We start from the raw sequence: 144,179 nt of genomic DNA on the forward strand, positions 1-144,179 counted from the left end.
TTTTTCTATAGTTCTGAATCAATAATTGAAAATATCTTCATTGTAATTACTTTTAATGTTACATAGGAGCAAGTATTCCATATTTGTTGCCCTTTTCTATAATGGACACATTTCTTATGTTTATATGATTGTTCAATTTTTCCTTATATCCTTACATTGTCACAGGATATATCATTGGGACGTTACAAGTTAATTATGTAAGTATATGGCGCTGCTGGCAATTTATATATTTCATTGTATATTAACTAGATATAAGTAAAAATGTAAATGGTATTCCATATTTGTCTACTTTCCTCTATATATATTTTTTAACTTGTACATGGTGACTAAAAGATAAATTTTAGAAATTTGAACCTTAAAATGGTTGAAAATTTGTTTTCAACTTTATCTTTATATGAAGTAATGTTTGTAACAATACCTTAATTGCTTCAAGGAAAATAAAACTGGCATTTATGGCTACGAACACTAATTTAGGGAGAGGTGATTAATCATGTTACCAAACTATCGTAAGAAATTAGGCCAATACACAAACCACACTGGAATATTGCTTCTTGTGAGATCAGAAAAGTCAAGTAGTGTCGGGTGTGGTCACAGGGAAGATGTGTGACCGTTCGTACTAACCAGATGGTATTGACACAGCAGCGTCCATCCAGCATCCTGAGAACCGAATTCCGGTATAGAAAACCAGCATTAATGGTGAGAGAAGCCGATGTGCTGAGTGCCAAAAGCATAAGTGCCATGTTCTGACCCCAGAAAGGCTGTTGAACTAACGGTGAAATTGGATGACATTGGCTTTTCCGGATGCGAAAATAGTTTAATCAATCTCAAGTTCGCTAAAATTCATTTAGAGAACTATTCAGAAATCTAATTGTTAACAAGTACGAAAAAATTTACTATTTCTGACTTCGAGAAAAGTAGTTTGTGGAACTTTGAGAGGCCATACTGGAAGTCGTATTTGCGACAGCGAGTTTCCTCAACAAGAAAACTATGTATTTCAGCCAAAAAATCCCATAATTAATCTTATCTACTCCCATATGAAGAATAGATATTTGTGCTAAACGTATATGTTATACCTAAGTATACGTGTCGTTTTCGAAGAAAGAAAAAAGAAAGCTTAAAATTTACATATTAATTTTAAAGATCTGTGGATTAAGCTGTCTTATTCGTCATTTGGTAATATTGCGAAACTCAAGATAGGTTTATAAGCATGTATAATTTGCTTCGCAATTTAATAAGTTTTTACGTCCGAGTCTTCGACTCGCCGTACACTATAAGTGAAACTTACGCTTAGTCAAAAGCTTGTGTCGTTTTCTTCTAACGAATATATTATTATTATTATTATTATTATTATTATTATTATTATTATTATTAGTAGTAGTAGTAGTAGTAGTAGTAGTTGTAGTAGTAGTAGTAGTAGTAGTAGTAGTAGTAGTAGTAGTAGTAATAGTAGTAGTAGTAGTAGTAGTAGTAGTAGTAGTAGTAGTAGTAGTAGTAGTATGCCTGTTGTTCTGTATGGTTGCGAAACATGGTCGCTTACTCTGAGGGAAGAACATAGACTGTAAGTATTTGAAAACAAGATCCTGAGACGAATATTCGGACCCAAGAGGAACCGAAATGGGGAATGGCGGAAACTTCATAACGAGGAGCTACATAATTTATACGGTTTACCCAACATTGTTAGGGTCGTCAAGTCTAGGAGGCTTAGATGGGCGGGTCATGTAGCTAGAATGGAAGAAAGTAGACACGCTTTCAAAGTCTTGACTGGAAGACCCATCGGAAAACGACCATTAGGAAGACCTAGACGCAGATGGGAGGACAATATTAAGATGGATCTCGCAGAGATTGGAATACAAATTGGAAACTGAATGCAGTTAGCTAAGGATAGAAGTCGGTGGAGAGCTTTTGTGAACGCGGCATTGAACCTCCGGGTTCCATAAGCCATAGAGTTAGTTATTATTATTATTATTATTATTATTATTATTATTATTATTATTATTATTATTATTATTATTATTATTATTATTATTATTATTATTATTATTGGTTAGCCCATTACGCAACCATTCAAACATTACTGCTCAAATCTAAATGTGGTTCCGCCCCTTGTCCTAATAATAAATAGGAAAGCATATTCTGTTCAGTATTATCAATATCGATTGTAAAATAATTAAATTGAAATAACGCAGTGTAAGTTGCGATTAAATAGTCACAATATATTATAGTAGAAATAAACATATATTAATTCTCAATTTAAACGTGATTAGAACCCTTTAAATTGAAATAATGCTGTCTTTAAGGTAATTAAATCGTTCAAATAGTTTTAAATCGTCGAATTTCCTGCACTTTAGGAACATCTATTGAAGTTACTAAGGCAGGCAGCGCAAGTAGCGATAAATATTATCGTGATTGTTTACTATTAGGAATATGTGTGATGCACAGACTGAAAAACTGAGAAGTCTATGTTTTATAGTTAGTATAATAATAATAATAATAATAATAATAATAATAATAATAATAATAATAATAATAATAATAATAATAATAATAATAATAATAATAATGTGATGTACAAAGTGAGCACCAAAACTGTCCCTTATTTCAAAAGAGTATAACTTTAATATTTAAACTACTATTCTGTTCAAACTTGCGCAGTAGTTACATAAACTCAAAATGTTTTTAGTGGTGTTGATTGTGTTTACAAACACGCAATGTGCGCGATTTTGTCATGTGGGAACGATCGAAGCGATAATTCAGCTCCAGTCAAATCTTGTGATGCCTAACATGTAATGAAGTTTATAGCTGCACTACAGTGATCCTGGAAATCTGGTAGACCTCTTCAGGAACGCATCAGTCCAGCTATAAATGCCATTGCATCGATTACGCTCCACAAGATTTGGCTGGAGCTGGATTATCGTCTCGATGATTCCCATGTTAACTGATGACGCGCTCATCGCATGTTTCTAATTTCAATCAACACCACCAAAACCTTTTGGAGTTTATTTAACTACTGCAAAAACTTCAGCAGAATAGCGCTTTTGGTATTAAAGTTATACCCTTTTCAAATCAGGGACTATTTTTGTACTCATCCTATATTAACGCATCATAAGAATAGAGACGCTTTTAATAATCATAAGGGATATTTGAAATGAATGTGGGTTCCTTCAACATACCTCTAGGTAAATCGTAAATTTTATCGTCACTGAGGCTATATAACAGGTAGATCTATAATTGACGTGGGAAGATGACCTGATACTGCTACCAAGAATTGAACTCGATGTATGTAAGAAAACATGAAAAGAAATAAAAAAGAAATACAACAAGCATATTTTATTCATTTGGACAAAATTAGACTAAAATTTAAAAAACAAAAAAAAAAACAATATACTTCACAAATATATGATTAGATGAATTACTGCAGAAAATCACAGTATATTGTACAATATTATAACATATACAGTTCATTTATTTATTTTATGCAATCCATATATTCATTTACTCTGGAAAGTTTCCACATTTGGGGAATTTCTTTGGTGGTCTTGGCACAAGTCCTTCCACTCGAAGAACCATCTGCATCCCAGTTACCATAGGATGTAAGAAATGGCAATTGAACAACCAATAACCTAGGAAATGAAACGATATTTTAAACTCACAGTCAGTAACACTAAAACATGTAGAATATCTTTTCAACAATTATGCTTTGTACTTTCTACCCCTAATTGTAAATCCTACATAATTACCAGGTAACATAAAATTATCAGACTATTCTATTTTTAAAGAAAGCATATACGAGGGATGATCCAAAAGAAACCGGACTTTCGTTCGAAAAAAAAGTAACTTATCACATTTTTTACAAAATTCTTTCAGTCTCCTTCAAAGTACTCTCCATTAAATGCGATTCATTTTTCCCATCTTCTTTTCCACTATTTGAAGCACCTCTGGAACTCTGGAACTTTTATATTCTCCAATGCGCTCTGCGAAGTTCTTTTTACAGCCTCTACACCATCAAAACATTTACCTTTTAGATTTTGTTTAATTCTCGGAAAATGTCATGACGTTGGTCAAAAAGTTTGGATCACTTTCAATCTGAGTTTTCAAGTCCTGGCTCAAATTCAGACGAATGATTTGATCGTTTGTAAGCAGGCGAGAAACAAACTTAGCGGCAACATGTCTCATTTGCAAAACCTCATGCTGGCACGAGTTCCAACTCACTCCTGCCTGTTTTGAAATATCATCAATCGTGAAACGACGATCCTCGCTGTGTTTGGGGCAGATCTGTTCGATGTTTTCGTCGTTTCGAAATGATGAAGAGCACCCAGAATGAGCATGATCTTCAACACTCAACTCACCACACTTAAAGCCTCCAAATCACTCCAAAAATTGTGTGGGATTCATAGTATCCTTCTTGAAAGCCTTTTGAAGCATTTGGTAAGTTTTCGTTTCCGATTTACCAAGTAGGAAGCCAACACACTCCTTGTTCCTTTGAATCTGCCATAACGATTTCGCAGACGGCAAACGAGAACAATTTAGAAAAACGATCAAACGTTAATCTCCTACGCAGACGCTGCTGGACCAACTGATCTGGGAAGGTTTCTATTAGACCCACCTAGCAGAAGAACTCTCTACTACACCTAGGAAGAGCAGTGCTCTTTCAATCCGGTTTCTTTTGGGTCCCCCCTCGTATTTATATACAATGAACCTCTTTGGCCATTGTTGGATCTATTAACAACTATCAGCTTAGAGACAAATCATACAATTTGTAATAAAAATCTATGTACAGGAAACAGACCTGTAGTAAATAAAATTAAATTAATTAAGTCTGTTACCATTACAGGATGAAATTACATTCTGTTTAATTGTGTATTACTGTGTGTTTCGTGTTAATGCGTTTAGTAAAAACGATTATGTAAAATAAAAAATGCTGTACAGAATCAAGCACAATGATCCGCAAAAATAGGTATGCATATCCTACGTGTTATAACTTAGAAACAGGACAACTGTTTTAATTTAGTTTTTGATATGTAGAGAGTATGTTATTTTCTCTGCCGGTAAAATACCGATCAGTTGGCAACCTTATATTTATCACATTAAAAATTAAAATTTCATCACTAAAAAGTAGATATTTTGGAAACATCTGTAAAATTAATGTTAAATTGCAGGGTTTAAAAAAATAATGTTAGACACCTGTGAAATAAATGTTAAATTGCAGGGTTAAAAATAATAATGTGTTAGATACCTGTAAAATAAATGTTAAATTGCAGAGTTAAAAAATAATAATGTGTTAGACGCCTGTAAAGTAAATGTTAAGTTACAGGGTTAAAAATTAATAGTATCTTAGACACTTAGGATAAATTAATAGTTTTTCTGTCTTAAAACATTGCTTTAGTTTAAGCGTTTTTTAGGTTAAAAATAAAGCTTTTACCTGGGTTATCAGCCTTGAACCGTATCACTGTGTAACCATTGAAATATACAGGAACTGTGTCCTTTCGTGGTGGTGATTCGTAGTTGCGAATAAGTGAACCATCCCTCTCCATTTTCTTAATTTCTTCGAATGCCTTGTCGCCTCCTTGTTGCAGGAATCCTTGGCCAATCACTTCAAACGTATGACCATGTAAATGGAATGGAAGACTCAAGTTTACAGCTTGAACTTAAAAAAAATACACATGTCAGTCTATTAATTTATAACAATAATACGTATTCGAGATTCAAAAAAATAGAAGAAATGGATTCTTAGATTTGATCAAAAAATGAAAATAAAAATGTTACCTTCAATCTTACAATTTATGTGTGCATCATATTTCTAATAGGGGCAGGCGCGAATCCAGAAATTTTTGTTGGGAAAAGTCTTAAGAGTCTTCATCCTGGCGGCGAAATTAAAATACATAAAAAACCGTTATCACGACTCACTTATCTGCTTTCGATTTCGAGCCATTTTGAAAATCGGCATTTATTTTCGCGTTTCTAAACAGCTGAAAACGGAAAGCCACTAGGTGACTTGTGATAACGATACCTCATGCAAAATAATATGGTCTTGGGCGCTCTTGTTCCATATTTCAATTACCTTTTATCTATTTGAAGATATCACATAATTACTGTAAAATTAGCGGTATTTTAATTTCGCCGGGATGAAGACTCTTAAGTGTTGGGAGTTACAATACTACATGTCACTACGCTTATGAACGGATATTATTGTGTACCGGTACCCGAAAAGACTAACTCCCTTCTTTTAGTCAATATTATATTTCTTCGTGAATATTATTTTGGTTTGTAAAATGTTTCTAAACTGTTACAAAAATAAACCTAAATTATTTCCTTACAAGCTAAGCTGGCTTTGCAAAAGCAGATTTATCTCATTCAAAAATCCATGTAATAATTTATGAAATAAAGTGAAAGTACACTTATATACTTACAAGTATTGAAAAGAATAATTTCAACATTGGAATTATATTGGATAGATTCAACGTGCGTACAATAGCAGGGCTTCTTTCCAACACACTTTCGAGGAATGTGATATTGATTACAAATCATATCTGAATCTACATCATCGGATTGCGTCAGTAAAGGTGCAGGAGGAGTTACGAATGATATATTATTTCCCATTACACTTGCAGCCGGTGGTTGTGGCCCATAAGGAGCTGTAGACAAAATACGTGTACATTAAGTGCTAATATAATAAAATGTTAAAGCCAAAAATGCTTTCTAAATTCACATTCTAAATTCAAATTAATAAACAAAGAAAGTGGAAGAGACGAAAATCAGTTGCTGCAAGAGCAATACACATACACAAATGAATAAAAAATATTTAATAAAAATAATATGTAAAATACTTACTAAAGTAACGAAATATCGTTTCTTTGTTAAATAGTTCATCTGGTTTGTACAGATAAAATCCAATAGGGAGATACAATTTAAAATCTGGTATCTTTTGCAAATGGTTTTTGTGTTCTTTCCCTGCATATGTGAGATCTGTTAAACACAATTTGTTACTACTTTTGCTGGAATTGTTGCAATCAACATCCAGGGCATTCATGATCTGCAAGAAAAAAATATGTTTTTTTTTTTTTTTTTTTTTTTTTAAGAAAGAAATGCTCGAAAAAGAATTTCTAATTATTACTTAGCCTAAGGTATGATATTTCATGTCTGAATATACTAACTAGCCAGATCAGGGATTTGGGTCGTCAAAATCCCAGTCAACCAAAGTAAACGCTCGACGTACTGAAATTCGTACGATATTCAATGTTTTATTATTAGATTTTTTACATATCTAAGCAATATCTCAAAAACTACAGTATATAACGTACCCTCATGCTCAAAACAAATTCCGCGTATACTGTAACTCACGATGTTTCGCAATTATTCCATTTTCCTTACGTATATGGGTAAAACTCAGTTATTAGTAAGTGGAGATAATAGAAAGCAATCCATCTAAGAAGACCTTTCCAAAAAAATATAATAAAATAATAAAAATGTAAGCAAAAACAAAATTACGCTCGGTTTTGTGTATACTGGCAATAATAATTTCGAGGGATTTTTGCAGTAGCCGATCACGATTGCAGAGGGGATTTCACGATTGGTAGTATCGTAGTATCCAGAAGTTGAATCAAGAAAGTAGAAAGTGGAGTAAAATATTGCATTTATTGGCTTAAACCTAGGGTGTAAATTGTCTGCCAAATATAAATTAGCTTCTGTAACCAAGATGTTGTACGGAAATACAGAAACAAAGAGTCAAACTGTTGTCGTAAGTTTGGAAATGACATGCTCTATAGCCATGAGCATTTATTTGTGAAGAAAATGACAGACAACAAAAGGTATTCCCTGTGCTCAAGTGGCGGACTGGTAGTTCTTATACTGTTTTGACACTAGATCGAATCCCATTCCATCCATCTTACTTTTACAAAACATTATAGAAAGTGTATAAGAAACGAAAGAAGGTAATAAGAAAATAACTTATTGATAGTGTCCTTTAATCGACGTATTTATTCAGGATTAGAGTACTATTCTTAACAGCAATTGTTCGCTGTTTATGGTATGGCATGCTATTCCTTTCCTTTCCTTTTTTTCCACAGCAGATGAATTTCAACTTCTTCGAGTGTGTCTGAGTCAGGAATAGAAAAAAACATGCGCGACCTGCAGCCTTACAGGTACAGCGAATGAAGTAGAATAGTTGATTGTCATGAAAAAAAAAGCTGATATTAAATTATTGTTCTAGTGTTTGTGTGTGTGTTTCTTTTTAGAGTATTGACTCTTTCTCTCTCTCTCTCTCTTCTTTTTTTCATATCCACAAATACAACAAATTCAATCATAAGTCTGTGTAAAGAATAAAGAATTCTTTCTTTAAACAAAACTAAATTATAAAGCTCTATTCGTGAGGAACACGAATGCTTCCAAACGATGTCATGGATATTAACTATACCCATACAGTTTTTCTGAATTATACAGTAGCGTGAAAAACTGATAATAAAATGATGTAACAGGCATAAGGTTTTTTGCTAGCATGACAACACATTAAACATAAATTAATTTTTTGGGATTACAAATTATCACTTTACGTGTCGGTGTAGGCCTATTTAACATAATTCAATTTTCTCAAAAAAAACAGCTGTAACGATTTTATTTATTTTTATAAATATATATTTTATTAACAACTCTCCACCCTAGTATGAACCATTTATCTGAAAAAATACATATGGTGTAATTTACTGACGGTATGCTTCTTTTTGCACAATTTTCTCGACCACATTTCATAAATAAACGTATCATTATTAACCTAACAATATGACAACTCGTTTGTCATGTAAACATTCAGAAGGAATAGTTTGTTCTTAGAGTGAGCTTTCCCCCGATGATTTTCCCATTAACGCCTCAGGCAATTTTGTTCATATTTCGTAAAGAAATGTTTCATTAATAAACTAACATACAGCATAAATCGTATATCCTGATAACATTCAGAAGGAGCGGTTTTCTCAAAGGTTGGATTTTTTTGACAATTTTTTCAGTAATAACAGACAAATTTGTTCTAATTTCAGTAAAAATATTTTCTGTAGTAATCTTACAATGTGATATAACTCGCTTGTTCCGAAAAGAAAAATCCAAGACAGATATTTTTTTGACAGTGAAACTTTTCCCGACGATTTGCTTAAAAAAATACTCGAGCTACTTTGGTCCAGATTTTATAAATAATTTACAATATGGCATAAATCGTTTATCCTCAAAATTATGTACAGATGGAATAGTCACATTTGGGGGTATTTTTCCCGATGACCTTCCCAAAAACAACTCAGAAGATGTTTATTGTTCATATTTCATAAACAAATGTTACAAAAATAATCTATCTATATGGTAGAATTCCCTCATTCTGAAAAAATATACAAAAGTGGTATATTACTTTTGACAGTAAATTTTACCCTACGATTTTCTCAAGAAGGACTCAGGCGATTGTGTTCGTATTTCACAAATAAATGTTTTATGAAAACACTAACAATATAGCATAGCTCGTTTGTCCTAAAAAGATCCATAAGGGATAGTTTATTTTTGGGGGTGACTTTTTTCATGATTTTCTCAGAAATTATTCAAATGCATTTGCTTATAGTTCACATACAATTATATCCTTAATAAATCTAATATATGGCTTAAGTTATTTCTAACAGAAATATGACCAATGGGTACTTTACTTTTGGGCCTAAAGTTTCTTCTAACAAAGTTTTACAAAACACATTGTTTTATTCGCAATTTCCCAAATAAATGTTTCAATAATAGTTGCAGCCTAACACGAGTCAGTGTAAGAAACTCGAGCGAGAAAGTTCAGTGCGGTTCGTCCGTAACCTTTCTTAAATATATTTTTAAATGTTACACTTAATTACAATTTTCCTAACAACATTGAAACTTCTGTTTAAATGTGCTTTGTTGTGGCCAACTGGTTCAAGTGCATTGGTCCTGGATTTGATTCCCGGTGAGAGATAATGTATTTTCGTTCAACGTTAAGGTGTACGTGACACGTCGGTGCAAAGAAAAAGTGTTTAAATAAGCTTAACCAAGCTAATCAATAATACAAAGAAACAATACAATGTTGCGAAATTATCGAAATTGTTAATATTAGGTAGATGCGACTGAAATGTCCAACGATGATTGTCAGTTCCAAAGGTAAAAAACAAAAAAAAAAAATACAATGCCAGATTAATCAGTGGCCTCTAGATAAAGCTATCTTACTAAGAAGTGATTGGGGTACCAAAAATGTTGTAATCGCTTGGAGATTTGTTAGGGTGAGAGAGAGTTTAATACTGCAAATCATGGATAGTCTGCACCTTCGTTTGAAGGCGAGTATTAAAGTCCGTAGGCCTACATAGGTTTGCATTAAAATGAACATTAGAACACAATATCTGCTTAATATTGCTAAGGGCTTGCTCACAGGTTTGCACGGGGTTCGATATCTTAACGATCCTAGTGAACTCCTGAGCCTTCCCCACTGTACACTGTAAGTTAAATTCTTGCTTAATTAAAACTATATTTGTTTAAATTTAAAACTGTTGACCGTTATCATCAGTGCATCACGGAAAGCAATTCGGCAGTAATTCTTTGTTTTCGCCTTTGTTTTAGCCCATAAATGTCTTTGTTCATGAGCTCCTTCATGACTAAGTGGTCAAACTACGCGCCTTTGGCGTGGGAGACTCGGGTTTAATTCCCGGCTAGAGCTCACGTGGTTCGGAGTCTACGTTAATTAATAGATCGACGTCTCATATACCTTCGTTGCTGAACGAGACGTTAAATTCAAACTCAATGTCTTTGTTCGTAAATTTCTTTGTGTATGGTTTTGCACATTAGGGCGGAGCGAAAAATCACTTTTTTATATATAGAAAACGCAATAGTACGGAATAGTTGTCAATTGATGTTGATAAAATACTGTAAAAATTTCGTCGCTGAAATCGAATATCTTCGGGTGGCGGATCGCCAAAAAAGATTTTTCGTATTTATAGGGTATACAAACCCGCCGTACATATAACTCTTTTGTGTTTCTACGGAAAATGAACAAAAGTATTATCTATATTTCTTAACTTAAGTAATATATGAAATTTAAGAAATATTTTGTGCATGATTTAGGCAGATTTTGAATCTCACAATAGCCAATCTGATCAAAATAACAATCTACTTAATACAAAATACATATTTTTTCTATATCTCTTTGCTTGTTTCAGTGAAACGACCCAGGACCCTCGACGAGAACGTGGATGCAGGTCGGGTCCCTCCCATGCCCACCCCACCATCCATACACGTGTGTTCAAAATTAGATCTTGGTTCTTTGGAGAGCATAATTTGCCTTTGCTTCTACTTTTGAGTTTACAGATTGGGATTTTAGTTTAAGTCTGATAGAACTATCTCTGCCACAAACTGATGCAGATGCTTCTGTTACAAGTTTCACGCAGCGTTCTGTATTCTGGATGTAACAGGAATATTTCAAAGCTCTTTTTATGAAGGAACGTTCGTTGTTATTACTGTAGATTTCTCTACTGCAAAACAAGACAGCGCTGGAGGATGCGTCACTTCAACTGATTCCCAGTTAATAAGATCAGTGTAATCGTTTGCATTGAAATTGCGCGTTGGTAGCATATTTCTTATTTACATATGACTCATTGTCTATTTTTGAAGGTCTTCCTCGTTTCGTCTTCCTACTGTTGCTACTATCATTATCTCCACTCTTCTCGTTCGTAGCCTTTCCCCTTGCGCTGACTATCTTTCTCCATGTCTCTTTTCTGACTTGAAGTCTTTCATTGTCAACCATAGAAAGCAATATATTCTCCGGATTAGCGAAATAACAGTTATTTTTGGATTACTTCCTGAACCAATTGCCGCTCCTTTTGTGGTATCTTGAAGTTCTCATTAGCCACAAGTGTTTAGGTCTATCTTCACAAGTAGGGCATCTTTTTACTACAAATCAGCGACCTCCAGTCCCTTTCCTGCATAGAGTTTGATCTTTAAGACCATCGAAGTATAAGCCTGGAGTTCATTAGAAGTACTCGTTTGTGATATGTGAGAAGACTACTGGAAGGTGGTCTCTCCTGATTTCCTTTTAGTGCGTACGATTAGTTTTAAAGACTCCTCGTAGTCAACTCCCTCTACTCTGCCTACTCGTGTTGTTCTCTGATCTTGCAGAAATGTCCATTCCTTCCTGGGTACTTACTTTCTCAATTCACATGAGCACATGGAAAGTTCATGACATTTACAGGAAATATATCAAAGAACTTCGTGTAATCTTGTTTAAATATATCCATTTTTTTAAATTAACAGAAGCTTTCGTTTTCTTATCAGATTTACCAACTTCTTGTATACTTTCCGTGCAAGCGAAGTATAAGCTGAACTTTACGTTCTAACGACACAGTAGGGATGGAAGACTTGTCCTAAACAGATTTCACACACTGAGCAACGTCTCTCGCCACCATCTTTACAGATCGATCATACCCTTTCTCACACTTTTCAAGCTCTACCAATTGAAAATAATGCTTTATTACATCTGATTTTGTGTGTAACTGAACACCAGAAAGCTCAGCTGAATGTTCAAACACGGGTAAGTCGTTCTTAATCTTGTTCTTATCTTTGGCATGATTAGAGTTTCAATATAGATGCAAAATACGAATCACATAATTACATAAAGTTTAATTTACAGTACACAAACAAACTGTTTATATACTTATCAACTACGTACAACGAAGTAAACACTGAAACGCAATGTTAATACCGCAAAATATCTTGAAAAGATCGTCTTCCATACTTGAACAAAGTTATCGAATACTAATGTTGTTTCTTTTTAATACTGCTACTATGAATTGGACTAGTCCAAGTTACATTCTTACGCAGGGAAGCAAAGTAAGCTGTATAAAACAGTACGAGAATTTTTTAAAAAGAAAAAGAGTGTTGAAGGAAAAGTTATAATGAACAATGAATACATTTATTGGCGTATTAATTCAATGCTGGAACCTTATATGAGACCACAACTACAGTGTATGGTATAGAATAATTTGTTTTGATAAAAGGGGCTATTTTATGGTTCAAAATCTGCCTAAATCATCTGGAAATTATTTCTTCAGTTTTACAGACTGCTTAAGTTAAGAAATATAGGTAATGCTTCTGTTCATTTACCATAGAAACACAAAAGAGTGATGTGTACGGCGGGTTTGCATACCCTATAAATACACAAAATCTTTTTTGGCGATTCGCCACCCGAAGATATTTGATTTCAGGGATGAAATTTTTACAGTATTTTATCAACATCAATTGACAACTTTTCCGCACTATTGCGTTTTCGATATATAAAAAAGTGAATTTTCGCTCCGCCCTATTGCACATACCTGGCGTGGACATTACATTTTGATTTCTACGCCATATGTATCTAATTGCACACAACAAACTTTGAATATCTATATTGTTTGTGTATGGAAAATCATCCCACGGCGCTGCACGGAAGAGCCGTGTGTATAGAATTCCATACACATGGCAATCAACGTGTTAAGAAATGTACAATAATAATAATAATAATAATAATAATAATAATAATAATAATAATAATAATAATAATAATAATAAATAACAGAAACTCGACAAATATTCTTGCAAATAATAGGAAAAAGTTTGCGTCACACTGTTCACTTTGCTTGATACACCAGTGTGTCGCGTTATACCGATTGTGGCACACTGGAATATAGGGTATGGCTTTTTAATTTTTCCCAACTATTTCAACTGCTTCAATTAAAATGCATCTAATAAGAGAGTGAATTTAGTCTTCTTACCCTTCGATTTAGAAATAAGGTTCGTGAGAATTTTATAAATAATACAACTCTTGCAACTGTGTTTCGATTGAAATTGTTTGAAATGAAATCTTTAAGTTTTACGTCCCACGTTTATGCCGGCTGGGCTAAAGGAGACAGTGATGATGAGAATTGAATAAAATAGTCGAATGAAGAAAGTGGGAGAAAACGGGAGAACCCCGAGAATACCCACGCACACGGTGTTTGCCCAATACAAGGTTCACTTGGAGCGAGCTGGGATGGAACCAAACACCCCATGCACTGAAACCCGCGGCCTCTGAAACTATTTAAAGTAGAAAGGGCCTACTTTATGAAAACTTGATGACGAACACGTTTGTTAAAAAATGCCGGCTTTTCGTGAAATATTGCTTATAGACAGGGGCGGATTAAGGCTTTTGGGGCCCTGGAGCCGACTCTTTTGAGGGGGGCCCTATGTTACGAATAGTTCCAGCGCATAAATTTTCTTTGCTGCCTTCCACAGCCTTATAGGCTTATCGAACCACCGAGAACTATGCTGTAATATTCTAATGTGGTCCAAGTTTACAATAATTAGTTTAGTTAGATTCATTATTAACAGTTAAATAATTATATTCAATTTTAACAGTTAATTGCTGATGATGGAAAGACTTAAATCTAGCGATACCACGAGCGTAACGAGGGGAGAAAATTTTTGCATATGTCTGAAGCCTATAATATAATAAGTTGATTGCTATATTTTAGTATTAAACAGAGGGATTTTAAGGGGGCCCCTGAGCTTGGGGGTCCCGGAGCCTGGGCTCCATTGGATCCGCTTATAGGTTATAAATTCAAGGGGTTGGGCTGGCTCCGGGCTAAAAATTCCGGCCCATGCAGACCTCTAGCCCCTGTGTATATGCTATCTTTGGAAATACAGTAGAGTTTCGCTTATCCGACATAAAACAGGCAGGCATAACGCCGGATAATATGGATGTGTTAAGACCTATTAAAAGTCAAACTATGTATCTAATAATCATATTTTGTAAGAAATAAATATAATGCATTGAATCAGGGACGTATCCAGCGTGAGGTCCTGGATGCTGTCCCCTTCCAAACACAAACACTTTATAATAAACCTGTTTTTTTTCCTTTCGAGGTTCTTTCGTATCAGATTACTTTGAGTCAGTGTCCAAACTCTGGGCAATGCGTTGTTGTTATAATTCTAAGAACATGCCGTAATGCCACTGATACAAGGTGGATTTAAAAAACACTTTTAAATGGGATTACAATTTCGTTTCCGTTCTGTTTATAACGTTAATGTATTAGAACAATACATTCATTGCCATTTGCTATTTTTGTTATGTGATATACGTAGCAGACAGTTATCCTTACATGTCTCTCGAAAATATTTTTTGATTTCGTTTGTGATACAATGCAGTGTGTTTAAAGTAAACCGGTTCTAAAATGAAAAGTAAGAAAAAGTTTAAGAGAAATACAGAACTGTTACATTATTATTATTATTATTATTATTATTATTATTATTATTATTATTATTATTATTATTATTATTATTATTAGTAGTAGTAGTAGTAGTAGTAGTAGTAGTAGTATTGATATGGATATTGATATTTTTAAAACATTAGAATTACGTGCTTACGAGGATTCGTGTTGGGTCCCCTTCGAAAAGAGAACCTGGATACGTGCCTGCACTGAATTATAGACGTATGAATCATGGTGTACACAGGCGTGCTAGGCGTTAGAGTCCAGAGCATCAAAAACAGACTAAGACCACAACTTGCAGTTCTTCTTGCCCATTGATCCTACTTTTTACCGGCAATGATATGTCGGATAACACGGTATGTGGAATAAACGAAGGTCAGATAAGCGAGACCACGGCGTATTGGTGTTTCATTCACCTAAACCTGTAAAATATTTGTAAAGAAAACATCTTTAAATCACTAGCTAAATTTGTGGGTATGATCGCACATTCTGCCTTATAAAGTATAGTCTTATAAAGAATATATATATTTAGCATGGTGAAAATCTAAAGAAAGACCAACTTCAATAATTTTCTATAGCTTTCTTTCGTAATAACGGGAAACTTGTTCATTTCATCACGATAAATCACGTTTGGTACTAAGATGCCTGTTTCTGTCTATATATATTTCACAATTTATTGGAGACAAAATTATTCTTTTTCCAAGAAGAGAGGATGAGAGAAGAAGTATACAACAGCATAAACTGGAAACGATCGCTATTACTAATAGTACACTAATTCTGAATAAATACGTCATCGGAGGAAACAAAAAGTTATTTCCTTATTATATTGTTTCTGTTCGTACTAACATAAAAATTATATACTTTCTATAATGTTTTGTAAAAAAAAAAGAAAGAAAAGAAAAGGATGGGATGGGATGGGATTCGCTCCAAAAATCCCTCGAAAACATTATTGCTGGTATACACAAAACCGAACATAATTTTCATTTTTGCTTATATTTTTATTATTTTATTATATTTGTTTGGAAATATGTCCTTAGATGGATTGCTTTCTATTATCTCCACTTACTAATAACTAAATTTTACCCATATACGTAAGGAAAATGGAATAATTGCGAAAGATCGTGAGTTACAGTATACGCGGATTTTTTTTTTTTTTTTTAAGTATAGGGGTACTAAGTAGGTTGGGGGATTTTAGCTGTACACTTTTTTTCTTTTAGAGCAAGAAACAATTCTCATAAAGTACCCATTGTATTAAATGTTGTCTTCGGATGGAAATAGAGGTAAGTTTCCAGCATCTCTTTTTCTCCTTTCGGACCCTTTGCACCTAAATCTGCCCCTAATCTCCTTTTCACAATCCTTGCTACATTCTAAAATCTTCAAAGAAAAAACCCGACAATCTCTTTTGTAAATAATCTTTAATCAAACAGTCTTTTCAAGACGAAATTGACAAGATTGTAATACTGATTTATATGTCCAATCAATAATTCCAATCACCCAATCTTCAAGTAATTTCTCGAAATATTCACACGGATGTCAGGACCGATTAGAGTGCTTTGAGAGAACACACACAAAGAAGAAACCACAAAACACACATTCAGCTACAAAACCGCATAAATAATTATGTGAAAAGTGTCAGACTCTGATGTGGGGGTCATACTAGATACAGGTATGTTTCGAGCGTTTTTATGTTTTCCGTCACAAGTTAGGAAATGGAGCCCATGTTGGGCAAGATGTATGAATTGGAGAATTAATGTAAGTACAGTGCAAAGTTAACTTCATAAAAGTGCCTAGATGGTCAGAGATCAGGTACTTCATACACGGTTTCTGTTGTTAAACAACCAATTAACATATTTGGCACATTCCCCTTATAGGATTTTAGAGTCCATTAGTAATCAATAAGATATTGCGATTTAGTTCATTTCTACCCTGGAGAAATTTCTTCTGAATACCATAAATCATAATGAAGCTCACAAAGAAACCACAGCCCTGATCCTTCCAACTTCTCCATTCATTACTCACTGGGGATTATGGGGTGAGTGTGTTATCTTTATGTCTGAGAATATTGACAACATCAAGCAGTGTGTGCTTTCTCTGATAGTTTTTCGGACAAGGAAAACGTGCTTGAAGTAATTCTTCAGAAAAAATTCGCACCTTGTCGAATTTGCCAGATAGGATTGCCACTCAGAGTTAATATGAAATTTCAAGCAAAAGTCAAGGGAACTTTTCCTGATGCTAATTGATATAATCACGTTTTGACTTTAGTACTACAGTAATCTGTTTCAGGCATCAAAGAGTACCGTATCTTCTTCCAAACTCTTTCTGGCTTAACTTTTTTTTTTAAGTTTACCAAAAGAACAGAACTTTTGTGATCTTTCCTTCAGAGAAAATTGTCCATAGTTCCACCCGCACGATGGAATTTTAATTCAAGGCTTGCTAATATTGTTCGAGGACAAAGAAGCACTCTTCTTCTTTTCTTTGAACATCACATTGATCTAGATCATAGCACTGAATGGGATCGTGATATTTTAATACAGGCTCAAGGGTTTCTTGTATTTCTTACAAAACTTGAAACCAATTTTCTTCTTGAAGTTTTTGCTAATATCTTTTCCGAAACACGTTTTCTTTCAACATTTTGCAGAACAAGAGTATGGATATATAGTATTGTTTTTCTAAAGTAAAAGATGTCAAAAATATTTTACTCAAGTGTAGACAATATGATTTTAAGAAAGTTTGGATTACAGCACGTCATGATTTTAACTGACATTTCTGAGCAAGGGGGTAAAATATGATTCAGTTGAAACAAGCTATAAAATTGTCTTCAGTGAAGTTGTAAATAATATTGTTACTCAAAGATTGAGAGATTTTGACAATTTGGAGGATTTTCTCTTCTCGATAATGCTAAAATTTCATGAAATGACTTTCCACATCTCACCACCTTACGTCAAAACTATGGAGCATTTTTTGATCCAGTGGATTTAAAGAACAAATTAACTTCTTCTATTTATTACATGATCAACTTTTGAAGCAAATCTTGCCACGAACTGGTGAAGATAATGAATAAGAGAAATTTAGCGCGGGCTATGCCAGAAAAATACAAATTAATGACACTAATAACAACAGTACCATCCATGACAAACTCGGTAGAGCGTTTCTTCTTAAAAAGAATCAAGGCTTACTGTCGATTCACACAAGGACAGGAAAGACTCAATCCCTTAGCGCTCTGACTTTCATCGGAAAACAAATGTTATGTGAAATGAGACAAGATTCATGCTTCGAATTTTATGACTGTGTTATTACGAGGTTTACAGAAAAAGAGAAAGAGATTGGAATTCATGTTCAAATAATTACAAGCAATTACAGAAAAGAGACTTTACAGTTTATGATAAGTTAGTTACTATAGTACTGCCTAAAACTAAATAATCCATTTTATCTATTTATTTATTTATTTATTTATGGTTTAATTTTCAACGATTATGGTCCGAGGATAAGAGACGGTGAAACTAACGATAAACTAAATGATGGAATGAAGGAAGAGAGAGGAAACCAAAAATCCCACACACAACACAAAGCTCACTTGGTGGACCAGGATCGAATCAGAGACCCCACATATCAGAGGTTAGAGATCTACCACTGAGCCACCACAGACTTTTATATATTTATGAGAGTGTCTAATATAAACTAACTGTAAATGATACTTATCAGATACATTGCAAATACAGTTATTGTGTAAGAATATAGTTCAGATGCTCAGAAATATTAAAATAAAGTTAAGATGTTATGTGGTAAATATGAATAAATTTTTAGGATACGCTACTGACTTCCAGTCTTAATCTTCCTACATCTTATGATAACATTCCCTCCTGTTTTTCTCAATTTTTCTGTACACCCACATTCCGAACTCAGTTGTTTTAAATTGGTCTTTCCTAATGTCACAGTTTGTTTCAAATTGTAACACTCTACACAAGATTTTATCCCAACTACATCTTTCTTTTCCTTCATTTCTCTCATTATATTGTGAAAGGAAACATTACTTATAACAAAGCACAAAACGCAAAATAGAATAATAAGGCAATGGCACGTAAATATAATTGTTCTACTGTGATAGAATTAATATGAGCAGTATTAGAGCATTTTAGTATACAACTTACCACTCCATTTGGATGATAGTCGTTCTCATACTGCGGAGGATCTGATAGAGAATCTGTGCTTGCTCCATTGTAAAGAAGGATAGCAGATTGATTTACTTTGGAAAATTCGCAAAATCCAAGAGTCTTCACATGCATCCAAAATGCTCCAGATTCATTTTTCGTTTCCAGGACAAAATCATACCTCTCACCTAATTGTTTATAGTTACGAACAAAAGAAAAAGAAAGTATACAAATCATAGTTAGAAGAAAATATGTTCTAAGAAACTCAACTCCTATTATTCGAAATACATTCATGTCTAAATCACTACACACCTGCCGAAAAGCGAAAAGATCTCTGAAAACATTAGGAATATCTTATTACGATGAGTTTGTGAACCACACTTCTGTTGCAAAGCAATACTATATCAATTCAATCTTCACTGATATCAGAAAAAGTGAAAATAGCACATATCACATATCACATATCACTAAAACATACCACATAATTATTCTGTTCAAAATAGCTGTGTTGCAGAAACAGAAGCATAGAAGTTCGTTTTTATTTTGTTTTCTTTTAGTAGCAGGCGAAGTATGTACTTGACCATATCTTTTCTTTTATATTTTTTGTTGCTACGTAACTAATATTATAAGCTAACAAGAGCTTTGTCTTCGGTCTGTTTATGTATGATTGTGTACTACAGTGCGTTTCCATTGCGCCTTCAGAATATAAGAAAGGATAAGAAAGGGAAAGAAAGTTGCATAAGCAACCTCGATACAGTTTTTATTTTGGCTAGAGAATTAACGACTAGGCCTATGTAATTAAGGCTCAGATTTCTAGCATCAGTGCAATATCATCTTTGAGAAGAATTGGGTTGTCGGTGTCTTGCCACTTTTCCTGTCTCACATTAGCTTCGTGAATGTGAATTGACATGGCATTTATATAGAATTATACTAAATTTATATAGTAATAATAGAAAGAACTGGCAATGTTATCTTAGGTTATTTGGTGGTTAAGTTACTATTTTCGCTTACCATGATTTCACTGGAAAGGTTATTCTTATAGTAAAGTTGAACAGAATTCCTCTTATTTAATGTGGAATCTTTATATTCCTGCGTTATAGCTTTAAACTTGATACCTGTAAGAGTTCTGTAGATTCTAATAGTTTTTCCGAAGTATTATATAGTTCAGTTGGTTTGTATTCTTTCGGTTCCAGATTTGGCTTGTGGTATTTTGAAATCACATACTTCATGTTACAATAATTCCTGCAAATTTCAAACCTTGTAATAAATAACATGATAAGCAAGTAACGACAGATAAATTTTTCAAACGTCCTTAAATGTGTTTTATATGTTCAATTGACAAATTACTAAATATGATCGTTATTTTATCTTGAAATGAGGAAATAGCTATAGTAAGCTCCGAACGTTGTGTGGCGCACTATATCGGTTTTCTCGACTTGTTGTTTGGCGCATTAAGTTAACCACTATAATATATATATCAGCACAGTACATACCGTCTTATTTATGAAACTCCCGCATGCAGCCTATTTGTCACAACATTCATTTCCAGAAATGATGTTGAGAGAATGAAAAGAAAGAGATGTAACGAACATCTACAAGACCTAATTGATTTACTAAACAAGAAGATAGAATTAGAATAGTCTCTTTTGAAAAAAAATAAATTAAATCTTTAAGTTTTACGTCCCACGTGTATGCCGGCTAGGCTAAAGGATACTATGATGACGATAAATGAATGAAATAGTGGAATGAAAATGTGGGATGAAACGGAAGGATCCCGAGAAAACCTACACACACAGTGTTTGCCCACCACAAAGCTCACTTGGTGCGAGCTGGGGTCGAACCAAGGACCCATGCACCAGAGGTCAAAGCTCTAACTCAGCCACCGCGGCCCTTAGTCTTTTTTCAAGACAGATACAAGAGAGGAAATTTAAAAAGCTAAACTATTAGAAACGTTTCAGAGCGACCTAGATATGATTATAATAGCAAATATAATAACTTTTCTTCTTTTCTCTCATTTCATTATACTTATTCAGATTTACGAGATAAAAGGAATTTAGAAATATTTCTCCTTCAATATTTAAAACTGAAAAACATATGCTTTTCGAACAGGATTTGGAGCCACGACACATACACTTTTCAGTACAAACCCATCACTCTACCCTTGAGCTAAACAGAACTGTTTTGCGACAACTCTAAAATTTAAGACAGCTGAGTTTTCCTGTGATTGAACACCGCTTATTAGTATCGATTATGGCAATAATGTCAAAATTAAATTCAAACTTTATTTTATGTTAAATATAAAACAGAATGTTGATTTGTCCTCCTAAAAAAACACATCGTTGTCTTGGTATACCTCTAGGAATAACATACTTCTAAATAACTTTAGATAACAGACCATAGACCATTACTAATTAAATTATTAGAGATAAATGAAAGTATTGTCATGTGTGTCTTTGTACCCCCAAAATGGTGTGTCGCATTCTCCTTTCATATTAAAAATTTTGAACTTGTGTCCAAGATGGCGGACTCCAACATGGCCACCACGATGGTATTATACCGTAGTAGATGCGGCTATACGTCCATAACTGTTATTCAAGACATGGTATTACTCCCTCTAACCATTCCGAGCTTACAAGGCGTCTTTGTCTCATATTGTATATGAAACCATTTTAAGGAGTAAGTAAAAAAAATGGAAATGAAAGTTTAAGGACCACTCTAATGCATATACAAGCACAGAATGCGTCCATATGTAGGACTATATATGGACGTATTTTGTGCTTTAGTGATCGTGTCAAACAAGTATCAAATATAATATTTTCAATTCGATCAGAATGTAATTATCGGAGCTAGGATTTATATCGTCGGTAAAGGCACGTACAATCGTATCTGCATGTTCTTAATTTCACAGGAAAGTTATTTGAAATTGTTGATATAACGTTATACCTTACTATTCATTTCATTTTCAACAAAGTTTAGCGAAAGTTTGTAGCAAAAAAGCTTTGACCTTACTGTTTCTGAAGATAGTATTGAAGATTGACTACGTTGTATTTTTGGCGGGAAAAAGTCAGTTACGCCCTTCCACCGCTTTTTTTTTTTTTAATAATGAAAAGTTTAAGTTATGCCCTTGAGAAATTAAAAGTAAGATACAGCAATAGTGTTAAGCGTTCAAAACACACTGATGACCAGAAATGAAATCGAAGGCGCGCCTAGGTGATATCCTAGTACTTTTCGTACTGGCAGTGTAGCGCCTCGATACGTTTTCAGATATTGGTGTACCGTTCTAAGTATTCCTTTGCGAGAAAATTGGTTTTCATGTTCCGCGGTTTGAACTCAGGAAGTATGGAAATGCTACAGTATGTTAATTTGTATATGGTTTCAAACAAAATAAACAATTAATTATTTCAATACACTAATAAGAATCACAGGAATCGAACTTAAGCTAATCGAATGGATGAGATTTAAAATATATCCTGCTGTCAAATACGCGTATTTTACATGGTTGTTAATGTTCTCATTAACTTCTATTGCGAATAACACTTTACAGAATATATTTGGTCTAGGAATTAATTCGTGCGGGTGGACAAGAGATGGCGCAGCGAACGGAGCGTCCCACAGTTCCGTGTATTCACACATGTGTTGCAAACCCCTGTCATCGCGTATCGTTCGTAGTATAGGGCAGTGGATTAAAGCGTCAACAACACCAGTTTGTAGTTAAGTGAACATGGCGCAATTTGTGCCTGATAAAGTGTTTTTGCGGGGTGTCCTGCTGCATTACTTTAACATGCAGAAAAGTGCGACTGAAAGTCATCGTATTTTGGTGGAAGTGTATGGTGACTATGCTCTAGCTGAGCGAACGTGTCAGAAGTGGTTTGCATGGTTTAGAAGTGGTGATTTCGGCTTGGCAGACCAAGAGCGAGCTGGACAGCCAAAAAAATTTCAAGACGAAGAATTGACAGCATTGCTCGAGCAGGATTCGTGTCAAACGCAGGAACAACTTGCAGCAGCATTAGGCGTTGATCAAACAACAGTCTCCAAACGCTTGAAAGCCATGGGAATGATTCAAAAGATGTCACATTGGGTTCCACATGAATTGAAAGACAGAGACGTTGAAAGACGAAAAACCATTTGGGAATTGCTGCTTCAACTTCAGAGCAGAAAGGGGTTTCTGCATCGAATTATTACGGGTGATGAGAAGTGGATCCATTACGAGAACCCTAAACGAAAAAAGGCCTGGGTGAAACCAGGTGAACCAGGTCCATCACAACCAAAACGAGATATTCACTGTGGAAAGGTTATGCTGTGCATATGGTGCGATATGAAAGGTGTGGTGTACTATGAGCTGCAGCAACCGGGTGAAACTATGAATGGAGAACGTTATCGACGACAATTAATGCGTTTGAAGCAAGCTCTGGCCAGAACACGACCAGAATGGGAGAACAGACATGATAAACTTATTGTTCAACATGATAACGCTCGCCCACATGTCACAAAACCGGTCAAAACCTATTTAGAAAATGTCGGATGGGAAGTTTTACCCCACCCGCCGTATTCACCAGACGTTGCTCCTTCGGACTACTACTTGTTCGATTGCATGAACAACGATTTGATTGGACAGCGGTTTACTTCTTCAGAAGATATCGAAACTTGGGTCTCTGACTGGATCGCTTCCAAGGATGAGGACTTCTTTCGCCACGGAATCCGTACATTGCCTGACAGATGGGCGAAAGTGGTGGCTAACGATGGACAATATTTTTCTTAAGGTATTTATGTATTTTGTGTTTGTACTACAGCTTCAATGTGTGCGTACCAACCGCACGAATTAATTCCTAGACCAAATATTTTTTTGATATTGTCGGTCTGTTTATTCAACTTTTAATAAGCACACAGCCAGTTTTGAAATAAATAAATTAGTGTTATTTTTCACACAAATAGTTGAACGCATTAGCAACCATCTGTTGATAAATTCTCGTTCAGAAAATCACTTACATAAAATCTTAATTTCACAGTTCTTTATTTATCTGGTGGCATTTTAACTGCTCTCTTCTAATAATCCCGCCTAAAACTTGTACTGAAATTGCAACTACAAGCATTGTACGACTTACATTATCACTGAAAAAAAAAAACTTGTGAACGTGTTAAACTTTGACAATTAGACCACAACTAATTTTTGAGCAAATTATTGTCCAGCTGTGAAGAGGGACAATTAAATATCATTAGTGTTACGTCACGCAACAATACAAACAGACGCCAGAACGATAAAAATGAATATTGCTTCCCTTTTTTCCTGTGAGTTCCCGCCCACCAGAGAGTCGAAATTTTAACGAAAAGAATGTGCATGGAATTACGCAGCAAGGATGAAAATATTATTTTTATATTAAGCCGAGAATGGAAATGCTCTCGGAGTCAGATAATTTTCTGTTTTGAACAATTTCAAAGCGATAAAATATCAAGAATATATGAGATAAACCTGTTGATGTACACATGCAAAATTGGGTGTTTTCCTTAAATATGTTTAAAAAAAATTAAAAGTAGAAATCTGGAAAAACATAGACAAAGGTGTCTAAAACGAGTGCAAACATTATTATTCATGAAGGTATAATAAAATGTCATTTTTAATTTGTCAAATTAAAAATATATATTTAGATATACGAGGCCTGTCGGAAAAGTATCCGACCATAATTCCGGGAAACCAATACACTCACCTGACCTTTTCTCCGTCCTAATTCCCTTCAAACTAGTTCCTTCTGCTTCCACGTACCGAGTTTGTTGGCTTTTCTACTGCTGGAAACAGGCCTGGAACTATGAAAGCAGCCGTCGTGTTGCACTAAATCTCCTCTCGGGTGCAAAAGCGAGTTTCTTTGTGTTACCTTTCGATTTTTAGGAAGAGGTAAACGTCTCAGGCTATACCCAGAGAGTAGAGAGATAAAGGACAATCACAGAAGTTGCATGAATGGAATCATTGTCCTGTGCAGTCTTTGGAGCTTTGAAGTCCACAGTTCCAGTCATTACGGTCAAAGAACGTAATGTAGAAGACGGGAAATGTCTGAAGAGAAGTCCTTTGTACCTGTATGTTCTTCGTGTACGTATTCATATTGCACATTACCTCTTCAATCGAAGATCACAATCAACATTGATTTGATTTTGCTAGGCATCTGGTGATCTTCTCTAGATCTTCGCGAGCTTTGTCAGCGTATGGCAAGGTTGGATGTATCCACGGAAACGACTGTGACTTCATCCTACCCGTACACCCATGTCTTTATCATTTTAGCCGTGACGAGACCACAGAAAAGCACCCAATAAACCACTCCTCTACAACAGAAGATGAAAATGAAAGTAACACTATCTGCAGGCTAAAGACATCATGGGCTCCTTTTCCATGACGCAAAACAAAGAAGGTCGCATACTTTTTTCGACGGGACTCGTAAATTATAACTTAAGTCTGGCAACTATAATTTAAGTTCATACCTGAATGTGAGATAAGTGTATCAATATATATTGGCTTCACAGGCTCACTATCAGTAGCAATAAGACGCATTCGATGATCCTGAATTTGAAATTGAAGAGGGCATGGCATAGACGCTGAATTAACCAATCGGAATCTGTATTTACTGCTAGTTTCTACTTTGAACTGATGATAAGGAGTACTTGTAGTGTTACCAGATTCATCCTAGACAAAAAAATAATTATTATTATTATTATTATTATTATTATTATTATTATTATTATTATTATTATTATTATTATTATTATTAATTACAAAATCGTGCACATTTCTAATATACGTGTTCATCTGGAAGGCACACACTTAATACTCTGAACGAACTGTATTGAGATATTCTGCTTGTAGTATCTAGGAAACGATTGTTGACATATTTCTTATAAATTCAGAACTAATCTTATCTTCCATATTTTTTTATAACTGTAAGTTATAGACTTATCGACATTGAAGATGTCCATTGTGTTCATAATGTATAGGATCTATACTAGATATAAAGGAGTCACAAAGAGAAGATAAATTCCTATCACAGGACTACTAATTGGCCAATCTAATCAATGACCGCCAAATGGCTGCTCGCGTGGAAAAAAAGTTCTCTTCAACTTTCGGCTATCGGACATAGTGTCGGATCTACAACGTGCCTAAAGCGTGGGAAAATGACTTTCGGAAGCCAATAGTTCGGACACTATCCAACGTAAAGAGGAAGGGTAAAAAATTCACTGAGAAGTCATACCTGCTGTATTGAATTTTTCATGTTTCACAATCCTACCATGCACGCGCAAGGGATTCCCCAAAGGAACGTAGGGAAAAAATGAAATGAAATCTTTGAGTTTTACGTCCCACGATTATGCCAGTTAGGCTAAAGGAGACGGGGATAATGAGAGATGAGTGAAATGCTGGAATGAAGAAAGTGAGAGGAAACGGGAGAATCCCGAGAAAACCTACGCACATGGTGTTTGTCCACTACAAAGTTCACTTGGCGGGAGCAGGGTTTGAACCCGAGACCCCAACCACTAGAGGTGAACGCTCTACTACTGAGCCACCGCGGCCCGCAGGAATGTAGGGAGTCCCTCATAATCTGTCAAATGAAAATTGGTCTAAATGGATATGAATTGATAGGGCTTCTACCAGGTAACAATAATTTCTTTGTATTAAGTCGATATCTAGAACAAATACAAAATGGCGGACACCTTCATGCCCGTTGTGTGTGGTTGCATAATTGCCAGGTACGGATGCTGGCCAACAGTTACGTTCTAAGTATTAAGTGTAGCGAATTTGTACTCAAATGCTCTAGAAAGACATCTGGAGTGTCGGTAGAGAACAACACATGAAGCAGGGTGATTCTGTGGAAACACGCAAGGAAAAATGCCCAGAAATGCACTCATACTCAGTAAACGTGAGTTCAAAGCGTTGGAATTGTAAGGATTAGCGTCAAGAACATGAAACACACTGCCAATTCACCAATAATATTCCCTCAAACCGATGCAATTTGATGTGTACGGTTGCTTACGAATAAGGATACAACAACTGAGGCCAAGTTGAAATTGTGCAAGGGGACTCACAAAGGAACTGGGTAAACTAAATGAATGTCACTAGTGGAATCGCATGATCGATATTGAAATGTGGCCAATGTGTGTGTTGATATCAACATGTAGCTAATGGACAAATGTCAACATGTCCCACTACTGCTGGGACACTGTCTCACGTGCGAAAACTAGGAAAATAACATTGTACATTCTGCTATTACATTTGGTGCACGTTTTCGTAGAACGTAACTAGAACACGATTGTATCAATGTCTCTCTTTGTTTCGGACATTGTCCCACAGTTGACACATGAAAAGAAATATCTTAATCCATGGTTCAAATTCTGACAGAGCGTGAAAATAATAAATTTGTATCATGTCCCATGTCTTACGTACTCCAAATATAGGAAAATACCTTTAGAAATTCGTATCGTACACACAGTGAACATGCCAACACAAAGACGAAAATGAACCAATTTGGCACATGTAACACTACAGCTGAAACACCATACATATGAAAAATAGAACGACATGAGAAATAGGAAGGAACGTCTTAAAGCTCTGAATGTTTACAACTGTGCAATAGGAGTAACAAAATGAAACACACAAGCATGTCGGGAGGCTGTACAAGAGCGCTTGATAAACAAAGCGGGTGCTCCTCAAAGAAATAAATGCAGAGAAAGTGAGGCTCCCTCGAGAATCAGGGCTAGAGCGCTCGCTTTCGCTCGCGTGGTCACAGTTTCCAATACTACTGGAAGCCCACGGCCTCCGATTCAAGACCCGAGTAGTTATTTTCCTATTTTTCGCACGTGGGACGGTGTCCCAGTAGTAGTGCGACATGCTGACATTTGTCCATTAGCTACATGTCGATATCAACACACACATTGGCCACATTTCAATATCGATCATGCGATCCAATAGTGACATTCATTTAGTTTACCCAGTTTCTTTGTGAGTCCCCTTGCACAATTTCAACTTGGCCTCAGTTGTATCCTTATTCGTATGCAACCGTGCACATCATATTGTATCCGATTGATGGAATATTATTGGTGAATTGGCAATGGCTTTCATGTTCTTGACGCTAATCCTTACGTTTCCGACGCTTTGAACTCACGTTTACTGAGTATGAGTGCATTTCTGGGTATTTTTCCTTACGTGTTTCCACACATGTGAATCACCCTGCTTCATGTGTTGTGCTCTACCGACACTCCAGATGTCTTTCTAGAGCATTTGAGTACAAATTCGCTACACTTAATACTCAGAACGTAACTGTTGGCCAGCATCCGTACCTGGCGATTATGCAACCACACACAACGGGCGTGAAGGTGTCCGCCATTTTGTATTTGTTCTAGATATCGACTTAATACAAACGAATTATTGTTACCTGGTAGAAGCCCTATCAATTCATATCCATTTAGACCAATTTTCATTTGACAGATTATGAGGGACTCCCTACGTTCCTTTGGGGAATCCCTTGCGCGTGCATGGTAGAATTGTGAAACATGCAAAATTCAATACAGCAGGTATGACTTTTTCAGTGAATTTTTTACCCGTCCTCTTTACGTTGGATAGTTTCCGAACTATTGGCTTCCGAAAGTCATTTTCCCACGCTTTCGGCACGTTGTAGATCCGAAACTAAGTCCGATAGCTGAAAGTTGAAGAGAACTTTTTTTCTTGTCTCAGTGGCAGGAGTCACCTCCCAAGAGTTGTAACACTTATTTTGCAACACTCGATATAAGTATGCAAGCCTTAAGGAGAAAGATGGAGTTGAAATACTTTTTTCCATTCGTTGGATCTCTGAAACTGTCAGGCGAACAACTATGAAATTTTATATACGTTTCCTCTGTGTATTCTAGATGGAAATTCACTTAATGCGGTCCCTAAGAGGGGAATTGGGTTTTCATTTTCTTTTCGTTCACTATGTTAAGCAGTCGAGCATAGACATGAAATTTTATATAAGTTTTCTCTGTGTATCCTAGGTGGGAATTTACTTAATGTGGCCCCTAAGAGAGAATTTGGGTTTTCATTTTCTTTTCATTCACTAGGTCTGCTAAGCAGTTGAGAATAGAACCATGAAACTTTATGTGTGAGCTACACACTAATAAATTGTATGTACATAATTCTATTGTTTTTCTAAGTTTAAAATTTGATACTTTAATGCAGTGATAATTACAATGTTCTACAGTAAAAAATCTCATGAGGGGCCCTCCGTGATGAGATAACTAAGTTCCAGTAGGTAAATATGGTTTGAAAATTACGTTCTGCTTTGATATTACAAACAAAATTCTGAAGTTTTAGATCAATTAATCCTTTGTTTTAATATATTAAACTATAAATTTTATTGTCATTCGAGTTTACGAATCAACAGAAATTGATGAAGTATTGCTGCAGATCGATTTGAATGTCATTACAAAACTTGATCAAATAAAGCTACTGGAATATTGTATCACACAGAGCTCATGCGTACCATGCACGATATTTTTCAAATTTCTACAGATAATATGATTTTATTTATTATTATTTTTTAAAGTTTAGCGTAATATAATTATGCTTCAAGGCTAAAGGAGACAATGCTGTTGATGATGAACGAAATGGAAAGAAGGAGTTAAAAAAAGTGAGAGGAAAAGAGAGAAACCCGAGGAAACCAACATATGCGTCGTTTTTCCACATAAAGTTCACTTGGCACGAGCTGAAATCAAACCAGGGACCACACGCTGAGTTCGATCTCTAATTAAGTTTATGTGTTTCAAATCCCATGATAAACTTTTACTGTACGTGTCATAGCCATAGTGCTAACACGGGACTTTAAACTGAAGACCAATCACCAAAAAGAGTCTAAGAGTGTAATTCAGGAAAGTGCTCCCTAGCGTTACCACTATTTCTCTTAGCTCAGAATAAGCGTGTAAGCCAGACCTGAGTATTCAGCTGCCGAGGAAATCTGAAAAAGCAAGTGTTGCTAACTAAGTAGGAGGCGTTATATCAAAAGATTGCAACAAATATTTTGTACGTCTTCCCGTGTTTTCAAGGGTAAGGTTATGGGTAAAGTCATTGTGTACTACTTTCTCAATTCTCAGAAACTGCAACATGTCTAATCGAGTGGTCGGAGCCACTGGATGACGAGTGCAAGACAAAGTCGCGAGAGTTCCAGTTAATAGGAAAGAGTATTATTAGGAAAGAAATGTGCCGTTTGTTAGGAAAGGAGTGATCATATAACATACTATATTGACCGACATTATGATATTTTCTGGTTTTCCCTACTAGCGTTCACGTCTTTGGCGAAGGAGATTAGGGTTTGATTCCGAGTGGGAGTTCATGTGGTTCAGATCTCATGTTAAGCTGCATGTCGTCCTCTTATACATTCTTGGTGCTGAAAGGAATGTTAACTTCAAACTAGCATAGCCATATTGCATTAATTGATTAGATGTTTTTGGCAAACTTAGTTGTTTAACGTCTTTTTTCAGCTCCAAGACTATATAAGACAGGACTTGCTGTTTAAAATATGTATCGATCACTACTCTAGTTTGTGATCGGTACTCTAGTTTGTATCGACCACTACTTGAGTACCGAGGTCAATGAAATTGAACCCATGATCACTTGCGTCAGTCACTTGACAACGAAGAGAAACATGTGGCATTAGGTATACGAGAGAAATAATTAGATATTAACCCTTTCTGGATTTATGGTATATACATGTTGTATGCCATACGTGTGTATTGTCCTAAAACGCTCATATAACATCTATTACTGCTGGATTTTCTTATTGTTCAGTCTTGTATGCATTATGGAACAGGTCACATGTGTTTTAAGGAGCTCGTCAAGTTGGTAGGGATCATGACGTCATCTGTTTTCCTTCAAGAGTACGACGCAAAAGGCTTATTTTGTTCTCTCGCAAATGCTGTCTAAAAGGTTTTATGGGATTCAAGAACACACACACACACATGTATATGTATAGAGAAAGAGAGAGAGAAAGATGGGAAAGTAGCCAAATCTGGCACTCCAGTTTGTTTTTCAGTCGTATAATTCGCAGAATTAGAATTTGCCCTTTTTAAATATTCGATATAAGAAGTTAAACAAGTTTCTTATGTCCAGTTGGCAGTAGAAAGTTGATAAACCTGGCGTGGTTGAAGCAGTGAAGTTTCTTCTGAAACCTATCAAATTCGTGAGTCTGAAAAATGTAGCCTAAATCTGACCCTCATATACTACTTGCAGTGAGTTACCTAAAAATTACCAAATGTACTGAAGAAAATTAATTATGACCAGATAATGACGTACCACGACTTTATTTTAGAAAATATAAGTACTTTGACTGATAAAACACAAAAATATTGAAGAAATATAAACGTTTTTTATTTTCATTGTATATATGCGCTCTTTTGCGTAAATATTCAATATAATTATGAAAACTGTTCAATAAACGAACAAACAAAAAAAAAAGAAAAAAAGAAAACACCAATCACAATCATCGACAAAAGTCACATATGTAATAGTCTTTGTCAGCTTCAGCACATTCAACATGTGCCCTGTCTTAACACATAGCCCACATTTCACCAGCACGATCGTCACTAAATTTCTCTGAACAGAATATACATGAAACATCATTTTCTGGTGGAGCAGTGTATTCAATGGGATTTCAAGGTTGACGAGAGACATGAATTCTGAGATACTGAGCTTTCAGAATCACTGGATTCCTCATAAGTCTTGACGCGATTGTGTTTGCTGAGCTCGCTTTTTACCACAACCTCTTCCAAGTACAGATGCAGTCATTCTTATGTCAATTGAAACCTGAAGTTAGTTTTGTATGGAGACGAGGTGATGACACTAACACAGCTCGGTTTGCGACCTCTTATAGATATTGTTTTCTTTGCTTGAGGCATAGGAAAAACAGAAAAAGATCTTGTCTGGAAAGATGTAGAAGTTGCGGGAACTGTAGAACCATTTGCAGAGGTAGATGGTTGAAAACTTCGAAAGAAGATGTACTATGTGAAGTAGATGGATCACAGTTCGACAAAGGATATTCGTTAGTAACTGACATGGTTGCTGATCTCTCGAAGGCAAGAAGTTGTTGTTGCTGTAGATGTTCGGTTTCCGGTTCCCCAGTGGCTCGTTTTCTTCCTTAGGGGGCGTCATTTAAATGTTATCCTCATCGAAGTCGTAGATTGGAGACCTTTCCTTTCCTGCTGCAAGAATGAAATCTGACTCATCAAATACGTTTCTATTTATAGGGTAAAGCCCGGCCACAAGGAATCCGTTAATTGCAATTTCTGCTCTCTGACGCTTTACGTAAGCTCTACCGAAAAGCTCCATAACATAATACGTGCTAAGAGGCTCATTACAAGTCAGCAACCACTGTCGCACTTCTTCGCTGTAATACGCTTTTAACGATGACATGAAACTTCTATCCAGAGACTGGAGCTTATGTGTAAAATGCGGAGGAAGAGAGATGATTATAACATGATTTTCTCTAGCCTAACTGATAACGTCCATATTTCTTGTATGGGGAAAGTGGTCATCGAGAATTAATAATATTGGAGACTTCTGTGGGCTTAGTGACCTTGACGAAATGTTGGAACCATTTCATTTGTGTCCAACTCGAGGAATGAACTTCAGTATTTGTTCCAGGAGGAACACCACGCTGTAGCTGGACAAATTTGTTGTTACGTAGGAAAATTACCATAGGTGGAACAAATCCACCAGCTGCATTCATGCAAATAACGATGGTAATTATTGCACTACGCTCAGCGGATAACAGTGATGCAATCTGTCGCTTGCCACGAAGGGCAGTTACTTGAGGAATTTTACTGTGGACGACGATCAACCCACTCATCGACGTTATGAACTCGGTCATGCGGGTAATTATGCTTCTGAAATTCCTCTTCCAAAATATTGAAGAATTTGTGAACATTTTGACGTGTAAAACTTACCGTTGTCATTGGATCGACATACTTTTCTTTAAACAACTTTCTAAGAGTAGTCTTCGGGACATTATACATCTTACAAGCGTTCTTTTATCCCATGTCCTTCGATCTCACAGCAGTTTATCGTAGTAACGAAACTTGGCTGTTTGCGCTTCACAGAGACGGTAGAGACTGGGGTGCCGGTTTAGGGATAGTCAACATGAACATCAGACAGAGCACTCGTGTTACACCATTTTCAAGTGATTTTGAGATCTGTGCTTTAACACAGGGCTGTTCTAGAGGGTCTAAACTTTTGAAAAAGATTATTTTTCAGAAAAATTCCCGTTTTCCTTGTACGAGTTGTGGCAATTAAATAATGAGACTGGTGTCATAAATGTCATGTATTGCAAAGAAAGTTACAATTGACTGTTATCCCCTTCAATATACTCCCCCCCGTATCTATACACCACTGCATACGTGCCTTCCGTTGTTCAAAGTAATGCTATAGGTCATCAGATGTCACCCTGTTCAACAACTCTGCCGTTTTTCGTTTCACCTCTTCTACAAACTGAAAATGTGTTCCCTTCAATGCACTTTTCACTTTTGGGAATAGCTAAAAGTCACAGGGAGGATAGTCGAGCACGAGTCTGGGAAATACGGAGGATGATCGAGCACGAAGAATGCGCTTCACTGCTAAAAACTGTTTCACAGAAAGGGTATTAGGGGCAGGCGCATTGTCGTGGTGGAGGATCCATGCATCGTTCTTCCACAAATCCGTCTCTTCTTCCTGATTCTTTCCCTCGGCTTGATTAGGATTTCTTTGTAGTAGGTCTGATTCACCGTTTGACCCTGAGGCACCCATTCAGTCATGATGATACCCCTGCTATCGAAAAAAACGATAAGCATTGCCTTCACTTTCGACTTGCTCATTCGTGCTTTATCATTCTTGGCGTTGTGGGAGTCTTCCACTGCATGGATTGACGCCTAGTCTCAGGGTCATACTGGAAATTCCATGTTTCATCACATGTGATGACACGTCTTAGCAAGTCTGGTTCTGCTTTGAGTCGTTTCATGACGTCACAGCAAATGGTCTTTCGAATGTCTTTTTGTTCCTGCGAGAGGTTTCTCGGGACAGTTTTTGCACAAACTTTTGCCATGTTTAAATTGTCATGCAAAATTTGTCTTACTGTCTCTTTGTTAATGTTCGTCATGTCTGCGATCATCCGAATGCTCAGACGTCTGTCTTTCCGCACAAGTTCATTAATTTTTTGAACATTTTTGTCTGTTCTTGAACTCAAAGGGCGGCCGGGTCGTTCATCATCTTCAACCTCCTCCCTACCTTCTGAAAATCGTTTGTGCCATTCGAAAACTCGCGCACGTGACACAGCATTATGACCATACACCTCTTTTAACATTGCACAACATTCCGACGGTGTTTTGTTTAATTTCACCAGAAATTTGATGTTAATGCGCTGCTCAACTTTACTTTTCACCATGGTTCCGGGACTACGACAGAACACTGTCCTCTTGCAAGCCTGCAAAGAAAAGAAAAGCTTTCAGAATCATGAAACAAACAGTGGCTGCTCATGAAGGCTCAAGATCTACAACACATCAGTAGCTAGCTCCCCCCACGATCCTGCGCGACAGGAGGTGGGCAGTCTCATTATTTAATTGCCACACCTCGTATTCTCCTTTTCAGGTATGGACGATACGAACATGTGAGTGGTACCGATCGGAAGGTTGCTTTATTCTGAAGAGAATTTATTTATTTATTTATTTATTGTCAACACAACAGGCACTGTGTCAATCATCAGGGTTGTAAATTACGCAATTACATGTTCATAACTCCTGATAACATAACTTGAGTTCACAACTCTTGATAACTGATGATAATGGCATTTCTAAATGTCTTAGGCCACATATCACATATATCTAATTCATTGTTATTTGCACACATTCTATTATACAAAGCTGTTGTCCTCCAAATTGGTGATTTCATCATTATATTAGTTTTTGATTTCTTGCAGTAATAAAGACCAGTGTTTCTACGTACTTTTAATGTGGGGACATGAAAATTCAATAAAGAAACTAAATCAGGACAATCCAAAATATTTTGCGTTACTTTTTGAATGAATAATAAATCAATCATATGTCCCCTTTGTTCTAGTGTAGGAAGATTAAAGTTAGCAAGTATGGTTTTTCAGCTTTCATAAGTAGGATAAATATGAGTTTCTTTGTATGTTAGAAATTTAAAAAGAAAGTGTCTGTATTTTTTCTAATTGCTTACGATGTTTTATGTGAGTCGGATTCCAAATAGTAGAGGCATACTCTAACTTTGAGCGAACATATGCATTGTACAACTTCTATAATGTTGAACAGTTCTTAAATTCTTTTCCCGTTCTAATTATGAATCCTAATAGCTTGAATGCTTCACTTCTTATATTTACAATATGATTGTCAAACGTTAACTTAGGATCAAACGTAACACCAAGATCTTTAACTGAATCATGCCTATTTACTATATATGTACTAATTTCATAATTTAAGTGACGAGGTGATTTGCTCCTAGTGAATGATAATACTTTGCACCTGCTTGCCTTGACCCCAAATTGATTCGAAGAGCACCAGTTACTAGTATGATCTAGACCTTGCTGCAGCTTTATATTGTCGTCTACAGAATTTATTTTGGCATATTTTTAGATCATCGGCATATAGTAATTTTTCATGGTCAGGAATATAGTCAGGTAAATCATTAATAAACAAGAGAAATAACAATGGTCCTAAATTTGAACCCTGAGGGACTCCTGAGGATTCAATATATTCTTTAGATTTGTATGCATTAAAAAGAACGGATTGTTTACGATTAGATAGGTATGGTGAGAAGAATTTAATCGTGGGACGGACAAAAGTGGAAAAGCTTTAATTTTTCTAAATAGTAATATGTTATGATTAATTTTATCAAATGCTTTTTCAAAGTCAATATAAATCACATCTACTTGGCTGCCTACATCTAATGAATTCGCTATAAAATCTGTAATAATTGCAAGATTTTTTATTGTGGATCTTTGTGAAATAAAGCCATGTTGTTTAATTGAGATAACCGTTTTGACGTGATTAAGGATTCGTCGATACAAGATATGCTCAAATACTTTGGCAAAAGCAGGTAATGTTGCTATGGGTCGAAAGTTGGTAATATCTTGACTATTGTTGGACTTCGGAATTGAACAAATTAAAGCTGTTTTCCATTTGTCTGGGAAAGTGCTTGTTCTTAGTGATAAATTGAATGCAATTAATAGAGAATATTTAAATATATCAGCGCAACCCTTCACAATGTAGGAGGGAAATCCGTCAGAACCAACTGCCGTTTTGGACTTAAGGTTTTTAATAGCCATTTCTGTTTCCTTCAAATCTATCTGACAAATATTTAGTGCCCCTATGCTACCATATCTGTTATCTTCCAGATCTATGTTGGGATCAATATCGTTTCTGAAGAGGAATCATACACTGAACTAAAATACTTCGCAAAAGTATTAGCTATTTCCTCGTTACTACACAGATTAAAATTCCACAATTCACTTGAATTCTTAGTAAAAATATTTTCAGTATTATATACGAATGTTTCATAGGCTAATTTGATGTGAATTTTAACTTCTCTTCTGAAACGAGAAAATTCCATGTAACAGGAGATACTATTGCTAGTTTTTAGTTGAAATTTCCTACGATAACTTGCCTTAGCCTTCAATTTATTAATTATATCCTTAGTAAACCAGCACGGAAATTTCGAGGTAGAGTTTTTCCTGCGAGGGGCGCAAGTATCGAATATTTCGTAGGTAATATCATAGAATGAGGTATGGGCCATTATTCTAGGGTAAATAGTAATGCTGCACTAGCTGCCTGACTGAAAATCTAAAATTTAGGGCTACCTTTAAAATCCCAAAATAGTTAACTACTGATCAAACAAAGGCAAAAGATCTTATCTGCAAATTTGGTAGAAATCGAGCTATTCATAGCAAGTAAATTATATTACCATAGACCATTATCTGACAAAAGCAGAAAGCCGAATCATCAATATTGTCGACAATAATTATAGTATAAGCCTTACCTTATCCATAAGTTTACGGCTTTTAGTTATTAAAGAATTTCCAGCCCGGTATAACTATATTGGAAATGATAACAATGTTGTAGCAATTTTAGTTGCTTTGGTGAAGTTCTCTTAGAGCCGCCCTTGCTAGCGAAAAGCTTCTCTCAATTAACATATTGCGCGCACAATGTTCTTAATATGAATTACATAAGTCAGAAATAAGTGTTAACTTATGTATTTCATATTAAGAATATTGCAACACTTTTACGGAATGCTTCACGTTCCATAAAAGCATTGCAATATTTTTTTCCATCAACATAAATACTTACACAAAGTGGCATCATATATCTTCTATATCTCTACTCCCTGGCTCCTTAAAGCTAAAACTTTTGTGCTTTCCCATTTCTTTAATTGATTTAGCTACTGTGGTTTGGACTGTTTGATTAGAAAACGTCATTAACAACATAAGATATTTTATTATCGAGCTCCTGGCGTTTGACTGGTAGCAAAATATTCACTCAGAACGTACGGTTGGTGCTGGTAGATACCTTTACCTTCACTTCTACCAGGTGGCGGACTTTTGTGTTAGATGTCGTAATGGAAGAAAAATTATTCCGATTTTCTGTTACGTGTTCATATTATTATTTTGTTCATTATCTGTATATCAGTAGTATATAGCACACATGTAACTTTAATGAAGGAATCTTAACAAAACTTTCGGGGCCGTGGTGTCTCAGTGGTAGAGCGTTCACCTCTGGTGCTTGGAGTCCCGGGTTTGATCCCAGCCCCCGCCAAGTGAACTTTGTGGTGGACAAACACCGTGCTCGTGGGTTTTCTCGGGGTTCTCCCGTTTCCTCCTACTTTCTTCATTCCACCATTTCACTCATTTCTCATTATCACCGTCTCCTTAACCGGCATAACCGTGGGACGTTAAACTTAAAGATTTAATTTTCTAACAAAACTTTCTTATCCTTACTTAACATAATTACTGCACAAGATTTTAGGTGAAGTGTTAAAGGTTAAAGTACGTAGAATGCGTAATGTAAGTAGATTATTATTATCAATATACGTAAAGAAAATATACAATATTTAACACATACAGAAAATATTACGCAACAAGTTTGTCAAACTTCTGCTTCCGCAGTTCTTGTCTGAAGAAACAAACCCATAAACAAAGTACTTCCGAAAGTTAACGAATCGCACTATATACAGTATCTCAATAGTATAGTGGCTGCTGCTGAGTTATACACGACAGAAGTCGCATTGGCAGTGGCTACGAAACCGACTGCAACAGTCATTTCCAATTACTTCGAAAAAGTATAAAGATTCTCTAATTAGTAAATACTTGTTTGCACATCAGTTACTTTACACAAACGTCGGTACACTACTTTCATAAAAGAAATGAATTACCACTATCCTTCCAGAATATTTATTGTCTCAAAGTGTCTTCCCTGGAGCTGTAAGTATGATACTGTTTAATATATTGAGTACGACATACAAAAAAGAACACATTTCTTTCGAAATTTCGAAATATTCTCTAATGTAACGTTTGTAACGTGGTCAATTTTACACAAACACAAACAAGAGATACAAACTATTTACTTACAGTGTATTTACCTCTACCATTAATAACATAACTGTCAGTAGAGATATCTGCGTCACGAAGTCTTCGACCAGGAAAGTTATTAAGTGTAATTTCATGCATTAAGTCTTGAATGAATATGTAATGCTTTGGATCATCATAGTCATATAATTTACCAGATGGATCCTTGCTCTTCTTTTGACGTACAATCAATGGTCCAGATATGCCATCAATCCTCTCGAATCCTAAAAATGGAAATAAATCATTTTCCTAAAACTTGATTTAATTTCTAAATTCGAGGGCTATTTTCTTAAACCTCTGCTAGAGTCGTTAGAAACGCGGGTGTCAATGACAAATGCCTTAATAGTCACGGTTACTATGTTAGAACATAAATTTTATCGTACTTGACTTTTGTAAATAAAACTTCATTCACGTTCGTTTTGCTTGTATACTACACTTCACCGGAGGTTGAAAAACTAGCCCCCATATTACACATGTAAACATTCAAATCCATACATTAAATATTTGAAGATTATGTATGTTGGGTTATCACTAAAAGCAAAACTTTTTGTCTACACTAAAGTATTGAATACTGTATGGTCATATGACTCGTTTCCAATAAATAAGAATAAAGTGAAAATTTGACTTTTTAAAAAGCTGTATTTTGATGAAGTGTTTAGGCATATATCACATTTAAGGACTCACATAGTTCTCAATCGAAATTTTAAAAAACAGTACTCCACTGCCACACAGCAGCGGTGACATAATCAACACTTCACCATCATTTACCATTCGAGTGGTCAAGCAACAGTTGTTATTCCTATCTATCGAGACAGATAAAAATCGATTCCCTTTCTCCAATCAATTAGTATTGACTATGAGCGAAAGGCATACATGAAAGGATTTTGTGCAATAATGTATGAATATATGAGCTGCACTATCAATGATAGAACGACTACAGACAGTTCATAAAAGCCGATAGAGTCGTCATCTGGAGCTGGATTCCACGAAAAACGTGATTACTAACGCCACTGAACATTAAATGAAATGAAATCCTTGAGTTTAACGTCCCACCATTATGCCCTTTAAGGTCAGGAAGATGATGATTAGGGCAAATGAATGACGATGGAAGCATGCTGGTATGAGAATTGTGAGAGGGAATGAGAATACCCCGAGAAAACCCACGGACACGATGTTGTCCATCACAAATTTACTTAGACGGGGATCGAACTAAGGCTCCACGTACCAGAAGTAAGCGTTCAATCACTGAGTCAAAACCCAAGAAAAAACTCACTCAGAATAGCTGGCCTAAAAAAAAAAAAAAAAGCAGCAGTTATACCTTTCCGATCGAGTGTCCCTACCGAAAATTAAGCGTCAAGTTCCAATACTTTTGTTATTTCAGGATTCTTGTTATTCATCTGCTCAGTGGCAGTTCTTGAGAGAAGTTAAATCAGCAAAAGTCAAAATTCTATCACAAGAAAGGAAGAGAAGGAAACTCATTGAAGGGCAGTTATTATATACCTAAATTAGTTCACTAGGCGAGTTCTTCTCCAGGCTGCAACGATAAAATTCCAATATTTCTCTATATGACTTCCATTAGGAACCGCCACCTCATCTCCCTAAGATATTGTTTCATATCATTATGGCATGTCCTTGATTTAACCAATCATCTAATCCTGCCACCTAGTTAAGTTAAATATCTCAAGTAAACGACGCTTCTCTTTCAATTTAAGCACCTCGATTTTAATATCCACATTATTTTCAGCGATTTCTGACTTCTGTGAAGTTCTGTATTGTTTATGTTTCTGTTCATATCTTTTCTTTTTTCATTTCTTCATATCCCTTTTCTATATAATATTTTCCTCTAATCTTTGCTTCGAAAAACCTGTGTTCATGTGCTCTTATTTACATACTACCTGTATCAATTTTCACGTCTATAGAATCGAACAGGGAGAATAATACTTTTATAGATTTTTACCTATAATTTCTTAATGTTATTTGCAGCAATAGTCTTGCCAAATTGTACACTCATCCCTCGGTTTAACGGATCTTCATTTAACCTGTTAACTGAGGAGTTGCCAAATCAGAAAGTTGCATCTGAATGGGGAATAAATTACGTATTATGAAATGAAATGAAATATTTTGAGTTTTACGTCCCACGAAAAATACGTATCAATTTGTCACGCCCAATAGGAATCTTATTATAACGAACATAGTTGTCAGACTGCAAATACAAGCCAAATTATCATAACGAGTTGAGTCGTCATTGTCAGTTAAGAGGTTAACGGCCTTCGGAAGCAACGGGCAAAATCTATAGCCGCCGATTCAGTCTATAAAACCTATATACTGCACAGGTATTTTACATTGTGAGATTAGATAGAGTGCTTGATTAAAAGAGTAAAACTATATTTTCCCCCTTTTTTCGTAATGTAATGGCGGAAATTAACCCCTGCAATGTTCTTGTCGGAGATTGCCGAAAATCGGCAACATTGAATTGTTGTTTCCCCCTTTTAGTGCCTTGAAACTAGGAACGAGTGTATTTTTAATTATTTCGTTGTTGACTTCGTTCATTTCTTACTATTATATCTAAGTTTAAATCCATTTACTGTACTTCTACGTTGTTGTCATTGTTTTACCATGTTTCACCGAATACACTCTTGCCTCGTCACTATGTCATTATTTACGTTCACTTTCAGGCAGATTTCCTGACATACTGTGAGAAAGATGTTTCTATTTTATTTTATTTCCCGTAAATCGTCTTCTATCATATGTCTACGTTATTCGTATGCAGAATTATAACTGTCTTAGTCCATACAATGCGAGTCCTGTTTTTATTTTAGATTTAATGGATACTGTTTGGTTAAAATTTTGTGAATCTTTTGAGCAAATATTTGGAGAAAACTTTTGTCTCCTAGTATATCTATTTCAACGGCATGCTTCTTCACTATACATGACTGTGTATTGTATAACCGCACGATACAGAGGCGACTCGTGAGGAAAGTCACACTGGTGGAAATATGTTTTATCGCTTGAAAATAAGGCAATAAAGGTTATCTAATGCATTAATTGTTGTAAACTACAATTTATACGTTGAGAATTATTTCTTCTTTTAGTTTCATGCGAAAAATCTTTAAATTTTATCGGTGTGACTTCCCTCACGAGCCGCCTGTTTTTTTATGTAAAGCTATTAGAGAAGCGCCCAAGATTTAAAACAAACACATAGGATTAGAAAGTTTCAGACTTATCTTTACTTTTATCTTAACATTGTGTTAACAATCTATAATGGTTAGGTCTATTAGGTCTGTTTGGCTTGCATACCACGTAGTACGTTAATACGAACATTTACTAAATTATGTAGGCCTACTCTAACTTACCAACATGCGAATACCAAAAAAATGTTCCAGCTTCGCGAGCTCTGAATTTATATCTGAATCTTGTAGCAGGTGGAAATTCACATTGTGTAACCATCGGAACACCATCCATAAAAGGTGTTCCGCGCTGCGATATTCCATGCCAGTGTAGGGATAGGCCTTTACTAATGAATTGGTTGTATGCATCTACAAGTATTATATCACCTTTGCAAACCTGAAATAAAAATAATACCCATTGACATTTAAATAAACTATTTTTTTCTCAGAGTATTACACAGAGAAAAATCCGTTCTCCGGACAGCGATATATTGCACAAATATACGGTATCCTCTTGCTTATTATAGAAATCAGTACGGAGCATACGTTATCCTGCCGTATCCTGGCACTGCCCTTAGGTGTTACATCATGCCGTTGCAGGATGTCTGACATCTAACAGTTTCTCGTATATCACATGCATATACTTATGTTACCTTCGTCAGCTATATGTTATATACGTCAATTTGTATGTGAGATCCTGACCGCCTACATTGTTTCATACGGAAAGTACGTATAGATGGAACACTTATACAGAAATTATTATAAAACATGCGTTTTCAGTTATACGTCTGCTGTACGTTAAGTCCAAAAACTACAGGAATTACGCGTGTAACCTATCTTTTTAAGTACGCCACCTACATTTTTTTTCTCAATGTAGACAATCCCGTATACCTATTGTGTTATAATTATGCTTACCACCTTTATATGCATACAGGTGCAGAATTGAAATTTTCTTTTGAACAAATCAGAAGAACTAAAGATTTATTGATAAAGACCATTAGTTTGTACGTAGATGCAATTCCGAAAACGTTGTTTCTAGTTTGACGTCAAGATGCATTCTCATACAATAAAAGCAAAAATTCTGAACAGTTTCCCTGAACAAAAGATCTATCAATGTCAATTTCCCTGATAACATCAGTCCTGAGAAGAGACGTTAATTCCTAATTAAACCTACAATCAATAGAGGCCATTGCTTTGTATAGTTCTAGGCGTTCATTTTATTTTCAGTTAATAATGGTTATGACTTTCTGTCAATGAACCGTCAGTTTAAAATAGATATAATTTTGTCATTATAGCTACGCACAAAATTTTATGTTGCAATCAGGTTCCTCAGTTGCTAAGTGAATCCCTAGGGTGAGAACTAGAGAACAAATCCTGGCCTCACAGGGGATCGAAACCTAGTCACCCAATTGTAAGTCAGGATTATATGAATCAATGTTTGTTTATCATTCATGAAAACTGAGCATTCGAGAAACTAAAAGAAAATAATATAAAAATAAAACCACACCATGTTTAGTATTTTCAAAAATATTACATAATTCCTTGAATTGTAATGATGTTATGACTTAAATTTCATATTCACAAACACAATACCAGGTTATATTAATGTTCAAACTTGATTGACTAACGTTGTTTTAACAAATTACAGGGTATAATAAATATACATTGTGATTCAAAACAACACCAACAACGTTTGGGAGGTAATTCCTGACACAAAGATAAGACAAAAAGTATAGACCAACCTGGGTGCAGAAATGCTTCCTTTCCGATTTATAGGCTGCCGAAAACATGAAAAAAATGAATTTTAAAGGTTCATAGCTCCAAAACTATAAGGTCTATCGTAGTCGAGTCAAGACTCGCTTTATTAAATTATTACCTAAGTTAATGTATTCGATATAGAGTTCTCTTTATTTTAAAATCCAAAATTTGCCGAATGAGTATTATTTTTCTTTTTAAGTTATTAAAATCATACAGAATTTACCTGTATTTCTGGTCCTGGCAACTGCCTGTTAATAGTTGATATTGCAGTTTCGTAACCATCCCCTGAAACACATTGCGGCCGATAACAATCTTCGGTTACAGTTGTACAATTTCCGCATGCACTGCAAATAAACAAATAGAAACAAAATTTCGTTCTGGCACGTAGGCTATTGAAAATAATTTATTTAATTGAAAATAATGATTTAAAAAAACTTTTCAAATTTAAATACGAGATTTCCTCCTCCTGGAAAAATCATTTTTAACATTCTCGTTTTCGGCAGAGAAGACTCTTACGGGTATTTTTCTGGGTTTCAACTAGAAATACAATAAACATTTTCAAGTAACCTTACAAAATATCAGTGCAAAACGTACTTGAATATGATTTTTGCGTTATGATCTAATGACACCAATTTGAATCTACACTTACACATTAAAAAAAAATATTATTCCTATGCAATATATATTCGTATATTCATTTTCAAACCACAAGAGGATATGCTATATGCCAAGATACCGTATGTTTGATTAATTGATTGATTAGTAATTAACGCTGTTCAGTATACACGCCATCTTTGTTTTGTTTTTCTTTTCTTAGCCCATTGATTTATATGATTTTTTTTTTCTTTAAAATTAAATGGAATTTAATTATGGTGGTTTCAACTATAGTTAAATGACCCTACTTTATTTTCTAATTGAGTTTGAATTCAATATAAATTTATTTAGTATTGTTTAGATTAAAATTTGATCGTACACTTCATCCATACTCTTTTTCTTATAAAAATAATCTAGTTATTACAATTATAGAATTTTTTGTGGGTGCTGCAGTAGATAGATAAACAAGAGTTTCCCATATAGCGTTAGGCTTACTAGTTCGGCCTAACTACACATAAACTTCCTCATACTTAAATTATCCACAGAAATTGTCAATATGAATACATACATAAAATATAGGCAATATAAACGAATACTTAATATAATCCTGCAAAAACCATATAAACGAACATAATAACCCACATTGAACTTAATTCCTTGTTCATATTAACCTCATTTCCATAAACTGGCACTCACTAACTCAGTTACCTTCCAACAATAGTTCTATTTTTTACTTATTTATTTATTTATTTATTGCAAATATAGGTGGAGATATTTTATAATGACTTATCTCTTTTCGGGTGCAAAATAATACCCGTTCAATACTACATAGATGTAATGGCTTGTAGTATTGGGCCTCGCTACGAAGCTTAGACCCCTTCCAACAAAAATTTCAGGGTACGCACCTGTATACTTGTATAACAAAATTAATTTTTATGGTGTAAGGGCCAATTAAATACATTTGAAGAAGAAATCAGGGAAAAATAATAATTAAAATTCCGTTCATTTCAAGAAAAACAGAAAAATTATCCTCTATATAAGATCAATGAGCTATCTTTAATGGAAGTGTCATATTCTCCTGTTACTTTAAGGACTGGACAAAAATTGATGGTTACATTGTTATAATTTGTATCTAGTTTTATGGACAGAAGAATGCCTGTTACATATTGCGAGACTGTTTGTGAAGCATGCTTTAAATTAGGTCTAGAGCTTTCATACGGAGCACCGCAGTTGCTGCCACTGTCTGCTCTAGCGTAAAAACATTGTCTTAAATCGAAACTTTCGCACGGGGACACTGCAGCCGATCCGATTCCAACCACCCTATTTGCTAAATGAAGAATTTCCAGGTCAATGTATTATTATTATTATTATTATTATTATTATTATTATTATTATTATTATTATTATTATTATTATTATTATTATTATTATTATTATTATTATTATTATTATTATTAGTATTATTATTATTATTATTCAATCAATAAGGAAAGAAGTAAATGTGGAAATATGTTGTTGACAGAACAAAATATACACCCAGTGGCGTATTTAGGGGGATGGCTTCCGGGCTTAACCCCCCCGAAATCTTACTTAGTATAGTAAAGTAAATGAAATATCTTGCAGAATTTTCACATTTCCAGGCAAAGCCCCCCCCCCCCCGAAAGTTAGCAAAGCCCCTCCCGAAACAAAATCGTAAATACGCCACTGTATACACCTATGAGATTCCTCGTGCCTAAATCGTTAGAACTTCGCTGCTTGTGCAGGAGGCCGGGTTTGATTCGCGGTGGTAGGTACTGTGATTTGAGTTAAAGCCGTAGATTTACATCTAATATGGTCTAATAGCCTAGGCGCTAATACATTTCTATATATTTCTTATGTGTCCTGGCAACCCCGTCACTACCCAGAAAACCGTGGGTGTTGAAAGAAAAAAAAGCATATAAAACCAAAAAAGGTATCAGGGTCTGCTATCAGCAGGGTTGATATGTTTAAAACACAATGTTTAAAACAAGTGTTTAAAACATGTTTAAAACGAGGGCTGTTGTTTTATTCAGTTTGTTTTAAACGTTTTAAACAAATTGTTTTAAACGTGGTTTTTTTCGATGCTGGTTGGACATGTTTAAAACAACTAAAATATCAGATTGAAGAAGCTAATTTAATTTTCTAACAAATAACCCATCCTCCGCAGGATTTGTGCATGGAGTAAATTACAAGCAGAGTTATATTCTTATTATAACAGCAATTACTGAACGAAATTGTGCACATCAGTGTGCGTATAACTAAACCAACAGAAATTCAAGTGAAGTATTTGAACATTTCTTAATTTCCAAGAATAACGGAGGTTAAACACACTATACACTATTCTAAGATACAAATTCACAAATTCAAAACTTTGGTATTTTTTGATCACTATCATTTCCATAATAATGAACAGTTCTCACATCATAAGCTAGAAGTGCTCTGACAAATACAATACAACTCATAGAAAAGAGCAGTAACTAGACTACAAGGAGCAAATGACATTTTGACTAAACAGTTTTCAAGATACATCTCTATGTGCAACGTGGGTAGCTAATAATGATTAGTGTCTACGGCATTACAACACAATTAACTCTAGACACCCGCCAAGGATTTTAACAAAATGGTAGACTCTCACGTTCGGGGCTCTGGTGACCCCCCTAATTATCAAAGAGTCATGAGTTATACACCATTGAAAAGCTTATAGACCACAAATTCCAACGAGATAACTTTCGTGAAATTCCCGCCGTATTCGTAGAAAAAGAACAGACATAAAAAATCATTAAAAATATGAAAATATTGACTTTGCGAGCCCTGGCAAACCTTGCAGTTACCCTACGCTGATAAAATGATGCTAATGTATAAGCCACATACTTGTGACAATAATATAAGAAATGGTAGCCATTGCTGCCATTGCGTAATGAATTCGTTTTATGTAGGAAATATTTTTTTTAAATATGCGCAGAAAAACATTCATTGAATGAGACATTCTCTCCCCTCCCCCACTATAGTACCACGTCCATATGCAAATCATTTTTGCTGCACACATCATGCATACAAACAAGAATTATGCTTCTAGATCACTTCAGTGAAATATATCTTGTGTTATATGGGACCGTCCGGAAAATAAATGTAAATAAACCAAATTTGACCCCTCTTCCTCTATAAACAACAAGTACATATATAGGTTACTATCATGTAGGGGACTACTTCATTGCTTCACATACCAATTTTTATGGATGTACCACAAAAGGGGGAGGAATACCCGTCAAAACCTGATGAAAAAAAATGATGAAAAATTAAAAAAAAAACAACTTCATCCTCCCTCTCTCGGCCGTACATACGTACCCCCTATATACACAAAATGCAACTGACGGAAAGCTTTATCCCTCAAAAATACTTTGGTACCAAATCATCTTTCTAGCTTAATTAAGGACTGAGCTATTGATGTTTGTTGTAAAAATAAATGTAATTTACGTCAAAAAACTTAAACTCCACAAATTGGCTAACTTTGCCCCCTCCCTGCTCCCTCATATAAGCAAGAAGTACTAATACACGATATTACCATGTAGTTGCCTACTTCATTTCTTCACGTAACAATTTTTATGAATCTATCCCCCAAGAGGGGGAATGACCCCCAAAAAACTGTTGAAAAAACACGATATTTACCCTCCTCCCACATACATAAAATGCACATCAGCAAACCTGCATCTCCCAGGAATAAATTGGTACCAAAACCATCTTCAAGCCTTAATTTGAGGTTTAAGACTGAGCCATTGAGGTTTAAAACCCTGACACAGCAGTTGCGTCAATGGGCGATTAAAGGTTAAGAATGCAGACGACCAGTAGAACGTAACACAAAGAAACTAAACTACATGTTCTGTGAGCGGAGATCGGGAAAATCCCGATTTCTTTCTCCGGAATTGAACATTTGGGCGGATCGAGATTAGGGAAGTTCCCGAAATTTGATCTAGCGGTTGAATGTAGATGGCAAGCAATACCTAAGAGTTTAAAAATGTAATATATATGCCTATTTAGATCATTGTTTTAAACAAACATTTTAAACATTTCTTTTTTTGTTTAAAACAAAGTACTTTGTTTTAAACGTTAAAAACGTTTTAAACAAAAAAATCATGTTTTAAACATGAAAAACGTTCTTTTTTTTAAACGTTTTTTTTTTTTTTTAACCCTGGCTATCAGTTGCTTGGCTTATATTTCCGTTCATACTAGTAGCGGAATTCGGTGATCCAATTCAGTTGCTGTGTATGAAAAAGGATTGTGGCTGTGGATGGCGTCCTACTCCTTCAGCGCGCCAATCTTTGTCGATCTACCGCAGGGACCGCCAATGACATGCACGATGGTTTCTTTTGTGTTGTAGTACTTCCCGCGAAGTTGTTTCCACATTTCGCCGGAAAGGTAATCGCGAAGTCCATAAAAGCATTGTTGCGCACTGCGCCCACGTGCTATTTCAATCGTAATACACTCATGTTATTCGTCTTTGCACGGTTTTGTTATGGTGTTACCACTTTTCTCTTCTAATTTAAGACTCACTGGTCCTTATGCAGAGTCGTTCTGACGCATGATTAGTCCCATACTAAAGAGTTCGATTAACATGTTTCATGCAGTAGTCAGGCTTTTAGTATGACGCTAATCATCCGTCAAAACGACTCTGCATAAGGCGGACTGCTGCTTTCGACTGATTAACACACATTTGTTACCACTCGCCACCAGGCTTGCCAACCATAAGTTTTACGATAATTTATCGTGATATACGATAATTTAAGATATATATATATATACAGGGCCGGCGCGAGGGGGTCGAGCCGTGCCACCGCCCAGGGCGGCACGTCTAGTGGGCGGCAAAATTTGGAAAAGAAAAGAATAGTATCAAAATATAATGGTTCGTAATAGGCCCACATGGAAAAATAAAATTTTGTTCACCTGGGAATGTAATTAAACTTAATTCACTCACATTCAGGAAAATACTCACTCAAGAAAATCAAAGCATTCCCCCTCATTTTCAATTATCAAACTACTAGCTACAGGTATCTCGTTCAAGATTTCCCTTGCAGCGGCGTAGATAAGACTTTCAAATAGGGAAGATATTATCAAGTGTCTTTTATATATATATTTCTATTCAGCAATATTCTAACGCTCCACTCCAAGTATGCAAAAGGTACAATCCCACTTGAGATAGGCGGTTCTAGCCTACAACACCTAGATACATTTAGGTTCTAGCAGCGAGTTTTTAACCAATTTACAAATTCTTCATATCTTATCAACAATATATATTTTAGAGAACACGTTATATATAACTAGCAGCGTTCACCCCGCTTCGCTGCGGTCACCCCGGAACGCAATAAACGTTGTTACTTAGATAATTTTTACTTTTTCGCTTTCAAGTGATATGATAAAAACCATAGAAGATTGCAGTAAATGTTAACATTATATCGCCTGTCATTTATGTTAACCCGCCCCGCTTCGCTGCGGTCACCCCGGAACGCAATAAACTTTGTTACTTAGATAATTTTTACTTTTTTGCTTTCAAATTGCAGTAAATGTTAACATTATAGCGCCTGTCATTTATGTTAACCCGCCGAGTGACACGGTCATGCGGGTTGCATATAAATACGTTTATTTTTACCTATGATGAACTAACAAAGGATTTGTACGTATGGACACTTGAATGGTCAATTATCTCAAGACACTGGTAATTAAAAATTAAAGTGATATGATAAAAACCATCTAGGGTCCAAATCCTAATAACCCCCCAAAAATGAAAGAAATTGGTTCAGCCGTATTAGCGTGATGAGGGAACAAAGGATTTGTACGTTCTCTTTTATAATATAGATTGTTTTTATATTTAAGCAATATAAGTTTGACAGTGTCATGGCCGAACACATTAAAAGAACCATGGGAGGACAAAATAAATACCACCATTACTAAGGAAAAGATGTTCAAAATGAAATTATTCCAATTCTTAGTGAGTAAATTGAAAGTAAAATACTGTCTTTGTTGAGAGCTGCAACATATTATAGTATAATATTAAACTGTACACCAGATATTTCTGGTATAGAGCAAATGACAACAATCGTTTTGTACAAATTACATACAGTAATGAAGAGTGCTTTGTAAAAAATTGCGAACACTTTCTTGGTTTCGTACCAGTAACAGACACCACTGGTCTAGGACTGGCAGAAGTAATAATTAAACAGCTAAAGGAAATGAACTTCCTATCGAAGACAAGAAGGGTCAAAGATATGACAATGGTTCCAATACGAAAAGCAAACATTCAGGTATAGAGGTATTCAGAAGAGAATATTAGAAGTAAATTCCCAAGCCTTTTATGTTCCTTTACTAAACTTTGTCGTTAACGATGCAACCAGAACACCTCGGTCCACCGTTTCATTTTTTATATAGTTAAAAAAAGTTTATGACTCCTTTTCTGCGTCAGTTCAACGTTGGACTATATTAAAGGAACATATTAGCAGCCTCACTTTAAAATTATTCAGCACCACACGGTGGGAGAGCCGAAATTGATGCTCTAACTCCACTTAGATATCAAATAGGAGAGGTTTATAATGCCTTACTTCAAATAAGTAATGACAATAGAACAAACAGAATGGTCGCCTGCGATTCTCTATGTATAGCAAACCAGCTGCATGGCTTTACTTTCTTTGATCACTCGTCATCTGGTTTGACTTTTCACTCCACATAAACATAGTAAGCAAAAGTCTCCAAAGCATTGATTATCATGTTTCGGATGCAGTCGGGTTTCTTCAAAATATATCTAAATACTTTCAGAGGAGCAGAAATTATGCATAGTTTCAACCTTACTTAGTTGATGCGATGGAGTTGATATCAGTATTGGATATGGATTATCCACGGATAGGTAATACAGTGCATGCTCGAAGTCGAAAGAAGAAGAGACAGTTTCAGTACGAGGCAGAGGATGAAGCTATTGAAGATCCGCAAAACAAAATACAAGATCGATTTTTATTACAAAGTTCTGGACGTCATTGTGTTAGCTTTAAGAAAAAGGTTTGGGCAACTTAAACATCACAGCGAGTATTTCGATTTTATTTACGCTTTTATAATAATTGTAGATGTACATTAAATTATTATAAAAACACCCACACTGAGGTTTTTAACAGTCATTCCTTGTAAAAAAAAATAAATAAATAAATAAATAATGAATAACTATTTGAGAATTGGGGAATGGCAACCCTGCATCCACTCTTTACATTCAATTACGTTTACGAGGAGGTACAAACATTGTTCTTGTTCAGAGTAGTGTTAATAAAGATTTTTTTTTTAATGTGAAGACAGTGACCCCTATTTGGAGTTCACAACTGAAGATTACTAGAAAAGTTTATTAGATATTATTGGTAGGTCTAGTATTATACTTGTTGCTACAATTATCACGTGCATAACGAATATACGATATTGTTTTGTAATATATGATAATTTTAAGGACGGAAATCGATAATTTTGTTCTCTGAGGTTGGCAACTCTGCTTGTCGCACTTCATAATATAGTGTTGACACTATTTATTATCCAACCTATGTAAATTTTCATAATATACATTATTTTAAGTGAAGTACTTACTCTGTCAAAGTCATGTAGTCCTCCGCAACCCAAGAGAAGTAGCACACTTTGTGTTTCCCGTTGCATTGTCTATTGCATTGTTCACCGGGAACCACGTCCGGGTCTTCCTCACTGCTTTCCTCGCTACTGTCACTTACGCTAACAAAGCTGGAGCCTCCGCCATTGCTCGTAATGATTGTCTCACTGCTGCTGTCAACTTTTACGAAACCTCTTTTCACTCTGTTAGCTCTTTCTGAAATTGAAACAAAGACATTATAGAGTGAGTAAGTACAGTCAATACAAAAACTAACTCTATAATATTATATTATGCGTGTTTAACGAGGGGGAGAGTTATTGTCCAAAGGTAAGACATATAGCAATCGATAGAACTTGCTGAGCTGAACAAAATAACATGGGTGAGTAGAAATCCTCATGCGCATGGTAGTTTTCGAGAAAATTGGGGAAAAGTATTATCTTTTGTAAACGTAAAGAAACGATCCTGTACAATAACCGAATTATCTATTAAGATGAAATTGATACCAAAGTAAACAATTAATCTAGTATTTAATTGTGACACAAGTAAAACGATCTTATACGGTTATAATAGGATATACTCCAAAATTATGATAAACTCCTAATTTTTACCTTTTTTTCTTTTACTGTAATATTGTCCGAAGACTAGAAATATAATAATCGATAGATGATACCAAGCAAAACAAAATGATATGCTTGATGGTAAATTCTCATGCGTACTTTTTGAAACAATCGAGAAAAACGAATTTTTATGGGTTTGATTAGAATTAGGAATTAGTTTTCTGGGCTTTCAGCATCTATGGCCATGTTGCCCGTCACGCATTAAGGATGACGTCCTTCGGCGATCACACTATCCCAGGAAAGGGAAGGAAGGAAGTGGCCTCGGACCTATAAGTTAGGTACCATCCCGGCATTTGCCTGGTGTGAATGAGGAAACTCAGGAAAATCTTATTCAAGATGGCTGGTCTGAAAAAGATTTTACACTTCCTTGGTCGAGTATTCCCACTGGGAATCGAATCCTGGACTGCTCGCACTAAAGAGCGTTAGCGACTATGCTACGCGGTCCACTTTATGACTTTGAGTAGTTTTTGTTTGTTGCCAACCTGTTACAGTTCCTGCAGTATAGATACAGCTTTTTTATTATTTTGTTGAAATATATTATTTATTTATTTATTTATGTACTGTGTATGAAAAATATCTTTAGTAACAGATTGTGTCTATTCTTGCTTGATTTTCTCTAACAGTGACACACATACTACTTGTAATCACTTCTGAAAATATTACTCTAGACAGGGACGTACGCAGGAATTTATTCTGGGGGAGTCCAAAGCATTTCGGAGGATCCAAATTCAAAATGAGGATAAATTAAATTAAAATTGGTTCAATTACCCCTAAATTTACATAGTAGTCGTTATTTCGGGGGAAGGTGCCGACTCAATAACCCACCTCCTGCATACGTCTCTGACTATATATAGTCACTCAAAGTAGGCTATCCTGTGTTTTAGTAGTATTATTGTAAGCTCATAGGAACATCAATAGGAAAACTGAACTTTAATCCGATTTTTTCACTTGCGATTTCATAACAATACACTTGTTCACTTTCAGAACGTTCACCTCTGGTGCGTCAAGTCTCTGGTTCGATCCTAACTCTCGCAAACTGAACTATGTAATGGACAAACACCGTGTGGGGGAATTTTTGGGGGGTTCTCTCGTTTCCTCTCATTTCCTTAATTCCACCATTACCATCTATCACATCATCACGATCTCCCTTATTTATTTATTTATTTATTTATTTATTTATTTATTAGTCTTATTTTACATGGCGAAGTTAAGGCTAATCATGCCTTGTCTCCCACTTGACCATGCAATACAATAGTATCATAATTAGTAATATAATAATAATAATAATAATAATAATAATAATAATAATAATAATAATAATAATAATAATAATAGTAATAATAATAATAATAATAATAATAATAATAATAATAATAATAATAATAATAATAATAATAATAATAAATATATATATAAAATACTCCTAATCATACATACACACATACATACGCACACGGAGGTCACGGTAGTTCAGTGGTAGAGCGTTCACCTCCGGTGCTTGGGGTCCCTGGTTCGATCCCGTGTTGACTTTGTGGTGAACAAACACCGTGCTCGTGGGTTTTCTCGGGGTTCTCCCGTTTCCTCCCACTTTCTTCATTCCACCATTTTACTCATCTCTCATCATCACCGTCTCCTTTAGCCTATCCGGCATAACCGTGGGACTTAAAATTTAAAGATTTCATTTCACACACACACATCACATCACATCCACACATAGATTACTTAGATTACTACAGATAACCACACAAAATAGTCACATACATTTAGTGAACGAAAGAAATAAAAGGTAGGAGGATAAAAATCATCTTTTTTTTTTTTTTTTTTTTTTTTTTTTTTTTTTTTTTTTTTTAGATATTAGTAAGCCTTGATAGACTTATGGAGGATCTGCTCAACCGACTTCTTAAATAGATTGATTGACTGTGATTGTCTTGTGCTGGATGGAAGGTCATTCCACGCACGGATAGTGGATGCAAAGAACACATCGGAGTAGAATTTTGAACAATGTAGGGGAAGAGAAAGGAGTTTATTTATACCTGATCTTGTATTGTCATCGTGGTGAGCATTTAGTGGTTGCAAACGTTGACATAAGTAGGAAGGCTGTTGAAAGTGCAAAGTCTTACAGAGAAGTGTGAGTCGATGCAAATAACTCAAGTATACTATCGGCAAGTTTCAAAAGGTCCAGGTCACAACTATGTAATGCACATAGGGGCAAGTATATGAAATAACGTGTCCCTTAGTCTCGGTGCAAAATCGTGGGAAGTTAAAATCTTTATTTAAAAAACTAATTTCTACTTTGATTTAGATATTGTAAAAAAATGTTTATAACATAAGAAACTACTTTTAAGTGTTTATTTATTCACTCATATGTAAAACTAGAGATGCTTAGGATTAGGAATTAGATATCTGGGCTTTTGCATCTATGGCCATGTTAGCTTGTCACGTATGAGGGACGACGACCCTCAGCGATCACTATAAACTATCCGAGGAAGGGGAAGGAAGGAAACGGCCTGGGACCTGTATGTTAAGTACCATTCCAGCATTTGCCTGGTGTGAAAGAAGAAAACCTCACTCAAGATGGCTAGCCTGAAAAAGCTTTTACAGTTTTTCGACCGAGTGTCCCCAACGGGAATCGAATCTGGGACCGCTTGCACCAAAGACTAGAGCGTTAGCATGTACGCTACGCGGGGCTACAATGGAAGAGTAAAGGCGGAAATGAAACCTAATCTTGGAACATTAAATCCGTATAAAATCATCTATCACTATCCCTTACCCTTTTTTGTACTGTATGGGGATTAGTGTTGCTAGGAAACAGGAAATGTATCCCCCATCTTGCAAAAGAGACGAAGAGTTCATTTTAAAATTCGAGACAAACAAACATTTTCACGAAATTTCACTAGTTCACTCAAATCTTTGATTTCAAACACTATTTTTGTTCTACATGATTCACAGTATAAGACTAAAAAATAATAAAGTTTACTGTAAATGCAGTGAAAGAGAGAATGTTTAAAAATATGCAAGTAGTTACACAACATACTCTAGTTATACACATGGTTTAACTGTAGATCTTCCAATTTAATACATTATTATCGTACTCTAGTCCATAATTTAACATTATCTGAATAGTTAATTTCTTATTGTAAGAAACTTTATAGGGTTATGAGAAGTAATGAAGGTCTGAAGCTAAACTGTTGTCTTGTATGTCATTGCTTCATTTAATAGTTTAGACTTGAACTATTTATGAAATACTATTTAACTACATTAAACTATATATGCGATATTCAGTTATTTGCTATTAAAGAAATCATTTCCGTGTTAGAGGGTAAGCTATACTTCCTTTACATAAAATAATTTTTAATCCTGTCTTTTGTCTAATGTTTGATGAATTGTACACTATTATTTCTGTTCCATTACTTATACCCAGTGGCGTATTTAGGGAGGGCTTCCGGGCTTAAGCCCCCCGAAATCTTACTTAGTATAGTAAAGTAAATGAAATATCTTGCAGAATTTTCACATTTCCAGGCAAAGCCCCCTCCCCGAAAGTTAGCAAACCCCCCGAAACAAAATCGTAAATACGCCACTGCTTATACCTGTAAGAAGTCAAAAAGTTAGCCACTCTCTTTGCATTCCGTATTTAATCTAAAAATTTGTCTTGTTAAAAATACTTCGTAATTCTGTGGTGTGAATGACCTTTATGTTTGTTTGGATATGAACATTGATTAAGGAACTTGGCTGACATTTTATATTTTTTCAATTAGTGCTAATTATCCTACAGCTCAATATTTAGCATTTGAATTTCCTATTACTAACTGCACAATTCTACCAAGTCTTACAAAAGTTAAGTACGTATATACCTTTACAAACAGGGACGAGACGAGAAAACCTTTTCGAGAATTGCGGCTAAACTAGAAAATATCATCCGAGAATCGAGACGAAGTTAAATCTACAGAATTTACGAGAGTAGATGAGAAAATTTATTTCTCGTCTCATCGTCTCGTGCTTATTACTAATGGACATCGATATTAATACCACTTTCGATTTTAGTAGGGTAAGAATGGAGGATATGGAACCTACTAATGTGATGTTTAATCGAGACAAAAAAAAAAAAATCCAAACAGCGCTATCTCTAAACCATTTCTTTTCTGATACCAATCGACAGACGGACGAATGTACAGTGTAGTTCTATAGAGGTTCCCGTACTTATGCACCGCATAGTTTGGATGTCTTATATGGGATCGTGTGTTTTATGACTAACATGTAAGTGTTAAAGTAAATGATCTTGTTGTCTACCTGCAACAGTGCAAACTGCAAACATTACGAAATAGAATCAAAAATGTAATGCTGAAGCAAATATGTGCAAATATGTTGTAATGTGATTAGGAGTTCAGATTTTGATTAACCACAACCGTTGAATTTAAGATTAATACATAACCGAATTCAAATGTTACTGTAATTTACGAACTCTAAAATTACACACTTTTTCCTGTTCTTGTTGTTTCTTGTAGGGTTGTGGAAATCCGTTATTTTTTGCCCTAAAAGCAAAGCCCACAACCACCGATGGGGAGAGCGGAGCGCAGTGGCTCAGTGGTAGAGCAGTGGCTCATCTTTGGTGCAGCGGTTTCTGGCCCGATCACAACTCTCGCCATGTGAGTTTTGTGGTGGTAAAACATTGTTTGGATTGATTTTATCGGGGTTCTCCCGTTTTTTTCCGTTCCCTTCAATCCGCAATTTCGTTCATTATCATCATTATTGCCATCTCCCGTAGCCACCTAATCACCTTGTCTATCTATCTGGTTCATCGGTCCTATCCCAGTCACTGGGTTAGTCTGTATCTGAGAAATGAGACCCAGACCCAAATCACCGGATAAGTCTTGGCCCACATGAGTCGGTGATTCGTGATCTGCGTTCTCATACTGCTTCATGATCTTTCCTGATTTAAATATGTCCAGATTACGTTCCTAGTAATAGAGTGATTAGTCTATTTTTATTTATTTTTATTATGTTTTTGTCTTATGCCATCCAAGACAAAATTTAGAAAAATAATTGGCAACTGGAAAAAAAAAATTGCAGCAAGTTGCTTTACTTCAATACCTTGCACTTTCAAACGTGTTTTTCTGTTTTGTTATTGTCGCAACTTAACGGATTTAAAAGCGTGGCCATAGATTTTCTGATGTAGGTTGTATTGACATTTTGACCAGTTGCCCGTTTGCACAGGGTTATCGTAGAGAGTTGAGATTTGTTCTATATTCTTTTATTTAACAATAGCTTTCATACAATATGCTACTTGACCCTCGGTTCCATTTGCAAATTTTGAGTTGAACCCCACCTGGGACTCTGCGAGTGCCCCGGGGACACAAATTTTTCATTCAAAAGGTTCTGAGCTCCCCACACTAATTTGGTATGTTTTCGCTGAGTTTCCTTACTCGACCGTTTCCGAAAAATTTGACCCGGAATCTGACTTTGTAATGTATAGTATAGAGCTTAATTTCTAACTTTTCACGCTTATATCTCCGCGACGGTTGCGATCGAGAATGTATCCCTTTTCGTGTTATGTTCTTTTGGGACAAGGTATCCAGCGGCCATAGTCTCGACTCGAAGTCAGAGTTACACTTGGATAGGTTCCCTCGTAAGACATGTGCCTACTTAATAACATTTTACGCCAACTGTGTTTTAACTTTTTACTCCTAATACTTGCTATGAGAATCACAATTAATACCGGTAACTCCTCCTTACATACCGACAAAATGAATTTAATATTTTTTTTTCAAATCGGGCTGTTGTGTGTAAAGTACCGGTACTAAAAATTTTGAACTTTATATGAAGTGTTAAGGCGTAAATAACTGATTTATTAGTATTTCAACACTATTAATTTTTTAGGTTTAGTTTTTGCATGGTACAGTATTGCAATTGTTGAAATGATAAATAAGAGGTAATCATGTTTATTATTATAACTTAGATCTTAGTGCATATTTTACCGCATATTTATTAAATTAGAACTGCGTATTTTCCATGTTTTGCTAGTACCTGAAGACCCGCTATTTACTCACAACAGAATAACTTCAAGTGAAGATGAGTGCATACCTTGAGTTCCTTTTACGGAGAGAACTGAAACTTTTATAAACCTTTTTCTACCATTCTTTCTATTTAAAAGAACCGAAGTTAAACAACCATTTCTTGCAAATAAATCAAAAACCATACTTATCCGTATCACACTTTTAAACAAATCTTAATAATGTTATTAAGGGTGTGTTATCGATTCAGCAAATCTCCTGGTTACGATGCTGCGAATATGCTAATTTTAACATTGAAAAATAATTCAGAATTCTTTACCTGCAAATCGCCATGCAGACACAGAAAATACATGTATTATAATAATGCTGAGTGATACAAAGAAGAGTAGAACATTACTTCTTATTTTCATTGTTTTCACATGTATACTAACGACAAACTGGTCTTCCTAAGTTAGAAACCAGTTCCATCTGTGAATTCTTCAAGTTTATATATCAAGTTTACTAATAGGTTTTGAAAATGGGTTAATTTTTCTACTGCTCGTGTTTTTTATTATTCTACCTAAAGTATTCAGGGTAGTTATTCCTTGTAGTTGTCGATGCAGAAGTTGAAAAAAAAAAAAAAAAAACCTTGTTCCAAATACTTGGACAGCCTTTATTATGGTCAGATAACAGTGCAAGACATGTGCGAAGGATACTTGTTTAACAACTTCCGCTGATAAACAGAACATTTATAAGAAGAAGAGTGATTAACTGATATATGAATCTAACAAATTGCATTTCTGTTCAACGAATCCTCATATTGTTCATATAATTTTACAATTTCAGTCACTGCTATGGGTAAGTATGGCAAGTTCGTTCGTCTGCCAATAGACATCACAAAAATTTAAAAAAAAATAAATAAATAAATAAAATAAAAGATACTGAGAAGTTATCTTCTAATGTGGATTCAGCGTCTGATGAATAAGATCCCTCTTTTCTCTTCCCTCCCCTTGTCTAGTGGCTAGCGTTCGCACCTTTGCTTCTACTCCCAGTGGGAGAAATTCCATTTAATGCGTGATGGATGTTTGAATTTCATCCTAAACCAGGTTGACGTCTCATATAACCATGATGGTGAAAAGGAAGGCCAAAGTAAAACAAAAATTTCACCACTTATACCTCTCTACTGCAACTGCAAGATAGAAAATATGTCTCTTCCGGCTTCAAAATATTGATCTCCATACACCTAAACGTGAAGAAATACGAAAAATTGGATTTCTATATGGATTCAACCTCCCAAGAAGAATAGACCGCATCCGTGTCCTTGTCAATCTATTAAAGCCGAAAATAGTGGATATTTACTACCATTTTTGGTTTCAATATTCATCAACATAGAGCAGGAAGTGTAATGAATAGCTAGCAAAGATTTTTGATAAGGATTTAGTGTCCCCAAAATAGGTTCCACCTCTGCAGTTTTCCCCTTATTGAAACTTCTGGTTTAAATATTGGATCCCAATAGAGTAAAAGTGCTGATGATAGCTAGAATGTTTTAAAAAATAGATTGAACGTTCCAGGAATAGACGTTATCTTCGCATTTATCACTATATTTTATTCGGAAGTTGTTTATTAAAAGCTTCCATTTTCAGTTTGGAATCCACATAGAGCAGAAATGATATGTGCTTGCATGAAATTAATTTTAAAGTAGATTATATGTTCCAAGAGTATGTTTGATCTTCACTTTTCAGCACTTGCGGATGCACATTGGATCTTCCCAATATATTTTTTAGTGAAGAGCAATCATTTTTGGCAATATGTTGCTATGTATATTGCACAGCCGGTGGAAAACTGTTACAAGTCAAAATTACACATTTGTGGGCACATGACTTTTGTTATTCTATAAAAATATATCCCTGGAATACTGGTATTTCCGCCATCTAGGAGTAAGTTTAGTTAGGTTTATGCGAAAATATCACCAGGTAGAGTTCCCTTCTCTCTCCCTATTCTCTTTTGAGCGATGATAACTCAAAATTTCCATTTTTTGAGTTATAACACTCTTCCACCGGATGTACGATATATAGGTCTATATATATATATCGTACATATTTCTGGTTTATCGTATATATTTCTACAATATGTTACAATATATATATATTGTAACATATTGTCAAAAATTGTATGCCGAAAACTATAAAATAGTGAGGACTCACAAGGAATGGAGGAAAACTATACCTGTTTTGTCCCCGTAAACAATAGTCCAGTGTGCTCAAATTTCTGTGCAGGCCTACAAGTGTCATACTTCCAAAAGAGAGTATTCTTCAGTTATTGTTTTAAGATTTAGATTTACATGTACTGGTGTAAGACAATCAAGTCATTTGCCAGAAGTTCTATAATGCACTACCAACACAAGTGACTGTTCAAGAAATAGACGAGCGTTATAGTGATAGTTGCAAATGTGTAGGAGAAAACTGTCGTAAAAAATAGCTGTTTTTCTTTAGACCTAAGTCCCTAAAAAAGCTGGGAAAAGTACGTTATAATTCTGAAACTTTCATAGGCCTATATCTTCAAATCCGAACACTGCCATTTGCTTGTGATTGCTTTAAAGAATTTGTACTATAAAAGAAAGAAGAGAAGTTGTATATTTATGTGTCTTTGACTGGGTAACGATAAAAGTAGTATGTCTTTTCCATACTTCATGTTGAATAATTCTAATTAGCAATAACTTAACTACTTTCCTCAAGTAAAACATATTTCACGACTTACCACGTATCACTTAGAAGGTGTTCGAGTACGCTGTAGAATGGGAGCGCTGTAGAAATCAAAAGGGGATTTGGATGATTAGATCTATTAGTAGTCCAATTAATGTTTTTGATCAAGTGCTGTGAGTTAGCCACTTCTGCTATATAGTGGCTACACTACTTGTTTGAGTCCATCATTTGAAGACTCGTTGTAGAAAACAAAGTAAGTGCCACATTGAAATTGTTTCACTTATTTTATTTCTACAATACGTTTTTGCCTTACTTAGATTTTCATACTTCGTTATATGATAGGTTGTAGCTATTTCTAAGCAATAGTATTTTCTATTTTGTGACGCTTGGGCACAATTTACTATCTTTTGTCTCTTCTGTTACAGTAACTATTGTTTTTGGCACTTACATTGTTTTCTACAGTTTTCATTTGTTCTTGAGAAATCAAGGACACTGATAAATCTATAGATATGTAAATCTATAGATCAACCGAACTCATCCGATTGAGGTCATATTTGGCATAGCCGCAGTGACGTATTTAGGATTTTGTTTCGGAGAGGGCTATGCACAACAGGTGAATAAGCACTTTTGGGTGCCGATAAATTTGAATGGAGTTTTGCATATAACAAATTTATTTCGGGCGGGGGGCTTGAGCCTGGTAGCCACCCCTCTAAATACGCCATTGGCTGTAGACCTTGACTTCCTATGGAAGAATGGAAACATTATTTTGTGAAAGTTTTCGGTCCCCGAGTTAGAGCGGTAAAATTCTGAGTTATTTTCGAAAGCAAAAAGGTCATGCTCATTCGATCGGGATCTATTCTTTATGCTAGTAGACCTTGGTCTTTCATATAAGCGTATAAAATATTACGTTGTGCAGAATTTTGCTTCCCGAGTTATGGACGGTCAAGTTTTGACTCACATTTTCGAAAACAAAGTCATACTTCAAACTTACTTAATCGGGATCAAACTTGGCATGATTGGTAGGTCCTTACCTGTTATATAAGCATATGGAATGTAATGCTGAGCAAGATTTTCGTTTTTGAGTATGGGTGGTCAAATTTTAAGTCATATTTTCGAAAACAAGAAGTTATACACCGAATTCTTCTGATCGGAATCAAACTTGGTATGATGGTATACCTTAACCTGCTATGTGTATAACCGTGAAATACTACGTTGTGCAGGCTTTTAATTCCCAGCTTATGGGCAGTAAAATATTTATCACGTTTTCGAAAACAAAGAAGAAATGGAATGTCTGAACTCATTCGAAGTGAATCAAACTTGGCATGGTGGTAAACTTATACCTACGATAGAAGCATATGAAATATTATGGCTTTCGGTTCCTAAGTTATGCACAAAGCTTGAAATCAATACCTTGGGAATAATAAATGCTGTTTAAATAGCAATTAAAAGTCAGTCTTGGAGAGGAAACTCAAATAAATAACGATTTTTTTAACGATTATTTGTATTTCACTTGTTGCTATGTGTACATCGTAACTGTATTTTCAGCTTCAGAAAATACTTGTAGATTAAGACCTAGGGTAAAATCCGTGCTGTGGTTATGCCCAGTTCAATAATAGAGTTTTGTTTCGTTGTTGTGAGTACACAGTAGAAACAGTTACGGCAACGCGTTTGCAAAGTATTTCAATTTTCAAATATATATATATATATATATATATATATATATATATATATATATATATATATATATATATATATATATATATATATATATATATAGTTAAACGATAAAATAAAAAGGTATATCTATATATGATCTTTAGATTCTTACATTAGCTTTCCATTATTTGGTTTATATATAACATTTCTGGAATAAGGATGTATTTCGTAGCAGCTGACAAAAATTTTGAATCCTGTAATGGTTACGCGCAGAATACGACTATGTCAGTGTAGGGCGTTTCAGTGTAGGACGTTACGGTGTACGGGTGTCTTAGTTTAAGGACGTTTACGTGTGAGGCTGGTTCGGTGTAAATGTACCAATCTTTCCACTCTTCAAAAGAAAAATTATTCATTAGGGAGAAATAAATTCATGAAAATGAAAATATACCTAGATAGCTTTAATATAAACAAAATAAAAATTAAACGCTGCCATACACATTCTATATGAAGTAATTCTTTTGTGCTCATTTCAGTATCTAATAAGAAGCAAAAATTTGTTGACAATTTCCAGTTTCAGCAAATCAAAACCAAGTTTTTGTTTACATTTTTAGCTGTTTTGATTAGCTGTCCTGACAGCAAAGTGCATTATGATTTGTTTAGACGCTTACATTATACATGGCACTCATTGGACAGTCACGTTCCAAATAATAGATAAATCTTAAAATGGAGAAATTTTACGTGCATGAACTGCACAATAAAAGTGTGTTTGAATGTTCCATAGACTTTTCAATTGCTTTCGCCACCACAGGCTTTGTCGCCTGTTTGAAATGTTACGTGTAAGTTGGATTATAAAGTACGGGGCAAAATCAACGATCAAAAACGCTAATAAAACTAATTATGATCTTGGACGTTTATTTTGGCCCGTGCTTTATCTGCCCAAGTGTTTGTGATAGCATTAAAGGTGTTGGATCCGACCTAATGGTGTCATAGTGATCAGGCGGAATTACTTTTGATGTCCACTGGCCAAAAAATCCACATGTATCCTGAAAAGATAAGAAATTGAGTGCTTATTCTTCTCCTCTGATTGACGAAATTCTGCGCACGGCACTGCTGAGAAGACATTAACTGCATGTATAAAGTAAAGTTAGGTTTGCCTAAAACTAAGTAAGTGAATACAGTAACATCATATTTAACACGGACAAGAAAGTATATTTATTTTCTTACATTTGCATATGTATATTATTTACATACAATTCATATATAGTATGTCAATTAAATACAGTGCATAAATTAAAGCAACAAACAAATTATCTTTTTTAATATAATCCTAAAGGACAATAATACTATTTTGACAACTAAAAAGTCAGCCAATAAAAATTATTTGATTAAATCTTTCCTATTGACATCATTCATTCCATTTAATACAACTTTGTTTCGTTGTTCATGATAAACCGTGAGATCTGAAGTCAACAGAAACAACAACGAAAGTGAATAATTTTCATTGGAGCTATTTCAGAAATGTTTTGCTTATTACTTTCGTTTCATTATCTTTTCTTGTTCAATTTTTCCCTTCATATTCCTTAATTATACAAACCTGAACTTCCGAAAAATTCTTAAATCGATTATTTTTCTTAATTTCTAAACTTTTTGCTGTTAATGTGAACCTATATGACAAGAGAGGACATAATAATTCAATGGAATGACTTTAATGAATAGAATTTTGTTTTAGAGAGATCACACTAGGTTTTAAACTAGTAATTTATAGACCTATGTAAAACATTTTACGTTCGCTGGTATCACCTGCTTAGTCCAATTCCTAACTTATGTTAGTATGAACAACTGCTTAAGCTACCTCTATTTTCCCTATAAGTCAACCATTCTTATCGATTGAGTCCCGTATAATTACAGAGATTGCCATATATATGAAACATGGCAAAAAATAACTGGACTGGCAACCCTATCAGTAGGATACGTGAAGAAGTGGGGAGTGTATGTGCACAGAACAACCTTGAACTTTTGAGAGAATAATCTACATGATTTGCCACTCTCAGTCAGGTTTAGTCTGCACTGAGAAAAAATGTATGTGGCGTACGTAAAATCGTATGTTACATTTGTAAATTCTGTAGTTTTTGACTTAACGTTCAGCAAACGTATAACTGGAAACGCACGTTTTATAATACTTTCCGTATAAGTGTTCCATCTGTACGTACTTTCCGTATGAAACAATATAGATGGTCAGGATCTCACATACAAATGGACGTACATAACATATAACTGACGAAGATAACATATAGCCTATATATGTATGTAATATAAGGAAGACTGTTAGATATCAGACATCCTGCAACAGGATGATGTAACATCTAGGAGCAGTACCTATGTAACATACGGATAACGTATGCTCCGTACTGATTTCTGAAGTAAGCAAGAGGATTCCGTATATTTGTACCCACAGGAAAGAAAGTATTTGACAGTTGACAAATTTTCTTTTGCCAATATCTCGGGAACAAATGAATTAATTTGGATCTTTTTTGTTTTTATTCTTAGAATAATTATAATCTGATGACTTGCCAAAACTGGTACTCTAATAGGTTAATTTATTATTGAGTTATTAGGAAAATAAATTTCGCCAACTAAAGAATATTTTCTTTCGCGAGTATACAATATACCGTTGTCCGGAGAACGGATTTTTCTCAGTGTGTGAGCAGCGATTGAAGAAAGAGGCTAGCAATCGTGTTACCGGAAGAATTGCAAATGTGAAAATTGAACAGCGCATTTCTTGAAATTCCTTGTGAAAATTAAATAGATCACCCAGTGAGTGTGTAAAACTGTTGCAGGGTGTGTATGATGATAACAAGATGTCACGTACACGAGTGTTCAAGTGGCACAAATGCTTCAGCGAGAGACGCAAAACATTGAAAATGATGATAGATCAGGTCGTCCTATCACAGAAAAAACATAGGAAGATACGACAAAAGTGACTGACATTGTCCGGAAAGATCGCAAGCTCAGCATTCGAATGCTAGTGAGCATCGATAAAGAGTCTATCTGCGCAATTATGCACAATCATTAGAACATGGAAAGTTTGGGCTAAAATTATACCAAAAAACTTCACACAGATCAGAAGCACGTGTGCAGTGACATAATGGAATGCCTGGAAGCAGAACCGGATTTGTTAATGAAAATCGTCACTGGTGGCGAGACGTGGATCTTTCAATACGATCCCTAAACGAAAAAGCAATCCATGCACTGGAAAACTCGCTTATCATTGCGTATGAAGAAGGCACGCAAGGGCAAATTAAAAGTGTAGATCATGCTCATTTTGTTGTTTGATATCAATGGTCTACTCCTAATTGAATGGGTACCATCAAGTCAGACAGCAAATAAGCAGTAATATCAGCGTGAGAAAGAAACGAGCCCTGTTGTAGAAAAACAATGAATGGATTGTGTGTCACGACAATGCTCCTTCGCATACTGCTTTGACCGTTAAGCAATTTTTCAGCTAAGAAGACTCCAGTATTCAAATACAGACAGCATTCGCCAGATTTGGTACTGTGCATTTTTCTTTTTTTTTTCCGAAAGTGAAATTCAACCTCAAGAGATCTCCTTTCCAGACTATGGATGAGGACAAGCAGAAGAGTGGCAGTAGTACTCAAGTCGGTGTCACCTAATATTTCCACAATTGCTTTCAACAACGGAAATTTCGTATCCAAACGTGTATAGAACGGGGGTGGAGTATATTAAAAGGGACAACCTTTAATTTTTAAGTTTGTGATAATCAACTACTTTCGGCATGTCTCATCACTTTTTAGCCAGACCTCATATATCATTATTACCTTATTAGTTCATATACATCTTTCATTTTGGTGTTGCACTACCAATGTTTGTAACTCTGTAGGATCTCTGGATTGCGGTGTCTAAAGTAATTGCGTGATATGCATAGTGTGTTCGGTTTGAGCATAACCACCGGCTCTCCTTGTAATGTAAATCATTATAAACTTATCCAAAAATGTTTTTTGAAAAACCTTTCTTATTTGCTATTAAAATCAAATCTTGCCTCACTGCACAATTGTACACCGTTACCAGATAACTTTAGCATTTACCTCGTATTTTTCTAGCATAGCGTGAAGAAACAATCCAATTGGTAATTTTCCTGCTACTAATCTCCATTGTTATGATGACAGCCGCATTACTATCGTGTCTAATGTTCATACTAAAGACGAGCAAACTATATATACACTAGAAGTCTTCAAGAATTAATTTTGAACCCGATAGTAGAAGTTTCTTTGAGTAGACCGAGAAGGTAGGGAGGTCAGATTTGAAGGAAATGGTCAACAAACTAATCATGACTAGATTGGATTACAAATAGCAAGATTCTGATTATGGGCCTTATTAATTAATATTAGGTTCAATTATCTCCTAACCTCTGTAAAGAATTCATCTTTATGATATTATATGAAATTAGAACATATTCCATCGAAGAAACATTAATTAATAAAAAGTGTAAAATGAACATTAAAGCAATAATTATCAACTTTTTGTATACGTAGCATTCCAAACCAAAAATTTACATTTCCTTCTATTCAGTTTTCTACATATTCTTTTAAGCTATGAAGGAAAGAAATAGGCAATTTTACTCTCTCCTATCTTAGTGGCCTTCCCTCGAACGCAAAACAATCCGACAAGACAGATGATACTATCGGATTTCAATTACGTAATACTAACCACTAGTTATAAAACTTACATGAATTAATAAATCATTACGGGTGAAACAATAAATTTAATACTCATATATTTTTCATTAAGAATTTCCCAATAAAAACTAAAATATGTAATATAAAGCGTGAGCTCTTTCGTGGCTAAGCGGTTAGAGTATGTGCTCTTGGCACGGGAGACCCGGGTTCCATTCCCGACGGGAGTTCATGTGCTTCGGATCCAATGTTAAGCTGTAGGTCCAAGTCTCATATAGCCTTGCTACTGAAAAGGACGCTAAATTGAAAATCTCAATCAAATCTCAAACACATTGTGTGTGATTTTGTGGATAGGAATATAATCAAAAGCGATACCAGTAAACTCGTTTCTAATTATTTACCTAACATTCATACGTTATATTTATTGACACTTCTAATAATGTTTAACTCCTTTCCTGAAACAATTGTGTAATAACACCATTATAAAACATATTATGCTAGTTGCCAATCCTAATCCAAGAACGAAGAAAGCACACATCAAATTCTGTAGAGTAAATGCGAACTTTCTATCTTCATCTTCTATATTAGAAGTGAAAATATTTGAAATAAATTTGTAGTAGAAAATATTTCTTTTCCACTTTCCAAGTAGTCCCGATCCACTACAAATATCAATAATGGACTTAAAATTATCCAAAAACGGTGATCTCTTTCTCAGGATATACATTAAGGGATAGATTGCCACATCTATAGGAATGATATGAAACACGGATTTACCGTATGAATCCAAAAACCTAAAATCGACAGAAACTAAGAATTCTGTTATTTCGCGTGGGAAAATGGTGGCGAAATTTCTGTCATACAAAGTTCTACTTATGGGATCATTTTCATCAACAATCCATTTCGCATACATAGCCATATAAGTAGGGTTAGTGGAGTTTTTGAAGAAGAAATCACGCGGAAAAGTGTACCCCCCAAATGGTAGATCTGAGTGCGCAAGGTCTTCTAGAGAGTTAATATCAGGATACCTTTTGGGCTTAGTAAGAAAACCGTAAAAAGATGCTTGGTATCCGGTGTTCAAGATTAGTGAACAATAGATCCAGGTGAGAAAGAGAAATTTTGCGAGAAGTCTGTCAGGGATTAAAGCTACCGATATTCCTAACAGAAGAGACAAATGATAGAGGAAGACTGAGTGGACTTCAAAGGTTGTCCGTTGTATGTAACCAACCACTGTTTTAACAGTTTGTAAGCAAATACAGTAAGTGAAGTAAGCAAGAAGCGAAATTAACCAAGTGAACGGTTTAAAAGGAAAGAATGTACTCATCCATAGAGGATAGATATCAGATCGAGGAACCAACCATAGAAGACCTCCAAAGTATCCACTAAAAATTTCCTCAATTTCGAAGAAATCATATTCAGTTGAATACTGTAAATAGAAACTGCCATCTATGTTGAGACAGAGCATCCATTTGGTGAGTATAATCTTTGAACAATTATTTGTATATTGTAGATAAAATGTGTTTAGAGTAAAATTAAGATGTTCAGAAAGAACATTGAGCAATTCAATAGTAGGTCCCTCTAAAAATGTTTCATTCCCAACGGTGACTTCTACAACAAAAGGCATATTGAGAGGATGTACGCCAAGTGTAAGAGGACAACCATTTAAATTATTTACTTTCTCCTGAAATACACTTCCTTTATGTACAAACTGTCCATTTCTCCAATAATTCGTACTTATTGGCTTACCCACAGATCTGCAGTGGGATCCTGTAAACGGAGAATAGCTCCAAAAGGAAACTAATATTTCAGTTGAAATTCATTATTATAATTGCTTCCACTTATTATAATAACATTTAATACATTTTCCTCCAGAAAATATTCAAATATCGTCGCAATATCTTCTTCAGTTTGGTGCTGAGTTGGAATGATTACCAAAAACTTACTGCGAGCATTCCAAAATGGAAGTTTCGTTAGTTCTCTTATCAAATTGAACAAAGATTTCCAATCTTCTAAAAGAACCAGGTAAGATATGTTGTTCCTTTCGTATTTCAATGTTTCAGGGAATTCAACATCAAAAGTTGATTTATTGTTGTAATTAATATTTAAGTACTGGAATGCATTATATTTTTGAACATTTCCGCTTATTATGTCTGTCTTTTTATTTGTAATGATAGCGATTAGCCTTGTATGCTTTAAGTCTTTCTCCAAAATGTTACTAATGCAGTCTCTAAACGATTCTACTTTCTTTATTTCTAGGTAATCTATGACTAGCTGTCCTTCAAGTTTATAAAATGTTAGAATAAACCATTGTGTTAACAGTAACTTTGAAAATGACATCATTTTAAGTATTAGTATTATACAGAACAAGTAGTTTGGAAGAAGAAGAACGCTTCCATTAAAACGAACTAAACGAAGTTATTAAAGTAAATATTTTAAACTAATATTGAAGATAGCTTTTCCACGAACAAATAAGATATTTTGATTCCTAAAACTAAGTTCAATTTGTGAATGTTCTCAGTTTTTGTTTAGTAGCAATTGGAATGTTGAGAGGCAATGTACCAAATATGTTTCCAGCGCCAGCACGACGTTAAATTAGTTAAAATCAATTGTAGTTAAAATTAATAGAACCATCATTTGCGTACATCATTTCCTACATATGCTATTATCAAAATGCTGAAATAATAGTCAAAATTGAACACTTACAAAACTACTAGTATATTATTGCGACTTTGATTTGTTTGTCACACTACAAAATTTTTATTATATGCACTAACGTATAGCCATAATTACGTTTCAGGTGACAAACTCATTTCATGGTGTCATCCAAGTCAACATAACACTAAAGTTAAAATTAAACGAAACAGTAGTTTAATACAGATAGGAAACACATATAGCTATATAGATGCTTCGTATTTTCTTATCTTCCTCATATTAAACTTATATTCTTCCACCAAACTTCACAGTCAAAGTGTCTGCTTATTGAATAATAGTCTTGTTGTTATTATGTGATATATAATATAGTGTGGTAGTTCTTCTTCTTTTGTAAAGTAATTTATAACTGACATGTGGTCCCAAACCTATTCAGCAAAGCAGGAAATATTATTCAAAGTGACTGCAATTCGAAGGTTAATTTATTATTTCACTGTATTTGTGAAACATGCATGCATGCAAAATAATTCAGTTTTCAATAATTCTCTGTTGAATATTTTTTTAAAAAAAAGTCTTTACAATTTCTTTTATAGATTTATCAAAAGTATAACATTTTGAATCGACATTTATATGTCAGATGACTCTATAATCATTTTTAGTTTGTCTGTGTATATATGTGTGTGTTGTAAATACGAGTTTCAATGAATGTCAACAAAATGAATAAATTATCGATCTTTGCTTTTCCTTTTTCCCAAAATACTAAAAAAAGGAAAAAAATTGAAAATATGACTGACTACTGGCGTGACGGTTTTTGTGGGTCTGAGCCGCTTAAGCACCATATATTAGTGACCGTCTGAACTACGTCGAACCTAGTGATGAACACGTTGACTACACGCTGCGAACCTTGCCTCTAATAGACATATCAGAAGCTTTCTGGATCTAATAGCCCTCAAGTCTTTATTCACGTGTCTCCTCAGTTTGACTCATGGTGTTGGGAGGACACCGACCATTCGGATAGCCTGCAGGAAATCAAACCTAGGATCATGCGAACGTGAGTCCCATGTTTTACCCAGTAGATTACGGAGCCTAAATACTACACTAATAAAAATACTTATAATACTTATAATTTATACTTATATTTAAAGTATAATTATTATTACTTATATTATAATTTATTATACTTTAAAAATGACATTTTTATTTTTAAAAGTTTTATATCCCATACTCATCAAATAATGAAGGAAAAGTTGAAACGAAGTATTTAGTTTAAATTCCAGTATTATACCTTCAAGATTAAAGACATGACAAGCGCAAGTAAAGGTGAAATGATGAAGTAGGAGGAAACGGAAGGTCCGAGAGAAAATTCATGGGCACAATATTGTTCACCACAAACTTACATGATATGAGATTGAACAAAGCTCTCTCATGTTCGAGCTGAGCACTTTACAACTGACAAGGAAAGCTTCCCAATTGTTAAAATTAGTCAAAATCAGAAAAATGGATTTAATAGATCCTGTGAAGATGTGACTTTCACTAAAGTTGCGACCAATGGCGTGGTGGCCACAATCGACAGCCTTGAATTCAATCACCTATTAGGCTGCGTGGTTCAGATAGGTGTCCGGCTCGGAATATTCTAGCAACAGAAATTATGCTTTGCTTTTGAGAGACCTTAAAAATCATGAATATATCTCAAGCAAACAGTGGACCATCGGGACAATTTATATACGCAGAGCTGACAGATCACATTTCGTTAATCGTGTGTAAAGGAGCTCAAATATTACCTGAATAGAACTGTTTATTGCGTATCCTCACGAGCACTTGAATCAATACACATATATACACAAAAACACTTTATTCGAGAAAATAAAGTAACAGTGGACAATGGAGATAATGTATTGACATTTTTAGTAAACACAATTCTATCCTTTACGGTGCACTGTTCTTTCTCTCTCAGACTTTGATTTGAGATTGGATTTCACTCGCACGCAACACATTTTACTAACACTACTGGGGGGAAGGGGAAGATGTCAAATATGATCCATATATATATATATATATATATATATATATATATATATATATATATATATATATATATATATATATATATATATATATGCTGTTCTCCTGTGAATAAAGGAAATGTTTCTGCAAAAATGAGATCTTTCTCTAGCCTACGAACAACTTTTATGCAATGCCTTTCTTTTTGAGAATTATGAATGATATTTCTATGCTTTCAACTTCAATGACAATTTTAGCCAGAGCCGCGGCTTAGGGTTCGATTTTCTCGTTCGGAAAGAAAACTTTCAGGCCAGATTCATCGTAAGTTAGGTTCTCCTGAATTTTCTTCATTTAAATCAGGCAAATGCAGGAATGGTACCTAACATAAGGGCCCCAGGTCGCTTGCTTAATCAGAAACTGAGTGCAAATATCTTTTGTAATAAACACTAAACTTAATAATTGCCTAGATTAATTAATTTTAAATATAACCACAAAAGGTCGAGAACAAATGAATCGCTGATTTGAGAAACGTTATAAGTCAGTCATGTGCCGAAAATTTGATTTTTGAAGGGTAGCTACACTGTTGGGTTGTGATATGTGAGAGTCACGCTAATAGTTCGTGCAATATCGAGCTGCAACAAGTGTTCCTGAGTTGAAAAACGTCATAAATCATTGACTCACGGCATTATTGACATTATTGACTTATGACGTTTCTCAAATCAGCGATTCAAATGTTTAATAACACATTGTCAAGTGTGGTTATATCTTTGGAACATAATTATGCAGTCAAAAAACTTACTTAGGATGAACCTGGCCTAAAAAGGCTTCTACATCTTTCCAAACGAGTGTCCCACAGAAAATCGAACCCGAGGCCGCTTCCCGGGCTAAAATTGTCATTGATGTCGGAAGTCCAGAAATATACCTAATTCTCAAAAAGAAAGGCATTGCATAAAAGTTGTAGTGTGACAAAATTTTTCGTTGGCTAGAGAAAAATCTTCATAAACATTTACTTCTTTCACAGGAGAGCGGCATACATATATGGATCAAATTTGAGATCCCCCCTTCCCCAATAATGTTAACGAAATGTGTTGCGTGTAAGTAAAATCCAATCTCAAATCAGAATCTGAGAAAGATAGAACAGGCATCGTAAAGGACAAAATATTGTATATTAAAAGTATCAGTACATTACCTTCATTGTTATTGTTTTATTTTATTTTTTCGCGTAAAGTGTTTTTATGAATACATGTATATTGATTCCAGTGCACGTGAGGATACGCAATAAATAGTTCTATTCAAGTAATATTTCAATTCTTTTATATACGGTTGACCAAATGTGATCTGTCGACTCTGCGTATATAAATTGTTTGAGTGGCCTAGTATTTGCCCAACTTATTCACAATGTTTTGGTCTCTTGATAGCAAAACATAACTTCAGTCGTCACAAATTTTCGAGCCAGACAAAGTGACCGACTTCTAGGACGTCAATTCTGGTCACCGCCCTATTATTAGCAACTAAGTCTGCAGACCATTCAAAATTTTATTGAAGAAATATTGCACTTGTCTGCTGCTGCAGAAGACTGTGACTAAAAGAGAAGAAATTTTGTTTTAGAAAATCTATATTGTCACACCAGCCAATCACAATTGAGGCCACATTTGACGCTGATTGAACGTCGCCATTGACCAATCAAACTCCGCCCGCTTTTCCTCCAGCACCTATATAATAAAGGTTTCTGTTTTCCGTCTCTCAAATTTGGTTCTCAAGACGAGGACAATGTTGTCATTTCTCGAAACGTTGAACGACCTGGAATTTATCTGGTTGATTGCCCGAAAACAAATATAATTCATCAATATTGTAGTTTTAATTATGCATTTGAAGCCACATTGCCTTGCTAAAATATATTAAAAACAGCATTCCTGAGTTTCGACGAAATTTAGAAATATTAAAACATGCTGATTATAATTTATTAAAACCTAGCTTACGAAACAAAAATTAATAAAAGCTCTAGAGCATTGTGTTCGTAAATATGAAATTTAAGTTATATCATTATAGATAAAAAATTATGTAGTACTTTTGAAAATATTTTGTGTCGTTTTAATTATGTATTGAAGTTTCGCGAAAGTTTAGTTCTTATGAATGAAGTTCATTTTTGGTTATGTTGGACGTATTTCATCTTTAAGATCTCTACCTGATGTTCCTTTTAGATCTTAAAAGATTCACGACCAGATTGTAAATAACTTATAATGTGAAAAACAGTGTTAATTTTTCCATGTACTTAAAGATACCGTACAAACTTCTCATGGCCAATTCCGGAATTTTTACTTTCCGGAATCCGGAAAGTAAAATCGGAAAAAGTTCAGAATTCGGAAAATTCCGGACTTCGAAAAATCGGGAATTCGAAACAATTAAAATTTCGGGAAAAATCCGGATTTCGGAAAAATTTCGAAATTCGGAAAGTGAAAATTCTGATTTTGGAAAATTTTGGCCATCCCTAGTATAAACTTTGTCTTTTTTTCTTTCTCACAACATTGTTAATTAGATTTGATTCTCTTGTTATCTGAATACCCTACATGACAAAATTTGGAAATAAATTAAAATATCATCAAATCCACGTAAGCAATCTTTGAGAAATTTTGATCACACTTTTATATATACACACATACACTATTCACAAGTATTATATCCATAGCGTTCGAAGAAATGCAATATTATTAACTTTGTACAAACTTGTTTCCAAATTTTCCATAAATACATGTATATATTTCTATTACAAGATTTGATGGATTAATCTATGCACAAAATCAAACAAGAAAGTTTATGTGTACAAAGGCCAAAAGTGGCTTCCTTTCAGAGATATGAGTGGCCGAAATGTTGCTAAAGTAAACTTGGGGAAGCTCTACAGCGGAAAAACAGGATCAGTCTTGAACAGGATGTTATCAAAAATACTGCAGAAATACCATAGTTTTCAAAAATAGTTCATTCAGAACTCTGGAACAATTGCGTGTGAGATTCGTCAAAGGAAGTAAGAGACTCCTGGAAATGCAGTGAAAAAAAATTAGGTCCAAGTGAGCATTCATGGAAGGATTGGCCACAGAGGAAACTCTCTCGAATAAGGCACATCGACATTTCGCACAGATGAAAGATAGTAGAGGATTACTTTATGTACATGCGTTTGCACACCTTCAACATCACATAAGGGTCTGCAAGTAGAAGACTTACTGCTTTATATACGGGGTGATCCATTAGTATGTCTTTATTTTTATTTTACTACTATTTTATCATAAACGATGTAATATAAATAACTCTACCGTTATATTATGTTCTATTCTACTCTATTACGTACCATTATGTAATTGTTACGTTATTGTTGTTTGTTGCAGGTCTAACCAGTAATTGAGTGAAGATGGTGCAGTGACTGAACATTGCTGACCGTGCTCGGATTGCAGCGAGGATGGAAGAATGGCAGTTTCCTGTAATGGTGCAATGATAGTGGAGACGGGAGAAGGGGAGACATGCAACTCTGGACGTGAAAACAACAAAGACACTACATGCGAACTTATTGCGTACAGGTTCGGTTACTCACCAAAAGAGTGCTGGCGCTCCAAAGAGAGTTGATACTGAAGAGGCTAAAGCCAACACTGCTGCGGCGTTTTTGCAAAGTCCCACGAAGTTCCTGAGACAATATCATAGATAATCTGTTTTATCGTATGGTTCGGTCCAACGACTAACGAAGGAGATCGACTGGAGACCATGAAAAGCACATTTTGTCCAGGCATTGTCACCAGAAGACTGTGATGTGAGGATGGAGTTTGCTGAATCCATTGCAATGGATGGAAGAAGAATCAGATATCCTGAGTGACATTCTGTGGTCAGACAAAGGTGGGTTCATAAATCGCCAAAACTGCCATTACCGGGTCCCTAGTAACAACAGTCCTGTAACTACAATTTAAAACTTCCAGTCAATTCCTTCGCTGACTATATGTGGTGTGGTATTCGTGATGACACTCTTATCGGTCCTTACATTTTTCGTGAAACAATAAATGCAGAAAGGTATGTGCACATGCTACAAACGTTTGTTTATCCCATTATTTCCTGGGACGGAGTGGACAATTTGTACTTTATGCATGATGGGGCACTTCCTCATTTAGCGTTGATTTCACAACAATGGCTTGCCAATGCTTTTCCAGGCCGCCTTATTGGACGTCGCAAAAATGTTGAGTGGCCGTCTAGAAGTCCAACTTGACCCCACTGGATTTTTTTCCTCTGGAGGTATTGAAAAAGAAAGTATATGCCAGAAAACCGCGTGATCTGGACATTTTGGAAACAGTCATTAAGGAAGAGTGTGCGCAGATACCAAACGGCATGTTGTAACAGTCTGTGAGGAACGTTGGGCCCCGATTGCAACGGTTTGCTACTAATGCTGGTACCTACGTTGAATAAATGGTAAGGACCATAGTACATAATCGAATTGACAGCACTCATGTAACATTGTTAATGAAAGAATAATAATGAAATGAAACTAGGGATACAATTGTGGATCACCTTGTATATCAAGGTAAACATTATTGCGAACTTTGTATCATTTAACACTCATTCGTGCTTTAAGATACATGAGAAAAGCTTATTGATTTTGATGACAAGCATTTATTATACAGTGTAGGTTTGCATTATTATTTACAAAATTACTGAGAAATTATTTTACGTGTGACAATATTGTTTGCTCGGTCCGTATAATTTTTGGAAGTAATGCTTGTTGATCCTGTTCAGAACTACTTTCATGGTTTAGAATATGGTTTTCTCAATGTATCTCAATCGAGAAATGAACAATCTCTCTTCTCCTGTTTCTTTGCAAGTTTGGAACACTGCTTTGTGTGTTGCTAACGAAGGGTTCTGCAACAGCTACGAAAATGTATTAATTTAACGTGGCTATTTGAAAACAAAAAGAAATCTAAGAAGTTAGCAACATTGTATTGCTTATTCCTTTTTATATAATACTTATGAACATGGTATATACGTGTGTATCATATCACTAAAGTTTCTCAAGGAAGTTACGTGCAGTTGAAGGCATTTTAATGTATTCACAAATTTCCCCAGTGTCTGATTTTACGAACATTATTTTATTGGACTACAATTGTAATGTATACCTATTTACAGCTACAACTTTAGAGAAGGTCACATCTTCAGGGTATCTATTAAATCCTTTTTTTTCTGATTTTCTAAAGTAATGTTAACAGTTGGGAAGCTTTCTTTGTTAGATGTAAAGTGCTCACCTCTAACATGGAGAAGCTTTGTTCGATCACACATCATATAAGTTTGTTGTGAACAACATTGTGCCCTCGAACGTCCCGTTTCCTCCTACCTCATCATTTCATCGTTCACTTGCGGTTGTCTAGTCATTATCTTGAAGGAATAATACAGGGATGTTAAAATACTTTGTTTCTTCTTTTTCTTCAGAATTTAATGAGTATGGGGCATACTTAAACTTTTGAAAATAAAAAGTCATTTTTTGCAATTATTATGTGTGTTATTGTTAGTATTTAGGCTTCGTAGTCTACTGATCAGAAGGTTCAGAAAGTTCCTGATACACGTAGTAGAGGCAGGGCTCCGCACACCATCTAATAATCGCTAGGTTAAACGTAGTTCAATTGGTTGTTAATAGATGGTGCTGAAGTTGCTTAGGCCGGAGAAGGTTCTTACGCCACTGGCCAATTATATTTTTAATTTCTTTTTTTTTTAAAAAAACGAAGGTAAAAATGCGTAATTCATTCATTTTGTTGACATTCATTGAAACTCGTATTTACAACACTCAAATAAATGATTGTCGACTCATTTGACATATGAATAATACAGATAATGCCGATTCAAAATGTTATGATTTTGATAAATCTATAAAAGGAACTGTGAGGCTTTCTTTTTCTAAAAAAATATACTCTACGGAGAATTATTGAAAACTAAATTATTTCATATACGAATATGTTTCACAAATACAGTGGAATAATAAATTAACTTTCAAATTTCAGTCACTATGAATAATATTTCCTGTTTTGGTGAATATATTTGCAACCACATGTCAGTTATAAATTACTTTACAAAAGAAGAACTATCAGACTATATTGTATACCACATAATAACAACAAGAATATTATTCAATAAGCAGACACTTTGACTATGAAGTTTGTTGGAAGAATATACGTTTAATATGAGGCAGATAAGAAAATACGAAGCATCTATATAGCTATATGTGTTTTTCTTTCTGTGTAAAGTAGACTACTGTTTCGTTTGATTTTAACTTTTGTGTTATGTTGACTTGCATGTAATCTGTATCAAAATGATCTTGCCACTGAAACGAAATTATGGCTATATAGTAGTGAATAATATAATAAAACTTTTGTAGTGTGACACAAAAATCAAAGTCTCAATAATATAATAGTAGTCTTCTACATGTTCAATTTTGACTGTTATTTCAAAATTTTGATCATAGCATATAGAGGAAACGATGAACATAAGCACACTATTAATTTTAAGAGCTCTCGATTTTAAATAGTTTAACTTAGTGCTGAAGTTTAAAACTTATTTTGTATATAGTCTCTCAATATTCCAATAGCTACTAAGCAAAAACTGGAAACATTCACAAACTTTCAACCTCGTTTTAGAAATCAAAATACCTTATTTCTCCATTTAAAAAATCATTTTCAATTTGATGTCCAAACTATGTATTCTGAATAATAATACTAATACGTAAAATCATGTTGCTTACAAAGTTATTGTTAATGCCATGGATTATTCTACCATTTTATAAAGTTGAAGGACAGCTAATCATAGATTACCTAGAAATAAAGAAAGTAGAATCGTTTAGAGACTGCATTGGTAACATTTTGGAGAAAGACTTAAATACAAGACTAATCGCTATCATTAAAAATAAAAAGACAGACATAATAAGCGGAAATATTCAAAAATATAATGAATTCCAGTACTTGAATATTAATTACAACAATAAATCAACACTTGATCTTGAATTCCCTGAAACTTGGAAATACGAAAGGAACAACATATCTTACCTGGTTCTTTTAGAAGATTGGAAATCTTTGTTCAATTTGATAAGAGAACTAACGAAACTTCCATTTTGGAATGCTCGCAGTAAGTTTTTGGTAATCATTCCAACTCAGCACCAAACTGAAGAAGATATTGTGACGATATTTGAATATTTTCTGGAGGAAAATGTATTAAATGTTATTATTATAAGTGGAAGCAATTATAATAATGGATTTTCAACTGAAATATTCATTTCCCTTTGGAGCTATTCTCCGTTTACAAGATCTCACTGCAGATCTGTGGGTAAGCCAATAAATACAAATTATTGGAAAAATGGTCAGTTTGTACATAAAGGAAGTGTATTTCAGGAGAAAGTAAATAATTTAAATGGTTGTCCTCTTACACTTGGCGTACAACCTCTCAATGTGCCTTTTGTTGTGGAAGTCGCCGTTGGGAATGAAACTTTTTTAGAAGGACCTACTATTGAATTGCTCAGTGTTCTTTCTGAACATCTTAATTTTACTCTAAACACATTTTATCTACAATATGAAGATAATTGTTCAAAGATTACACACACTAAATGGATGCTCTGTCTCAACATAGATGGCAGTTTCTATTCACAGGCTCCAACCGATTATGATTTCTTTGAAACTGAGGAAATATTTAGTGGATACTTTGGAGGTCTTTTATGGTTGGTTCCTCGATCTGATATCTATCCTCTATGGATGAGTACATTCTTTCCTTTTAAACCATTTACTTGGTTAATTTTGCTTATTGCTTACTTCACTTACTGTATTTGCTTACAAACTGTTAAAGCAGTGGTTGGTTACGTAGAACGGACAATCTTTGAAGTCCATTCAGTCTTTCTCTATCATTTGTCTCTTCTGTTAGGAATATCGGTAGCTTCAATCCCTGACAGATTTCTTGCAAAGTTTGTCTTTCTCACCTGGATCTATTGTTCGCTAATCTTGAACACCGGATACCAAGCTTCTTTTTACGGCTTTCTTACTAAGCCCAAAAGGTATCCTGATATTAACTCTCTAGAAGACCTTGCGCACTCAGATCTACCATTTGGAGGATACACACTTGCGCGTGATTACCTCTTCCAAAACTCCACTGACCCTACTTATATGGCTATGTATGCGAAATGGATTGTTGATGAAGATGATCCCATAAGTAGAACTTTGTATGACAGAAATTTCGCCACCATTTTCCCACGCGAAATAACAGAATTCTTAGTTTCTGTCGATTTTAGGTTTTTGGATTCATACGGTAAATCCGTGTTTCATATCATTCCTATAGATGTTTCAATCTTTCCTTTAATGTATTTCATGACAAAGGGATCGCCATTTTTGGATAATTTTAGGTTCATTACTGATATTTGTAGTGGATCGGGACTACTTGGAAAGTGGAAAAAAGATATTTTCTACTACAAATTTATTTCAAATGTTTTCGCTGCTAATGTAGAAGATGAAGAGAGAAAGTTCGCATTTACTCTACAGAATTTGATGTGTGCCTTCTTCGTTCTTGGATTAGGATTGGCATCTAGTATAATATGTTTGATAATCGAGTTATTACACAATTGTTTCAGGAAAGGAGATTAAGCATTATAAGAAGTGTCAATAAACATAACGTATGAATGTTAGGTAAATAGTTTAGATACGAGTTTACCGGTATCACTTTTATTTAGATTCTTATGCAGGAAATCACAGACAATATATTTTTTCAATATTATATATTTTATAGTTCTTATTGGGAAATTCTTAATGGAAAATTATATGAGTATGAAATTTATTGTTGCACCCGTAATAATTTATTAATTCATGTAAATTTATATAACTAGTAGTTAGTATTACGGTAATTAAAATGCAATAATATCATGTCTTGTCGGATTGTTTTGCACGAAGGTAGGTTCTACGTCAACTTATGTAAAGATCGTAGCGAGGGAATGCCACTAAGATAGTACAGAGTAAGTAAAATTACCTATTTGTTTCGTTTATGGTTGAAAAGTGTATAATAAGAACTGAATAGTATAGAAATGTGAAATTATGGTTTAGAATGCTACGCATACAAAAACTTGGATAAATATTGATTTAATGTTCATTTTACACTTTTTGTTAATTAATGTTTCTTCTATGGAAGATGTTCTGGCTTCTTATAATATCAGAAAGATGAATCCTTTACAGAGGTTAGAAGATATTGAACCTAATATTATCTAATAAAGCCTATAATCAGAATCTTCCCACTTGTAACCTAATCCAGTTAGTTTTTTGACAATTTTCTCCAAATCTTGCCTTATCCTCCTACCTTCTCGGTCTATTCAAAGACTTTTCAAAACTAGTTCTTGACCAATCACGCTGTGCTAGAAAAAATATTTAATTTTAGTAAACGCTAAGTGAGCCGGTAAGGGTTTACGGTTGTGCAGCGAGGCATGACATTATTTTAATAGTAAATAAAAAAAGAGTGTTTTATGTTTTTGGATAAGCCTTTAGTGGTTTACATTACAAGAAGAGTCGGTGATAATACTCAAACTGAACAGACTCTACATGTCACGCGAACACTTTAGACATCGCAACCTAGAGATACTACAGAACTACAAACACTGCTAATACAACACTAAAATGAAAGATGCATGAACTAATAAAGTGATAATGATATATAAGGTCTGGCTAAAGAAAACGAAACTGGTGCCAAAAGTACAGTTTATTGTCACAAACTTACAAATTAAAGGTGATCCTCTTCAAGATATTTCACTTTCTCCTCTATACACATTTGTATACGAAATTTCCATTCTTGAAAGCAGTTGTGGAAATATTTAGGTGTCGGGGTCGTCTTGAGTACCGCTGTCGTTTTCTGCTTCACATCTTCCACAGGCAGAAAATGAGATCCCTTGAGGTTAAGTTTCATTTTCGAAAAAAAAAATAGCATCGTGCCATCAGTTTAAAAAAAAATAGCATCAGCGAATAAACTGGGTGTTCCAACACTGGACTCTTCTTAGTTGCTTAACGGTCAAAGCAGTATGTGAAGAAGCATTGCTGTGATGCACAACTCATTCATTAGTCTTCCACAAGAGGGGCCATTTCTTTCTCACGGGTTCTAGCCACTTCACCAAAAACCTGCAGATATTACTGCTTATTCACTGTCTGACCTGATGGTAGTCCTTCAGTCATCAGGGGCAGGTCATTGATATCAAAGAACATAATGAGCATGATCTTCACTTTCGATTTACTCTTCTGTCGTTAACAAATTCGGTTCTACTCCCATTCATTTGATTGTGTCATTGCACGCGTGCTTCCGGAATTCCTCCTGCTTCTTTGTAAGTTTTTTTGGTACCATTTAAGCGCGAACTTTGAGCGTATTCAAATGGTCGTGCAGAATTGCACGGGCAGACTCTTTATCGATCACCACCATGTCTGCTATCATTGCAATACTGAGCCTGCGATCTCTTTGGACAATGCTAGTCACTTTTGTCACATTTTCCTCTATTGTTGCTGTGACAGGACGACTCGGTCTTTCATCATTATCAACATTTTGCGTTCATCGCTGAAGCGTTTGGGCCATTCAAAGACTCGCGCACGTGACATCGTATCATCGCCATACACATCTTGCAACAGTTTTACAAACTCACTTCGTGATTTTTTTTTATTATTATTATTTAATTTCACAAGAAATTTCGAGTTAATATTCTGCTCAATTTTCACATCTGCCTTTCTTCCGGCAACAGGATTGCTCACATTTCTCTTCAATCACTGCTCACAGATAACCCAATTGAGAGCGGCAACTCATGTATATCATTCTCTTATCGTAAGTTCAAGGTTGTTCCGTGCTCGTGTGCTCTCCATTGTTCCAAGTATACTACTGACAGGATTGCTAGTCCCGTTATTTTTAGCCAAGCCTCGTGTCAATTTTTTCTAACACTTACCCCATATGGATCAAGGTTATAGCACTGAGTTTCCAGCAGAATCGTTACTTGTATAACAGGGTAGAAACGCTATTACTTCCACACTGTTTGATATTAGCATTTAATGATAAAAATTCGCATACCTATTAAATTTTCTACTACCCTCCAATATTGTTCCAGAATGGCAAAAGCAAACGTAAAATTTAAAAAAAAAAAAAACTGATGTGGGGAAAATTTGAACCATAATCAGCTGCATGAAAATTCAGCACGCTAACTACCAGATCACGCCAAGAACTGGTAAAATTAGTTCATTTTAATTATTTTCAGCTCACTCTCTCTTCCTGGTCTTGTTTAATTTATTATGATATTATATGATTTGTGTGCTTGCAATATTTTAATATGAGAAATGTGTTGTATTAGTTTGGAACAATTTCGTTCACAACATTCTTTACAAAATTATTAAAAGGTAGTGTTGTATTCTGACAACACTGTTGAGTCAGTGTAGGTATATATTTTTGTACTTGAGGTTAGTATAATTCTCTTTGGAACTACTTTCATCAAAAACATTATTTGAGAATTGTTTCAACACTGTAGCAATAAACATTTTCAAATAATTCTTAAAGTTTGCAACACTGTTACGTATTAGATATATATTTGTGTTCATCACTATGAAGTCCTCTTGTATATACATAATAATATATTGTAGTGCCATTTGAAAAAAAAACTTAATACAAGCTTTGGCAATATTGTATTATCTAGTCCTGATAATGCTTTTGAATAGCTTCTATTGTATAAATAAAGCTATTGTATAAATAAATGTGTTATAGATTGCTAAACTATATTTGAAGTTCTTGGAATTTATCTTATCCTTTTACTATTGTCTAGGTTCACTTTTCCCAGATCTTTATTGCGCCATAACTTCATTATTTACAGTGATGAAAATTTTCCGGAAAATTTTCCGATTCATAAAAATATACTCCACTTATTCCTACATCGTTATTTAGCCGTGATGTGAGGTGGAAAATTTTCTTCTATATTTTTCCGGAAATTTTTCCGTTCTTAACAAATATCAGTGATCAAGTAACAATCCCTCAGTATTCATAAAATTGATTTAATTCATGTATAGATATTGTTAAAAAGTGAAAGATCGTTTAAAGAATCTGAAAATTTTCATGACTCAGACAATTTTTAGTACTATGTAGGAACAAGTGAAAATTTTTCATGAATCGAAAAATTGTCTGTCCTGTACAGTGATGAAAATTTTCCGGGAAATTATGAAACGGAAAATTTTTCGATTCATAAAAACATACTCCACTTATTCCTACATCGTTGTTTAGCCGTGATGTGAGGTGGAAATTTTTCTTCTATACTTTTCCGGAAAATTTTCCGTTCTTAAATATGAGTGATCAAATAACAGTTCCTCAGTATTCAAAAAATTGATTGAAATCATGTATAGAAATGTTAAAAAGTGAAAGATCGTTTAAAGAATATGAAAATTTTCATGGCTCAGACAATTTTCTTTACTATGTAGGAACAAGTGAAACAATTTTTAATGAATCGAAGTATTTTCTGCCTCGGAAAAATTGAAGAACTTTTTATGAGTCGGAAAATTTTAATCATTTTGAAGCAAAAGGTAAAACAATTTTTTGTGAATCGGAAAGTTTTATTGCTCTGTCGAAGCAAGTGAAAGGAATTTTCATGAATCGGAAAATTTTCATCACAATGTTGTAACAAGTGAAAAAACTTTTCATAATCCGGACAATTTTGGATATTATGTATGGTGATGTTTGGTGAAAAATTTACCACTATATTTAACTGCACATTCAGCTATAAAATTCAGTTCCTGTAGAGGGAAGTTAGACAGCAACAAATTATCATTTTTCCAGTTAGCTTTCGGAAACCAGAAAATTTTGTAATATTTCAAGTTGGAAAGTAAAAATATACAATGTTTCTCTCTCTCTCTCTCTCCCTCTGTGTGTGTGTGTGTGTGTGTGTGTGTGTATGTGTGTAAAGTGCAGGGAAAATACATGGAGTTCGTAGAGAACAAATATCCCATTCCAATATTTAAACTGTAACAAGAAATTGAAAAAAACCTTTGTGAATTTATCAATTTCAGAAACAGAAAATTCCACTATTTCTTCACATGTAGGACTGCCTATGTAATGAAATAACTACATAAAAGTTCCTTATGAAGATTATTTTTGTAACAGAAAATAAGAAAAAAATGATTTTATTGCGTTTAACACTTGTAAATCGTAATTTCAATATTGGAATTTTGTATAATCAACATCTTAGAGCAGATATTTATATTGTAAAACTACCATTATTATGTATAAAATGTTTTAGAAATAATGACGATTCGATAGAACAAATATATATATACACGTATATATATATATATATATATATATATATATATATATATATATATATATATATATATATATATATATATATATATATATATATAAAGAAATGTTTTTTATTTTGTAAATTAAAATGAAATTACTTGTTGCTTTTAGAACTCAGCGCTAATAATGGAGCTTTTTATGTTTCTTTTATTATTTTCTTGTAAGAACAACTACACAAATCAGTTTTCTTATTGTTTATACTTCACTCTCTCTTTTGAATGAAATGAATAAATAAATGTTTATTTCCAGAAAATGGTCAGTATTTGCTTTCATGAGTTATTATTAAAATCGAATTTTGGGTAGTCAAAAATTTACAGAAGCCACTTTATATTATGTCTACGTATTTATAAATGTTGCAGTATGTAAATCTATAAAAGTAGTAAAGCTATGAGAAAACCGTCTTATGCGTATTAAACTGATGAAATCTAATACAGTAAGATCAAAGGTGGATTCTGAGGGGAGAACGCATTGAAGTTTTTCAAACATTCCCGAAATGGAGAATCGTTAGATTTTCACTTCATGAAACTTTTTAAGACAATATTTATTACCAATAAATTTTACGGCTAAACAACGATGTAGGAATAAGTTGAGTATGTTTTTATGAATCGGGAAAGTTTCCGTTTCATAATTTTCCGGAAAATTTTCATCACTGTACAGGACAGACAATTTTTCGATTCATGAAAAATTGTTTCACTTGTTCCTACATAGTACTGAAAATTGTCTGAACCATGAAAATTTTCAGATTCTTTAAACGATCTTTCAATTTTGAACATTTCTATACATGAATTCAACCAATTTTATGATTACAATTGGGACTGAGGAATTGTTACTTGATTACTGATTTTTTTAGAACGGAAAATTTTCCGGAAAAATATAGCGGAAAATTTTCCGCGGAAAATTTTCCACCTCACATCACTAATTATTTATGCCCATTGCCATCTATCAGTTTGGAATATGTTACACCATCGGAAAGGCTATCTAAATCAATTTTCAGATTATGCAAAACCCATTTTGTGTTGGGAAGCATTCCCGATTAGGTTGAACATTGAACTCCTGGTAATTATAAGTAGAGTACGTGCCTTTGGCGCAGAAGAGCCTGGTTCGATTCTCCGGAGGGAACTTATGTGGTTTGGATCCCACATAAAGATGTAAGTCCATGTTTTGAACGGCACACAAAACAGAGAATCAACCAACCAGACTGAACATAGTCCAAACGAGGCAGAAAAAGTAAAATCGAAATGAATTGAGTATTATAGACTAAATTTGAGAGTCTTAAAATTTGGAAATGTTATATACAAACATCTTCCAGTTACTCTCTCACCTTCAGTTATACATACAAAAGAACTAATTCTTATGTTAATATAATCCAATATAAAATTAATTTCAATTTCTATTACTTTACCCTTTTTACTGGCATTATTTCTATCCTTACTATCCTATCCACAGAAATGTTTTCAGTTTCCGCTGAAGTCTGTTTCCGCTGAAATCTGGATCCGCCACTCCCATGATTCGACAAGTATGTTCTTTTCTTACTCAGTTTTGGACAGGTAAGGAAGGAACATGCTTACATCTAATTATTTTTCAATGGAAACTACTCAATTTCAGAATTCACCATTGCAAAAGTTACTTCCATTATTCTTATTGATATAACTTCTAGCGGCAGGCAGACTGCACACTGGCAGGTATTGTTTTACAGTTTATACAGAACAAGGTGATAATAGAGTACAAGTTAACAGATACACAGTTTAAATATTATTTTCACTACTTCGATATTAATTACAGATCATAATATATTTCAATTTTCTATATACTAAGGTAGTAAGAAAGTATGTACCTGAAAGCTTTCTATCTCAGAAAATAGAAGCCTGAAAGAGAAGAGTTATACTTCTTTCGAGTAGCGGGCATGCATCCACCGCGTACCCTTGTGGCTTCGGAAATGTATTGACTTTTGTATAAATGTGACTACGTTCATACGTCACGAGAGCTGTAACTCTCAATTATTCGCACGAAACTCAATCGTATGTGACTATAATCAAAATCTAGGATGAAGCAGAAAACCACTCTACAAAAAAATGTTTTCTGCTTCATACTAGATTTTGATTATAGTCACATACGATTGAGTTTCGTGCGAATAATTGAGAGTTACAGCTCTCGTGACGTATAAACGTAGTCACATTTTTTTTTTTTTTTTACATCACAATAACTAATGTAAAACAGTTTGATCCCGTTAAATTTTGGGGTTTGAATGATCTTTAATAAGGCAGTTTCGTACAATACAATACCTTACAAGTAATTCATGAAAAACTCAAGAAATAAAACTACTAGCTACCCAAGATATATATTTGCTAAACATATTTTACTTTAAAATGTATCGAAACTTAACTAATATTCCTTCACGTCTTTATACAATTGAAGGAATTATAAAATAACGCTTGGCATCTTTTCTACTTCCTAGGCTGCACAACCAACATTGAAACCTCAGCTCTTACTTTAGGAACTTTTCAATATATTTTCCATATTGAGCAATGTCTATTTCACCTATTTCCGAAAATCTTTGAAATGAAATCTTTAATTTTTACGTCCCATGGCTATGCCGGTTAGGCTAAAGGACACGGTGATGATGAGAAACGAATGAAATGGTGGAATGAAGAAAGTGCGAGGGAACGGGAGAACCCTGAGAAATCCCACGCATACGAACCATGGACCCCAAGCACGAGAGGTGAACGCTCTACTCCTGAGCCACCGCGGCCCAATCACCTATTTCCGAGTAGAAGAAGGAAATGATGAGTAAGTAATTATAGTCTCTTCATACATGCCTTAGTATCTGGACAAGTCTTACAAGAAAGGTTCCCAACTAGCTAACAGTTTTTGTGTAACGTCAACTAAACTGGTCGTCATAGGTAATTCCTTTCTGCTTTGAATCTGTAACATGCTTCCCGTATGTCCGAATTTTTTTTACGTATTAAAACTCGGTGTAATATGCAAGATTTTCTCCTGTGCAGAAGGAAACAGATGTTCGAATGACGGAAAAATGGAGCAGGTCCATGAATGGAGACAAAGATCTACAAAATTATTTTCTTCGATTTTTTTTCAGATTTGATATTTTCAGTTTATTTCAACCATTTTCTGACTCATGTATGATCAGTGACTCGTTTTTGTTTTTTTCTCACATATAGTATGCATTGAAATAATACATTATACACATAACGTATTATAATACCATTGATCTATGACACTCACAGGAAATAGGCCTTTGTGATACCAGGAAAAGTACTGGACCAGATTTAACGGAATTATAGCAGTCAGGGAGGAATTACTTTTGCTCTCGACTGTACATATATCGTCATATAGTTGGTGTTCATTATTTCATAATATCGAGCTTAAAGGTGGGGAGTTGAAACCCCAATACCCGCTTTGGGTACAGTACTGCCTCGCAGCTTGCAAAAAGTCTAATGGATTGTATTTTTATTGGTCTTTCTGCAATTTCTGTTACTACCATTTACATAAATGAATTTCAGAAATAGTATGTTTTAAACTTCAAAACTAAGTTGGTAGGTCTCAAAGAATGGCTGTGTAGATCTGTATGTCTACAGGTATCACATCAAGAACAGCAAAGAGATATCAAGAAGTAGCTTTTTGAAATCGGTTCAACGCCCGCAGAATAAGTTCAATCTCATCCGTTAACCCTCTACTCAAACCAGAAGTAGTAGAAAATAACCATATCCGGTTTCAAACTGGTTGCTATAGAAATAGTGAAAAATAGCGAGAAGCTGTTTATCGGAATCCATTCAGCATCTCAAGGAAGCATACACTGTATTATCTTCACCAGCATCTTTCTTCTAAAACCGGAAGCGGTAGAAATTTATTACTACTCCTGGTTTCAATACTGATCTCCATAGAGCAAAAACTTGGAACAAAGAAGTTTAAACCACCAAATTCGGCCGTTCAAGCTAAAACCAAGTTCATCCACCATTTGACCGAGACTTATCCTTGAACGTTGTTGGTGCAACAGACATTTTCACTGAACTTGGCTATGATCCTCATTCAACAGTTGAACTTCGTTGGTGCACACGGCCGTGAAAGTGAATAATGACTTTTCGATATAAGTTCAGCATCCGAGGAACAGGTTCTTTGATCTTATCCCTTTATCACGGCCAGAACTTGTTTAGATACTACTTTCAGTATGGAATTTGAAAAGTTTGAAAATCTACTGTAGTTTTATACTGTGAAACGAAACTCACTTTTTTAAAATTCGTATTAACATTTTAACCAAAACATGGGTCTCTGAGACTCAGTAGTACATTTTAAAACACAATAGTGGCAAGGTGTCTTTCCGTTCTGCTTACAGGCCCTCCAGCGCTTTGTAGAAAATGTTTTTAATGATTTTACCTTTAGGCAGAACAGTGATTCCCGTTCTGCCTAATCTTTCGAGACGGGGAATTCTGTGCAGTGAGGGATCTTTTTTAGGGAATTTTTCTTTAGTAATTCTAATAGATTCTGTAAGAAGAATAACTATTTCTTCAAGTTTCATCATATATTTCTTCAAGTTTCATCATTCAGTTCTTCTCGGAAAAATGACTAGGTACAGTTCTGCTATTAGCAGCGTTATTCACGTCTACTTTAGTAAAGATGTGATTTTTTAATACTTACATAGAAATGGAAAATTGATTCAGTTACAAGAAAGTCGTTACATTGCAACTGAAACGAACATAAAATAAACTTATTTCGGTCTAATATCAAGTCATTTCACAACAAAATTTTATTCAGTTTTCCAGTAGTTCATCTCCACCATCCTAAGGCTCGCAGTACGTAAAAGGTGCTACGGTTCACATCCTCAAGATATGTTCGGCCATATATTAAACAAACAATGCAAGAGGATGCATAATTCGGTCTGCTTTCTTTTTTCTAAAAAGAGCCTTTGTCTTCTACATCACAGCTCTTTTTCCGGCATCACCTCTATACGTGATCAGGTGCTTTGTCCTCTACACATGATTCTGTACTACACGCAATATGTCGTACTTATATTGTAAAAAAAGGGGGGCCGCAATGGCTCAGGGGTAGAGCGTTCATGTCTGCTGCATGGGGTCCGTGGTTCGATCCCAGCTCGAGCCAGGTGAGCTTTGTGGTGGATAAACACCGTATAGACTTCGAAAGAGCAGTTATCAATGCCATTACTAGTATTTTTCCGGATGCAGCCATTCGTGGATGTTTCTTCCATTACACCCAATGGAGGTAAAGTACTGGAAACCCAAATAAAATTTTGTTTTGACTTGATATTAGATCAAAGTAAGTTGTTTTCTTTTTTATGTTTGTTTCAGATACAATGTCTAACGGCTTTCTTGCAACTGAGTCAATCAATTTTCCATGTATGATGAAACTTGTAGAGATAGTTGTTGTTCTTACAGAAGCTTTTGCAATTACTAAAGAAATATTCCCTACAAAAATTCCTCCCTGCACAGAATTCCGCCTCTCGAAAGATTAGGCAGAACGGGAAATTACCGTTCTGCCTAAAGATAAGATCATTAAAAATATTTTCTACAAAGTGCTAGAGGCTCTGTAGGCAAAACGGGAATTAGGCACAACGGGAATGAATCTAGTGGCAACCTTGGTTGCTCGTGAAAGCATAAGTTTATTTGGCTCTTATGTTTTGTACTTTCATGAGCGAAATAAACTTTCACGAGCAACCAGGTGTGTCACCATTGTGTTTGAAAATTTATCACTGGGTCTCAGAGAGCCATGTTTCGGTTAAAGTGTTAACACTTCTCGTATCAAATTTAGCGTAATGTTTCTCTCTTCAGGGTCAATAATAGCAAGATCAGAACTGTTAACTGATTAAGTTTAACTTATCCTTATAGAATTACTATGGAATTAGAACATATAGTTACTTATATATGTTCTTTATTTGTTTATAGAAATGTAGCATTGCTTTTCACCACCAAATCTGTTACAAGACGTGGACATACTGTTTAAGGTGGATAGTTCTCTTATCATTTTTGAAATCTCTAATCCGTACACAGTCCTACAGTGTTAATTTGATGAGATCAATGTTATTTATACTTTTAGCATTTTACTGCTATCATAGTCGAGCTATTCACATAGCGTTAGGCAACTCGTCCTCTGATGAAATGACACATTTTGCTCGCAATCATTTTGTTAGTGAACGGACCTCTCAAGAGTTGTGAACGCATTCTTTACACATGCTGAAAAGAGATATTACAGACCATGTTAGTTTTTGAGCGCAATATATTTTATTTCTAGTAACATTCTTTTTATACCAAGGTTTATTCAAAGAAGAAAATTTGTGGAACAGGGTCTAGACGCACATGATGTCAATCCTATTGTCTTTGTAATATGGGAGATTTTAGTTTCATGTATATAATATGAACATGTGACATATAAATCTTATTTGAGTGAAAATTAAATCACTGTAATGGCTGCTATGGATCCTCACATGCTGAACAATTTCAAAGATACACGATAACTTTTAGAGGATTGAAAATGAAGGCACATAGATATATGCAAAGAGTGTTTTGCATGTGGTCTTTACCCGTTCTCTCAATGAATCTAGGTTTTATATACTCACCCTATACGGACGAACAAGGTAAAATCCCAAAGTTATCTTATAGGAATCACCGGAACTCAGTAAAACATTACAGCAAATGAGGAACTTAGTTTCAAAACAAAACATTTCCATGTTCAGTTTTTTCTTTTTTTTCTTTCCTTTCTTTTTTTTTCGAAATTGGCCTTTAATGGTTCCTCAATCTTTGGGACCAAATGTTCTATAATTCCTAATTTTACAGTAGAATTGAATGAATGAGATGGATTTATTTCTTATTCATAGACACGACTAATTTTACATTGTGATTTTTATCAATATATTCCTCTTTACACTGTCACGCAATCCGATAGAATTCATCCCGTAGATTTAAGTTAGCAAGACACTGGAGATGGAAATATTCCCTTTGGGAATAAACTCCTAAAATGAAAGTTGAATGAATTGAAAATATATCTGCACAATAAACATTAAGGAAAATAATTCATACCCTCAACTGGATAGTCTTTGTTGAGGGCGGTTTGTACAAAAAAATCTGCGTTACCGCAGTGTCATGCTCTAATGCTTTTACGTGTCAAGTGGAAATTTCCACAGCCATCTCCTACAGCGTAGCAGAGAACAGGCACTACTCGATTTCAGTTGCTATAGAAACAAGCACGCAGACATATACATATATGCGGACAACATTCACACCACAAGAACAAGGTCACCCAAAAGCTACAAAATGTGCAACTTTTTTTTAGCTATGGGAAGGGGAATATCGTACATGAATGTTTCGCAGTTTTCCTTTTGTGTCCAGCAATAAAGATAATGTCTCCGTTTTCAAATAACGTCCAACTATTATCCGTTATACATAGAACCGAGTAAGATATTCAAATAGTCTTTGCCTTTCTTGAGGGTCTCCCGTATTTCATTGACATTACAGAAGAAAGAAAAGAAATATATAGAACATTTCAAGTTTAAGATGTTTAAGAAACATCACAAGTACAAAGCACGTACGTACATAGAATATTCGGGACTGTCTAAGCTTATATTTTTAGTAAAATTGCAAGCAATTACATGAAAGTATGAAGTAATGCGTATAATAAAACGTCACCTAAGCCATTTGCCTTATTCATAAAGGATTATGTTATCTGCATATACTGAATATCTTACTGTGTACATAACTGCCTATTCGTTGCTTTTGTACGTATATGTGAGGAACTTGAAAATATCATCGTGCAATGGTCATTAAGATTAACTTTAGCATTTAAGAGCCCTAATCACTGCGAAATTAAAATACCGCTGATTTTATAGTAATTATATGATATCTTCAAATAGATAAAAGATCATTGAAATGTGGAACAAGAACGCGCTAGACAATATTATTTTGCATGAGGCACCTATATCACGAGTCACCTAGTAGCATTCCGTTTGCAGGTATTTATAAACGCGAAAATAAATGCCGTTTTTCTTAATGGCTGGAAATCGAAAGCAAATAAGTAAGTCGTGATAACGCTATCTCATGCAAAATAATATTGCCTGGAGAGGTCCTGGTTCCACTTTTCGATTATCTTTTATATATTTGAAGACACCACATACCTACTGTAAAATTAGTGGTATTTTAATTTCGCCACGATGAGGCCTCTTAAACATAATTCTCCTGCTTTTCTCACTTACTCTATACACATGTCTTTATCTACATTAATCCAATGTGTATCAAAAATCTTATTAAACGCTTGCAGGGACATGGGTTTAGAAGTAAATGCAGAGAAAATTTAATAGATGGAAGTGCGTCGAGACCGTAATACGGCAAATTGTGGATGCGTTAAAATATTAAATAATACTTTTGATAAAGTGGATACTTTCAAATATCTATTCCCTGTTCGGCGTAAGCTCTAAACTGCAATAAACAAAGCAACGTGAAACTAAACCTAGCTGATTTGCTGTTGGCCTACCGACGTTTGTATTCTTCCGCAAAATAGTTCATATGAATTGATTATTACTTTCACTATGAAGCTCCACATAAAACTACTACGTTATTATAAATGACAAAAATATAATGCAGACTATCTAATAATACTGCAATCGAGTGTGGTTAATGAAACAATACAAATAAAAACTAAGCATGCGCAGTAATTATGGCGCCAATTCAACTGTGAAGGCGTGTTCTGCTTTTAAAGTCTGAAAGATGGTTGGCATGAATCCCGGTTCCACGAGTGTTGTGCTGAAACACCAACAAGGTAAACCTTTACTCATTAGGCAACAATTGTTTACCAGCGAAATTCATTTTTTTAAAAAATCTTTCGAGTTTTTTTCTTTCTTTTCTGCTGCTGCTGTAAGTATCTGGACAACACGAGACAGTGTTGTCAAAATCCACGCGTATAATTTGCTCCTCCCCGTGGGGAGTGGGAGTGATATATTACTAGCCAATCGTAATTGTGACAAGCGGAAAGATACAAATATTTTGTTTATCGGAGTTTAGAACTTACGCTGAACAGAGAATAGGATCAATATTAACAGACGAAAATCATATTCACGAAGAAATTAAATGTCGACTAAAAGCAGGGAATTCGTGTTACTATTCGGTTCAAAATCTCTTGTCGTCGCGAATTCTGTCGAGAAATTTGAAACTTAAAATATATAAAGCGATAATCATGCCTGTTGTTCTGTACGGTTGCGAAACATGGTCGCTTACTCTCAGGGAAGAACATAGACTGAAAGTATTTAAGAACAAGATCCTTAGACGAATATTCGGACCCAAAAGGAACGGAAATGGGGAATGACGGAAACTTCATAACGAGAAACTACATAATTTATATGGTTTACCCAACATTGTTAGGGTCGTCAAGTCTAGGAGGCTTAGGTGGGCAGGTCATGTAGCTAGAATGGAAGAAAGTAGAAACGCTTTCAAAGTATTGACTGGAAGACTAATCGGAAAACGACCGTTAGGAAGACCTAGGCGCAGATGGGAGGACAATATTAAGATGGATCTCGCAGAGATAGGAATACAAAGTAGAAACTGGATCCAATTAGCTAAGGATAGAAGTCAGTGGAGAGCTTTTGTGAACGCGGCATTGAACCTCCGGGTTCTATAGGCCATAGAGTTAGTTAGTTAGTGTATCAGAAATAAACTAAAAATACAATGCTGCCTAACCTTACTTGTGAGTAAATAGATAGCTCTAAAAAAATCATAGGATATTATTACTTACCAGCCTTCGCATAATTGCAGATTTTAAAACAACGCAAAAAGTGCAGAAATCAACTATACCTTCTACGCCTATTATGCAAACTAGAGCACAGACTTTGCGTTGGATTGACTCAAACCGTTACGGAACAAGACCCATATAGTTATCATCATAATTTTAAAAGATCATCTATCAGAGGCTTAAAAATGACTTAGTGAGTGAATGAATAGTTAGGTTTAATAGGAACGTCAGCATCAATGTTCTTTGTCTCCGTCACTAGAAAATAACTTAAGATGGCAATCATATATCTTGTGTGAACTGGAGAACTGTAAGGGTTTCTAACCACTTAGCCTGTTCCTAGGTAAGGCTTGATGAATGTTGAGAGACTGTAACGAACCAAATTTTAGATTTGTTTCATTACAGAAAAATAAACTCTGACATCTCTTTAAGTAGCTCCGTCCCGGAGAAGTAAGAAAAATGTTGAATTTAGTATTTCATATCAGAGATTATTTATGCTAAGAAGTACCATAATATGACCTTTTGTTTAATATAAAATTTTAAATATTCGTACCATACTATATTTTATCTATACGATTTATTAATTATTATAATTGAACGTAAGTAATCCACTGAATGTGTACAAAACACGTCTTATTAAAATTATATCGTTAATTAGAATAATTTCATATGCACAATATATTAAATATGTATTGATTTCGACAGATTGTAAATCGGAAATCTAATTCACGTTAAAAAGAAGAAAAAGAAAGATAAAAAGATTGTCTTGTCATAAAATTATTATTTTAAAAAAGTTACAAATTAAATGACACTGCTTTCAGTGATTTCGCAATCTTATATGAGATATAGATGTGTTGTAAATTAATTAAAGATCATTAAAACACTTCCCATAATGATTTTGAAGTTGTTGTTAAGAATTTAATGTATAATTTTGCGATGTGTACGATAGAAAATATGTACGACTAAACTAGTTCAGGGTCCCCTCAAATGATTCGATCTCACGTTACAAGATGCTATAATCCTTCTTTATTATTGCGATACTAAGTAATTTATTGAGCCAATGATATTTAATCCGCCTGAAAATTACTGATGATGACGATATGCTTCATAGTAAATGTGCCTGATAAGTTCGCATCTGTACACAACCAGGTAAATGCATAGTTAATATATTCATAGTGATGCTATGGAGGGAAACCGCCTTGTGAATGGGTAGTTCGAGCGAAGTAAATGCCGATACTTCTTATATGTAATTATAAGTGCGTTAAATCCCTCATAAGTAATCACGCTTGTGGCGTCAGTGATAAATGTTACCTGTATTGTTAATGTGGAATCCTAGATGCTTTAATGATTTATGGTGTTTCTCATACGCTCTAGTCTCCATTGTCTGTATAGCTGTCGTCCTCAGTTTAAGGTGAGATTATTTGTTCCTGGAAGTTTGAAATTACGTCAGTCACAATCAGTTGTATGTATTTATCTATGTAAGTATCAAAAGAAGGAAAGAAAATTATGAAGCCAGTGATTACCGTCGACATTCAGGAAACCACATTAAGGGAATCTGGAAAAGCGATATCCTGAGCATTAAAAATTATGAGTCTACACTTCATCATTCGAAGACGTAATGCGTGAAGTCGTGACAAGACTTTGAACATTCATAAGCACAATCTATTATTATTATTATTATTATTATTATTATTATTATTATTATTATTATTATTATTATTATTATTATTATTATTATTATTATTATTATTATTATTATTATTAAGGCATCGTGCAGGCTCAGGTTATGTTAAAATGAAGCTACACTAATTTATTATGGAAAGTTTTAACTTTGAAATATATTTGAAAAAGATCTATAAGCAAATTCGTGTGGACTATCAACGAGGAAATATTTGTTTCCTATGACGTCGTAGATAGAGTTACCAAATTGCAGACTTTAAAAAAGAGGACATTACTCTGTTTCACCACACACACATATACAAATTACTTGATAATTCTCTGAATAGAATAGTAACCAAGTATATTTTACAGAACTAAACTTTTACAGTATCGATTTGTTGGACGCGTTGCATTTATTTGGGAATTCAGCATTGCAAATATATTGACATTAATAATTATTAGACTGACTGTACATAAGTGACAGGTCTTATAGAACGGCTTTGTCCGTCCGTCCGTCCGTCTGTTGACAACTACCAGAGTAAAAATGGTATGAAATATCAAGAAGTTTTTCTTTTTCAATCGATTCAGCGTCCCAAAAATATGTTCCATCTTCTTAGATAATTATCAATTTAAACTGGAAGTGGTTCAAGTTATTCATTTCCAGTTTGAACATTTATAGCGATAGGACAGAAACGGTAATAGATAGCAACAAGCAGTTTCTGTAATCGGTTCAAAATTTCTATAGAACCTATGATCATAACCCGAAACACTCTTCAGAAACTGGAAGTGGTTCGAATTTACTAGTACTCCCAGTGTCAATACTAATTTCCATTGAGCAAAAATTGTAAGAGATATTGAAAAGTGGTTTTATTGTGATCGATTCAGGGTCCTAAAAATAGGTTATGTCTTGTACGTTAACCTCCTAATCAAACAGGAAGTGGTTTAAATTATCCATTTGGTTTCAACACCTATCATAGAACAAAAACAGTGAGGGATAGTTAGTAATGGCTTCTTGACAAGGGTTCAACGTTCAAAGGACAGGTTCTTTTGCAACAAGTAGTTATAACTTAAATGTAGGTAATATTAAATAAGATATAGTTTGGAAGCAACACTCGGAACTCTGAGGAACGAAACACACTTGCAATATACTGAATATTACAAAAATACAGTATATGCGATTCTTGGAGTTGATTGTACCCCCAAGAGGAGATGACATTCCTCCATTAAAAAGAAAACCACCAAGATCATTTTTAGAGCCCAAAAAGAGGGCATATTTGGATAGAAAAGCACATCTAGTAATCCTAGTCGTAAGGTAGGAAAAAAGTGGTGGATATTATCTAATATTATCTATCTGTATTTATTTGGTGTAATTTCTAATTTGTTTGTCGAAGAGAATATTTTCAACATTTAGTTCACGGAAAAATTTCATACAAGCAAGGAACTTTCCGTTTGGTTTCCTATCATTACGCCAAATCCCCCGAAAAATCATATTGTTCTTTGGCAGCCATCTGGGAAAATGGCTGATTATTTGGAAATGTGCAAAATACGCCATACCTCTCTTGCTAATTAATGTGCCACATAAAACTCAAGTCGAAGAAAAGTAAATACGAAATTAATAATATCCTGGCATATAATTTGTTTTATTAAACGAAAAATAATTAAATAACTAAGTTTTTAAGCCTCATGCTCATGATCCGAAGAACACGGTCGGAATTTTACCTGTCCTGAATATGTTCGGATTCGTGTCCCTCTCCGTTTTGGTAAACTTTAGAATCCTGTACGAGGAAATTCGGGTACTCAGGAAACTGGTGAATGATTGATTAATCTTTTAAATAAGGAGGGTAACATAATTGCTAATGCTCTCATCTTTGGCGCGAGTAATCTGGGGTTCGATTGTCGGTGGGAGCACTCGGTCGACAAGATGTAAAAGGTTTTTCCGGCCAGCCATTCTGATTGAGGTTTTTGTTGGATTTCCCTCATTCACACCAGGCAAATGAAGGGATGACATGTTACATAATGGTCTCAGGCAGCTCATTTAAGTCCCCAATTTCATGGGTAATGTGATCGCCGGAGCATGTCATCCCTCATACGTATGCTATAGATGTTAGTAATGCCCAGAAATATAATTTTGTAACCTACAACACCAACTCCATTTCTCATATTAGTTTCTTGTAGGACAACTGATATGAAGAGAATGTCAGTCAGCTTCAGTTTCTTCAACTGATATTTTATTTTATTCTAAATAGATTTTGATAATCTTTATTATGCATCGTTTGTAGTTTTGAGTTGGGACAAACTCCTCTTGTGTAGTAATAGTAATCATATGTTGCCCCACTCAAATATCCGCTGATGTCTTTCTACTTCCTCGTTGCTTCTGTTCTTGAATTTTAGTGGTAGGATTGTCTGAGAAATCGTCAAAAACGACAGTGCAATTTGTACCATAATGAGGAGTAATATATGACACATACAGTGCTGGAAATTGATATAAAGACAAAGGGATATGTAAAAATATAAGAAAGCAAGAACACAGAGGATGGGTAAAGATGATATATTTGAAAGTAACATTGTATACTGTACAAAATCAAAGTCATGTCGTTTCCAAGTAGGTCAATGACACGTCCTTTTCACAAAAAAAGAGAAATGAGGCACTCATAATTACTTGTTGTTAGGCGGCCTCTACACGTGCAGCACTACTCCTGATGCGCCTTTGAGAATCAGCTGATACAGTACAATAAGAGAAGTGTGGGTGTAAACGTCTGTGCGCTGTTGTGTGGACCATGTCTCGTGGAAAAGTGAGTTGTCGAGTGAGGAACAAGTACATACTTGTGCGTACAAGGAAATGGCCTATCAAATCGGCAAATTGCAAAATGGCTAAATCGATCAAGTTGTGTAGTTGATATAATTACGTTCGATTGGGCGCACAATACGGAAAGAGCAGGAAGCATGGTAGAACGAGAAAATTCTCGAAGGCTGCAAAACGACTAGTTATGCGCAAGGCAAAGGCCGGAAATATGTTCTCTCTCCAAATTGTTGCTACTTGCAAGGTACCTGTCACATCCAGAAGAGTGCGTCAAATTTTAGCTCAAGATCGACATCTTACCTTCAAGAAACGGAAGTGTAAATCACCCCTTGGTTCAATGCATAAGCAGGTGAGACTGCAGTTTGTGGAAACACATATGTTGTGGACATCTGAATGGAATTACGTTGTGTTTAGTGATGAGAAAAAGTTCAGTTTAGATGGTCCCGATGGTTTCAATACTATTGGCATGACCTTAGGGAAGAGGAGCAAGTGCAAATGAGCAGACATTTTGATGGAAGATATGTTATGATTTGGGCAGCGTTTTGTGTTGAAAATAATCCAACATTGCATGGCTTCCAATATACATCGAACTGAAATCATCGACGTACACGGAGATGTTATAAATAGGATTGCTTCAGACGTATGAGGAGTTGGACGATCAGAACCTCTTTTTCCAGCAGGACAACGCTGCTTTCCACAGTGCAGCAGCAACCTGACAGTGGTTTCAAGATGAAGGCATCAAAGTTATGGAGTGGCCAGCGAGAAGTCCGGATTTTAACCCGATTGAAAACTTATGGGGCATCCTTGGGCGCAATGTTTATCACAATGACGGCAATTTGGGACGATTGCTGAGTTGAAAAACGCGATACGAGAAGAGTGGTCAGCGATTCCACGACAACTAACAAATCTCAAAATTACAATGCCTAAGCTTATATTCCAACTCAATTCAGAAGAAAGGAGGGTCAATTAAGTAATGAATATTTTATTTTCATTCTGTACTGTAAATTATACTTTCATTTTTGCCAAAGACACTGGGTGCCTTCATACTAATTTCCACCCGAAAATGGTCTCATTTCTATTTTTGTGTAAACTACGCGTGTTATTGACTTATTTGCAAAATATATGCTTTTGATTTTGTACAGTTTACATTACTACTTTCTAAATATATCATCTTTATCCATCTTCGCTACCCCTGCTTTCTTCAGTTTCAAAATGGATCTATGCCTTTATACCAATTTCCATCACTGTACATAATTGCAATAATTCCGTAAGTTGAAAGCCTCGGCCAATGAATAAATGCAACACATGTTCACCATAAATAACTATCCTTTCTTATCAGAGCTAAAAACACTTATTTATTAAAACTAAAATAAAGTGGGTCAGAAATGGTAGTTATTTATATAATAAGTTCCAGTGTCGTAACGGATTTACCAAGTTGCAAATCGATATTAACAATTTATGCGGCAGTTTTTCTGGTTTAAATGCTTCAATGATTGATAATTTCTTTGTTTTCCGCCCCATTGATATGTCGTCGAATAATGACGGAGGTCTCGGCACTAATTGAGCTTTCTTTTAGTTTTTATGGCACACACTACTCGATAGGAAATTTATTCCTGATGAATGACTACAGTACTATTCCTAGTTTTCACTCTTGAGCTAACCGCAGCTAGAGGTATTACTCTGTCTTTTCTCTGTAAGATAGTTGTGAATAAAATATTCCTTTCGAGTGCTCCCATTACAGCTCTTCTTGTGAGTGCTTCATCACAAATTACATAGTATCTCCCGCCAACTCCAGTTGGTAGACAAATAAGAGCCCCTAACTTCTGCTTAACGGATTGTGCCGCGTTAGCCACTTTATTTAAAAACCTTGTTGCAAGCATCCTTGCTCTTTCGACTCCCTGTCTAAGTTTTACATGATATGTCGAGAAAGATTTTAGCTAAACTATCTACATGAACAAGTTGATGACACTGTATCCGTTTCCTTATACTATTTTCAGTAATACTACGTCCACGTGTTAATTCGCCTATTGGTTTAAGCACTGGCGCAAATCCCGGATGGACGAGGGGGACATGTCCCCCTCAATCTTGAACCTGGGGGGACTGTCCCCCCAATAATCTGACTTAAACAGTGCTTTTTGGGGATAAATGTGATGATTTGTGTCCGATTTCCACAAAAGAATGTAAGATGAAAATGATTTCTCTTGGCTTTTCCATTTTTAAAAAGAATCGTATTCTGTAATATTTCAAACTAACTTCGTGCTGTAGTGCGTTTAATAGTCTCATTAATATGTATTAACTCCACTTCCGCTACTTGGGCACAAATTGCAATAAATGCCGGAGGAGGATATGCCCCTCTCCTCATGCTGGAAAGTTGTCTCAGCTGTAGGTACGTGCATAAATTCCGGGGAAATGGGGAGACATGTCCCTCCAACATTGGAACTGGAGGCACTCCCAATAATGCGATTTGAAAATTGCTTTTTCCAGATAAGTGTGATAATTTGTGTCCGACTACCACAAAGAAAAGTGACATGAAATTTATTTCTTTTGACTTTTCCATTTTTTTTATTGAAAATGAAGGCGTGCGACTGTGCGTGACGTAACCTGATATGAAATCTTATCTCCTCCTCTCCCCTAGACCCTAGCACATGAGGAGTATATAGACTATCAAATGTCAGTAGAACCCATCTTTTCAATAAATACGCATTTAATCTATTTGTAGTATCTGCCTAGGCATCTACTCATGCTTCGTAAGCTAACTAAATCTATAGCCTATGGAACTCGGAGGTTCAATGCCGCGTTCACAAAAGCTCTCTACTGACTTCTATCCTTAGCCAACTGGATCCAGTTTCTATTTTATATTCCAATCTCTGCGAGATCCATCTTAATATTGTCTTCCCATCTGCGCCTAGGTCTTTCTAATGGTCGTTTTCCGATTGGTCTTACAGCTAACACTTTGAAAGCGTTCCTATTTTCTTCCATCCTGGCTATATGTTCTGCCAACCTAAGCCTCCTAGGCTTGATGCCCCTAACAATATTTGGTAAGCCGTATAATTTATGTAGTTCCTCGTTATGAAGTTTCCGCCATACCCCATTCCCGTTCTCCTTGGGTCCGAATATTCGAATAAAGATCTTGTTCTGAAATACTTTCAACCTATGTTCTTCCCTCAGAGTAAGCGACCATGTTTCGAAACCATATAGAACAACAGATATGATTATCGTTTTATATGTTTTAAACTCCAAATTCCTCGACAGAATTCGCGACTACCAGAGATTTTGAACTGAATAATAACACGAATTCCCTGTTTTTAGTCGACATTTAATTTCTTCGTGAATATGATTTTCGTCTGTTAATATTGATCCTAGAGATTTGAAAGTATCCGCTTTATCAAAAGTATTATTTAATATTTTAACGCATACAATGTATGCCGTATTACGGTGCCGACGCACTTCCATGTATTTAGTTTTCTCTGCATTTACTTCTATTTACTTCTTGTCCCTGCAAGCGTTTAATAAGAACTCTGCGTTTCTTTCGATTGTTCTCCTATCATCCCCTATTAAATTTGCATCATCAGCGTATACATAACCTGGTGAACACCGTTCAGTTCTAGGCCCTGGTTGCTATCTTTGATTTTCCTTATAGCGTATTCCAGGACAAAGTTGAATAATACTGGCGACAACGCATCTACTTGTTTCAGGCCATTCTCGACGTGAAAGCTCGTGACAAAAATTCTCCTACCCGTGCTTTACTTTGGGATTCATTTAAACATGCCTTAATTGATCTAATTAGCTTTTTCGATGTTCCAAATTCTGTAAGAACGTTGTACACCTTGTCTCAAAAAGGTTGAGCGCATTCTTTATTGGTGTTTTGAGGCAAAATTTTTTTAAGTCCAGCTTCGGGTATCTTCGGGAAAAAGTAAGCCAGGTTCGAACCTCCAAGCCAGCCTTTGCAATCGGGAAAAAGTTTGCAGATGTGTTTTTCTTCTTTTAAATATAATAAGACTTGTTACCAAGTGTTTAAAAAAGCAACATTGATTGAAATACTTAATGATACAATATTTCGAAACCTTTTATTAATGTCACCATATGCTTGCTTGTCATTCAGCTCTCCATACGTAATGGAACATTTAAATACGTTAAAGAATCTTTCCATATGTAAAAGAATGCTCAAAGTTAAGAAATAGAACATAATTATCGCCTGAGTACTAAAATAAAAGTCAAAATAGAACAGAAACAGCGTTTGTAATGGATATGAATGTCATAATTATCTTAAGGTCCGTTATACATCGCTAGAAGCATGGCTCCAGAAGTCCTTGTGTTAGCTCATTGGTAAGCTGTCGGATTTCAGATCTTAAGGTTGTGAGTTCGATTCTCGTCTAGGTTAATGCTTTTTTTTTAAATTATATTTTCCGCAATGCATGAAAAATTGTATAAAATAATTACATTAAAATACATAAGTTGTGTATAAATAACATAATCATTGCAGAACATAGTAATTATTATGTTTAAAATATAACATCTGAGATAATTTTCACAGTAGGTTGGTATTATATATGAGAATGTTAAATGCAAGTTAGGAAAATCGTTTAATAGCAATAAATAAACTATGTAGTGTATTTATTTGCAGCTATTTGTCATACAGATGTAACTTCTCAATATTCTCATTACAGCATGTCATTTACATTCGTGAAATACAGTATATTCCTACGGATATAGAAAGTGTATAAACAGAGTATCCAAAGTCGTATCCTGCTGCAAGACACATAACTTTTCCCGATCCCCTTTACGTCACGGGAAGAAACACAAATTCTCTTTAGAACGGAATGTCGTTACTTAGAGTCTCATTCGAATACGTTGAATATGCTTTTGTATATTCATCTCTCTCTCTCTCTCTCTCTCTCTCTCTCTCTCTCTCTCTCTCTCTCTCTCTTTCGCTTTGTTTATGTGTGTGTGTGTGTGTGTAGCGGAATATCCCAAGTTGAATACAACATTTGCAAAGTATATGAGCATCATTGTCATCGAATACCAGAAATTGAAAGTCGTGTTTCTTCAGATTGGGTTTGCGTGTTCATGTTAGCTCACTGGTAGAGTACGGACTTGCCAATGAAGATGTCTTGAGTTCAAAGCCTACAGCTAATTATCATTCTTTTGTTAGTAGGATTGCACAGAAATCGGATGAAAGGAGTGGTTTACTTCTAGAAATATTTTCAGAAGCGTTTAGGTAGACCTGAAAAGGGCTGTTTTCGGGAGTTAAGGCGGGGACATTAATATTGTGTCCAAGACCCTTCTGAATTTATTACACGCTCCATTCTTCTGGGCATGGAATCTATTATATGGGTGACAAATCTATCTCCTTCACCTACCTCCAGCCATGCTTCGGAAACAAGATGCCACAGGTCATAATGAGTTCTTGGTGGATCTGCCTCAGGCCAACTTTCCCTTAGAGTACGCTTCACTTCTGCCCACATATTTTCCATGAGATTGAGGTCTGCTTCACGAGGCGGCCAGTCGATTAAATCAATCTCAGGGTGCCCTGCGAACCATTCCTGAAACACACGGGAAGTATGTATTGGCGACTGGTATTGCTAGAACTGAATTACACCATCAGGCTGAAATACTCGTACAGATGGCACCATGATATTACTGATAATGTCTAAGTACTGAGCATTGTCCAGATGTCCTTCAATTCTATGGAGCTGTCCTGCTCCGCGACTGGAAATCCAACCCCAACATAAAATAGATACATGGCCACTGCGATTGCAAGCAGCCATATATCCATGGTCATATCGGGTGCCTCTCGGACGACACACAAAACGTCGTCCCTCCTTTGATGTTGTGAATATGGATTCATCTGAGAAAACTACGTTTCCCAATTGAGACCCACATTCGCCTGTGCAAACGCGAGACGGTAAATTTTGTGGTCGTCTGAGAGTTTTCCTTCACGGCAGCAACACGGCCACGTAACCCAGCATGACGAAGCCTTCGCAGAGCTGTATGCTTACTACCAGGAAAGAGAGAAGCTTCCCTTAGCTGTCTAGACGTCCTTAGTGGGTCTAACCGGGCTTCGTTTACTAATCTCGCATCTTCGGCTTCGGTTGACACATGCGGACGACTAGGAGATCGTAAATTACCAGTCTGACCTGTAGCACCATATTTCCGAATCCATCGCCTTCCTGTAGAGGCCGGGACACCTACTCGCTTGCTAGCTGCAGTTGCAGAATAACCTTCCAACTCCCATAAAGCAATTACGGCTGTACGTCTATCCATAGTTACCAATGTTCTGAGCTGTGAGAAGGAAGCAATAGGTAAAAGCTAGTACCTGACGTGTGATTGGTTAATTGCACGACACGCCTATTGTGGGGAACAGCGTTGCCAGATCTAGCATAATGATGCTAGATCTAGCATAATTTGCATGTCTCTAGCATCTAGCATCGTGCTTTTAGCATCTTGCCCAAATCTAGCACAATTTCAGCAAGTTTATCAAAAAGCCGTAAAACCTGGAGATGAGAAAGAAGTTAGTCGTGAGAAGAAAAGGAACGGCAGAAATGTATCCTCTTCCATTGATTCATACAGTCGGTAAACCATACAGGCAGTCTTATTTTCCGAAGTAAGTTCGAAACGGCTTTGGGCTTTTTTTTTTTTTGTGGCTCCACCCAGGGTTTTCTAATCCTTTAACTCCGAGGCATGGGCGGAGCTATGGGAGCCATTCTCCCCCCAACTTTTTGACAACTTCACCATCTTTATTTCTGACTTCATGATCATATTTATTCCTTAAATGACAGCTCCGAGACCGACCAAAAGTCCGCCCCCCCCCCCCAGCAGACGATTCCCAACTCCGCTTATGCTGCGAAGTAATTTTCTTTCAAAATATGTAAACAAAAACTTTGCAATCATTTATACGATATATACGCCATTGAGTCTGGCTACGACTCCAGTAATTTAGTTGAGTTAAAATTTTGGTGCGTGAAGTATTGAGTTCTATCCATGCATTCTTGCTCTCTGTGTATTTTAAGTTACGTTATCGTATCTCAACTTCGTTTTTTTAAACTCCTGAATTAGTAATTATGAGAATCTAGCATAATTTGACCGAATCTAGCATAAGTTCGATCAGGTTTTGGAATAATTCCGAGCATTCAACGACTCGCGAAAGAAATCTGAAATGGTGCGCCGTAATAATAATATTAAAAACAGTTTTTATAAAGGAATATTAATACATACGAAAAGCTGTTTAAAGAATGAATTGTTATACTGACTTTACACGTATAAAAACATATACCATATACCAAACAGATTGAGCGATATGATGATAGCTGTTTTGAGACGAACACTTTCGAAGTCCAACTTCGGGTATCTTCGGAAAACAGTAAACTAAAGCTGCTGGTTCGAACCTCCAAAGCCAACCTTAGTAATCGGGAAAAGATGTACAGATATGTTTTTCCTTCTGTTAAATATAATAAGACATGTTGAAATGGTATTAAGTGTAGAAAAAAGTAACATTGATTGAAATACTTAATGATACAATATTTCGAGACTATGTATTCACACTCTCGTTTCGTCATTGTGATTTCCATACATATGAGCTCAGTTATATTTCAGAAGCAGCTTCCGAAAAGCGGTCATGTTAGCTCAGTGGTACACCACCGAGCGTTTAAATCGTGAGTTCGACACCCGTTCAGGTGAGATTCTTTTATGATATTCTACTTTCCTCAATGCATGAAAATTATGTAAAATAGTTACATTACAATTCATCAGTTGTATATATATTTTCATATCATCAGTTGTATATATGAGTTGAATATATATATTCGTATCATCAGTTGTATATATCAGTTGAATATATATATTCATATCATTTCACGACATAAGTAATTCTTATCTTTAAAATATAACATCTGAGGTATTGACAGAACGTCGGTGTGTTATGTGTGAATATTGAATACAAATTTAAAAAATCGTGTAATAGCAATAAATAAGTTATGTAATGTATTTATTTGCAGCTACTTTCATCGCAGATAACTTCTCAATATTCGCATTACAGCATTTAGGTAGAGCATATCGAAAATCGGATCATGGTTCAAGACAAAAAACTAGCTAACCCCAAACTGTCACGTAAGAAATTCACGAATCGCAAAAGTAAAGTGAAGAGATTGAGAGCGGTAATTCCTTAATCGCTCTCTCTCAACTCTCTCTTATCTGCATTTATACATATAAAAGTGTATGTATGTATGTTCCAACATAACTCATGTATGCCTAGAGCAGGGTTTCTCAACCTGGGAGTCGCGGCCCATAGGGAATCGCGAAGATAGGCAGAAGAGATAAATATAGTTAGAATCTAATACCAGAAATTATTTTTAAATATTATTTTTAATTTTGTTCTGATAGGCATACTTTTATTTTTTATACACACTGTAAAGAACAACAAAAAAATAAGTCTGAACATTTCCAAAGGGTGTAGAATTCGTGTTACTATTCGGTTCAAAGTCTCTTGTCGCAAATTCTGTCGAGAAATTTGAAGCTTAAAATATACAAAACGATAATCATGCCTGTTGTTCTGTATGGTTGCGAAACATGGTCGATGGTCGCTTACTCTGAGGGAAGAACATAGACTGAAAGTATTTGAGAACAAGATCCTTAGACGAATATTCGGACCCAAGAGGAACGGGAATGGGGAATGGCGGAAACTTCATAACGAGGAACTACATAATTTATACGGTTTACCCAACATTGTTAGGGTCGTCAAGTCTAGGAGGCTTAGGTGGGCAAGTCATGTGGCTAGAATGGAAGAAAGTAGAAATGCTTTCAAAGTCTTGACTGGAGGACCAATCGGAAAACGACCATTAGGAAGACCTAGGCGCAGATCTTAGGGCAATATTAAGATGGATCTCGCTGAGATAAGAATACAAAGTAGAAACTGAATCCAATTGGCTAAGGATAGAAATCAGTGGAGAGCTTTTGTGAATGCGGCATTGAACCTCCGGGTTCCATAGGCCATAGAGTTAGTTAGTTAGTAAAGTTGTTTAAAAATGAATTTAAATCAAAGAGGTATGATATAAAACTAATGAGAACTGTATATAGAAATACTAGAAAAATACACATGCAACAAAACCTGCACATTGAAATACAATTAAAATTAAAACCTAATGAGATACCTAAGCATGGTGTAATTTCACTAGTGCAGCAATGCCCGGTTCAATCTTCATGACAAACATTATCAAGCTATTTTCAAATGATAAGCGATTTCTTATCTTTGTTTTAATGTTTACCATAAAAAAAACACACTTTCGCACAAGTACGATATAGCAAATGGAATTATTACTTTTAAAGCAGCAATCACCAGACCAGGATACTCTTCTCTCCTCATCAGGCAGAACTTGTCCAAGTCTTTGTTACAGAAAACCAGTTGCAAAGACTTGTCGCATGATCATTCTATTATTTGGTCAAGAAGTTGTGGGCTTAGATAGGATACATTAATGGCCTCTTTAATGAAGGAGTTTAACATCCATCTTGAACCAGCACCTTCGTCGTTGGGAATATATATATTACAGTTACTGTATCCACTGTCAGTGCCGGGCGCCGAAAAAAGGGGCCACACATTTCGGAGGAAGTGTGTTACTCATGTTAGGAAAGTGCATGTGCACATGTGTAAAATAGAAGGAAAAACGTAGTAAAATGTGCTCAAAATTAAGGAAAGGTAGGGTTTACTTTGAAAATGTTATTGAGCTTCGTGCCAACCATGGCGGCGCTTCGTAGCTAGTCTGTCGACGTCACTCATATATACGGTGACATCGTACTATACTATCGCCCCGGGCGCTGATTTTCCATGGCACTGTTCACTATAAACAAAAAATGGATTCTACTATTATAGAAATAGGTATGTTAAAAATCCCACACAAGCTTATTATAAAACAAATTATAAAAGGGTCGCTGGCAAGAGCGTGTGATAAAAGGGGATCGTGATAGGAATTAGATTGAGAACCACTGGCCTAGAGTAATTTTAACCACATTTCTTATAGTTTCAAAAAGAGTGCTGTCGGGTTACCTATGGTGAATGGGAGGGGGATACATATAAAAGATTGCTAGAAAATGATCGATATTAGATTCATAGTTTTCGGGGTCGCTTAGATAAATAGTGAGATTTTCAATTTCGCTTAACTCCGATTAAGCTCTCATTAGTAGGGATGGGCACGAACGACTTTTCTTTGAAACTCGACTCGACTCGAAACAGACATCTTTGAAGTCTACTCTTGGACTCGGCGCGAAAAATATCTTCCAACTCGACTCGGATTAAAGTCAAATCGAACCAAAACGAGCAAAATCCTGTGTGTAATCCTACCTAGACAATACATAGACAATAATTATTCTATCATCAATTATACTACTATTACTACAAATAATAATAATAATAATAATAATAATAATAATAATAATAATAATAATAATTATTATTATTATTATTATTATTATTATTATTATTATTATTATTATTATTATTATTATTATTATTATTATTATTATTATTATTATTATTATGACAACACCGTGTACAAACATGAACGATAGATGGTTAGTAAAGGAATACTAAAAGCTAGTTGACTGCCGACGTCGGTAGTCATGAAGTCTACAAGGCAAAGACATCGTTCATTATCCTAAGTTGTAAGCGTCGGTGGACTACAGATGGTCAACTATTGACCTCTCGCCAGAAATTGGTGGCCCCGCAGCGACGATCCGTAGTGGCCCCAGCTCGATTTTGAAAACTTTACTACCAGCGGCAGAGACGCGATGAAACGCCAACGAACCACAAAATTACTCTCCCAAAATATGTTAAAATGCCTATATGTGTAATTTATTTATATTTAGGTGAATCAAAAAAAAACACAAAACAAATACCCCGGGATGGACGTGAACTATCAATATTACGATTACTAGGCACGTGTTCTTCTGACTTCCCCACGGAAACGATCATAAAAAGCTTGGTTGTTGAAGGATAAATCATTGACGTCTTAATTTAGCCACTCAGACAAACCCCTACATCTCGAGTTCTAGGAGGTGATACCGTGAACCGTTTCAGATTTATTGCTTTCTGGTGGAGTATTATCCATGCGCAAAATTTGAGCATAATAGCCGACATGCATCTTCGGTGCCTCTTATTTTTAGTACAATTTTAACCAGAGATGGTGTGGGTAAATGTAAATTTGATCCACGACCCACCATGACCCACTATCACCCACCACCCAAATGCCCCATTGGCCAACTCTGACCCATCAACCATCGTGATCCACTCTGACCCACCACCAACTATGAACCACTCTGAACCATTGCGACCAACTCCGACCCACCAAAACCCATCGACATCAATTCTGACCGATGACCCACATCCTCCTCTCCATTGACTAAAGAGGTTACACTTCTAATAAAACAAGATTGTGAAATTATCACTTATCGGAGTTTGAATTTCTACCGTCAATGGCTCAAGCACCTCTCTGTTACAATACTGGTGGGTCTGAACTTTACGATATATAATGGCAAAGTGTTTCTCATCTTCCGAATTAAAATGAATTTAAATTTATCATATATAATTATTTCTTTGTTGCCTTACAGACACATTTCAGTAGAAAATAGGGTGAAATTTGAAAGTTTCGAATCAAGGAAAAGTAGACCAACGTAAAAAAAAGAAAGAGAGAGAAAGAGAGAGAGAAACTAATTTTCTATATAATTAAGCATGTCGTACTAATTGAAAATGCCCATGTAATTAAGTTTAGAATACAAATTTTATGGCTATTTTTCTCTAACTTTATGGCTTGATTGCCTTATGCTCGGAACGCTCCATATATTAAACACCAGCTTCAGCAATTATAAATAGAAAGCAGTGGGTATAAAACTCAAAAAGAACTTTAGTTTGCATTACTCAATTTGTTTCTCAACTAATATCAATCGTTTTCGATTATTTTTACAAATCAACCCACTACCAATTTCCAATATATAGAAAATGCACCCCCGTCCCCCCGCTCATAAAAGACAATTTTAAAAATGCCAGGACATATTCTCTTTATTTTTAATAAAGAGTTATATGCTGAATTTCAGCTCTCAGTTGAACGGCTTGTGAGATACTAAATTTTTCGCAAAAATTCGGACTTCTACTCCCTCTAAGGATATGTATTATAATGAAAGTGACACGCGTATGATAACTTCCCAGTTGGGATTGGAGCCTGGTATATACCAAACGTCAATTCATTTGACTTTGCAATTTGACCGTGATGATTACGCAGACATAGTTACTTTCAATTTTTTATGATACATATCCTCATTTCATATGTTACAGATGATTCAAAAATATTTTTTCAAGCAGTTAGCTCATCTAGAATCTCACAGGCTGCATCCCAAAATCCAACTCCTACTATCCTATGACAATCCAAAAGTGACTGAACTTTTTTTATTAGGAAAAAATGACAAAAGAAAAATGGAGATTTTGAAAGTAAAATGTAGAAAAGCTCGGTGCCCCCAATAACTACATATTTCTCCGCCCCTTCATCCCGAACTTAAAAATAAAACTTAATTCGAATATGGTTAATTAGTGAATTTATTACAGTTAAATTCCACTCACTACATGCTACAGCTACAACTATGTAACAAAAAATAACAACTGTGCAGGGGTGCCAACAAGGGGGGCTATGACGCAAAGTGCGTCATTGAAATATTTGGGGGGTTAAAATATCTGTATAAATATGTTTGAGGGAGTGTAAAAATTAATCGAAAAGAAGATTTTTTCATGGAAGAACACCTACGGGTAGACAATTGGGGGGGGGGTGCGTCATGGACATAAGGGGGGTGGGCACCACTGCAACTGTGAAACATGTTCTGAATTACTATTAGATTTCTTACGCTATTATTAAACATATTAGAATAGTAAAAGAGGATTGTTCGTGAAATAGTATATTTGCTCTTGATTTTTAACTTTTTCATACGGAAAAAAATTTATTCAAGTTATAAACTTTGCACTCTGCAAATATGTTGCCCTCTAGGCAATGGGACTAATGTGAAATGTGGACTAATGTGGACTAATGGGAAATGCTGCACTGTTAGCGGCGCTGAAAACTTACGATTCGATTCTAATATCGGTTGATTTCGATATCTTTATGTCGCTACGTAACCACCCTGGGTGCTAATGGGAGCTTAATTGGACTTGAATTGAAAGTAGAGCTATTCACCTAAGCGACCACGAAACTATGGATTCGATACTAATATCGACCCGTTTCGAGCATTTTTGATATGTATCCCGACAGTACTCTTTTTCCAGACAGTAAGAAATATAGTTAAAATTGCTCTAGATATATCAGAATTATGTTGAAACACACACATAAATTAACTTTTATATTCTGTATAAATAGAGAGTGAGCGAGCGAGCGAGCGAGAGAGGGCGACTCAAAGCATCACCACTTCCACATTGCAAAAGCATATATCAGGAATTGAATTGAAAATCTATGTAAAGACTTTCTGCTGTGGCATGCTTCATAAGGACAATTCCAGTCTGCTCACGTGACCTTTGGGGTTCATGATTTTTTTTTTTGTTGTTGTTGTTGTTTTGCGAGCGTTCCGACTTTGGATTCTCTGTTTATACCCTCTGTTTATGCATCGAGTCACTTTTCAAGAACATAAATGACATTCTGTATTATGAATGTTGAGAATTACCCTCTATATGACAAATAGCTGCAAATAAATACATACATGATTTATTTATTGCTATGGAACGAGTTTCTTAACTTGTATTTACATCCTCATATATAATACCGACCTACTGTGAAAATTAACTCAGATGTTATATTTCAAACATAATAATTACTATGTTCTGCAATGATTATGTTATATATACACAACTTATGTATTTTAATGTAATTATTTTATATAATTTTTCATGCATTGCGGAAAATATAATTTAAAAAAAGCATTAACCTAGACGAGAATCGAACTCTCAACCTTATGATTTGAAATCCGACAGCTTACCAATGAGCTAACACAAGGACTTCTGGAGCCATGCTTCTAGCGATGTATAACGGATCTCAAGATAATTATGCCATTCATATCCATTACAAACGCTGTTTCTGTTCTATTTTGACTTTTATTTTAGTACTTAGGCGATAATTATGTTCTATTTCTTAACTTTGAGCATTCTTTTACATATGGAAAGATTCTTTAACGTATTTAAATGTTCCATTACGTATGGAGAGCTAAATGACAAACAAGCATATGGTGACATTAATAAAAGGTTTCGAAATATTGTATCATTAAGTATTTCAATCAATGTTGCTTTTTTAAACATTTGGTAACAAGTCTTATCATATTTAAAAGAAGAAAAACACATCTGCAAACTTTTTCCCGATTGCCAAGGCTGGCTTAGAGGTTCGAACCTGGCTTACTTTTTCCCGAAGATACCCGAAGCTGGACTTAGAAAATTTTTGCCTCAAAACACCAATAAAGAATGCGCTCAACCTTTTTGAGACAAGGTGTACAATGTTTCTCTCCTAACCGAGTCGTAAGCCTTTCTAAAATCAATAAATAGTTGATGTACCGGGGTATTGTATTCCCACTTCTTTTCGAGTATTTGACGAATGGTAAATATTTGGTCGATAGTTGATCGATTTCGTCTAAATCCATACTGATAATCTCCAATAATTTCATCTGCGTATGGGGTCAATCTTGCTAATGGAATGTTTGAAAGTATTTTATAGGATGTTGACAGAAGAGAGATGCCTGGATAATTATAATTATTACAGTCAGTTTTGTTGCCTTTCTTGTGGATTGGAACAATGATTGATTCTTTCCACTCTTCCTTGTAGATAAGAAGAATGAGTTTCTGTATCTTGTTCCACAATTTTTCGCCTCCATCTAAAAGGAACTCAGCCAAAATTTCGTCTACACCCGGAAATTTGTGTTTCTTTAATTTCTTTATAATGATTTCTACTTCTATTCGATTGGGTTCTGGAATACACGGTTCTGCGGTGTGTATCTCCCTTTCTCCACACACATTAGTTTTTGGCTGCGTGTTAAGCAAATCGTCAAAGAAATCTTTCCATCTATTTAAAATGCTATCTGTATCAGTGAGAACTGTTCCATCGGCTTTCTTTAATATAAGCACGAGGTTGATAGTCCTTCTTAAATTCGTTGGTCCCTTTATACATTTCCCGAATGTTTTTATTTTTACTATTATCTTCAATTTCCTAAATTTTAGCTTTCAAAAAATCGCGTTTCTTTTTTCTAAAAGTTTTTAGATGTTTCTTGCCTGATGTCTACGAAGTTTTGTGTAGTTATTTCATCCGGATTTTGTAGCCATCGTAATTTTGCCTATTTTCTTTTCTCTGCTAGTTCGAACCATGATTTGTTCCTACATATTTCCGCGTGTCCTGACTTTTCTTTTGAGAGAGGATGCTTCGTAAACAAAGAAAGGAATTCAATTACTGCAATATTTTTCTATATGATAAATCCTATATGGAATAAGTCCTATATGATATGATACAAATATTTAGGAGTGAATCTAACCCTTTATTCTATTCATACAAGAAGAAGGAAGCATCCTCTGGGCCTTCCTAATTTTCTGAGCTAATTATTCCCACGTTTTGATTTTCTTTAATTCAAACATTTCCTTCTTTCTAAAATAACTAAACGATATAATTTTTCCTTTGTTATAATAATAAAGTCCTGTCATGTTGATATCCGCGCAAGTTGGTGAGGAACACCCGTTTTCTTAACTCCTCAGTTTTGGTGTTACTGATGACGGCCGACTTGAATCACCACTGACAACGGTCGATAGGATATGATAGGCGAAATGAAAGAAAGGAACGTCAAGAAAAAGAAAAAGGAAAGTAAAATGGACGAAAAAAGGAATAAAAGAACAAAGTTTTTACATGTAATGAAATTTGACAAATACAGTATTATTTCTGAACAAAGAGCATAAGGAAATGGAAAGTCAATGACGTCGACGTCTTAGAAATGGTAAGAAGGATTATTGTTGTACATGGAATGCGAAAATTAACACATTTATTTCGGGAGAAGCTTGAGCCCAATAGCCTCCAAAATACGCCACTGAAGACAATTCTGCTCCCCTGATCCTTCATAGCATTGTTTTTCAACTTCATAAATATTTTGAACATCGCTTATATATATATATATTTATAATATGGGAACGGTCTTACCCGACGCCCCACCCCCAATGTTGAAGACAGATTTGCGCCGATGGATTTAAGGTTCTTCATCAAAGGGTGTGTGTTCTACATCATACACATTCCTCATCACAATAATACAGAATGTTCCACTTCGGATATTAGAGAGAAGGAAGGTATTGGAAATAACCTGATTAAATTGTTATTATTTGGAGCTCTCTTTATTAGCATGTGTAACCATTCTTTTGTTTTTGTTTTCTTTCCCGTTCTTTTGTTTTGTTTTTCTTATATTCTATTTTCATTTCAGTCGTCAATAATAATTACGAGTAATCGACAAGCTAAGTAGCTGTGTACCTTTCTTCTGAACAACGAAAGTAAGATTTTAAAATGTTTCTGGAAATGTGAAAATATGAAAGAAGTGCATAGAAAATAATGTTGGGCAGAATTTGGTACTGCGCCACCGTCACGTGTAATACCGGCCATACACTGACGTATTTTTCCGCCGTAGCCATAAAACTTCATGCGCTAGTCTAGTTAGCAGCTGTCAATACGTTAGTGTATGGGACCTGGCGTACGTTTACGTACCGATTTTTTATACGCTGGAAAAGTCTGGCTGCTTTTAACTTCGAGCGTAAATACGTCGCTTAAAAACGGCTCAGATGAAAGGGTTTCCGGGCAGCAGGTGGTCTCTTGCCCTTTCCACGGCCTTCTCCCTGGTCTGGTCTTATTGTTTTCAGAAAAGAAAACCTGTTCTTGTTTTGTCCTCGCGAATCGTTGCTTAGGTTTGCTGGTAGACTCACCAGAAATTATCATTCCAATCTAGTTTCAGTCTTTCCATACAAGATACGGTTTCGGCTAAACTAATATTTCCTATTGCACGAAACGATACATTATTTCCTAATTAAAATTCATAATTAATTTTGAGTGCACAGAGAAAAAGGTATTTAAATCCAATACTTCCAAATCTGAATTCGCAAATTATGAGAGCTCCTCCGTGGCTATATAGTCAGCGTACGCGTCCTCGGTGCGGGCGCCCTGTTCGACTCTAGGCGGGAGCTCATGCGGTTCGGGTTCTACTTCTCATATAGGCTCGCTAAACTTATCGAACCTGATGCCTTTCAACTAGGAACTTAAGATTTAATTTAATATTTGGACATTAGTTTTTTTTTTTTTTCACACAGATAAAGGCGCATATAAAGATGAAATCACACCTTCAGATTTACCCATGTTGTGATACTGAAATGAAATCTTTGAGTTTAACTTCCCACGATTATGCCATTTAGACTAAATAATACAATAATTAAGGCAAGTGAATGATGATGAGAGAATTGGTGGAATGAAATGTGGGAGGAAACGAGAATACCCTGAAAAAACCCACGGACATGATGTTGCCCACACAAACTTATTTGCACTGGGATTGAACCAGGGACCCCACGCACCAGAGATAAGTGCTTTAGCACTGAGCCGCTGAGGCCCTCTGTTGTGATATTTTTTTAAAAAAAGTATGACTGTCAATAGCATTTGACCAATTCTTGCCTAATTGAAAATTATCTATAAATCATATGTTGCTCCCACTATCAAGTATTGCTCTCCTATCTGGTCTATGGCCTGCCCTACTCATTTAAAAAATTAAATTCCGTAATTAATTTCTTTTTAGCCATTGTATCCTACCGAGTACCTCACCTCCGAACACTTCCAAAAACTAGCGTTTTAAAATCCCTTAATATCAAACCTCCCCTAGTGAGAAAGAAAATTTCTGACCTAATATTTTTTGCAAAAAATTGCAAATGGCCACATATGATATGAACAGTTGTTAATCAGATCAACTTTCGCGTACCCGCTAGAACAACACGGTCTAGTGATCTCTTTTACACTCGAGCGGTGAGAGTTAATATTGTCCAAAGGTCCCTTCTAAACAAAATTATCAGTACCTATAATCAGTTACCAGAAACTGTAGACGTTTTTTCAAGTGAGTATACTTTCAGATCATCTATAAATAAGCTATTTTTGTAATGTCGCTGTTGTCTTGTACCATCTTGACCTCAAATTGTTATTAAATTATCAAATTATTAAAATGTTTCAGAGTAAAATGGCCTAGTGCTGTATCTGAAACCTGTTATAAATAAATAAATCAATAAATAAATGATGCCACGCTATTTACAAAAACGAAAAAAGAAAAACAAAGAAAGAAAAGAAAAGAAAGTGAAAGAAAAGGTTAGTGCATCCAGCAGCAATGTTTCTTCCAGGCATACTTGCGGGAACATGGTTGCCTCCGGCCGAACACAAATAAACCTGATCCCAATAACAAAGATAAATTACATGTCACTCTTGTGCAGGACACTCCTTCACCAACTAATGCAAATATTTCTTTTTTTATCCGACACTTCCCTGAAAAAAAATATTCGAAGAAAGCATCACCAGCATTAAAGCTATAGCTACCTACGAGGTAAGTTTAAATAGTAGTAATCCTGACCATGAACAAGATACTATTCGATATTTCCCTGATAACACAGAGCAAATAATTGAGTTTGAATATCGAAATTTGATGACGATTCTTGCCATTTTGACAATGTGCTGCTTGTTATTTTAAGTACTTTCTCAACTTTACAAGAATTTATAGCGATCTTACATCGAACACTTGTAGCAAAGACGGTTTGAGGTTCTCTTTTACTTGATGCATTGCTTATAATTGTACGTAAAATGTAATAAGTACTACGAAGACTTAAAGCCCCGAAATTCCTTTTAAAACATCCTGCATTTCTCACCAACAGTGTGAGAACTAAGATGTAAAAAGGAGAGAAAATTTTCCTTATAAACTTATTGTTTACAACAACGATATTATTATTAGTCGAGACTATAACTACTACAACAACACGGGTTAGTATTAAAAAAAAATGTAATCAAATGTACACCAGGTGGCCAAAGTGGCACACACGGCTGTGTCACTTTTTGAATCCGCTCCTGTGTGGACACTAATTAAGATATCGGGATAGTTTATCAGATTAATTTCTTTTTCTTTTGGTGTCGAATTTCCTTCTCAAATTTCACCCGTCAAAAATTCGAGAATTTTCTAATTTCAAATTTCCTTTACTTCTTTTTTCCCTGTAGCTTCCTTCGTTGTAGAAAGAACTCCTTAAGACTTGCCAGATAGATACCTCGGATGGATACCTAACTGTTGACGTCAATTGAACGGGCCTGCGCGTAGTGTTGCCAATTAGGGAAATTAAAATTTCCCTAAATTTGGGCAAAAAATTCGAGATTTTGTTTATAAATCCGTACCTATGCGTCCGAGTGCAAGTCAACTTACGCCAATCGAACATTTGTCCTTACTTAACAAAGGCAAATTCATATCGTTACAATGGGGTAATTAGGGAGCGCAAGAAAAATTCGTATTTAGGTTCTAACCCTTGATTTTTCTAGTTTTTCTCTTTTATGTTTACCGTAATATATTTTTGGTAATTAGAAGCTTGTTCCTTAAATATCACCATAATACTTGAAGGATATATTGGTGGTGTACCGATGTTTAATTTACGATAGTTTGCGTCTGTCTGGTAGCAGTATTGCCAGATACATAAAATTTTAATTCCAGATTTTAGAGAGAAATTTTGGGAAAATTATTTGTTTTGTCTGGCTACATCGAAACAAACGTACCAGTATCTGGAAGTCTCGTCTTTGCCCTACACAACGCACTATAGAAATTTTAGTAGAATAATTAGGGGAAGTACAGTTGAGGTTTACACTAGACCTTGTTCTCTAATTGGAAAGATAACTGATTTTTAAAAGGTAGAATGAGATATTTTTTATTGACATGCTTACTTTATTATATATCATCACAATACTTGTAGAATATATTAGAGGGATACCAAAGCTTATTTTAAGGTAGTTTGTGTGTGTCTGATATCAGTGTTGCCAGCTACAGAACATTTCAATTCCAGACTTTGGAGGCAAATTTTGGAAAAAAATACATTTTTTGTTTCTATTATTTCCCTCTTGTTGGCTACACTCGAACAAACGTACCAGTGTCTAAAAGCTTCGTCCTTACCCTACACAGCGCACCATAAAAAGTTTCACTAGAATAATTTGGAGAAGTACAGTTGAGGTTTAGAATAAACCATTTTCTGGAAATGGTAAGAAAATGGTGAATTTCTGAGGTAGAATGAGATATTTTTTAAACTTTCATACTTTCTTTGTTAGAGATCGCCATGATACTTGTAGGATATATTCTTGGAGTACTAAGGTTTATTTTCAGATAGTTTTCGTCTGTCTGATAGCAGTGTTTCCAGCCAAAACAATTAATTCCCTATTTTAGGTGAGAAATTCGGAACATTTCCCCTTTCCCCTTTATTATTACCCTCTTACTGGCTACATTGAAACAAATGTACCACTACCTAAAAGTTTCTTCTTTGGCCTACATAACGCACCATAAAAAGTTTCAATAGGATAATTAGAGAAGCTGTAGCCCCGGCATATCTGTTGATTTTTGCTTCTGAGGCGTAAAAAGTGTGAAAATTTCATGTGTATGATGACAGAGAATTTATTCTTTCCCTCTTTGAATTGAAGGCAGCGACTTCAGGATTTCACTGGGCCTTGTCAACACACCAAATAATTTTTTAGGTGACTTGAACCCATATAGCAGCAGTGGTGCTAGATACAAAAGAATTGAAATTCGGTTAGGGATTTTTTTGTAAATTTTCACCTCTACATTTCCCTCAATAATTTCCCACCCGTTGGCAACACTGCAATGCAACTTACACCAAAAATAGCCACATCCATTTTATAGAAAACAAGGCCTTAACCATATCAATCGAATGGATGGTTTTTGAGCAATAAGTCACTAACTGAAAATGTAGGAAAACGCCAAAAATGACCTGGGTCCGAAAGAAATAATCACATAATTTTGCTCGTATAGGTACAAAGAAACAAACGATTTGTAAGTTACGAGGGCTCCGACTCAACTTCTGTTGATTATTTCAATAATCTGCAACATAAAAGTAACTAACTAACTAACTAACTCTATGGCCTATGGAACCCGGAGGTTCAGTGCCGCGTTCACAAAAGCTCTCCACTGACTTCTATCCTTAGCCAATTGGATCCAGTTTCTACTTTGTATTCCTATCTCTGCGAGATCCATCTTAATATTATCCTCCCATCTGCGCCTAGGTCTTCCTAATGGTCGTTTTCCTATGGGTCTACCAGTCAAGACTTTGAAAGCATTTCTACTTTCTTCCATTCTAGCTACATGACCTGCCCACCTAAGCCTCCTAGACTTGACGACCCTAACAATGTTGGGTAAACCGTATAAACTATGTAGTTCCTCGTTATGAAGCTTTCGCCATTCCCCATTCTCGTTCCTCTTGGGTCCGATTATTCTTCTCAGGATCCTGTTCTCAAATACTTTCAGTCTATGTTCCTCCCTGAGAGTAAGCGACCATCGACCATGTTTCGCAACCATACAGAACAACAGGCATGATTATCGTTTTATATATTTTAAGCTTCAAATTCCTCGACAGAATTCGCGACGACAAGAGATTTTGAACCGAATAGTAACACGAATTCCCTGCTTTTAGTCGACATTTAATTTCTTCGTGAATATGATTTCCATCTGTTAATATTGATCCTAGGTATTTAAAAGTATCCACTTTATCAAAAGTATTATTTAATATTTTAACGCCTCCACAATTTGCCGTATTACGGTCCCGACGCACTTCCATGTATTTAGTTTTCTCTGCATTTACTTCTAAACCCATGTCCTTGCAAGCGTTTAATAATATCTCTGCATTTATTTCTACTGTTCTCCTATCATCCCCTATTAAATTTACATCATCACCATATGCCATAACCTGGTGAATGCCGTTCAACTCTAGGCCCTGGTTGCTATCTTTGATTTTCCTTATGGCGTATTCCAGCACAAAGTTAAATAATACTGGCGGCAACGCATCTCCTTGTTTCAGGCCATTTTCGACGTGGAAGCTCGTGGACAAAAATTTTCCTACCCGGACTTTACTTTGGGACTCACTTAAACATATCTTAATTAATCTAATTAGCTTTCTCGGTATTCCAAGCTCTGTAAGAACGTTGTATAATGTTTCTCTCCTAACCGAGTCGTAAGCCTTTCTAAAATCAATAAATAGTTGATGTACCGGGGTATTGTATTCCCACTTCTTTTCGAGTATTTGGCGAATGGTAAATACTTGGTGGATAGTTGATCGATTTCGTCTAAATCCGCACTGATAATCTCCAATAATTTCATCTGCGTATGGGGTCAATCTTGCTAACAGAATATTTGAAAGGATTTTATAGGATGTTGACAGAAGAGAAATGCCTCGATAATTATTACAGTCAGTTTTGTCGCCTTTCTTGTGAATTGGAACAATGATTGACTCTTTCCACTCTTGTGGCAATTCTTCCTTGTTCCAGATAAGGAGAATGAGTTTGTGTATCTTGTTCCACAATTTTTCGCCTCCAGCTAAAATTAACTCAGCCGGAATTTCATCTACACCCGGAGATTTGTGTTTCTTTAATTTCTTTATAATGATTTCTACTTCTATTCGATTGGGTTCTGGAATATACGGTTCTGCGGTGTGTATCTCCTTTTCTCCACGCACATTAGTTTTTGGCTGCGTGTTCAGCAAATCGTCAAAGAAATCTTTCCATCTATTTAAGAGGCTATCCGTATCAGTGAGAACTGTCCCGTCAGATTTCTTTAATATATAAGCACGAGGTTGATAGCCTTTCTTAAATTCGCTGATCCCCTTATACATGTCCCGAATATTTTTATTTTTACTATTATCTTCAAGTTCCTTAATTTTAGCTTTCAAAAAATCCCGTTTCTTTGTTCTAAAAGTTTTGGAAGTTTCCCGCCTGATATCTGCGAAATTTTGTGTAGTTACTTCATTCGGATTTTGTAGCCACTGTAATTTTGCCTGTTTTCTCTTCTCTGCTAGTTTAATGCATTCTTGGTCGAACCATGGTTTGTTCCTACGTATTTCCGCGTGTCCCAATTTTTCTATTCCTGAACTTTTAATGCTATCTCTAATTTCAATCCAAGTATCCTCAACACTAGTGCACTCCGAGTCTTCTAAAACCGAGAATTTATTCGAAACTTCAATCTGGTATTCCTCTCTTACCTGGCTCTCTTCTAATTTTTTTTAAATTAAATCTCTCCGTTTTCGGACATTGAGTATTACCTTTATTCAACGATAATCTCTCCCGTATTATCGCTACTACCAGGTAGTGATCAGTGTCACAATCAGCCCCTCTAAACGACCGGACGTCAATTATGCTAGATTGTCTTCTTCTATCTACTAAAACGTGATCAATTTGATTATGTGTTTTTCCGTCTGGTGATGTCCAAGTGTATTTATGAACGTCGCGATGTGGAAATTTTGTACTCTTCACGATTAGTTTTTTGGATGTTGCAAAGTTCACGAGTCTAACACCGTTATTATTACTTTCCTTATGCAAACTTTCGTTCCCTATAATCGGTTTAAAATATCCTCCCGTCCTACCTTCGCATTGAAATCCCCTAATAGAATCTTCATATGGTATCGCGGGAGTTGGTCAAATATCCGTTCCACTTCTTCGTAAAAACTATCTTTTATATCGTCACCCTTATCTTCAGTTGGAGCAAGTACATTTAAAACAATAATATCACACCACCGTCCCTTAAGAGTAATAAAAGAAAGTCTGTCAGTAACAAATTCAACCCGTTTAATTGCTGGTAATATTCGTTTGTGAACGAAAAACCCTGTTCCTAACGGGTGATTTTTATTTCCTTCCCCGTAAAAGAACGTAAAATTTCCGGAATTCTCAGATCCATTTCCTTCCCACCTAACTTCCTGAACTCCTACTAAGTCCATCCTGTATTTCCTTAACTCACTCGTTACAGATTTTAACGCGCCTGCCCTATAAAGACTTCTAATATTCCATGTTCCAAATCTCATTTCCATTTTCTTTTGCTGATGTCGTGCCAAGTTATCAGTCCTTGTCCGAGGCTTTTGTAAATGTTTCTGAACAAGTACCTTTTTTTACAGGATGAGGGTGTTAGCCTTACCCAAACCCCCAAGCTGGAGGACCACTCCTAGTCGTCTGTCCGCGACTGCTTATTCAGTATATTCGCAGCTAACCTCTGTATCTAGAGGCCTTCTCCTCGATCCGCAACCTGAGGACGCGCCATGCCGTGGTGACAGGAACCCACGTTAATCTGCAACATAAATCAATAAATAATAGTTGCCAGAAAAAAAAAACAGACATTTAAAAGAACATGAAAAAGAACAATGTTTTTTATTGAAAAAAAACTTCACAGAAAAAAACTTTTTTTACAACACTATTCCTAGATAAATGTCAACTTGGTATATTGCCATAAAATGGAGGTATATTGCCATAAAATATTATGTAACACTCAATACTTGTCATTTAAATAATTTATTACACTAACAACTCAATCGTTTTACTATGTTTGTAAGTAGTATCTGCATCATTATTAGGAGAATTGACATAATTGACGCAATCTGCTACTTAATAGTGTATATTTTTCATAGACATTACATATTGAACATAGTAGAAACTCATCTTCAAGACTGCTTCGTGTGGATGTTTCCATATTGCAGGCTATTAATTAAACATTTATTTATGAAATATGAAGTATCACCTATGGCGTTTTTCAGAAATTTGAAACAAATTCTCCCTCAAGAGTAAACTACCCGTTGTGTATCTTTTCAGGAAAAATTAGTTCTGTCATATTGTACGGTTATTAATAGACCATTTATTTATCAATTACGAACAAAATTAACTGACTCGTGTTTGTGAAAATACCTCGAAAAAACTCACAGGCAAGAGTAAACTAACCTTTTTGTATTTTTACCACAGAAATAACTTATGCCAGATAATAAAAGTGGTAATGAAATATTGATGTACGAGCAGAATCGTTAGAGTCATTTTCGATAAAATCGCGTTTGTCTTTTTATTTTCATCTATCAGTGGACTTCCTTTATTTTGGGGGATAGGAAGAAAATTCGAAAACCTTCCCTTGGAAATATGATAAAAGTATTAAGTTTAGAAACTTATCACTCGAATTTAAAGAAAATTATCCGATGTTGAGTTCGCCCTTACTACTACTCAATTGATTTGTATGTATATGTGGAAACCCTCAAGTTCGGGTGGATTTTACCCTCATGTCACATACCCGACAGCAAGAACGAAGAAAAAAGTCATTAAGTGTTAAAAAAAAATTAATACAGTAAATTACTAAAGACTACATTTAAAGAAAACATGAAAATAAACAGTGATAAACTGGCAATAAACGAAAACCAGAGTAGAACTAAATTTAACCTGACCCCGCATGCTAACACCGGGCGGTGGTAATTTTGTCATCAGAAAATTCGTCACGGTAATTTCGTCACCGGTAATTTTGTCACCAAAGTATTACCATATAGGTAATTTCGTCACCGAAAATAATGTCACGATAATTTCATCACCAGTGTCTTTTAGAACATAATACAAGTGCAATGAATGAACTTCAAAAAGGTTTTTGAAATTGTTTTCTTTAATCTTCAACTGAAGCAAAACTATGCAGCATAATCAAAATTAAATAAAGAGTTACATATTTTAGATATCGTATTTGAGACAAGATATAAAAGTTTCCAGTAATTCTATCACAGAAATATTGTCATATAGGAAATTTTGTCACGGTTATTTCTTCACCTTTGTTGAATTAAATAGAGACAAAGCAAACGATCAAACAGCTTACGTTATTTTAATAAAACTTAGAAAACAATTCAGTTGGTGTTTAACTCTGCAAAATTGAAGTTTCTGGTACTCGACGCAAGAACAAGCACCAGTAGAAGAAAATAATGTCTGCTTGAGCAAATGTTAAAAGCACAGGCAACATGGGGCACTAATGGGTTCATTATTCACTATTTACAATTATTAAATTTCGTGAATATCAAAATTTCAAAACAGAAAATAGCAAACAAATATGGGAAGATACGCCAATCTGTTAATTTTCCCGCAGAATAGACGAAACTTTTCATCGTTCTAGTACCGTTCTCTGAGCCCAAACTCTTGGACCTTCCAAGCTAATAGAGTCATTTGAAAAGAGTGGCCTTTTTTTAGTAGCTATTAAAAGAATTATATTATATTTCAACTCTGAGTAAACATTGGCAAATTGTTATTGGATATATGTGAAGAGAACAAATTTCTATAAAGAAGAAAAACGTATAAATATTTCTGGATGTTTCCTTTAAATATAGCCTTATGAAGCTATTAAAAAGTGAAACATGGATGGTGAACGCCAACTTTTCAATGGCTCCCAAAAAAAAAAAAAAAAAAAAAAGTGTATGTTATTTGAGGTGAGACTTCCTTTACTAGGTATACGCCCTAATGTAGACCAAGACACAAAATTCATATGAAGAACTGTTTCTTGCGGTGGTGCATCAGTGCAGTGAATTTAGTGAATATCCGGACCTGTAACTATGGTAATGGATTTTGATATAGCGTAAATGCTGGCTGTAAATGCAACTTTTGGAGATTCAACTCGTTTATAGCGTTACTTTTTTCACTTGACTCAGTTGACATGGAGGAAGGTCCAAGCCAAGAGCTTGGACTCTTAGAACGGTACAAGAGCAATGAAAATTTTCGTCTATTTTGCGAGAAAATAAACAGATTTGCATTTCTTCCAATAGCAGATGTGCATCGATTAATACAAGTGACTTCGGAGGAAGAGCTGGAACTTCTGGACTATTTTGATAGCACTTACGTCTCAAACACGTATCGCTGTGTTAAAGGTCGGTCTGGGAATATTTGTTTGCGTAATGTGCCCCGTCTATATCCCCCACTCAATTGGAATGTTCACCAAGCTACCTTTAACAGCAATTATAGGATAAATAGAATTTGTGAATTGTGGGACTAGAAGTTTCATCATCTAGTAGGAATGTCCCACGCAACTATTTGGAATGTTATGAATAGTAGAAAATGAACATGTAAACCATTTATTGAATTAATACAAGTTATATTTTGTTTGCTAATTTTCTGTTCTGAAATTTTAATATTGCCAAAACTTAATATTTGTAAATAGTGATATATAAATCCATTACTGGCTCATTTTGCATGTGCTTTTAACATTTGCTAAAGCTGACATTATGTTATTTTACTGCTGTTTGTTCTTGCTTCGAGTATCCGAAACTTTGATTTTCCAGAGTCGAACACCAACTGAATTGTTTTCCAACTTTGATTAAGATAAAGTCAGCTGTTTCGGTCGTTTATTTTGTCTCTACTTAGTTCAACAAAGGTGAAAAAATGACAATGACAAAATTTCCTGCACGCTAATATTTTGGTGACAAAATTGCAAGTGACGAAATTACTATGTCGAAATTTCCGGTGACGAAATAGCTTACATGCTAATATTTTGGTGACAAAATTACCGGTGACGAAAATTCCGGTAATGAAATTACCTAAGTCCGCTAACACCCAACCTTTCAATAAATAAATATTTAAATGATTTTTAACAACTAGATAAAAACTAAATGGAAAGATAAACTTTGAAATAAAAAAAGGTAGGTGGAAGCAACGGGGAGGATCCCTTCAACTTACAAAAGCCGAGGTAACAAGGATCAAACTATTTCTAAAGAATGGAGCTGGAGGTAGTTGTATAAGTCTTGTTTTTCCTTTCTGGTCTATTTTTGAGCTGTGGATAAGGTAGTAAAAATTGGTATCCCGTGAGGGGATAATTTATTCTATTTGTTACTACTACATTCTTCGTTAATTTTGTAAGAAAGAAAAAGAAAACGAAAGCTGCAACCATTAATTAATCATATTTTCTTTAAATTGAATTTATCATTCAGTAGCCCGCTATTTAACGACCAAAGTCAACAGCCTAAAACATTGTATAACAAAAAAATTAATCAATTATTCAACTATCGGAACACTCCTTTACTCCCTTATTCTTTGTAAGCTGCAGTTGTAAACAATAGGCTTATTTCGGAAGGTAAGAGGAAACCACACATCAAGCTCGTTCAGATTGTATTAAATCATCATTGTGTCTGTTTAGAAATTTAAATGTTTGCAATCTACATCGTAAAAAATTGAATTTAACTTTTTCCCTGTCCTGTGTCCTCCTCCTTCGAAGTACGATTTATATAAATAATTAGTGATCTCAGATCACTAAGTACAATGATCTAAGATTGTACCAAAATGTGAATTTTTAATCCTCTTCGGCGTGGCTCCCAGTCTGTTTCTTCTATGCTTTCTTTTTATTCTTTTACTTAACAACACAATGTTTATAGCACCTGCACTTAAAACCAGGGCCTCAGATAGACCCATCTTGTTCAAGCAACTTGAGTAAACTGGAAAACGACCATGTGCTCAAACAACAGGCAAGAGGAAGAGCAAAAAATGACCGCTTCTATTTCTTCTTCTTTTACGCGCCTATTTTTACGCTAGGTGTATGGGCCAACTTACGGACCGAAATTTACGACATCATTTTACGGACCGAGTGACAGAAAGAAATTAATAGTCGACGAAAGAAGGGCGGAAGATATGTTACAAGCTTTCACAAAATCCCCTCAGAAATCCATACGGCAAGCTTCATGTGAATCATATGTAAGCAAATCAAGTGTTCACCGCATTTTAAAGCAAGCAATGTGGAAACCCCACATTCCCATGTTGTTTCACACAATCAGTGAGGAAGATCCGGATAGGTGCCTCCAATCTTGTGAATGGACTTGCAATAATGAACGGTTGATTGATCTTATTGTCTGGTCTAATGAAACGGTTTTAAAATTAAATGGAAATATCAATTGCCATAAGTATGTGTACTGGGCAGAGATAATCACCATATTATGAAAGAATGAGTTGTAAAATCTTTCTGGGTTATCAGTGTAATGCGGTATGTCTGTCAGAGAACTTGTCAGGACATTCTTTTTTTAAAGAACAATGACAGGTGTAGGGTATCTTAACATGTACTAAGAAAAAAATGTGCCAGCTGTTCATCAACTGTACTCTGATGAAGATTTTTTTTAACAAAATGGTGCACCGCCCACATTACCATCAAAACGTGCGGCAATTCCTGGATGGAACATTTGTTGAGAGATGGATAAGCCAACGAGAAAGTGTCGAGTATCCACTCAGATCTCCCGATCTAATGCCGTTAGACTTCTTTCTGTGGGGAACTCCGAATAACATTGTCTATACCACAAAACCACGTACGAGGTGGGGCGCGGTGGCTCAGTGGTAGAGCGTTCACCTCCGGTGCTTGGGGTCCTTGGTTCGATCTCAGCTAGCGCCGTGTGGACTTTGTGGTGGATAAACACCTTTCTCGTGGGCTTATTCAGGGTTCTCCCGTTTCCTCCCACTTTCTTCATTCCACCATTTCATTCCTTTCTCATAAAAACCATCTCCTTGAGCCTACATGGCATAATCGTGGGACGTAAAACTGAAAGGTTTAATTTCATTTTTAAAACCACGTATGCTAGATTCCATGAGAGAGGCGATTGAGACTGCCTGTGAATCCGTTCCAAAACAGAAATCATATCAGGTTTATCGATCTATTTCACAACGTTGTCGACGATGCATTGCTGCCAATGGAGGACTTTTGACCATATTCCACATTAGAACATCATCAATAATGTTTCGAACATCTTTGACTTTAAAAAATCATATTTTGCTTACTTTGTTTCGAGCTATTAAAGTTCAATCAGCGTAAAACCCTTTATGAAACATCTTAGTTACTTTTTCTGACTGTAAAACACTGGAGTTAATTGCGAATATTTAATAATATTCCAGAGATTCCAGTTCAAGCATTTCTTGTGCGTACAATGCATATAAGATATGTCCTGCCGCATGGAAGTATGATATCATTTTTCAAAACTATTGCTACATGAAGAGGCCAATTTTCAGTTCTTTCTGCTCGAATGAACCGATGTATTAAAGTTAGTTGTTCAAAATACTGTAGCCAAAAAATCGACTCTTCGACTTTCGGCCCTTATTCTGGAAAATTTGAACAAAACGATTCAAAGAATCTGTAGAAACTACTTCATCAGGCAATAGTCATTAGCAAGCAGTCCCTAAAATAACGTCACAAGTTCTAAAATTTCTTCTTGAAGATCCTTAAAATCATTTGTAAGAACAGGTAGGAGCGCGGTTGCCATTTAAAGTCTGAACATGCACAGTTCGAAAGAAAACGTTCAGATATCATTATTTTTTGTGTATATGGCCTCCCTCAAACTTTCCAACCTGATGCCTCTCATTACATACCCTAAAGCTAAAATAATAATAATAATAATAATAATAATAATAATAATAATAATAATAATAATAATAATAATAATAATAATACATGAGAATCAAACAAAGCTAGTATTTTTAAAACAGGGAAAGTAGCTGGTACTCATTACTGGCGATGATTTTGACTTTCTATAAAGTGATTGGTTCAAATATAACGATGCGAATTTGTTTCCTTTCAAAGTACTAACACGTTACAAAATTTAAAGCTGAACACACGGTATCTAAACTATTGTATATACCTACATTAATGAAGAGTATTGGAACAATTCTACTTACATTGAAAGTACCTCTAGTACGTTTCATCTCAAACTTATAGTGAACGAGAAGTAAGATACGTATCTGTTCTGCCTAGCTAAATGTCCCTAATTTAATAAATTTGATAGAGATGTCTAGCTATTTTACGAAATGTTTTTAATATTGTGATAATATAATTTATTTAAGTAATAGAAGTAGTTACAAATAAATGTGTGGTTTACATTTCTTTTTACTTAGGTAATTATGATAGAATTAGCGAAATGTTCGTCAAAATATTTTAATTATAACGGTAGTTATAAAACATTTTTACAATTCAACTTTTCTGCATGTCGTTTTGCAACCCGCAAGACAATAATCATATGTTTCTAGATAAGGGATCATTTCATACTTACTGTTTGTCATATTGCAAGCATACTTGTGCAAATGAAATAACAATTTCCCACTTATTTTTATGTTGTGTGTTGAACGCTCGTAGGGTGGGGGCCCACAGATGGCGCATCCCGTTACTAACACAGAAGGAATAGTCTGTTGGCACCAGTCTTTCACTGTGAGACAGAAGACGTGGTAGTAGGAAGAGTGAGAAGATTTCGTCCCGGTAGAACAGAAACTGAAGGTACAGCACACATTTAAATTTGAAAATACGTGTCAGACACGTGAAATATTTTTATCGCTACTATTTTCTGTACGTTATGAATCTTATTTACTCAGCAATGAAGTCAATTTCGAACATATGTTCAAGAAGCTTGTTGACTACTCTTTTCTACTTGCTGTGTACGATCAAGTAGGTGCTGCTCAGTGGAGACTATTTGGAAGAAACTTTCATTGCCACGTAGTGGGGTAAGATGACGCAGTTTAGGGTGGGACAAATGACGCATATTTCTATTTTTCTAATCGTCGTAACTTCGCGTAAAACTTGCCACACTCTAATATTCCCTATTTCAACTCTAAAACTAAATACTCAAGCTGCCCTACGCTTCTATTATCCACAAGATTATTTATTCAAAAATACATAAGTGAATCAATATTTTGATTTGCTTGAACAAACAATGCAAACAAACAATCTCCTTGAAAAACCTGGCAGTGTTTACAATGTGGGTGAATCAGGTTTACAACTGAACAACAAACCTGACAAAGCTATTGCTTTTATAGGCAGCAAAGACGTTCACGTGGGGAAACAGTAATCAGTAGAGAAACAGGAAACAATAATCGTTTGTGGTGTGTTGCAACGCAGAAGGTAATTATCTTCCCCATATTGCATTTTAAATGTGTAAACTAAATGTACGAATACAGTGATGGGCACCTGGTTCACAAATTGTTATGAATAAAAAGTCAGCGTGCATTAGTGCAGAGATTTTCATGGTCTGGTTGAAGAATCATTTTGTTCCTCAAAAGCCTGATGGAGAAGTACTACTTGTCATGGATGAACATGCTAGTCGCATGAGTTCCTTTGAAATGTTGGACTTTGCCATGAACAATGATATTATTATCCTTTGTATTCCAGGTCATACAACCCACTACCTTCATCCTTTGGACCGCTCATTCTTTAAGCCTTTGAATACTTATTTCTATCAGGATTATCAATCTTGGATGTTAACGAATGCTAACCGAAAACTCGCACGTCATAAGTTTCGTGGACTACTTTGCCGTGCATGAGAACGCGCAGCAACTACAACCAATGGACTTGCCAGTTTTAAAGTTACTGGAATATTTAGTCTAAATAGGTCCGCTATTCCCAACCATGCGTTTTCAATTTATGACATATCACAAGTCGAAACTCAACAGATACAACATCCAAGCCACGCTCCAACATCACATGCTAACGCATCTCCAGTTGCAACAGAATCCACAGGCCACTCTACAACACCACAACCTAGCACATCCTATGATACTACCGAAACCCCAAATCATCCTTCCACACAACATGATACTTCCAGCGATACCGCAGAGAAAATAACATCGATCCAATTCTCCCAAGAAGATGATTAAGTTAATTTTTCTACTTCCCAGTGTACTCAGACCGAAGACATCGAAAAGGAAGCAAACAGCCGATGTTCTCACCCAATAAGGTTTCATTGCTAAGAAGAAGTAGAAGTATGATGCTCTGAAGAAGAACTTACAACGTCCTTAACAGACAACCGTCACAAGACGGCGAAGAAGCTCTTCCTCTTCTTCTTCTTCTTCTTCTTCTTCTTCTTCTTCTTCTTCTTCATCATCATCATCATCGTTCACATCTTCGCTTGTTATGTGTGACATTGACAGTTCTATTGGTGACAAGAAAATAATGTGTTGAGTGCCTAGAACTGTATGCAGAAGCAATATCCACTGCAGACTGAATACAATGTGTTATGTGTTCAAGCTGGCTACATGAAACATGCTCTGTGTACTCAGATAAGTGTTCTCCTTGCGGACCAATACAAAACAAGAAACTACGGGCTGCCCAGGAAGAATGTGAAAAATAATAAACTTTTTCTCTGTTTGACATTTTCTCTGCGCCATCTTACCCACCCATGTGCGCCATCTTTCTCACGTGGGTGGGACAGAGGCTAAAATCTTCACTTTTTGGATGAATAATGATATTAAGTGGCTGTCAATAACGTAGTTAATGTCAATTTCCATTGTTCGTTATTGATTGTAATTACATGTAATCTGTTTTTGAAGTACATAAAAACATAAATATTTATTTTTTCTTTTTATTTTAAAAAGTGCGCCGACTATCCCACCTTTACCCTATTTTGGGCCGGATGAACTATTTTGAAAAATGTTTTCATTCGTTCTAAAAATTTGACTATTTAATTATTTTTCATTCATTAAAACAAAATATACGAATAAAGCTATTATTAACATAACTGTATTTAATTCTCTTTGATTTGGTGGAAGTGTCATGTTAATGCGTCAATTAGAAAGAAAATTGTGGTATAGTTTGTAAATTTTCAAAAAAAAAAAAAAAAATCCGCCATTTTCCAAGATTGTAGCCAGAGCTCAACATGAATTTTCGAGGACTTTTGGTATTATGATTAGGACATTGTAAGGAAACTTTCTGAGAAGTTTCTTGCTTGTATGATTTTTCCAAGATTTTGCTAATTTTTTACCTTCATTTACTGGACTAACTTGTAGTTCTACAGAATATTTCTTCACCAATCATAAAACAGGTTTTAAAACATAAAATCAAAATTGTTAGGAAAATAGATTTTGACGTTTAGTGTTATACGTTTGAGCATGGAAGCTGCAATATTGAATTCTTCAGACATCACACTGTTAAACTTCCAAACTATCCTATGCGTTATTATCGGAAGTCATAGAACGACTATGTCCGTCCGTCTGTGGAGTGGTATCTGAGCAAAAACGTCAAGGGGTTTCAAGAAGCTTTTTTTTTTTTCAATTGGTTCAGCGTCACAATAATAGGTCCCAATTCCTCCGTTAACCCTCTACTCAAACCAAAAGTGGTTGAAGTTAACCATTTCTGGTTTCAACATTTCTCATCGTAGAAGAAAAACGTGACAAGCGGTTTCTTGCAAGCGATTCAACGTCTCCAGGAGACGTATCGTCATTATCCATTACACACTGCAGAAACTGGAACTGATTGAAATTTATAATACTTCCGGTTTCAATATTGATTTCCATAGAGTAGAAACGGTAAAAGATATCGGAGAAACGTTTTTTTAATCGATTGAACGTTACGATAATAAATCCCATATCTTTGATTACACCTGTATTCAAACCGGAAATGGTGGAAATCAACCATTTCGTTTTTCAACGTTTATCGGCATAGAACAAAAACGGTAACAATAGATGTTTTTTTTTTCAAACGGTTAAGCATCTTAAAAAAACATATTATCACACGCAACATTTTATCAAAATCGAACACGCCTGGAATTTACTAAACGGCGTGACAAACATCTTGGCATTTGAAGGCGGCGCTCCAAGTTCCCTTTAAATGCTGCTAGCAAATGAGAGGCCAGCGGTATTGTCACGTTTATTTTGCACACATCCACGTCTATTCCCTGTCACCTGATCGTGCTGTAGTTTGTCTGCTTACCCATAGCCACACCCCTTTACCACTTGGCAACGTCACGCCAGAGCTTGCGTTTTATTCGTTTAGCTAAAATGCCAAGATGTTTGTCTCAGGCCTTAGTATTTCGGGTTTCAATACTTATTTCCATAGAGCTAGAACTATAAGGGATATAAAAGTAAGTCTTTTTGACACAGAGTCAGCGTCTCGGACATCTCTTGAAATCGGAGGTGCTGAAAATATACAATTTCTCGGTTACAGCATTGATTGCACAATGGATAAAATTAAAATAGTTAGTGACAAGCAGTTTTTTTATATAGATTCAGTACCAAGAAATGCTTCACCTCTGATTTTATTCATTTATTGGAGCCGAAAGTGATAGCCACCAATTACAACTTCCGGTTTTAATGTTATTCTCCATAAAGGAGAAGCAGTAAGAGATGGCAGAGTAATGGCTTTTCGATGTGAAGTTAGCGTCCGAGAAACAGAATCCATCTTTGATCGTTTTCCTCTATTGCAACTACTTCAAGTTTGAACATTGAATTCGCTTAGTTTGGAGGTCTACGTAGTTTCACATTGTGAAACAAAACTCACTTGTTTGAACGGAACGATAAAATCACTCTGATATAACTTAATTTGAGAAAACGGTGACAATGTTTTTAAGCATATATTTTTTTTTTATTCCACATGCACGCAAGCATTAAAAAGTAATCTTCACCTTAAGTTTACAAAATAAATTTAAGTGTATACCTAATAATATTATATACATGGAGTCGATAATATTATATTGTATATTATATACAATATATTATATATTGGATGAAAGTATATTTCATATTTTATTAATTGTGATAAATGAACAACCATACTCAATACTTATAGTTATTGCCGGATTTTTTTTTCCATACGTACAGGCATGGACGGAGTTAGGAATTGTTTGCTGAGGGGCAGATCATTTCTCTGTTGGGGAACACGGTAAATACAAATGAGAATTAAAGGATTTTAAAAGTGACAGTTTTATTTTATCCCAAAAAGTTGGGGGGGCAATGTCTCATGCTTCTCCCTATAGCTCCGCCCATATGTATAGGGAAGTTACTAAATGTGGAAAAGATTTCATTAAAAACTTCTTGTTTGAAATCGGTTCATAACAGATATTTAGGAGCTAAGATAATGCTGTACTAGAACATTGTTCGTTAAAATTTTGCATCTAAATATCAACATTAATAGCCATAAAATATAAAAATGAAAACCTAGAATACTCCTTTTCCTCATAGTAGCTCAGATAAACCGAATTATTATTTTGATTAATATTAATTTGGGAAAATTTTGTTTAATTTAATAATTTATCATAAGAAAGAACATTTTTAATAATCATGTCAATAACTCATGACTCGATTATCGGCAGGCAAGTAGTTTGGATCCCATATTAAGTTGTAGGTCCACGTTTCATATAGCCTCACTGCTTAAAGCGACGCTAAACTCAAATCCAATCAATGAGGAACTGTGTAATAACATGTGAGCTATATATGGCCTACATGCAACACGCCAGCCTCATACGCGGGCACTAACTCACATTGAGATACGAAAGTGTTAGCATGAAGTGGTTGAAGATAAGGCACGTTAAGAGTTAGGCAGCAGTTCCCAGGTAGATAATCTGTGGGTCGAAAAATAACTTGAGATTAGGGACACGGGCGTCTCTGGCGGGAGAACAGGGGGAACGTGTCCCGCCCAATATTTTATTGAGGAGATGAAACACATCAATGCTGATCCATACGAAAGAAGGAAAACCAGAATAGATAAAGCTATATCTGTTGTCAAGTATTAGGTTGGTGTGATTAAAATGTCCGTACGTACAGAAAACATTAGGTTTCTCTTTATTTTCATGTAAATAAGTTTCCTTCTCTTACTTATCTTTGATCTATTTGGTCTTTAAATTTTCTTCTTCCTCTCTCTCTCTCTCTCTCTCTCTCTCTCTCTCTATGGCCTATGGAACCCGGAGGTTCAGTGCCGCGTTCACAAAAGCTCTCCACTGACTTCTATCCTTAGCTAATTGCATCCAGTTTCTACTTTGTATTCCTTTTCTTTTTCCAGACACTTAAACAAAAATTCCAATTGTCTTTTTTATTGTAATATAATACAAAACATAACAACTGTAAGTTCTATATGCATCTCACGACTTTGGAACCCAGAGGAAAGAAATGAACAACAAATATTGACGGAAATACGTCATGCTTATTTTATCTATTGTATTTGTAAAGCTAGTATGAGAATCCTGTTGGCTCATAATTCAAACAAATTCACATTTACTCATAATTTTGACGTAAATTTAGTTAGAATCTACTAGGATTCTAGTCGTCCCCCCAATTTTAACATGCAAAAGACGCCCATGATTAGGGACAGATGACATAAAGATTTAAGATTTATGTGAACTCTAATTAGAGAAGTATTACGATTGTAAAAATAATTAAAATAAGAAAATTTACTGAGTAAAATCAGATTGTGAAAAATAATAAATGTTTTAATATTAAGATAATTACTAATTAAGCTTCTCAACTCCTTAATTAATTTCATAGTGGCCGCTTAATATTTACCGAGTAATAATGGCGAAGTCGCGCTCAGCGAATCTACACTCTCTCTTCTGGAAACCAATCTAGAAGTTGGTGGACACTAATATTGAATGTGAATTGCAGTGAAACTTCAAAAGAGAGACCACAAAATCGCATAGTTAAAGAACGAAATCTTTTTGTTAAAATGTCAACAATAATACAAACATCCAGTTACGAAAGTTGGAAGTGAAAACTACTCTTCAACAGCACGAATATCAAGCATTTTTGAAATGCTCAAGTGCTGCAAAAGATGTAGATAATGGTTGCCCAGAAAATCTAAAAGATGTTATCGATGTGTCTGCATTGAACATTATGTTACGGCATGTTTTTCTACAAAACTGAAACCCAGATTTAAACTGAAACAACCAGAGAACTCTGAAGACTCCATAGTATTCGAGGAGGAACAAACAATATAAGAATCAGATCCTAGTGTGTCCATGGTAGCAGTAGATGCGACTGCGTGACACTCATCATCCTCAATGGTGTTCAAAAAGATGGAAGAAGGATGGTGGAAGAAGAAGACTGGAAGAAAACAAAGTGAGTTTTAAGAAGTATCAATTTCTTAAAGTAGGGTCAAGTCGGTGAAGGAGCAGCTCAGATTAATCATTTGAGATCGGGAACGCTAACTGGTACGGTAACCAGAAAAATCAGACAGAAAAATTTCAGGAAGATGAGATTTCAAGTAGCAACCATGTACAGGAGCGACGTAAGGAAAGCTGGTTTCCACGACATCACGAAAACAACACTCAGTCGTGTAGTTAAAAAAAAGAAAGAAAAAAGAAGGAAAAGAAAAGAGGAAAAGAAAAATGCTACAGAATTGTTGTAAGCTGCTCGAAAAATGTGAAGGAGGGAAATTGTTAGGAGGAAGTGTTCGGAAATGAAACACATGCTGAGTTAGGTAGAAGTTGCTAGGCACCTAGTCCGTGGGTCGAAGAATTACTTGAGATTATTGTAAATAAATGTCGTTAAGAACAGATGATATAAAGATTGAAAATTTACATGAACTGTATTTAGAGACATATTATAATTATAAAAATAATTAGAATAAGAGAGATCACTGAATAAAATCAGATTACCAAAAAGGGTGTGTATTTTAATAATCTAATATAATTACGAATTAAGTAGAACACATCGCAAATTGTTAAATTAAAGGTGTTCTACATATATTTATTTATTTATTTATACATATTTCTGGACAACACCGGCGTCCATGGCTTTAAACCTGTCACTTTTAGGGATGATGCCACTCGGCGAGCACACTATCCGGAGAAGGGTAAGGAACGAAGCAGCCTGGGACCTATATGTTAGGTACCATCTCGGCATTTGCCTGCTATGAATGAGGAAAATTTAGGAAAAACTTACTCAGGATGACTGGCCTGAAAAAGCTATTTACATCTTTTAGACCGAGTGTCCCAATGTCCTCCATAGAAGGTCAGTGTTCTCTGGTTAAGATACTGCGGTTCCTAGTCTCTATGCTATAAAACACTAAAAATACTATAGGTCTACTATAAAACAAGACGTTCTGAGTGGGTGACTGACAGACTGACTGATCAACGTTCAAGTCACACCGCTTAAGCTAGAAACTTGAAATTTTGACAGTGCACAGGATTTGTAACGTAAAGTACCACTAAGGAAGGATTCTTGGAAATTAGACGGGGAAGAGGGGGAATAAATATGGCAATTATTATAAAGTAATGCTCATATCTCCAAATGTTTGAAGGGTAGAGACATAATATTTAGCCTATGTACTTCAAATTTAGACATCTGTTTAAGTGGATTATATATATATATATATATATATATATATATATATATATATATATATATATATATATATATATATATATATATATATAGATATATAGATATATATATATATATATATATATATATATATATATATATATATATATATATATATATATATATATATATATCCAAGGAGGAAAGAAAAGGTAGGAAGAGGAAAAGAGTGGAGTTACTGGAGTTACATAACAGAATGACCGTATCTAAAGATCTTTTAAGGTTAGAGTCATCAAATTTGATATTCAGACTTTTCATTTTAAATAATGAATCCCTCCGAAATTGAGGAGATTGGATAAAACACTCCTAATTCATTCCGCTTTACATAAAAGGTATTCGAATAGTTAGCACGCACAACCTTTGATCTGCGGTTTGCCGAGCTTAATTTCTGATGGAGTGTATCACTTTGAATGCCAACCCAACGTTGTGACCTAAGGAACTACTAAAATTAGGAGGTAGCGAATATCAGTCTAGAACGCCAAGAAGTTCCGGCGATGAGTGCCAATGTGCCGACCATACATTGCCCAACCAAAAGCATCTGACTGGCTGTAGCCCTCTGCCGCTATGACGTCAGAGACTATAGTTAATACAACAAGTAAACCCTAGTTTACGTTAAATAAGCCTACGGTGAGCTTTGTATTTGAAATTTGTTTTAAAAAGTTAAAAAAGAAAAATAAAAGAAAGAGAAAATAATATGATGTTTAGGGTCTATGTATTACTTTTCTGTAAATATATATATATATATATATATATATATATATATATATATATATATATATATATATATATATATATATATATATATATATATATATATATATATATTATGTTCATGACGAAAATATGCGACCTGTGCTGAGATATAATAATAATAATAATAATAATAATAATAATAATAATAATAATAATAATAATAATAATAATAATAATAACCCTAGGCAAGGAGCTCTTTACTTTAGTCTGGCTCTGGTAAAAACTATAACTAAGAAAATGTAATGTATTATTTGTAAAAATCATTAGCACAATGGTGTAATTAGAGAAAGCACTGAGGATTTTATGGTTCAATTCTAACTTCATGGGTTTGTGGTAGATAACTTCGTGTCTATATTTTTCTCAGCTTCTCTCGTTCTAATTTCACATCTTTTGTTTTCTGTTTGGTAATTAAACTTTATTTGTATTGTCTATGCTGCTGTATTGTAGTTGGGCTATGGAGATTTGTACTAATTTTGATGAATAGAGAGATAAACAGAAAAGTAACTCATCATGTACTGTAAACACACAGATCAACTTTCATAATTAATTTCCCTCTTAAAACGTATAATCGTGAATGTTAACTAATGGTTTCGTTTCATTTTTATCCTCCGTAACAATAATTGTTTCCTAATGCTTATAAAATGCACCGTCATAATTGAAGTTGCAAAAACATAATATGCTTACTAATTTTTTGTTCTTACAGTAGTTCAACATGTAGTCGCTAGATGTCAAGCACGAGGGGTGCTGACATACACTGCCATCTATGAACAAAATTATTTATTTAATGAAAACACAAGCAAGCACTTTAGAAAAAATTGACGGTTCAAAAAGTTTGTTTTAAATACTCAAAATCAAAACAATGTTTTTTACAAAATAAAGGATTTATTTACAAATGTATTATAGTAGTAAAAAAGACATATTATATACATTTTACGAACTGGTAACATCTACACAAGATACAATTATATCCATTTTTAAGGTATTTTACAATACATAATATTATATTTCGTTAATAAAAGTGTAGTGGAACCATTTTATTTATAGTACATTGTCACATCTGTATATTTAATAATTCTTCATTACACAATAAACGTTCATGAAACAAAAAAAGACATAATCATTATCAACAAAAATATGGATTTATAAACATCCTGTGGAAACTGATGAAGTTCAATAATGCTTATGCTTGAAGTATGATGACATTTCATAAAGAATTAAATGGCTTAAGTATATATAAGTATATAAGTATGTATATATCTGTGATTTTTAACCAGTTTTCATATTAAGAGTGAACAATGTATTTTTTTTTCTTATTTTTACCGAATTTTGTGGTACAAAGTTCTGTGTATACTTCTCAGATAATATCCTTTGAAGAAATCCACAAAAGATGAATATTTGATTAAATACGAGGTATTTATAAAGACATGGATGGGATTTAATTAGACTTTAAAATCTAAAAACACTTAATTACACTGAGTAAAACTGGTATAACCACTTACATCTTGATTCTGCTTTCTTAAACTTAGTTTTCATAAAATACAAAAGGTTGAAGAAATCGACAAAAGATGGGTATTTGATTAAATACGAGTATTTATGAAGGCATGGATGGAATGTAATTAGATTTTAAAATCTAAAAACACAATAACTATGAATAAAACTGGTATAACCACTTACAACTTGAATCCGACTTCTTAAACTTAGTTTTCATAAAATACAAAAAGAAAAAAATAATATGTTCAAATTATTAATATTAATATTTGATTTTACGCAATAAAAACTCAGCAACAGAAGAATGGTATTTTTAATTAATTTTAAGTTGATTTTTTCACATGTGCTATATTGTGCACTACATGTTATAATTATTTTTAAAAAGTTCACCCAAAATAATTCTTATAAACCATCTTTGCACCTCTCAAAATATTTTGAATATTCTGATAGTTCAAAATGTCTACATATATGCTTTGTTAAAAAAAAAAAAACTTGAGTGACTAACGTTTATACACTTTATGTACTTAATGTTCATTATTCAAGTGTTTCTTTGGTGATTTTTACACTACTTTATACTTATAAAATGACCATAACTTCATTCTTTTTCTGAAGAAGATATTAACTGAAGAAGTTTTTGAAAATATTCGGTTAATTTTTGTTGTAGGCCTTGCCGTGAAAAATTACAAATATAATTTTCTTTCATGTCTACTTGATCTTCATTTGTTCTATAATCGCTAGACGATAGTTCTTCTTGAGTTTCTGCGTTTGCTGATAATAGCTTACGAGGCCCATTGGATCCATGAAATGGTTGCTCTCCTACAAATGGCGGACCGTATACAGTTTTTCGTATTTCTTCCAGAGACATGGTAGGAAAAGCAGCAGGAAAATTAACAGCGAGTTTGGAAAATTTGACACTGCTCTCAGGCGGATGAATTAGTGCTTTAGTGATTTTTCTTAATGCTGGTGTATACGGTGCATTTAGAGGATCATAATGGCGCCTATCTTCGTGAATTGATGCGTGGGAACCTGGGAGCAATCCAGATTCTGAATATTGTGCAACTGAGAAGCTACCCGAAGAACGTAGTTCCTGTTCCAGATCAGAAGAATTTGTTGTGTTGCTCGCTTCTTCTGGTTCTTCACTTGTGGTATTGTTGGTGGTATTGTTGCTTACGTATGAGGAACTGTTCGTTTCTTTCTGTGTTGTATTAATTTTATCGTCCATAATATTTGCATCTAGTTCTTCTGGTTCTGATCTTATAGTTCGAATCTTCTTTCCAAACAAGCTACTGAATACCTTCTTTGTTTTACTCTTTTTCAGTACTGGAGGACCCTGAAAAGTTTCTGTATCTTCACTCTGTTGTGTTCGTAAGTTGTTTTTGGTTGAGTTACTTCGTAGCGATTCACTTACTGCAGGTGCACTTCTCTTTGCTTTCGTCGAGGCCTTATTTTGTGTATTTTCCTCTTGTCGATCATTCAATGTAACTCTGTCACTACCATCCAAAGCATCAGGAAAGCGTTTCGATCGTGATTCTTTATTTTCAGATACTGTATCAAAGACAACATGGCCACTTTGACTGTCCTTTAAGTTGTCATTCTTATTTAGAATTATTAATCGTTGAAAATCAAATGATTCTGGGACAGGAAATCGTTTTCCAGGATCTGTTTTCTCAGATTTTTTGCTCAAAGAAGTAGACCAGATTCCTTTAGGTTTGGAAGATCGTCGATATGGTTTTTCCAAAAGAGTGTTTTCTTTCTTTGCTTTTACATTATTATATTTTGGTTTTTCAGCAGTTCCATTGTCAGTCGAATCTTTCCTCAATGTTTGCTTATCATGTGGGATCTGGTCAGATTGCGAGGCTTTAAGTTCCGGCTCATGCTTTGCTTCATAGAGGGAGGATTTTGACGTATCAACTTGTGCGGATGATTGAGTAATAGTGAGCGTCGAAGGTGTGACTTCGACTAAGTCACTTATATCTTTGGAATGTACATTTGATGTTAATTCCTTGGCAGACTCGCTTATCTCTTTATTTTCGTTCAGATTCTCTTTTCTTCTTTCAGTTTCTTGAATATTTTCTACACTTTGAGACTTCAAATCCAAATTTGGTACTTTTTGCGAAATAATGTGCGTATTTTCTCCCTGATTATTTTTTGCAGAATTTACTGGACTTTTTGCTTGAAATAATGTATGATCTTCAACATCGGAAAATGCATCAGGTTTTACTTGGTTTACTGTGGAAAATTCATTTGTTCGTTGATTAGTTACTTCTATAGAAGCGGCGATGTTCTTAATAGTCTGAAAAGATTCATAATGTTCGTTTTGAGTATTCAATTCCTTATTACCTTGTTCATCTCGAATTGTATTTAATGTTGTTTCAGATGACGGTGTTTCGACCTTGTGGTGGGCATTCTCTGTACTCCGTAAATCTGCGCTGTTTGGATCTTGTATTCTTTGGGTTTGTTGTTCCTTAAATTCACTGCTATTCCCTCTTTGTTGTAGTTCTTGCGATTGGAGCATATTTTCAGTGCTCGTCCGAAATGTCCCAAACTGGGAGTGAGGAATTGTGTACACGAGCGGTACATTATTACGAATTTCCGTATTGTATGTTGATTCAGATAACCTCTGAGAATCTGGTGATTGTTGATTTTGAATGGTTCCACGGTGCAATTCTGACATCTGAATGTTGTTTATTGGAGCTGTGCCACCTTTTCCTGCTTCGCTGAAAGGGATGTTGACGCTATTGGAACTGATGTGATTTCTTTGAACTGCTGGTACATCAACTACTATTGGAACTCTTGGACTAGATAAAGCAACATTTAAAAGTGTCTCGTTTGGTGGCTTCTCCGTTGAAA

At 35.1% G+C, this 144,179-nt stretch overlaps 3 protein-coding genes across 3 annotated transcripts in view; all 3 read right to left on the bottom strand.

Annotated features, from left to right (window-relative positions):
• Positions 1-3,421: 3,421 nt before the first annotated feature.
• LOC145694041 (multicopper oxidase 3-like) lies at positions 3,422-6,626 on the bottom strand. Its single transcript, XM_081770179.1, has 3 exons — positions 6,408-6,626; positions 5,420-5,644; positions 3,422-3,620 (listed from the first exon to the last, which is right to left on the bottom strand). The coding sequence occupies exons 1-3, from the start codon at positions 6,595-6,597 to the stop codon at positions 3,493-3,495; spliced, it is 543 nt and encodes a 180-aa protein (XP_081626305.1). The 5' UTR covers positions 6,598-6,626; the 3' UTR covers positions 3,422-3,492.
• A 173-nt stretch (positions 6,627-6,799) lies between these two features.
• LOC145660935 (multicopper oxidase 3-like) lies at positions 6,800-57,685 on the bottom strand. The gene is made up of 8 exons (XM_081726374.1): positions 57,541-57,685; positions 52,134-52,365; positions 44,140-44,260; positions 42,345-42,555; positions 38,995-39,215; positions 25,859-26,060; positions 19,394-19,581; positions 6,800-7,030 (listed from the first exon to the last, which is right to left on the bottom strand). The coding sequence occupies exons 1-8, from the start codon at positions 57,683-57,685 to the stop codon at positions 6,800-6,802; spliced, it is 1,551 nt and encodes a 516-aa protein (XP_081582500.1).
• Positions 57,686-141,813: 84,128 nt separating this feature from the next.
• The window catches only part of LOC145694860 (uncharacterized), a 36,551-nt gene continuing 34,185 nt past the window's right edge, over positions 141,814-144,179 (bottom strand). Inside the window, exon 2 of the mRNA XM_081771561.1 lies at positions 141,814-144,179. This exon is cut by the window's right edge and continues 1,688 nt beyond it. Coding sequence (XP_081627687.1) covers positions 141,925-144,179 — 2,255 coding nt within the window. The 3' untranslated portion in view covers positions 141,814-141,924.

This window comes from Thermobia domestica, chromosome 9 (genome assembly GCF_964235325.1).
Source record: "Thermobia domestica chromosome 9, izTheDome1.hap1.1, whole genome shotgun sequence".
NCBI lineage: Eukaryota > Metazoa > Arthropoda > Insecta > Zygentoma > Lepismatidae > Thermobia > Thermobia domestica.

Excerpts from the sequence above, each read along its gene's own strand:
- LOC145694041 (XM_081770179.1), bottom strand. The coding sequence starts at position 6,597 with ATGGGAAATAATATATCATTCGTAACTCCTCCTGCACCTTTACTGACG. Across the intron at positions 5,645-6,407 it reads AATTATTCTTTTCAATACTT|TTCAAGCTGTAAACTTGAGT; the intron begins GTAAGTATATAA and ends ATTTTTTTTAAG. Across the intron at positions 3,621-5,419 it reads GTTCAAGGCTGATAACCCAG|GTTATTGGTTGTTCAATTGC; the intron begins GTAAAAGCTTTA and ends TTCATTTCCTAG.
- LOC145660935 (XM_081726374.1), bottom strand. The coding sequence starts at position 57,685 with ATGAAGCAGTATGAGAACGCAGATCACGAATCACCGACTCATGTGGGC. Across the intron at positions 52,366-57,540 it reads GAACCAGATAGATAGACAAG|AAAGAGCTAACAGAGTGAAA; the intron begins GTGATTAGGTGG and ends TTTCAATTTCAG. Across the intron at positions 19,582-25,858 it reads TACACTTATCTCACATTCAG|GTGAGAGGTATGATTTTGTC; the intron begins GTATGAACTTAA and ends ATAAACAATTAG.